The 108,039-nt window shown below is 34.3% G+C and overlaps 11 protein-coding genes and 4 pseudogenes across 14 annotated transcripts; 10 read left to right on the top strand and 5 right to left on the bottom strand.

Moving 5' to 3' along the window:
* Positions 1-9,687: 9,687 nt before the first annotated feature.
* On the bottom strand, positions 9,688-11,260 carry LOC120218102 (sm-like protein LSM36B). The gene is made up of 4 exons (XM_039215074.1): positions 11,174-11,260; positions 10,536-10,658; positions 9,949-10,062; positions 9,688-9,841 (listed from the first exon to the last, which is right to left on the bottom strand). Exons 2-4 carry the CDS (start codon positions 10,648-10,650, stop codon positions 9,795-9,797), a joined length of 276 nt encoding a protein of 91 aa, XP_039071005.1. The 5' UTR covers positions 10,651-10,658; positions 11,174-11,260; the 3' UTR covers positions 9,688-9,794.
* Positions 11,261-12,265: 1,005 nt separating this feature from the next.
* LOC120218138 (putative disease resistance protein RGA3) lies at positions 12,266-15,365 on the top strand. The gene is made up of 2 exons (XM_039215106.1): positions 12,266-12,347; positions 12,471-15,365. Exon 2 carries the CDS (start codon positions 12,485-12,487, stop codon positions 15,224-15,226), a length of 2,742 nt encoding a protein of 913 aa, XP_039071037.1. The 5' UTR covers positions 12,266-12,347; positions 12,471-12,484; the 3' UTR covers positions 15,227-15,365.
* A 6,396-nt stretch (positions 15,366-21,761) lies between these two features.
* Positions 21,762-29,602, top strand: LOC120218139 (probable phosphoinositide phosphatase SAC9). Its single transcript, XM_039215107.1, is given in 16 exon segments — positions 21,762-21,774; positions 21,877-22,475; positions 22,702-22,834; positions 23,109-24,021; positions 24,023-24,170; positions 24,363-24,470; positions 24,609-24,779; positions 24,958-25,194; positions 25,464-25,793; positions 26,195-26,276; positions 26,279-27,012; positions 27,338-27,535; positions 27,946-28,359; positions 28,436-28,666; positions 28,923-29,196; positions 29,537-29,602. Coding segments are annotated over 15 exon segments (4,578 nt in total). The 3' UTR covers positions 29,190-29,196; positions 29,537-29,602.
* Positions 29,603-33,941: 4,339 nt separating this feature from the next.
* Positions 33,942-35,000, top strand: LOC120218029 (annotated as a pseudogene).
* A 6,376-nt stretch (positions 35,001-41,376) lies between these two features.
* LOC120218140 lies at positions 41,377-43,097 on the top strand (annotated as a pseudogene).
* Positions 43,098-44,327: 1,230 nt separating this feature from the next.
* On the top strand, positions 44,328-48,657 carry LOC120218017 (mitogen-activated protein kinase homolog MMK1-like). 2 transcript variants are annotated; one of them, XM_039215027.1, is made up of 7 exons: positions 44,328-44,554; positions 44,666-44,795; positions 45,727-45,864; positions 46,850-47,182; positions 47,971-48,151; positions 48,312-48,523; positions 48,616-48,657. In XM_039215027.1, the coding sequence occupies exons 1-6, from the start codon at positions 44,328-44,330 to the stop codon at positions 48,485-48,487; spliced, it is 1,185 nt and encodes a 394-aa protein (XP_039070958.1). In that variant the 3' UTR covers positions 48,488-48,523; positions 48,616-48,657. The 2 variants fall into 2 exon arrangements, with proteins under 2 accessions (XP_039070958.1, XP_039070957.1); XM_039215026.1 differs by lacking the exon at positions 48,616-48,657 and having other exon boundaries at positions 48,312-48,538.
* A 4,336-nt stretch (positions 48,658-52,993) lies between these two features.
* Positions 52,994-53,647, top strand: LOC120218030 (putative F-box protein At1g67623). Its single transcript, XM_039215031.1, has one exon. It carries the CDS (start codon positions 52,994-52,996, stop codon positions 53,645-53,647), a length of 654 nt encoding a protein of 217 aa, XP_039070962.1.
* An 11,434-nt stretch (positions 53,648-65,081) lies between these two features.
* On the top strand, positions 65,082-72,720 carry LOC120218141 (BAG-associated GRAM protein 1-like). Of its 2 annotated transcripts, none has more exons than XM_039215108.1 (18): positions 65,082-65,469; positions 66,425-66,475; positions 66,552-66,649; positions 67,291-67,366; positions 68,061-68,189; positions 68,290-68,336; positions 68,489-68,612; positions 68,756-68,872; positions 69,164-69,193; positions 69,344-69,443; positions 70,012-70,118; positions 70,654-70,797; positions 70,881-70,985; positions 71,288-71,434; positions 71,603-71,656; positions 71,780-71,843; positions 72,223-72,284; positions 72,400-72,720. In XM_039215108.1, exons 1-18 carry the CDS (start codon positions 65,275-65,277, stop codon positions 72,517-72,519), a joined length of 1,770 nt encoding a protein of 589 aa, XP_039071039.1. In that variant the 5' UTR covers positions 65,082-65,274; the 3' UTR covers positions 72,520-72,720. The 2 variants fall into 2 exon arrangements, with proteins under 2 accessions (XP_039071039.1, XP_039071040.1); XM_039215109.1 differs by having other exon boundaries at positions 65,342-65,469; positions 66,406-66,475; positions 72,400-72,519.
* A 174-nt stretch (positions 72,721-72,894) lies between these two features.
* Positions 72,895-74,360, bottom strand: LOC120218145 (transcription factor bHLH153-like). Its single transcript, XM_039215113.1, has 5 exons — positions 74,257-74,360; positions 74,120-74,185; positions 73,799-73,864; positions 73,412-73,459; positions 72,895-73,250 (listed from the first exon to the last, which is right to left on the bottom strand). The coding sequence occupies exons 1-5, from the start codon at positions 74,335-74,337 to the stop codon at positions 73,095-73,097; spliced, it is 417 nt and encodes a 138-aa protein (XP_039071044.1). The 5' UTR covers positions 74,338-74,360; the 3' UTR covers positions 72,895-73,094.
* Positions 74,361-78,158: 3,798 nt separating this feature from the next.
* LOC120218144 (cytosolic sulfotransferase 14-like) lies at positions 78,159-78,981 on the bottom strand. The gene is made up of 2 exons (XM_039215112.1): positions 78,409-78,981; positions 78,159-78,362 (listed from the first exon to the last, which is right to left on the bottom strand). The coding sequence occupies exons 1-2, from the start codon at positions 78,964-78,966 to the stop codon at positions 78,333-78,335; spliced, it is 588 nt and encodes a 195-aa protein (XP_039071043.1). The 5' UTR covers positions 78,967-78,981; the 3' UTR covers positions 78,159-78,332.
* Positions 78,982-79,406: 425 nt separating this feature from the next.
* Positions 79,407-80,538, top strand: LOC120218031 (annotated as a pseudogene).
* Positions 80,539-82,426: 1,888 nt separating this feature from the next.
* Positions 82,427-87,657, top strand: LOC120218142 (eukaryotic translation initiation factor 2A-like). 2 transcript variants are annotated; one of them, XM_039215110.1, is made up of 14 exons: positions 82,429-82,580; positions 82,928-82,994; positions 83,076-83,430; positions 83,679-83,865; positions 84,507-84,741; positions 84,843-84,911; positions 85,329-85,430; positions 85,551-85,591; positions 85,797-85,930; positions 86,144-86,207; positions 86,288-86,384; positions 86,544-86,650; positions 87,134-87,156; positions 87,251-87,657. In XM_039215110.1, the coding sequence occupies exons 2-14, from the start codon at positions 82,949-82,951 to the stop codon at positions 87,339-87,341; spliced, it is 1,551 nt and encodes a 516-aa protein (XP_039071041.1). In that variant the 5' UTR covers positions 82,429-82,580; positions 82,928-82,948; the 3' UTR covers positions 87,342-87,657. The 2 variants fall into 2 exon arrangements, with proteins under 2 accessions (XP_039071042.1, XP_039071041.1); XM_039215111.1 differs by lacking the exon at positions 87,134-87,156 and having other exon boundaries at positions 82,427-82,580; positions 86,544-86,638; positions 87,321-87,657.
* A 2,447-nt stretch (positions 87,658-90,104) lies between these two features.
* LOC120218146 lies at positions 90,105-95,193 on the bottom strand (annotated as a pseudogene).
* A 1,840-nt stretch (positions 95,194-97,033) lies between these two features.
* On the bottom strand, positions 97,034-100,388 carry LOC120218147 (2,3-bisphosphoglycerate-independent phosphoglycerate mutase). The gene is made up of 9 exons (XM_039215115.1): positions 100,176-100,388; positions 99,581-99,708; positions 99,312-99,462; positions 98,994-99,197; positions 98,433-98,851; positions 98,154-98,346; positions 97,972-98,067; positions 97,479-97,634; positions 97,034-97,331 (listed from the first exon to the last, which is right to left on the bottom strand). Exons 1-9 carry the CDS (start codon positions 100,338-100,340, stop codon positions 97,167-97,169), a joined length of 1,677 nt encoding a protein of 558 aa, XP_039071046.1. The 5' UTR covers positions 100,341-100,388; the 3' UTR covers positions 97,034-97,166.
* A 2,097-nt stretch (positions 100,389-102,485) lies between these two features.
* On the top strand, positions 102,486-104,098 carry LOC120218003 (60S ribosomal protein L38). The gene is made up of 3 exons (XM_039215013.1): positions 102,486-102,570; positions 102,914-103,097; positions 103,898-104,098. The coding sequence occupies exons 1-3, from the start codon at positions 102,568-102,570 to the stop codon at positions 103,918-103,920; spliced, it is 210 nt and encodes a 69-aa protein (XP_039070944.1). The 5' UTR covers positions 102,486-102,567; the 3' UTR covers positions 103,921-104,098.
* Positions 104,099-108,039: the final 3,941 nt, after the last annotated feature.

Here is a 108,039-nt window from a genome sequence, read left to right on the forward strand (position 1 = left end):
AAAGGTGGCAGGGGCAAGACGAGAAAAAAGGTTACTAACCTCGAGAGTTCATTCAAAGACGACAAAAACAAGATGGCAAAATGATAGCTGAATTGGAAGTCATTGTCGAAAAATTCAAGAAACAAGCAAATGAACTTTGGATAATCCCTTTGATGGAGGATTTCAATGGAGTTTCCGATTCAGCAAAGGATGAAAGCCAGAGATGCAGTCATTCGATACTTTTGGGAACAAGTACAAAAAACAGCTCGTCACTTGCACGTTTTAGCCAGAGAAGCCGGAGCGGTTCGGCAAGGTATTCGACTGGTGACACACGAAGGCAGAAGATTAGTCAACTTGTTTCGGTGTCTAGAGGATTTAGTCCGGGTGTACCTTTAAATATGTTTATTGTCTCTTAAAAGATAAAACACTTTTGTCCCAATAAATATTATTTATAATAACATACATGTTTTTGGATCAATGCCTCGAACATTTCATGCATTTTTGCATTTTGCATCTACATTTCATTTTTAAGCATTTTCATAAACATGAAATTTATTCATGGAGGATTCGATGAAGTGGTTTTAACCACATGACACCACATGGAAGCAAGATTGTAACATCAAAAGAAAAAATTGAAATCACTACAGTGGGAGCCCGATCAGTTGGTTATATGACTAAGCTTGCCAGGATGATCTGAGAAAAGAGTCCACATATCCTGAGGGCTACGATGTTAAAGTTGTTTGCAGTTGCCACATAGGATGCTCCAAATATTCCTCTGAGAACTATAAGGCGCTGAAGCGTAAGATCCAAAACTTGATGGATTTAGGGGCATGGACAGCCGAAGAAGGGGGAATTGCATATACCATTTACACCTAGAGGATTGTTTTGTTTGAACACGTCTTCGATCTTTTGCTTAATCTTTTAAATGATTGAATTTATGCTACTTTCTAAGGTGGAGCAATTGAACAAATTTTAATCTTTAGTTCTTCGAATATTAAATGAATTAAGGATTCTTTTAATTCTTCAAGAATTATAGATTTTTGACATATGGCAAGATTATACCTTTCTTATCCTGTCTCAAACCCTAAAATAAAATACCTTGATTCTTTACCCAAAATAACTCATGGTCATGACCAAAAAGACCAAGTTTTGACGTTACCACCCCTTTGAAACTTTTTCATACCATACCTTTCTTTAAGTCGATAAAGTCACACCATTGTCTTTTTAGACTCAAAATTGAAATTTTTATGCCATCAAAACCCAAGGCATTGAGTTGTTCATTTGAACATGAGCATTCTTCTAAGACACAACTTGGGGCATCTCGTAGGGAACCTGAACATTGAGACATGTTGGGGGCAAGAAGCAGAAAGAAGAATTCACTCTAAATAATTATATCATGCATTAATTACACTATTTTCATGTGAATAAAATTAATCCTGAAAATATATGCCCTGGGGATACCTCTTCTGTGAAAGCTTCTATGTATAAAATGATGAACAACTTTCTTTCTTTACCCCTTCACAACAGGAGAAAATATATATCCCTTGTGTCCCATTTTGAGCTTATAGTATTTTTCTTTTGATTCAACCCTAACCAAGGATCACCCTCCACACTAGGGGGCAAGGTGGAGAAAATCTGCTCGCATGAGTGAAGATATTGATTCAGATGAGATACCGAAAGGTGAACCAAATGCCAAGTGCGTAGATTCAATCAGAACAAAAAGAGAAAATAAAAAGAGAAAAAACAAAGGAAAATTGAAGAAAAAAGAAAACAAGATGCATATGCAAAGGTTCTCTCGATTCAAACGACGCATCGAGATTCAAAATATGAGATTGATCAAGCACAATCTTTTCCGAATCACTGAACCACTTCACTCGAAGATCATAGAGCATCAAATGAGATTGATCAAGAACAATCATTTCTGAATCACTGAATCACTGCACTCGAAGATCATAGAGCATCAAGAGAGAGACATATACGAGAAAATTCAAATTGAGCAAGATATGATTGAAGACATTAGAATGAATTGATCATTGGTTCAATCACCCTTAAACACTTGTTTGGGCCTTTTATCCCTTTCTTTCTTAACCATGAACCATGACCTACGTTATATGCCTTAAAAGTCCCTTCTAATCATACATGAAGTTCTAAACAGAAGAGACTATCTTCAGATTTCATCCCGCCCATCAGGATTAATCTTTATTTGTAAAAAATAGTGTAATTAATGTATAATAGAGAAAATAACAAAGGGGATTCAAGACGTAAATTACGAATGACGTCTTGAAACCAAATGAGGATTCGAGTTGAAAACCTGAAAAGGCGGCTCGAATACGAAAATTGGGCAGCTGAGACGATCGCACAAATTCCTTGATAAGGCATCGCACAACCCGAGCATGACCATGAAAGTTGGGAGTCAGAGAACACTTCCAGTAGAGGAGCATACAAGGTACCCCATCAAACCTTTGAGCATCAAATAAAAAAAATGCCAAACCTTTGACCAAACACAATAACCTGAGACTTTTTATCCTTTCCTTACTTAACCATTTCCCAAAAATAGCTTTGATCTTGGCACGTGTCAAATAGCTATAATTTATTGAAGGATTAACATTGTAATGAATTCTTTGATAACCAATGAACTATAGTTTTATGATTCGTCTCAATTGTAAAACCGTGAAAGGGGCAATATTTTCAAAACTTCTGATTAAACATTTTTCGAAACTCTTTTAATTGATATTTTCAGAACTTTGAAAATAAAAGAGAAACATTTTTTCAAACAAGACAATCTCTCTAGAGTGGATCTTGGTAAATGACATATGGCTCTCAAACAGTAATCTCATGCTTAGAATTAATGTTGAAGCAAGAAATGAGGAACAATAGGGGCACTTTTAATGTTGGGGCATTTTTGGAGATTCAACATTGAATATTGGGGCATCTCCGAGGATTCAAAATCCTGATGCGAACGATCAGATCTTTCGAAGGCTTTTCCTCCACATGTAGGAACCAGCAGGCAAAAAATGAGATTCTGTCCAAGGAATAAAACAAGAACTCATTCATTATGCATGCATTTTAGAGCATCATATTTATCATTTTTTCACATACATAAGTTTTGCAACTTTAGAGTCAAGTTTCAACTTCAAGGCGAAAGATACTTGATTCAAAAGAGTTTGTAAAAATCGATGGTGGTTGCTTAACTCAGAAGCAAGAAGTCACACTTCAACCAACTCGACAGATTGAAAGATCGACATTCATCTTCAGATTCAATATTTCCAATATAAATTTTGTCTCGCTTGAGACAGTCACATTTAATGCAGATGATTATCTCACTTGAGATTGCTTTTCTTAAAACAGACTTTGTCTCACTTGAGACTGTTTCACTCGAAAGAAGGCATTTCATTTCACTCAAGACTGTTTTTAAAAAAAAGATTTTATCTCGCTTGAGATAGTTTCCCTTGAAACAAAATATTGTCTCCCTTGAGACAGTTTCTCTTGAAACATAAACATTGAAAACATTTCCCTTGAAACGAATTTTGTCTCTCTTGAGATAGTTTCCTTTGAAACAAAATTTTGTCTCACTTGAGACAGTTTCTCTTGAAACATAAACATTGAAAACATTTCCCTTGAAATAAATTTTGTCTCTCTTGAGACAAATTTTGTCTCTCTTGAGACAGTTTCCCTTGAAACAAATTATTTGAATATGTTTTATTTGAAACAAATTTCATCTCCTTTAAGACAGTTTCTTTTGGAACTAAGTTTTGTCTCTCTTGAGACAGTTTCTCTTGAAACAAATTTCGTCTCTCTTGAGACAGTTTCCCTTGAAACAAAATCTTTGAATTTATTTCCCTTAAAAAATATTTTGTCTCCCTTGAGACAGTTTCTTTTGAAACAAAAAATCTTCAAATTTATTTCCCTTAAAACAAAATTTTGTTTCCCTTGAGACCATTTTCATGAAACAAAAGATATCTTTGAGATCGTTTCCCTTGAAACGAATTCTATCTATTTCGAGACAACTTCTCTTGAAGCATCATTTGAACCGTTACACTTAGCTCAGACACATACTTGAGATGGTCGAGAAGCATTTCTCAAATCAAAACTAGAATGTGCACATCAGATTTGAACATTTAAAGAATTCAAGATCAGGGATCAGAACTTGAAGATTCAAGAATCAAGATTCCAGACAGGCAACCGGAGATCGAGATTTCTCTCTAGAGCCCTAAGATAACATATGTTGCATATGTATTTTAGGCACACCTAAGAGCATTGCATCCATATCATCACATATATGTATAACTTTTTCAGGTTTTAGCTAGAGTCAATTTCAACTTCGCGGCGAAGGATATTGAACTCAAAGCGACACAATTTGCTCGAGAGTAGATTTCAACTTCACGACGGAGAATATCTAACTCGAAGCCAAACTTCACAATAAATGGTCATCCACGGTTTCAACTTCACGGCGAAGGGAATCGTGTCCACCCGCAACATACGATACTTGGATTTCAACTTCACGGCGAAAGATCCATTCGCGATTTCAACTCCACGACGGAGGATATCGTACCCGTACATCCACGATTTCAACTCCACGACGGAGGATATCGTGCCATTTGAGGCTCAACTTCATGACGAAGGGGCTTCCCAGTTTCAGAGCCAATTTTAACTTCACAGCGAGGGATATTGGACTCAAGACAACACAAGCTCAACTTCACAATGAAGGGGCGACTGATTGTCAACAGACAACTTTTCAGTCTCATTCAGAGTCAATTTCAACTTCACAACGAACGATATTGAACTCGAGACAACACAAGCTCAACTTCACAGCGAAGGGGCGGCTGGCTGTCAACAAACAATTTCCCAGTTCCAGAGCTAATTTCAACTTCACGACGGAGGATATTGGACTCGGAACAATACTACCCACTTGGATTTCAACTTCACGATGAATGATATCCAATTACCAGGCTCAACTTCACGACGAAGGGACCACCAGCAGTTTCAACTTCACGACGAAGGGGAATCGTGCACACAAGCAGCATCCATCTCTAGATTGGATTTCAACTTCATGACGAAGGATATCCAACTCAAAGAAGGGTTATGTATCACCGAAGACCTTCGAGTTCGATTACATTCAACTCAGAGGTAAATCAAATTTACAACATAGCTCAAGGTAAGAAGGGATATCTGTCAACGAAAATTGTCGAGTTCGATTCCATTCAGCTTGATGACACCTCAATCACACTATTGTCCGGCTGTAATAGAGGTTTTCAAGCCGAGAAGAAGATTTGGGTTAGCCATGCCTTAGTAGCAAGAAGCTTTTTTTTCCGTCAGCTTAGCTTAAGTCGAGAAAAGCTATATGTCAACGAAGACTTTTCGAGTTCGGTTTCATTCAGCTCGAGAGCATATCAACCATATTGTGGAGTCAAGGGATTACTTTCCAGTCGAATTTTTAGCCAAGGTCTTTAAACCGAGAAGAAGACCAAAGTGGACTACAACGAGAAGCCACATTCTAATTCAAATCATTTCAAGATGGACTCGACTTCGCGACGGATGAGCCATCCGCAACTCAATTCGACAGGGAGTTATTCTTCAACTCCACTGAACAAAAATTTATGTCTTTTTATCTTTGTCCTATTTTTCGTTCCACGAAAAATGACAAAGATGGGCAGCTGTAGACACCAATTTTCTTAAAAGATAGAACTAGTAAGAGTTCATCTTCTAAGAAGACTCTTCCACCACCATATCTTTTAAAACAACAACCATACCAACAAACGTGCAACAACCAAGCAAGGAGTCTAGTTGCATTAGGATTCTATTGTTAATAGGATTCTAAAAATAGTTAGTTTTTTCACTATAAATACATGTAATCCTCCCTATTTGTAAGACACGATTTACATACAAGATACAGAGGAAAGCGCGAAAAAATACAAAGGCAAAGCTATTGTAAACGATTCGAAAATGAAATAAAAGGTATCATCTTTTTTACATTGATTCGTTCATTTCTCGCATGTGCATGTTATTTTTCTTGAGATTTGGTTTGAATAACCCAAAGCGTGGGTTGCGCCGATGACCAAAAAGGGGTGAGATTTCGAAGTTTCGAACCTAGATATACTCCCGAGGCATGTTCATTTTTTTAAAGTATTTAATATTCCCCCTAAGTCAATCTTAATCTTTAATTTACCTTGAAATTTACCCTTTAATTTTACTTTTATATTAATTTCGTCTCATATATATATATTTTTAATTATATTTTTTTATTCACTATATTCCTTTTTTTTTATTATATTATTTTTATATATATATATATATATATATATATATATATATATATATATATATATATATATATATATATATGTATATGTATTATTTCTATTATACTATGTATATATTTTTTTCTTAATATATATTTTTAAACGTTTATATATATATTTCTTAATATTCTATTTTTATTTTATTTATATATATATATATATATATTATATTTTTACTTTATTTTATTTTTTTCTATTATTTTTTTCTTAATATCATGTATATTTTTATTTTTTATTTGTTTTACTTAGTATTATATATTTATTATTTTTATTTATTTTAGTAAATACTACTTTATATATACACATTATTTTTATTCTTTTTTAATTCCTTTTACCTTTTTTTATTTTTTTACTCCATTAATATTTTCTCTTTATCTGTGTCTTTGTTTTTTTAACATTTTATTCATTTTATTTATTTTTTTACGTGTTTTGTTATTTTCTATTTTTTCTTGTTTTATTTATTATTCTCACGTTTGCATACTTGCTATCCTAATTCGATTTTATACTCCGCTACGAGTCAAATGTTTTTATCTTTTAAGGGTATTCAAATCAATCAATTATAAGTAATTTGAATCGGGTTGTTAAATTTAAATTTAAATTTCGAATTTTCGCAACTAAGACAACCAACAAATTAATTTATACCGAAAGGGCAGTTCAAGGGTGCTAATTATTCTTTGATCGTAACCGACTCCCGAAACCGACACATTTCTGGTAAAAACGCAGATCATGTAAGATGGTGTCCGATCCACCTAAATTCGTTTTAAAATGGTCGTTGACAACTCCAATTCACATTTTCAAGTCGAATCCCAATTCCGAGACCCAATCAAAAGACGGTTACGACATCTGTAAAAAAGGGCTAAAGTGGATTTTAGAGAGCAACTTACTTGAGTATGATTTGATCCTCTTTTGTGTTTATGAGGAAGAATGACTGAATCATGCTTATCCAAAGCAAGTTGTAGATGATCCGACGTCTGCTTTAGCCAGTCCAATCCACTTGAAATTGTCGATTCTCGACGGCGTAGACGATCGAGTTGTGAGTGTGTATCAATCCATTTTAACCGTCCACAAATTCCACCACAATAGAATTAAGAAAAATTCGGAAAATGAATATCGAACACGAATGTTTTAAGGAAAATAAAAACATAAAACATACCTTTAAAAGTTTGAATTCCTGGTCCATTTTACTGAACTTCTGATCCAAGTTTTCAATCAGCTGCTCGGATGTTGCAACCTTTGATGCTTCGTCAGTGTCTTTATAAGGCTAAAACTTGACGAAACAGAATCGATGAACAATTCTTTTAGGCTTATTATTGGCTTCCAAAGTAAGGTCTGATCGATGGCAGTCGAATTTCCGCGTTCTTCGTCTCCAAGATTCGAATTAGCTTCCGAGCTGTTCATTGCCATGGTTTTTCTGCATATATTTAGATACAGTAAAATAATTTCATTGTCAGAATTGTATATACCATTGCTTTTCACGTTGGGATACAAGTACTAAGAAATGGGACGGAACGAAATCGGACGATAATCGTATATAGATACATGTTCGATACTAAAGAAAAGGCCGATACAAAAAGATCAGAAATGAACATATAAACAGATGAGAGCAATATATAGAAATGCAACAAGGAAAAGAGTTCATAACATTAACAATATGAAAGCAAAGCATGAAAATTTTGGAAGGCATGTAGGGATGGGCACGGGACTGAACCCCACGGGTTCTGATCCAATCTGGCCCTATTGGATTGGGGTTTTTCCAAAAAGTTTTGGGTTTGATTCGGGTCGGGTTTAGGGTAAAAGATATTCAACTCAATCCGAAAAATAATATAATTATATCTTATATATTTAAGAATAATTGTAATAATACATTTTTCTATGTTGTTTTTTCCCCAATTAGATTCATATTTTTATTGAATAAAAGTAATATTTTTTAAAAATATATTTATTTTGGGTTAAGTAGTATTTGGATTTTATCTAAAAAATTGAATCGGATTATGATCGAGTGAAACCACTTTAATCTCAAATCGGATCAATTTTTGAGTGGAGAAAATATTTTTTCTGATTAGATTGGCTGAAAATCCAACCCGACAATTCCATCCCTAATTACAATAAATATACTCGATGTGGCCTTTCAAGCAAGAAAAATGAATGCTAATTACCTATATATATATAGGTGTCAAGCTTAAGGGTTTAATATTTTAATAAAAACCAAAGCACTTACGCCCACGCCGAGTCATGAGTCAATTCATGCCACCACCTTGTTAGTTGTTAGCACATCATTTCCATCTATCAATTAGTTACGATTCAATGATAACGAAAATATAAGCAATCACATATAAAAAATTTCAAAGCAAAAAAAAAATTATGAACTGAAAAGAAAAATCTATTACAATTTAAAATATTACAAAAAGATTGTTTAAAAATCTTCCAAATTTATTTCTGACCATAGACCTTGTTATTTGGTTATAGCAATAATTATTTGATTAATATTTTTATAATACAAATCTACCCCAATTAAATTTCTTACTTTTAATCAATGTCTAAAATTATCTCTCTTATCGCAAGTATCAATTTTTGCATCAATTTATTAGTTACACAAAATTATATTTCACTTAGACCAGACCCACTTAACCAAAGATTATTAGTTAATTCGGTTAAATCGATTTGAATCAACTTTTACTTTCCTTCGTCACATATAATCAATTTCCCTGCTTTGCACTTGGGGATGGTCATAGATAAGTCGGAATTTTGATTTGTCTAAATTCAACTCGAATATTACACTCTTCCACCCATGTCCAATATTAATTTAGAGAAGTTATATTCGACCTGAAACCCAATTTAGTTTTTGAGTGAAACCCCACATCCACACCCGACACAAACATATATAAAAATTCATTTTTGTTAGATAAAATAGGGACCTAATTGAAAATAATATAAGAACGATATTATCACAATTATCCCATAATATATAAAAAGATAATTATAATATTATCTCGAGTTAGATTTTTGACCCTAAACCCAAATTTTGCCCAACCCAACCTCATCCTTCAAAAAGCCCCAATCCGACTTGAACTTGAATTTTTTAAAAATATTCTATAGTGTTGATCAGGTCAAAACTCGTCGAACTCTGTCAAATACCCATCCCTAATTGCGGTAGGATTGGTATAGTAGAGAGCAGTAGAAAGGGTAAAAAATAAAAGTGTTGCTCCAATTGATAATAAAAATAATAAAACATAAAAGTGTTGATCAGGTCAAAACTCGTCGAGCTCTGATAAATGCTCATCCCTAATTGCGGTAGGATTGGTATAGTAGAGAGCAGTAGATAGGGTAAAAAATAAAAGTGTTGCTCCAATTGATAATAACAATAATAAAACATAAAAACTTAAAAGGATTTGTAGATTTAACAAACAGAACAACTCTCAATGTTTCATTCAAATGTCTAAAATCCTATAAACATATTGATAACAAAAAGCAAGGATTTGTAGATTTAACAATTGATTTCTTTATGCAGTTGCAATGCTAAGCCCCATCTGCTAATGTCCTCTTTGATGTGCTTATGTAAAGTACTGCATAAATGGAATGAAATTCACCATCATTGTCAGCAAAAAAAATGCATAAATAATAAAAAGATAAATGAAACCGTTAAAAACTAAGGATATCTAAGAATAATTACCATTATTCCCTCGAATAAAAGCGTCACCGTATTTGTTCTTCAGCTGGCCATTGACATATTCTTCCGTTTGCTCCATGGCTATGTTCATATATCCGTCTAGACAAGCTAGTATACCTGGCAAATGTGGGAGGGATGTTAAGGATGTAAAATTCCACGAAAGACAGAAGGAAATTTCGAGAATCCATATTAGATAACCATTATGCCTAGACATACCCAGACATGGATATAGGGACATGACCTTTCCACGGTCTCTCAAAAACATGAAAAACTTATATAAAATATTGAACACACTTGTGTTGAACACAAAAGTCTTCGGCACTCCACCCTAGTCCTTGTAATAGACCATCACAGCATGAGAAGTGTAAAACCACGGTGTTTATGAGAAAATAACTGGAACTCATTTTCCTTTCCGAGAGTTAGCGAAGCTCTACATATACATGAAAGTGAAAGAGAGATACTTGATGGAATAAACAAACTCAAACAAGCTGTCAATGCAAATCTAATAGAAAAAAAAAGGAACAGAACTACAGAAGCACATATAGATGAAACAATCATACAGTGAAAAGAGTATAGGATAAGAGACCGACCTCTATAATCAACACCGGAGTTCAGTTTCACAACAACTGGTCGACCACGAATCGATTTAAGGAAATCTGCAGGGGTTTTCGTAGTCGATGCCCCTTTCTCGCCTGTTGTACTCATCTTCCTTGCTGCAATTACAGAAAGTGATTACTAGTATACAACCCTACAAATTATAAGATATATTCGATTAAACCAAAGCACGCTTGCGAGTCCCGAAGAACTTATTCAAACAAAACTTCTTATTAACAAGCATTCTAATCATCATAAAAAAGAAAAACAAGTATTACCCTAAAGCAAGTTTCAATTAACTAGGAAACTGCAAACACCTACAACTATTAAATTTAAAATAAAAAATCCAGCCAAACCATACCCAAAAATCAAAGCATCAACACTAAAAATATATTATCTTTAAAAAGGAAAGAAAGAAATCACCCATTAGAATCCATGAAAATGATACCCATCAAATTCTAATGCTCATAAAAGCTTAAAAAATACAAAATGGGTGAAAATATATACGTTAAGCAAAAAGGGTTTCCTAACATGTAGTGAATAAAATGCAAAACCAGACAGGATTCAAGTGACCCAACTAGCTTAAGGAAATTAAAAGGGGGAAAGCAAGAAATTACGGCAAAATAGAGGTTACCTTCTCGAGTGTGATGATCAAATCGATGAAAATTCGCTCCAAAGGAAAATGGCGTATACTATAATTTGTTTCCAAATTGTGGGATCTCGGAATAGTTTGCGCGAGCGGGTAGTTTAAATTGCGAACCCTAGCTTGTTAAGTATATTACCTTTATACCCTTTAAAATTTTCATCTTTTCGAATGTCACCTTATCAAAATAATATTGATTTCTTTGATTATTTATATAAAAAAACATGTGTTTGTGTCACGTAAATAAAAAAAATGTCGATTATTTATCAAAAACATGTTTTACCAATCGCATTTTCAATTATAAATCTATATATTTGCTTTTCTTTCTTAGGGTTATTTTAATGGTTTACTTGATGTTAAAATCTTTTAAAAATTAATGCATTATTGTGTTTCGGATTTTCATCGACCCTAACCTTATCAAACTCGGTAGAGACAAACAAACGACAGCTTCGAAAATGCATATCATAAGTTACTAGAGTTTGTCTTGATTTCTTTATGACTATTTTGTTTTAATATTAAACTCAACATTTTCCGGACAATGACACAAGTAAATCATTTCAAGCCTGCAGCTCCGATGCTATGTTATCATCTATTACCGATTCATCGTATTTGCCAGGTATATATGAACATATTACCTTCCGTAAGAGCTTCACAGATTTCATCAATGATCCCATTCAGTGCCCTCAACAAAATCGCAATGTTCTGAGACTTGTCTAATCCAACAAGTATTTTTTTTTATTCGTTGACTGCAAACTCTGCTGGAGACAATTATGTTTGACGGTTGAATTTGAATTATTAATCGTAAACAGCTCAATCATCTCCTCATTCAACCTGCAGCATTACAGCATTCTACAACTTAAACATCACTTAAAATCAAAACATAAGTTACCTTAAAATGTCGGAGTCAAAACGTCAGTTGAGTGACCAAAACGGAACTAAAGTGATAGTTTAGTGATTAAATAATAATTTACCCTTAAAATGTTATCAGTTTACTTAAAAAAATGTTGGCCACTCGATGTCAATGACGAGGAGTTGACTTTGATTTTGAGAATTCGGGTGCCAAGCTAAATGGATTGTTTTGTTCTTCATCAAGGAGAACACTTGAATTCGCATTTACCAAGACAGTTCATCTCCACTTCTTCTCGCATTTCGTTTTCTCGATTCTGTACGATCTTTCACCAATTCAATTCTATATTGTCTTCTAATTTTCTTTGCTACAATTGTTGTTCTGTTCTTTGTTTTTAAGAGCTTGTTTTTTCTAACAATTCAATTTTTATTTAATTTTCAGGATAATCAGCGAAGATGACTGTAGCTATTTTGAGTGCTGTGGTGGCAGCTGTGGTGGCAGGAGTGGTGTCAAAAGCTACTTCAGTTGCAACTGAGCAGATTAGCGTTGCATTGGGTTTCAAGAAAGAACTGCACAGGCTTGGCAACTCCCTGGAGATGATTGGAGCTTTCTTGCAAGATGCAGAGGAAAAACAAAAAGAAATCAACTCAGTCAAGCTCTGGTTGCAGAGGCTCAAAGATGTTGCTCATGAGGCTGATGATGTGTTGGATGAGTTGGATTATGAAACTCTCCGAAGGAAAGTCGAGATTGGGAACCGAAAGAGGAACAAGGTACGGAACTTCTGTTCTTCCTCCAATCCCATTGTTTTTCGCCTCAAGATGGCAAATAATATCAAGGACATCCTCAATTGCTTGGATGAACTTAGCAAGTTGGCCAAGGACTTTGGTCTCCAACAGTTAGCCTTGGCCATAGATCAGAAAACTCCTGGTCCTATATTTGAAAGTTCAAATGTTGAGACAGTCTCCTTCCTGGATGACTCGCACATTGTTGGAAGGAAAATTGATGTCTCAAAAGTTGTTGACTTGTTGGTCAGCCCCAAAGATGAACAGGTTGTCTCTGTAGTCCCTATTGTTGGCATGGCAGGTATAGGGAAGACCACTTTAGCGAGGCTAGTTTATCATGATGTGGACGTGGAAAGTCATTTTGATAAAAAGTTCTGGGTGTGTGTTTATGATGATTTTGATGTCAAAAGAATTTTAAAGGAGATGTTAGATCATTTCCCTAATCAACATGCCTTTGTATCTGAAAATTTGAATGTTATAACGACAAAACTGAAGGAGAAGATTGAGCAGGCCAAAGGGGAAAATGAGCAATTCAAGTATCTTCTCGTACTTGATGATGTGTGGAATGTTGATAAATGGGATGAGCTAAAACGTTGTCTTTTAGGGCTCAATAAAGATAGGGGGAACAAAGTTGTTGTCACAACCCGCATTGAAGAGGTGGCATCAAAATTGGAAACATTTCCTAATCGTAAGTATCAGCCAGAAATACTGGAAGACGAGGAGTGTTGGTCAATAATTAAAGAAAAAGCATCTAGAGACTCCCCACTATCTCCAGAGTTAGAGTTAATCGGCAAGGAAATTGCTAAACAATGTCAAGGTGTGCCATTGGCAGCAAAAGTTATTGGAGGGACACTGAGCAATACTGAAAGGAGTCAGGCAGCATGGTTGAAAATTCAAAGAAGTGATGTATGGAACTCGGTGGAAAGTATCTTGAAGTTAAGTTTTGATCACTTGTCGTCTCTGTGTTCGAAGAAGTGTTTTGCATACTGCTCTATGTTTCCTAAAGATTTTTGCTTTGAAAAAGAGCAATTAATCCAACTCTGGATGGCTGAAGGATTTCTTGGCAGTTCTACGGAAATGATGGATACTGGTAACAGATATTTCGATGAATTGCTATCGAATTCCTTATTTCAAGATGTGCAGAAGGACAAGTGGGGGAATATTCTAACATGCAAGATGCACGACTTAGTGCATGATCTGGCCTTGTCTGTGTCAAAGTTTGAAACTTTGATTTTCCAGGAGAATTCCACTTCCGTCATAGATGGAGTTTCTCATTTTCGGCGCCTCTGTATTGGCTATGATGGGGAATCATTATCAAAACTGTTAACAGATATTGCTCCAAAATTGCACTCCTTGTTTTCAGAGATTGATGTATTCAAGAAGTTGTCAAGAACCTTCACAAGCCTACGAGTCCTTAAGTTTTCTGGTGCTAATATTCTTGAGTTGCCTGATTCCCTTGGCGAATTGAAGCACTTGAGGTATATGGACATCTCAAAAACTTCTATTGCAGCACTGCCTCAATCCATAATCAAACTTTACTTGTTGCAAACGTTACGGTTCATGGGTTGCCAGCGGCTCACATTTCCAGATGGCTTGAGAAATTTGATAAGCTTGAAGCACATTCATTTTGATTGTGGAAGTTCTCAACCGGTTGAGCTTCAATACCTAACTTCTCTTCAAACATTGCCCATGTTTTGTGTGGGGATTTCAGAACATCGCATCGATGCACTAAAATGCCTAAACGAACTTGGTGGGGAATTGATGATGTGCAACCTTGTACATGTTAGAGACAAACAAGAGGCTGATGGAGCAAATCTAGACCATAAAGAAAAATTATGCAAGGTAACATTTGAATGGAGCACTGAGAGAAAATGCAACTATTACAATGATGGAGCAGTGCTGGAAGGACTTCAACCCCACTCAAGTTTGCAAAGCTTAATTGTTAGGAATTATGGCGGAGAAATCTTTCCCTCTTGGATGTTAAGACCAACTAAAACTGGTTCGTTTCTGCTTGACAATTTGATGGAGTTGGAATTAATATGTTGCATGAACTGTTATAGACTTCCACCTTTGGGCCAACTGCGGAATTTCAAATTTCTTAGACTGAGTGATATGGGGCAAGTGGAATGCATGGGTAATGAATTTTATTGCAACAAAAGTTGGGAGGGTAAGAAGGAGGTGTTTCCTGCATTAAAAACGTTAACCTTAGAGCGAATGAAAAATCTGAAAGAATGGACAGCAATGGCAGCAACAATCATGTTTCCATGCTTTAGAGGATATGTGTGTTTCTTGTTGTCCCCTATTGCAAAGTGTTCCATTGACAGGGCAATGTTTATCTCTTCAAAAGCTTCGTATCGAGAAATGTTCAAATTTAAGCAGCATAGGGGATGGACTAGCGACTTCCATACATCTTAAGGAGCTAACCATAGACGGCTGTCCAGATTTAGCCTCAATTCCAAATTTAAATGGATTTTCCAGTCTCCGAAGTCTAAATGTTCTTTACTGCACTGAACTGGAAATTGTTCAAATAACAGGAAGATGGTCATCTCTTGAAGAGCTTTGCATTTCCAGGTGTAAAAAGTTAAGTAAGATAGGACAGGGGATATCTACCTCCACTTGTTTCAAAAAATTGATTCTCGACGTTTGTCCTAATTTAAGTTCCATCCCGGATCTACAAGTATTTTCATCTCTTCGAACTTTAGGTATATACGGGTGCAACAAATTAGAATATGTTCCGGTAGGTGGAAGATGTTTCTCTCTTGAAAAGCTCCAGATTTTTCGATGTGAAAAGTTGAGCAAGATAGGAGATGGCCTGTTTACCTCCACTTGTCTCGAAGAAATAAAGCTATCCGGTTGTCCTAATTTGATTTCCATTCCAGATTTGGAAGGGTTGTCCTCTCTTAGAGTATTACATATATATGGGTGTGACAAACTGGAAATTGTTCCAATAACAGGTAGATGTTCATCACTTGAAGAGCTTCACATTTTCCAGTGTCAAAAGTTAAGCAAGGTAGGAGACGGACTGTCTTCTTCTAATTCTCTCATAGAATTAAAGCTACATGTATGTCCTAATTTAAGTTCCATTCCGGATTTGGAAGGATTTTCGTCTCTTCGGAATTTGGATATATACGGGTGCCACAAACTGGAAATCATTCCAATAACAGGAAAATGTTCATTGCTTGAAAAGCTTAAAATTTTCTATTGTGTGAAATTAAACAAGATAGGAGACGGGCTGTCTACCTCCACTTGTCTTAAAGAAGTCAAGCTATTTGGATGTCCTAATTTATGTTCCATTCCGGATTTGGAAGGATTTCCCTTTGTTCAGAATTTAGTTATATCTGACTGCGGCAAACTGGAAGCAAGAACCCGAAGGAGGTTGTTGACCTCTTGATCAAAAGCTTAGAAGTCTCGAACTTGCCGTTTATATATGACATTATTCAGTTTGGCTGATGTGATGTAGATCTCAGAATGTGTGGAAATTGCATTCAACATTGAGGAGTTCTCCAGATGGCTGCCTTGGCAGCTTCACCTGCTTGAGAAGATTAATGATTGTGGTTTCACTGAAGAGCTAAAGGAATTCCCAGGTCTCAGTTCTATCCAAGACTTCCATGCCTCTCTTCGAGTTTTGTCTTTGATTGGTCGGGAAAAGCTGGGGTCTCTTTCCGAACAACTTCAACACCTTGCCTGAGTGGTTGAGAAGCCTCTCCTCTGTCATGCATTTCAGAATCATTTCATTCGATGAACTCATGTATATCTGCCTTCTGTGGATGTTATGCAAAGCCTCTCCAAACTAATAACATTCGAGACTTCAGTGTCCGCATGCCATTTAGAGATAAGATGTGCCAAGGAGAGCGACCCTGAGTGTCCGCATGCTTGTTCATTGCAGGTTATCTTGCCACTTAACTGAAATTTTCTATATTTTCCCACATATTTGGAGGGTCATATCTTCACATACATGTAGGGCACTGGATGAAAATGCTGAAAAGGTTGGAGGGTCATATCTGTTATATTACTTTATTCAGGTTACATGCTTTTACAACATACTTGTCATGCATCTCCTCATTACTTATCCTTGATAATCATTATCATGCATCTCCTCATTATTTATCCTTGATCATCAATAATGAGATTTTTTTTTGTAATCTTTTTATTTATCAGGGTAATGAGCTGCATATTAGGCAAGCAGTGGTTTACACACCTTCATGAAGGTGAAGAACCGAGTTTCTATGAAATAATCTTACAAGCTCGACAAAGGAAAGAAATGTATGGAGAAAGTTGAAAGATATCCATACCTGATGGTAAGCATTGTCAATACTACATATCACCATTGAAGAATCCACAAGCATCAGGTAGATTAACGAGATAGCATTTCCTAGTTTATTGCTTGAAATCTTTCTCATTTCCTTGTTGCAAGTGAAATGAACCTAAACTCTTGCCATGTGTTTGTTCTTCGTTGAATATCAACAATATATTTCACTTTTTTTCATCGATTTGTATTTATAGTTACCGTCAGGGGTGTTTATGGTCGGGTAACCGTACCATTTAACCTAAAACCTGATGGTAAGCATTGTCAATACTACATATCACCATTGAAGAATCCACAAGCATCAGGTAGATTAACGAGATAGCATTTCCTAGTTTATTGCTTGAAATCTTTCTCATTTCCTTGTTGCAAGTGAAAATGAACCTAAGACTCTTGCCATGTGTTTGTTCTTCGTTGAATATCAACAATATATTTCACTTTTTTTTCATCGAAATTTGTATTTATAGTTACCGTCAGGGGTGTTTATGGTCGGGTAACCGTACCATTTAACCTAAACTGTCGGTTAACCGTTATAACGGGTACTAAATTTTGCTAATTGTAACCTAACCATTAAGAAACAATTAATCACTAACGACAAACCATTATTAACGGTTCGTTTACATGTTAACCTATTACAATATTTTCAAACACAACATAACATGAAAGTTTCAAAATTTCATAAAATTTATGATGATAGAAACGTATATATTTGTAGAAATCTTATTTATTTGTAGATCCATTTTATTTTTAAATATATATATATATATATATATATATATATATAATATATATATATAATGAGGTATTTTCATTTTTTTTGCAGTTTAAAATTTTACGTGCATATTTAAATCTTGCAGTTTAAAATTAGATTTTTTTATCTATGTTTGATTTAATGTGCTCATCTATAAGATAAATATGATAACTACAAAAATAGGGAGGAACCATTTTGATTTTATTTCTAATTTTATTCTCTAAAAATTTAATTAATTAATTATAATTTACTAACAATTAACAATGTATTAAAATTCATAACCGTAATCGTTAATCGACACTTTTAGTGGTTTGGTTAATCAAAACTGTTAAATTTTAACAATTCGACTAATTAACATGTAAAATATAACAGTTACACCGGTTAATGGTAACAGATTAATTTGAACACCCTAGGTATATTTTTATCATCTATTTAGCAAACGCTAAGAGAGCAATTATCGATTTGTCGACCGAAAAGTGAGAGAAGAAGATGGTTAGTGAAAAATGTGTTTGTGGTTATCACGGAGAAAGAATGAGATGGTTTTTTGTTGTGTGTCATGATGATATAATGACAAGAAATACCCCCTAACGTTTAATAATAGTGACACATTGATCTCTATCCTTTTTTTAGAGTACATTAACTCTTAATGTTTCATTTTGGATCAAAATTTTTTTTTATTGGATGAAAATTATTAGTCAACTAACAATTAATATAGGGAGATGACATGAGTTTACATGACATTACATATTGACGTGGAAGTACCACATATACAAAAGTGATGATGTGGATTTCACCACCTTTTGCACCGCATGGAGCGACCAACTCCAACAATTTCTCCCGCAGCTCTGTTTAGGCCCGAAACCACCCCCACCCAAAGTCATCACAACGGCTCAAACCGCTCTCCATGGCTTCAATCCACTATGTCTAGTAAAACCCATTTCACTTTTATACTTTTATTTATTACCATTTCATGGTGTTAGGTTCTGTATCAACTTTACTTTGTTGGTTCTTTCTGTTTTGCTTAAATGATGTAGAACTGGTTAAATATCAATGGCAGAGCTGGATAAAAGAAGAATGCAATGCTAAATTTAATCAAGGAAGATGGAGATTCCTTTGCACAACGTGCAGAAATGTTTGCAAGAATCGACCCTAGTTGATTACTTGGTAGAAGATCTATATGGATATCATCGTTCACTTGCTAAGTGGTACGACCGAGTTATGTCCGGCTGTGGAACTCGAACTCGACTAATAACAACACTGGGGTCGCCATTTTCTTCCATGAAGTACATCTCAAATAAAACCAATGATCGGCTCCCGGAAAAGAATTTGTAAGCAAAGCCAATAACCATGTTGAAAATTACAACGAAGGAAGAAGTGTTTGATGAAATGTGTGAAAGATATAATATATAAGATAAATATTAAATTTTGCAACTATAAACCAAGATCGAGAATTGGACTAGTGGTAAGGTGCAAAGGCTTTTCACCTGACAACTTTAATACCTATCAAATATCACGTCATCATCTTTATATATGTATCATGACTATATACTTCATTATCTTTTTGATGAACGTAGGTTTTGACTGTAGATTTGATAAATTAAGTCTAAAATAATATTAGACAACACGAATAAAACATTGTTAACATCTTTGTAAATCAACTCACTCTTAATAAATAACCTATAAACAAATCTCAAGATTCAAACTATAATATTAAGTTTGCAACAATAAAATTCATAAAACAAATCGCAATATTAAGAAAACAAATGAGATGATTTTGTTTAACTTTAAGAACAGAGTCGACAATACATTAGGTTTTGTCTAATATTAAAAAAAATTATTGTCGCAATAGGTAGCATTGAAGATGTGGCTTTAGTCGTAGAGACATTTTCTCATCAAAATCATTGTTAAAAATATATAATTCGAAACGATAAAATAAAAGAGAATTCTTATTTAAATAATTGAGAAAAATAGTTTAGAAATAGATATACAATTTTATATTAACAGTTTGGAAATAAAGTAATACATATGGTTACGCAGTTTCTTTAAGTTAGATTTTCAAAACTGTTGATAATATAGTTAAAATACGGAGAAAAAGAGTCTTTTAGTAGTAAAAAATGATTTAGAAAAAAAAATGAAGAATATAAAATTATTCAAAGAGGAACATTAGAATAGAAAATAAAGTGAAAATGACGTTTGGTTTATAATGAAAGGGAGAGTTAGAAACATATATTAATTAAATTTTATATTAAATAAGGTTTTTTTTTGTAATTTAAGATTTTAAGTCTTCAAGTTTTTAAAATATATATAGAAAATAAATTAAATAATGGCGTATATTGATATACAACATTAGTATGATATTTATTCTAATTTCTTTAATAAAGTTAATTTTAATTTGACATCTACAAATATTTGAAATATACTAATTGATTAAAAATAATATACACTTGCATAAAACGCAAAATATGTGGTAATTTGGTAGTACGGAAATATAGTATGCTTCGATTACTGATACATTGTTGAGGTTTTTTCCCCTCTTTTTAATTTATTTTCATGTATTTTAATATAATTTTAAATGATTTAAATTCATCATTATCATCTAAATTTATTTTGAACATTTATTTTTTAAATTTCTTAATTTTTTAAAAATATTTTGAATTTAATTAATTATCCAAAAATTGCATGATCATAACATGTAATCATGGTTTAAAAATCAGAAAAATAATTAAAATTACATATGCATTAGGCCTATAGTATTATTAATTTTTTATTATTTCATCTTAGTTGATTTTGATATATAGAAAAATAACATATTATGCCAAAGAATAATATTCTCTCTTCTTCTTTTTTTAACTATAATTAAATAAGATCTAGCTTGTTTAAATCTTTATTAATATCAAATCTAGAGTTAAAATTTAATCCCTTTATTCCTCATAAAAAAGTTATAAATAGAATTTTATATAATTTAAAATTTTAATAAAAATAATCATTTATTTATTTTTTTTAAAAGTTTTTGATACACAAATTATTTCCCTATTTATTTTAATATCAACTGTTTTATATAAAATTTGAATTTAAAATTTAAAATATTTTTTCAACATCATTATTTGAAATTTTTTGCCAAATAATATCACTCTGAAAATAAACTACCAACAATTATGTAATAAAGTATTATTTAGCCTAAACAGTTCTGATACGTGGTGGCAATGTATCATTGGATATGACTCATAAGAGTACTTGTAGGCAACCAGCAGAGAATAATGGTTAGTTGTTTGTTGGTCACCATTAAAATTTTCATATTTCCCCGCGCTTTTCTCTGCGATGTTGGATGCTCTAACTTTCCGTTCAGCTTTTCTTTTACTTTTCAAAATTTTCTTTTTTCTTTTATATTTCGTTAATTATGAAAAGTTATTTTGTTCTTGATTCATTCATTTTCCGTAATAGCTCATCATCCTCTTTCATTGATTCACGATAAATGCTTTCTTTGATTTGATATTTCTCTGTAGAAGAACATGAAATCAAGCGGTCTTCTTAGTTTTAGCTCGGGTATTTCCTTGTTTCTTAATCTCATTTCTCGTTATTGTTATTTTTTGCATGCTTTAGGTGTCGGGAATGAGAAAGAACTGAATCTTTTGATATGGATTTTTTGAATTTCTTTATTATTTTATTGATTCAATGTAATTTATTTTGCATTCAAAGGGAGTTTATTTCTCTTTATGGTCATTTGATTCATTTCCACAATTCATTCACGTAACTAGGAGAAAAAAAGTAGAGAATTTGACCCTTTTTTTCTTTCTCGGTTTAGTGTTGGTTGAACAGGTTATTGAATTTCTCCATTATGGATACTAAAAATTCTGGATTTTTAGCAAGTTTTTAGCTAGCAATCATTTCGGGAGCGCATGGAATCACCAGGTGATCACATTTATGCATTTATTTCTTTGGTTTAATCGTGTTTTCAGTGATGGGTAAACAATGGTTTACGTCTTAGCTGATTATGTTTAGTTTTACTTGTAGTTGGTGGTTCAAGAAGCACATCTGTTGTTGTGGTTGTGGTGGATACATGTGAAGTTTATATTGTTGTTAGCTTGTCTACTAGGACTGACACTCAGGTGATTTATGTTGATCCTTCGACTGGGGCGCTTCGCTATCGAGGGAAATTCGGTTTTGATGTTTTTAGGTCTGAGAATGAAGCTTTAGATTATTTAAGCAATGGATCACCCTCGCATTGTAAGAGTAAAACCCATGCCAGGGCAATATTGGGCTATACTGCCTTGGGAGGTTATGGATTCCTTCTTGTTGCTACCAATTTAGCTGATAGTATTCCTGATTTGCCAGGTGGGGGATGTGTGTTTACTGTAATCGAGAGTCAATGGATCAAAATACCACTTCATAATCCTCAGCCTCAGGGTAGAGGGGAAATAAAGAATGTACAAGAATTGGCTGAGGTAGACATTGATAGGATGCACTTCTTTTGTGAGACAAGAGATATTACTCGACCATTTCCGAGTCGGATGCCTGTGCTTAGTCCCGATAATGAATTTGTTTGGAATGGTTGGCTTTCATTGCCTTTTATAAACATTGGGTTGATGCAGCACTGTGTTATCCTTTTGCAGGTTTTGTTTCATACTCAATATCTTCATTTTAATACTAATTCGACTTTTTCTTTTTCTTTTCTCCTCCTAGTCCCTGTAACCTGTTTTTGGAATGTCTAACTTGTCTTTTGTTACATTCTCTTCCTAATCCACTATGATAATGGATTATCACTGTTGAGACCAGTATAATATAATGTATGATATTTACTTGATATTTTTATACTTATTACTTGATATTAATGTATAGGGCTTCGTGGAGAGTCGAAGTTTTGGTAGTTTAGGTCAGGTAGAAGGGATTGTTGCTCTAACAGCTCGTCGAAGTAGGCTGCATCCTGGTACCCGATACTTGGCTAGGGGTATAAATTCATGCTTTAGTGCAGGTAAGATGTGTATACCTTGGAAACCTGAATTGATTTTAGAGTCAAAAACATAAGTAAACCTTCTTTCCTAGTGTCTCCATTCTACTGCATCTTCCATATATCTTGTGATGTTTTTGTTGTATGACATGTCACGAAGATGTGAGTTTCTTTACTTTTGTTCAAATTAACTTATTTTTGATTTTATTTTGGATTACTAATTTCATTCTGACTTTCATCACACAGTTTGTTATTGTATGATTTTCTTGAAACTTATTCAGAATGTTCATATTCATAGGTAATGAAGTAGAGTGTGAACAAATTGTATGGGTGCCTAAAAAGCCTGGTGAGAGTGTACCTTTTAACACATATATTTGGCGACGGGGCTCAATTCCAATGTGGTGGGGTGCAGAACTAAAGATGACTGCTGCTGAAGCAGAAATTTATGTTTCAGATTGGCATCCATATAAAGGAAGTTTGCAGTATTATCAAAGATTATTTAAACGGTATGATGCTCGTAACTTAGATGTTGGTATTGGAGAAAATCAGAATGAAAAGCCCTTTGTCCCGATTGTATGTGTCAACTTGCTTCGTAATGGAGAAGGAAAGTCTGAACGCATTTTAGTTCATCACTTTGAGGAATCATTGAACCATATTAAATCCACAGGAAAACTTCCTTATACTCGAATTCATTTAGTGAATTATGATTGGCATGCTCGGATTAGGTTACAAGGTGAACAACAAACAATTGAAGAATTGTGGAAACTTTTAAAAGCACCCACTATGGCTATAAGCATTTCTGAGGGAGATTATTTGGCTCCACAAATGCAACTTAAGGAATGTAGAGGTGAAATCATCCACAATGATGACTTTGAAGGGGCTTTCTGCTTAAGATCCCATCAAAATGGTGTGTTACGTTTCAATTGTGCAGATTCTTTGGATAGAACCAATGCTGCTAGTTACTTTGGGGCAGTGCAAGTATTTGTGGAGCAGTGCCAGCGACTTCAGTTATCTCTTGACAATGATTTGGCACATGAACACCAGTCAGTTGATAACAATGACAGCGATACCGCACCACTCCCACCTGGTTGGGAGAAACAATCTGATGCATCAACAGGGAAGAATTATTATATTGATCACAATACGGAGACCACAATATCGAATCATCCATGTCCAGATAAACCATGGAAGAAATTTGACATGACATTTGAAGTTTTCTGCCGCACAAAATGTGAAAATCACTATTCAAAGGAGATATAAAAATGCAGTTGTGGATAGTTCTCGTCAAAGGCAGTTGGAAATGTTCCTTGGAATAAGGCTTTTCAAGCATCTTCCATCTGTTCCAATTCAACCTTTGCATGTATGTAATTCTAGTGCATGTCTAGATTTCAGGTTTGTTGTTACAATCTGACTGTGATGATAGTCCTGTGCTGTCCTGGGTTTGCGCCTAGATGTTTAATTTTTATTCTTGTCTAAAAACAATTTTTGATTTGGAAAGAAAATTTTGTTTATTTTTCTGTTTATTTATCACTTATCATGCTGTTCGTCACAGGTATTTTCCCGACCATCTGGTTTCTTTCTTAAGACAGTCAGAAGTATGTTTGAAACCTCTAGTGGTGGAGACAGTCTACTAAGTTTCAAGAAAAAGGATCAAATCTGGGTACATACAGTCCTCTCTTCATCATCTAGGAAAATTCTATGAAACTTAGGAATTGTTGTTTGCAGGGAAATATACCCTTCTTTATTGTGTTGTTTTTAGTCTTTATTAGAAAACATGCATTTACGGTCTGCACTGCAGGTTTGTCCAGAAGCTACTGATGTTGTTGAACTTTTTATCTATCTTGGTGAACCCTGCCATGTCTGTCAGCTGCTACTCACAGTTTCCCATGGTGCAGATGATTCAACTTATCCTTCAACAGTTGATGTGAGGACAGGGCGCAACCTAGATGGACTTAAACTGGTTGTCGAGGTTTGTGCTCTTTTATTGTTGCCCTCTGCAAGTTTTGCTACACATTTTGGCTTGAAGTGTCTGCCTCGAAATTTTTATCGTCTCTTACATTCCTTTCCCAAAATAGCATGGTCTTTTCCTGCTTTCTGTTTTATTTGAATTTGAATTGTGTTCTAATCTTGTTTTCGATTGTTGTCAGGGAGCTATCATACCCCGGTGTGGAAATGGGACAAATCTTTTGATTCCCTTATCAGGCCTAATTAGTGCAGATGACATGACTGTCACTGAAGCTGGTGCACACCTTCCTGATCAAGTTAGATCTCTATCATTATTGTATGATTTTGAAGAATTAGAGGGAGATTTGGACTTTCTTACACGTATAGTGGCAGTTACATTTTATCCTGCTGCTTCCGGAACTCCTATGACTCTTGGTGAGGTAAAAGATGTTCTCCGAAATATGTTGCTTGCGTTCTGTCTTTTATTCTAACTTTGTATCTTCAATGCACAACTATTATATACATGTGCGTTCTGGACTGTGTCGCATCTGCATGTATTAGCATTTGAAGTACTTATTAGTGGTAGATGAATAATAATAGTAGGAAACCACAAGAAATGGATTGCTCGATTATTAGTTATCTTTTATGATTTAAGCAAATCAGTTTTCTAATGCCGCCGACTGGTTGTCTGTTTCAACATTTTTTATAGGTGGAAATCCTTGGAGTTTCTCTGCCTTGGAATGGAGTGTTTGCTAATGAAGGGCGTGGTGCCAGACTAATTGAGCTGGCAACGAAATATCAAAAGGAAACCAATCCTTATTTTTCTGGTTCGGACACAAACCTATTTACTAGCATTTCTCTATCCCATGATGCTGTGCCAGCATCAGCTAAACAGGGTTCTGCCGATAAAGGGGTTACAGAAAATGCTGATTCCAAGGGAGGTGATCATAAATCCTCTACATCACAGGATAGTAGGCCTCAAGAGAATGGTTCCCAGAAGTACCTAAACCGTCTAATATCCCTTGCTGGGCCACAAATGGTATGTGACTACTTGTTGCTTGTATGTTTTTTTCCCTCATGTTTTGGGAGAATTCATGAGAATCTTAAATAAAAGTAGATCCTATTGAAACATCAGAACTGGTCATCCCTGAATCAACTGAATGCTACTTATGGTTCTTTCTTGTCTCCATTTATTCTCTTATCTTTGGTCATTCGAATTTCTTAATCAGGTGATTGCTCGTGTTATAATGAGTTTATAGATGCATCATTTTTGCTTTTTCTTTTACAACATTGTATATTACAAATAGAAGGTCAATAAGAACTGGTTGTAGAAGGTCAATATTAGCTTCACTTAAGATAGATAAATATACAAGTTTTTAGGTGCTAATCACAACCTGATAGAATATATAACTTCCCTTTTCAATTTATCCAATTTTGCAGGAAAGAAGCCTAAACTTCCTTGAAGCAATGGAATTGGATATTGAACGTCTCCGGCTTAATCTCTCAGCAGCTGAAAGAGATAGGCACTATTGTCTATTGGAACTGATGCAGCTAATGTAAATCCAAATTTTCTGATTGATGGATCATACATGGGAAGATTAAGCAAGGTTGCAAGTACCCTTGCATTGCTTGGGCAAACTGCTCTTGAGGACAAGATGAATGGCGCTATCGGTTTGGAGAAGATCGAGGATAATGTTATAGATTTCTGGAATATTAGTAGCATTGGAGAGAGCTGTTCTGGTGGGATGTGTGAAGTGTGTGTTAATACAAAGGAAACTCTATCTGCTTCCTCAATGGGGTCATGTAAGGATGGTTCAGATTCTGTTTTCAAGTGTTCTGAGTGTCATAAAAAGGCTTGTCGAGTTTGTTGTGCAGGGAGAGGAGCCCTTCTTCTGCAAAATTATCCTTTGGACGGAACAAATTATAATGCCTTGTCAAGTCAAGGAACTCAGGTTGATCGTACTACAAATCGTTCAGTGACACTGGACAGTGTTGTTTGCAAGAAGTGCTGCCATGAGATAATTCTTGATGCATTGGTATTGGACTATGTTAGGGTCTTGATTAGCTTGCGAAGAAGAGCCCGGGCTGATAGTGCAGCCTATAAAGCTTTGGATGAGGTTATGGGATTCTCATTCCTTGATGTCCCTTCTGACAGGAGCCATCTCGATGGTAATCATCAAGCTTTTAATTCTTTGAAACAGTTGCTTTCTGGGGAAGAATCACTTGCCGAGTTTCCATTTGCCAGCTTTCTACACCCGGTATAACATCTATTTAATACGTTCGTACATTGTTTACCCATTGATGCAATGTCTGGATAAGCTGAATGCTTCTCTTGAAATAACAAGGTTTACTAAGTACTGACATGAAAAATATATGCTGCTAATTTAAGAAGGATATTGAGGATTCCATATTCTTCAGCTGCTTCATGCTGGCTATCTACCATTGGCTTTCCGGACTATGAAACTTACTGTATCTTTTATCCCCTAGTGATGAATCTGATGATCTGTCGACTTATTTAAGTTCATCCTTAAAAACTATAGGTTGCTTATGTTTCTTGTCTAACCACTTCCAATCAAACTGTAGGTCGAGACAGCGACAGATTCAGCACCATTCTTGTCGTTACTCACTCCCTTGGATTATGGATTGTGGAATTCATATTGGAAGGCTCCCCCTAATACTACCTCTGTTGATTTTGTTATTGTGCTTGGCACACTTTCAGATGTCAAGGGGGTCGTATTGCTTGTAAGTCCATGTGGTTATTCCGAAGCTGACACTCCCATGGTAAGTATACCGATCTTCTTGCTGTAATTTTATTATGTTAAAGTATATGGATAAGGTCTGTTGGCATCCGTGATGATGCCTTATGTATATGTTATTCTTATAAGCAACTCGAAACTAACATCGATGCTCAATTATGCATCACTTTCATAGTTCGTATTATATGATTTTGACATATTTGGATAGATTTGTTTCATTGCTGAATGTGTCACAGTCCTTGAGTTTCATTTCCTCTTGTAAAGTGATTTCATTAAGGTTAACCCTTTTTTAACAGTTTTTCCTATTGTTCCATAGGTGCAAATCATGGCGAGTTCATTGCTGAATGTGTCACAGTCCTTGAGTTTCATTTCCTCTTGTAAAGTGATTTCATTAAGGTTAACCCTTTTTTAACAGTTTTTCCTATTGTTCCATAGGTGCAAATCATGGCGAGCAAGAAACTAGACAGGGAAGAAAAGTCCTGCCTAGGAAAATGGGATGTCCAGGCTCTGATCAGCTCTTCACCGGAATTTTATGGACCTGAAAAGTCTGGTGGAGATGATAAGTTGCCTCGACATATAAAGTTTACTTTCACGAATCCTGTTAGATGTCGCATTGTTCAGATAACACTAAGCCTTCGCCTTGAGCGGCCTGGTTCAAGCTCTCCACAAGAAACTCAATGTGCATCTTTTGGAGGAGCAATGCAATGTGATCCACGCCTTCATGCCAAACATATAGTGATAGCCGGAAGCCCTGTACGAGAAGAGATGGGGAATGGATCATCAGAAAGTACTGATCAAATCAATTATATAAACCGGTTGAACCAAGCTCCGCAGTTAAGTAGATTCAAGGTAACACTGGCGCTTTTGTACTCTAAGTTCACATTGTGGTGCGGATTGCTTCTGATAGTCCTTTGTTCACTTTCAGGTTCCAATCGAGTCCGAGAGGCTAATGGACCACGATCTCGTCTTAGAGCAGTATCTGCCTCCTTCTTCACCATTTCTTGCCGGATTCCTACTAGAAGCTTTCAATACAATAAAGCCTCGGATCACTCATTCACCATCTTCAGATGCAGATATCTGGGATACATCAATAACATTCTTAGAAGACAGACATATCTCCCCAGCTGTTTTATATATTAAAGTATCTGCAATCCAGGTATCTGTCAAAACTATCTTAATGGTACTCGTTAATTTATGGTGGTAGAAATGCATAATAAAGTTAGTACTGTTATCAGCCACTACTTTATATCTATTTCCTATGTCACTCGGGACACGAAAATATGTATCAGACACGAATACTTTAAGAAAATGAAGAGTCTGAACAATATTGCTTGATGCTGATTAATGATGATTACTCTAAAAGTATTGTAAATGTTGGGATTCGAAACTTAACACTGCACATTTTTTTACAGGATGGAAAAGGATCCAACATGGTGACAATTGCCGAATATAGATTGCCAGAGACCAAACCAGGAACACCTATGTATTTTGATTTCCCTGAACAAATACAAACTCGCAGAATCTGTTTCCGACTTGTCGGAGATGTTTCAGCATTTGCAGATGATCCGATGGAGCAGGATGTTTCGGGTTTTAGAGCTCCACCAGCAGGCTTATCCCTATCAAATAAAATCAAGCTGTATCACTGTCCATATAGTCATGATGGTACCGGTACGTATTGATATTAAGGTACGTATCTGTATTGACTTATACAGATCTGTACTAATCACTCCTGATCTGTATCGATAAGTATATATTCGTATCAGTTAGTAAAATATTTCAATTTTTACTTAAAAAATCGATTAAAATGATAGATATATCGAATTAACTTAAAATTATATACATACAACAAGTATGTTAATCTTGATATACATGATGTGAATGAATTTTGAGGGTAAACTATATATGTAGTCATTCAACTATTATTAAGTTTCCTTTTTATCACCTGACTATTGTCTTCATTATAACCGGTCGTTAACTCATTCTTCGATTTTTTCCCCTTTTTTTATTTCTTTTCTTCGCTTTTCAGGTTCAGTTCCATGGTGGAGATGGTGGTGGGCTTCAACGGCTCTGTGAGGAGTTATGTTTGGTGATAGATGGTAATGGATTGATTAAGGGTTGTGTTGAGGTTGAAGATGATGGGTGTTTAGGTAGTGAAATGGTTTTGTTGAGGGACTTCGTATCTCTTTTAGAAAAAGTTTTAAAGTGTCGTCCGTTAAATAAGATTATAACTTTCATTGATGGATATGGTGTTTTGAAGATGATGGGTGTTTAGGTAGTGAAATGGTTTTGTTGAGGGACTTCGTATCTCTTTTAGAAAAAGTTTTAAAGTGTCGTCCGTTAAATAAGATTATAACTTTCATCGATGGTTATGGTGTTTTTAAGGTTTATGTGCGTTTTAACCCAAAATGTTATCTCACGATCCTTAAGAGGATATAAAAGTGTCGTATTAGTTCACATAGTTAAGGTCTGTTTGTTTCACTGAAAACAGTTTCCGGAAAATGAAATATGAAAAATGAATTATATTTATGGAAACATTTTCCGGAAAATTAAATCTATAAAATGAATTATATTTATGGAAAACATTTTTTAGAAATTATTTTACAGTGTTTGGATGTTACACTATAAAATATTTTACTCTGTTTGATTAATTTTTTCTGAAAACAGTTTTAATAGGATTGCTAAATGTAAATTATTTTTAACAACAATATTATGAGATGCAACATTACTAAATAGGATTACATGAAGTGTTACAACACATTGTTTTTTATTTAATAGTACATTTTATTAAATTATTTTTATTATAAATTATTGTAATAAAAATATTAATTCTTTTAACATTTTTAATTTCAAATTTCATAAAATTATGATAAATTAGTACAATAAATATTTTTATCATTATTTAAATATAAATAAGTAAATATATGATGTTGAAACAAATTTATAATTCATAATATAATAATTAATGAGAAGTGATTATAATTATAATCATAATTAATATATTAATAAATTAATTATTAAATAATTATAATTTAAAACATGGCGTTTATAACTCTTAAATAATAGGTGGTTAATTATTATGGTTTTCACGCGATATTAAAGTAAGGTAAAGTACACAAATAATATTTTTGACTATATATTATTGTTTTGTTAAGTTTATCGACTATTAAAAAGTTATAAAATAGTCATCTAACTATATGACGTTATTTTTAAGTCTTTCGACTATTAAAAGTTATAAAATGGTCACCTGACTATATATGTTTCAAATTCGTTATTTCTCATAAAAAAATCGACAGTCATCTGAGCTGGACACCAACATGTTAACGTCCAAAAATACAACTCTAACGTTTCTGGATCATGTTTTATCATATCTTAGTCAACATGTTAACGTCTAGTTCAGACGACCGTCAATTTAACATATGAATAATCAAATGACTATTTTATAACTTTTAATAGTTGATAGACTTAACAAAATAATATATATAGTCGAGAGATCATTTTTCAATGATTATTTGATTTTCTATTGGGTGCGTGGTTGTTATTGTTTTAGTTTATTGTTTTGGATTGTATAACAAGAAATGGTTGGATAAATTATTGGACAGTTAAATGGTTGAGAGTATTTATAATATATATTACGTTATAATCACTTTAGTTTAATAAAAAATTTAGACAAAAATATAATCTATACATGATATTTTAGTTTTTGTTTCAAAACCATATCAAAGTAGATAATATTTTTTTTTGGTTAACTTACCACATCATTAATTTAATATGATTTGATGATAAAATATCATTTTATCATAAACTGATAATATTAATAATTATAACATAATTTTATAAACATCTATAAAATAAAAATTATCAATAGACAAAAACTTATCACCAATAGTCCTTATTTCATAAAATTATTTAATTAAATAAACTTAATCATCGTATAATATTCTAATTTTAAAATTACACAAAAATCTAACTTTAATTAGTAATTACTCATTCAAATTTAAGTCAATACATAACACTTCCCTCAATAATGATCATTTATTCAATGGAGACTCTTTCTAACTTGAACAATAATTTATTAATGAAACTATTCATACCCCATACAAAATGTATGGAAAAAATAAAGGGTCTAAACTTCAAATTACAAAGTAAAGTCGTAAAAACTAGAACAATGACAAACGTGAGAACTGGGTTGAAAGATTCTTTTATAACGAGTTTCTATAATATATTTGATCTGTATATCATTAAAGTTTTTGGATTATATGCAAATAAACAGCTAAAACAAATTGAATATTCTTCAACATCAATCTGAAGATGGGCTTTCGACTGAAAATCTTGGCTTCAAAAATCGCTCCAAGTCTGGTGGAGAGACGAGCTGTCCTTTTCATGTTGATGCTAAAAGAGTTGAAGGATCAAGGAAGGTTAAAGTTTCTCTTGATGAGCACGTTGAAAACAATCGAGAAGCTGGCAAGAAGGTCGATAGTAGTGCCCTTGAAAAATGGAGATGGTGGTTTCAATATGGGTAGCAGTACTGATTCTCCTGCAACTAATGAAGTTCTGAATCACTTGCGGAATCTAAAAGAAGTGGCGGGTGAGAATTTATTTCAGTTGCTGGTTTAGTTGAGCCGAAAGATATAGACAAACTTGAGGGGCAAGAGGAGAACCAGAAAGAATTGGTAGAAAATATCAAATCGAGTGCTCTTAAGGACATAAAGGGGCGGGATGACTTTGTGACTGTTGATTTGGACAATTTCTTTCCAGAAGTAGAGCAGTTGAGAAAATCCAAAAAATCTAAAAGGTATGGATCTCTTTTGAAACTACAAAATCAAGTTCTATCGGTTCCAAGTAGAAGAAAAAGGATCAAGTTTAAGAAGCTCAAATTGAAGATAAAAGATTTGGAGTCTTCAGAGTTATCAGGAAGGTCGTTATCTGATTCAGATTTAAAAGGTAGATGGTTGGCTGCGTATAAAGAAGTCGAGAAAACTTTGGAGTTGGGAAAAAGCCTAGGTATCCAAATTTCCGGCGAGGAGCTGGAGGTGGTGAAGGAATTAGCAATGTTAGAAATGAATTAAAGCTGGGTTGAATCGTGTTAGGGTCCGGTGGCACTTAGTAGTTTTGTGATGTTAATTCTCTATAGGTTTGTTAGACGTTATTAGGAGGGAGCTAAGTCTTTTGATTGCTGCTTGTTTTTGTAGGAGTTTAGTGTTGAGATGTTGTTGTCGCATGAGTGTGAAGATGAGATGAGACTTTAGACGACTCTGACTTTTGTCATTCATTTTCAAAGCTTGGTAGTAATTTTGCTAATGATGCGTTGTTCTTTTAGTTCTGTTTTAGTATGCAGTTTGTGCTGTTTGGCGTCAGGTTGATTTTGTTCTGCTGATTTTTCTATTTGCTGTTGTTTTGATCTTTGTTTGGTGGAGTTAACACTTTGCTTTGTTATGGTGTTGAGCTGGATTTTTCATGTTGGAGTGTGTGTAGCAGTCCTTTTAACTGGGTTCTCTCGGTGGAGTGTGGAAAGATTAATTTCATTCTTGAGGTGGGTGCTTGTAATATTGGTTGTAAGGTGGGTGCAATGAGGTATTATCGAGAATAGAACAATTTGGCATACTGTTAGAAAAATATTTGAAAAATTACAGTTTGAAGATTTTTTTTGTGGAATCGATGAAGTTACATGAATGAGTGGAGGCAGAAAAAGGTTCACCCTCTTAGCTAGATTATCATAAATGTACACTTGCTCCATTTGGAATTTGCTTCCTCATGCTTTTTGTTAGAGAGCGATGTGGATATTGTGCTTTGCTGCTGCAATTAAGATATTGCTGCGGTTGATTACTATGATGGGTTGTGGTTTTTTGGTGAGGCGTTTTGCATAGGTCCACCACCTTTGAGGAAGTGTTTTCATTACTTGTTGTCAAGGTTATTGTTTCATCAAGTTTAAACTGCAGGAACTCTCCCAGGTGTGGTGCTAGAAGTTTTGGTATTTGAATCAATTTAATGTTGTGCAATGTAAGGGTGGGCAGTTTGGTTGATAATTGGAATTGACTGAATGGATCAATTGTCTGTTTCGTTGTATTCGTTTTGTTGGCTTCCGGTTGGTTTTGTACCTTATACCTAGTTTTGAGTGCACTTTTACTCCATCTAAGTTAGGGAGGTTTTTAACGAGGCTCTTAACCTAGGTTTGATGAATTATTAATAAAATTAAATTTGCCAAAAAAAATAACATCAATCTATACCTAACACATATATTCAATGTTCAATTTGCCTGTGTGAAACAGACCAATAGAACTTAGTAGAGATTCTATGTGGGATGTATAATATCTTAACCAATTTAATTTAAAATATTTTATGGCCGGCTGGAGTAGGAGTTCCTAAGTTGGATCCAATCACTAAGTTGGAGTTCCTAAGATAGTTTTCCGATGTTCTTCTTCTTGATTGGTTGTTGGTTTCTTCATGGATAGAGCATAAATGAGCAAAGCCAAATTGGTTTCACTAACCCAAGATGCGGATAAATCATGGGATGATGAGCTCCTACAACTGGTGCAAACCCTCCCCTAAAGAAGAAGGTTTGATCAGAGGAACGAGTCTTTATCTCTATCAGGGCTTCTGGTACTCAGCATCCCCCGCCGGTGATTTAAAAGCTGTGATTTCTTCCCAGAGGAATTTCCAAGCATTTGATTCTGATGTTATCGTCGCCACTTTCCCAAAATGTGGCACTACTTAGCTCAAGGCCTTGACTTTCTCCACTTCGTACCGCAACCAGTTTGTGAGGGATCATAATCCGTTGCTCTCCTTCAATCTTCACCCACTTGTTCGTTCCATGGAGGGTTATTTCTACTTGAAAAACCATTGTCCCAATCTGGAAAATGTTTGTGTTTACAAGCCAAGGCTTTTTTCCACCCACATCCCTTATGCTTCTTTTCCCACTTCCATCAAGGATTCCAACTGTAAGATTGTTTACATGAGCAGAAACCCCATGGATGTGTTCATTTCTCTTCGGTTTTTCCTTGACAAGCTTAGAGACAAAAGCAAAGAGTTACTACCACTAGACGAAGCTTTCGACAAGTTCTGTCGTGGAATCGTTACGTTTGGACCGTTTTTTGATCACATATTGGGTTATTGGAAGGCAAGCCGAGACAACCCCAACAAGATATTATTTTTAAAATACGAACATCTTAAGGAAGATATCTTTTCTGAGCCGAAACACTTGGCCATGTTCTTAGGAGTTCCATTCACAGAGGAGGAAGAGAAGGAAGGCGTTGTAGAAGAAATAGCCAAGATTTGTAGCTTTGATAGCTTGAAAGAACTGGAAGTGAACAAGAAGGGTATAAACGAGCCTTTCGGGATTCCAAACGAAAACTATTTCAGGAAAGGAGAATTGGGAGATGGGAGAAATTATTTCACACCCTCCATGGTTTGAACGCTTGGAGAAGCTTATTCAACAGAAACTGAATAACTCGGGTTTAACATTTGAACTATCTTCCAAAACTTCGAAAGCGTGATCATGGGGTGTCTTCCACTAGCTGTCTTTGTGACTAGATTCTCTTTTAGTCCCATTTATCTATTTATTTTTCATTTGGTTTTTTTTTGGATAAGTAAAATTTTATTCATCCAAAAGAAAGCAGCAGGGCTACTACAAAGAACAATATGACTACTATATCAGCCCCTAATTGAGGCACAACTGACTATTTACAGCATCAGACCTATTCATATGACATCTATGAAGCTTGATTCTAACAACCTCACTAATTCTATTTACAATTGAGTTAGTCGAGCGAGTCACTCCTCTAAAACATTTGTGATTTCGCTCCTCCCAGATAAAGTAGACAAAATTGGTCCAAGCTAACTTGAGAATATGGATCAAGAGGGATTTACCATTAAAGTTCAGGACCATCCATCGTATAGCATCATCCCAGCAACTCGGTAATTGGTAATGCAAACCATAAAAGTTCATAATTGAGCGCCAAACCTCATACGCATAGGAGCATTCCAAGAACAGGTGGTTACGAGTTTCCTGACTAGCCCCACACAGACCACATAGATTGTCAGTCACAATACCAAAACGCCCTAAGTCTGTCCTTTGTTGGCAGTCTATCCAGCAGCACCATCCAAGCAACTATAAGAATTTAGGAACATGAGCTGGGAACCAGATCAGTCGATGCCAGTCCACATTTTCTCTCATTTGTCTAATATTGTCCCAAATCCAACTGCCCTTAATCTGTGACAAATTGGCCACAGAACAGAAAAGTCTTCTAGCTTCTCTCTCATTTTGATCAGCTTGCAGAGAATCCAACTGAAGTGAGCTTTACTATCAACCTCCCAATAGTGTACTGATTTAAAACAGTAAGTCTTTACCCAAGCAATCCATAAGGACCCCTCCCCAGCAATAATATTTTTAATAAGCATGAAACAACAAGCCTTGCTCCAATCAGCCAGCTTCCTAAGGCCCAAACCACCCTCAGATTTAAGGGTGCAAATCTGATTCCAGCTGACTCTAGCCCCTCTTGCTGAAGTATCACTGCCCTTCCAGAAAAACCTCAAGCAAATCTTCTCAATATCCCTCATAACCCCTTTAGGCAGAATGACCTGCCTGCACTAGTAACCAAAAATACTGAAAATGACAGACTTCACAAGCTGTAATCTACCCCCAAAGCTGAGTTTCCTACTAGACCAATTGTCAATCCTACCTTTGATTTTCACAAATAAGGCAGAGCAGTCCTTACTTGAGAGCTTACGAGACCAAGGGTACCCCAAGGTATCTAACAGGAAGCTGGCCTAACTTAAAACCAGTAGCACTTTGGATCACTTCAAGCTCATCCCTAGCCACTCCACAAGCAAACAATTCAGACTTTAAAGCATTCAACTTAAGACCTGAGAGTTCATAAAACTTTTCAAGTGTACTAACTACTCCCAATATATCATCCAAAGACCTATGGCAAAACAATAGCAAATCATCAGCAAAACAAAGATGAGTGAGGGGAATTCTTTTGCACTTAGGGTGAAATCTGAACACACCATTCATTGCTGCAGTATCTAGAAGGGTAGATAAAACATTCATAACAATAACAAAGAGATAAGGGGATAGAGGATCCCCCTGCCTTACCCCCTTTGCACCCTTAAAAAATCCCACCAAGCTCCCATTCAAAGAAATTGAATAGCTAGGAGTAGTGATGCAAGCTTTTATCCATCCACAAAAAACCTCAAGTAAACCCATAGCTTCCAAAACAGTCATCAAAAAATCCCAACAAATTGAACAAAGGTCTTTTGCAAATCAACCTTAATAGTGCATCTAGGAGATAAATTCTTCCTAGAGTATCCCTTTACAATTTCTTGGGCAAACAAAGTGTTATTAGCTATGTTTCTACCCTAACAAATGCTGACTGGTTAGGGGATATCATGTCAGGGAAGAACAAAGCTAATCTAGAAACCAAAATTCTAGTGATGGTCTTGTAAAACACAGAGCAACAAGAGACAGGCCTTGAAATCCTTAGCTATGCATGCATTTAAGGATTTAGGGGCTAAGACTAGGGCAGTGGCATTGAAAGCAGGTAAGAGGGTTGAAGTTTGAAAAAAAGTACCTTACAGCCTTTAAGAAATCATTAAATTCAATGTCCCATACAGCCTTGAAGAACCAAGAGGTGTAGCCATCAGGACCTGGACTTTTAAGTCAAGACAGATTTAAGCCACTCAACAGAACATCCCTTCACACTAGAGTCGGTAGTTCCAATAAGATCCTTAAAAAATCCCTCAAGAACAGCTGCCATATTCTCAAAAAGATTCATGATAAATCCCACTATCATCTTTAATAACCTTAATAGTGTTCATCTTCTTATTTACTTCAACTCTCTGATGGAAAAACCGAGTGTTCATATCACCTTCTTGTAGCCAGTGGACCTTGGCTCTTTGTTTATAAAATTCAGATTCAACATCTTCAAGAGCTACAATATCATCTCTAAGTTTGATCTCCTTCTCCAGCCTCCTTTGACCCACATGAACAAGATTAAAAAGCTGAATAGATTCAAGCTCAGCCCTTTTAGCAACAACTCTGCCAGAAATGTCTGAATAATAACTTCTGTTCAATTCCTTTAAAACTGGCTTTAACCTCCTCAACTTGTTAAAAAGCAGCTGCATAGCATTGCCCCCACAATGTTCTTGTCAAGAGTCTTTAACAACCCTCAAGAAGTTCTCATTAGCAGTCCAGTAATTAAAAAACTTGAACGGCTTTGGTTTATGAACCTGAGCCCTTTTCTGAGTCCAAATGACACCAGGAAAGTGATCATAAACACCCTGGGCTTTAAATTCCACAGCAGAGTCTGGAAACTCAAATAACCACTAAGAATTTATTAAAAATTCTATCAAGCTTGCGAGCTAAGAAGGAATTTTCTTGCTTATTGGACCAAGTGTAAAGAGGACCAATGTAGGGATGATCTTGAAGCTCCAAATCCACCAAACACTCCTTAAAATCATCCATGTCAGAATTAGTGTATGTACCCAACTCACCAAAATAAGAACTCTCATGTGCATTTGCAAAGATGTTGCTCCCCCAATCACCTAAGAGGAACCAATATCAGATTCAAAACTCTTAAGATGAGCCCAAAGACCTCTCCTAACCAGACTGTTGTTACTGCCATATACAACAGTAATAACCATTCTATGACCAACCACATTACCAACAATTGAGATAGCCTGATCACATCTCTTAAGAACAGAGAAAGATAGAACCTTTTTCCAAAGTAACCAAAGTCTACCCCCATCAGAGAATTCATAATTATCTGCTAAGTTCCAATCAGCAACCAGTACCTCAGCAAAACTAGGAAAATTAACTCTCCTAACTCTAGTTTCCATGAAACATAGAACATCAACTCCTAAATTCTCTAATCTTCTAAAAACTTTCTCTTTCTTGAGCCCATTATTGAGGCCCCTAATATTCCAGAAGCTTATGATCATCTATTAATGGTAACAGGAGGAACACCAATACTAGCACCACCAACCACAGTATCTTTAGTCTTGCCAAATGATCATTCTTTTTAGATTTGATCTCATTCAAGAGCATTGCAACTCCCAAAGAAGCTGCCCTAGTCTTTTTATTACCATCAACAACACCACCATCAATAAGCGAATCCATCTTACTAGAAAAGCCTGCATTAACCATCTTCTTCTCCCGAGTATTCTTCTTCTGAATTATAGAGTCTTGCAGGGTAGGAAACTCACCAACTTGGTTAACAGAGAGTTGAAAATTCTTATCAGTTACATCAGAAACAGATTTACCAAGAACTTGAGAGGGACCAGTATTATCTTTAACATCACTTGCACAGTCACTTGCGCCATGTCTCCTGTGCATTCTTGTAAGGCATGAACTGACAGCTCCTCAGCATCTCCAACTTTCAGATCAGCAGTATTTACCACTACATTGACCTTATTATCTGGCTTCTCAAGGAAATCAGGGAGAGGATTTTCCTTCTTCCTCCAAACATATTATCTTTAGTTTTCCCCTTAGCTTTAGAATTCTCAGCACATGAGTGAGTCTGATGCCCAAAGCTTTTGCACTGAGTACAGAATTTAGGGAACCATGGAGCATAGACATAAACCATCACTACAGAGCCATCCTGCAAAACTACATTGATAACATCTGGCAACAATGTTCCAGCCTCAATCTCCACACAAACCTTGGCAAATTCCAATCTCTCCTTCGAAGCAGTAACAAAATCCATATACAAAGGGACCCCAACAGCACTAGCTATATAGCTAAGGCCTCCCCTAGAAAAAAGCTCAAGAGGACATTATAAAGCTGGATCCACACTGGAATATGCTTAAAGTCAAAATCTAGTTTCTTTAGGCTCGGCTCCCATTTCCTTAAAACTAGGGGTTTATTTTGAATGTGCCAAGGGCATTCCGAACCCAATCTCATTCAGCATCGAGAATGTAAAGACATATCTAAGCTCACCTTTCCAAAGAATCTCAATCCTTTGCATGGATCCAAAATTAGGAGGAGAACAATAAATTGTCGGAAAGAAATTGAAAGGGCCCCCTCTTTCGTACCATTGAAAAGTTCCCTCCAATCAAGAGCAGAAGCCAGCGATTCCATCAAAATTGAAACAAAATTGAGACGAAAAACACTCAAGAATTGCAAACAAGAAGCAGAAATTAGCAAACGAGAACCGCATCCAAGAGCCTATCAGTCATGCTAACGTGCGCCTGGAGAGGTTCCATCATTGGCAAAATCTTCCACTGAATTATTTTATTTTTACTAATACGATATTGTTTCATTTGGTTTTTTAGTCTGTCTTCTGTGTTCCTTAAAATAATTGGAAAAGGTTTTATCATTTGGTTGCAACAAAGGGTAAGTGTATCACATATGAAAGATGAGATGAAATCAAGAATATATAATCATTTTCTAAAATTGAATTACTAAATGTTTAAGATTAGCTTTTACACATATTTAAGACACCTCATGATCACGCCTACTGAGAACTGATATTTCACTGAAGTTGACAGCAAAAGCCACCTTCGACAACAGCAGCTTTCCGATCACCGTTGACAGTGGGAGGTCGACTTTTTCTATGAAGCAAGATGATGAAACGATTTGGATGAGACCATGATAATGATGAATTTATCAATAATATTAGTGATCAGAATACAACTTGTTAAATAATAATAGTAAAAATGAACATATACTAAATCATTAGTTACCAAATTTGCAGTTCACCCAAAACATAAAAAATACCAACGCAAAAATAAGATTTATATATACCAAAGGTTCTTGTACTATTATAAAATTTAAAATTTAGATTGTATATTTTAATTTTGTTCCATTGAGTCTTAAATTATATTTTATTTGAAAAATTGCTCCTCCATTCATTTGTTCAATTTTATTGTTAATTACCAACTTAACATCTATAAAAAATCAAAATAACTTTTTAAGTCCTATACATCAATAATTTTATTTGATTAATGATAAACTGATATGATTGAAAAAATATAATTCAATTAATGATAAATAAAAATTTAACTTTAAAAATTAAGAGGTAGATTGATACAAATTATAAACATAGGGAATTAAAGAATCATTTTACCTTTATTTTAACAGCCAAATCAATAATTAACAATAAAAGTGAATATAAATTAGAATAGAAACACAATTTTCTAAATAAAAATAGTATATAAACTCAATGTCATGCAACTAAAATATAAGTATTAAATGTTTAAATTTGAAATAATATGGGAACCAATTAAACATCCCCCACACCAACCCACTCCCCCCTCCCCCCAAAAAAAAGCAGAAGAAGAAGAAGATATAACCCTTAACTGATCAGACCAGCTCAAGCTGTACCCATGGTAGGGTTTTAGAGATCTGAATTTCGCCTTATATATGTAGTCTCTTCTCTTCTTATACTCGCTTAGCCGTCTCTTTCCTTGTCACTTTCAGAACAAACTTCAACAATGGTAACACTAATCTGCACTTTTGTAACTGAAAAAATGCCTTTTCTTTGTTATGGGTTTTAAGCGAAGTTCACTTTTCTTTCTGAAAGATCTTTAAACTGCTTGGTTTATGATGAATTCTGATGGCTTTACTGTGTATTTGATCATTGTTACACTCTGCGTGTTTTCCAACCAACCGAAGCTCACTGTTTAACTTCATTTTTAGTGGTTATCTTATTTGGTTTGTGATTTCTTTGAATTTTATAAGAATGGTTTTTCTTTTGGCTTTACATTGTGTCATTTTTGTTCAAAAGTTGAAAGCTTTTGGTTGATGGTTCTTTGATAATGTGCTGAAAACAAAGGATGTTCTCATTGATGATTGTAGGGTTTTGTCAAGGCTCAGAAAACCAAGGCTTACTTTAAGCGTTTTCAGGTTCCCCCTTGGAAATGCTGCCATTTGGAATGTCGAATTCTAGTCCTTGAATGACCTTTTGATGATATGCTTTACTGAATTTATCATGTGCAGAGGGGAAGACCAACTACAGAGCTAAGATTCGCCTTACCAACCAAGACAAGAACAAGTACAACACTCCCAATTACCGATTTGTTGTTTGATTTGTATCCTAAAATCTGCTTATTCTTACAATGTCTTATTATAGTTTTAGCCTAGTGAACAAATAGTTGATAAATTTTTGTCTTCTGCCATGGTTTTATGTTGTTGGGTCATATCTTGTTGAGTGGTAGAAATCTCGGGCTGCCATATGTTGCGAAGATCAGAGTGATCTAATTGATGTACTGAGTTTTGATTAATAGTTCTTCCATTAATGTTTGAAGTTTTTGTTAAAGTTGTTTGAGATTTGGCCATTTGCCGGACTCATTTTCTAGATTGGAACTTATTCTGATTTGTGCTTCAAACCTTAACCTTGTGATTAGAGCAACAAAGATATCACTGCACAAATCGTTTCTGCTACTATTACTGGGGATATGGTTCTTGCTTCGGCTTACTCTCACGAGCTTCCTCGTTATGGACTTGAAGTGGGTCTTACAAACTATGCTGCAGGTATGCTATTTGTTTGACCTGGATTCTGCAGATAATCAGTTTCATTTCTCATATGTTTTTTGTTATATTTGGTCAGCTTATTGCACTGGATTGCTTTTGGGACGCCGTGTCCTTAAGATGCTTGAAAATTTGATGAATATCGATGCAATGTGGAGGTATTATACATTTAAAATCATGTTTCCATATTATGGTAAAATGTTAGATACTGTTATCTTTGCATGGTTTCTTTATTAAGGATTTACATGTTACTAGGCTACCGGAGAGGATTTCTCAGTTGAGCCAACTGATACAAGGAGGTCGTTCCGAGCTCTCCTAGATGTAGGGCTGATTAGGACAACCACGGGTAACCGAGTCTTTGGTGCTCTAAAGGTATCATAAGAAAACCATATTGCGGATTTATTTGTTTTGGACAAGGCTGTTGATTTACTTGAGTTTTAAATTGAGTTAATATAATTTTGCTTTCATCTCAACAGGGAGCTTTGGATGCTGGTTTGGATATTCCTCACAGTGACAAGAGATTCGCAGGGTTCTCCAAGGAAAGCAAGCAGCTCGATGCTGAGGTTCAACGCAAGTACATTTATGGTGGTCATGTTGCTTCATATATGAGGGTAGAAAAAGTCTATCCATATCATTATTTTCATTGAATTTAACAATACAATTATTCAACCCTTTTTCTTTGGCATATTTACAGTTCTATTAATTAAATATTCTCTTTGTAGACTTTGATGGAAAATGAGCCGGAGAAGTATCAATCTCACTTTAGTGAGTATATTAATCGAGGAATCGAAGCAGATAACATTGAGTCCTTGTACAAGAAAGTTCATGCCGCAATCCGTGCTGATCCAGCTGCTAAGAAGTCCGAAAAGGCTCCTCCTAAGCAGCATAAAAGGTCGGTTTCCATGTGCAGCCTAACTTGATCAGATCCTATGAAACATTTGTACTGCACAAAGTTTCATTATTCCTCGTCTTATTGGGTTCATGTTTTCTCATTGCAGATTCAACTTGAAGAAGCTGACATTCGAGGAAAGGAAAGCTAAATTGATTGAACGATTACTTTCCCTTAACGGTGCCGCCGGTGCTGATTCCGAAGACTAGGATTGAATGTAGGATTCTGATCTTGAAACACTGCAATTCGAAGAACAAAATTACTCGTCTAGAGTTGCATCTTGTTTAGGCTGAACTTGTTTACTTGTCATTTCAATTTTGTTTACTTCGGATGTAAGTTGTTGAGACATCAAAGTACCTTAACTGCTTTAACCTGCCAATTGAGTCCTACAAGGAGAGACTGCCAGGCATTGCAGAAACTAAGAACTCGTAAGCTTTTCTTGTTTAATATGAGAACGAGTGCCGCAAATTCACACCTTTTAAGGCATTTTCTTGTTTAATGAGAGCTGGATTGTGCAAAATTATGAACTAACTCAAGCATCTTATAATTTTAATGCACCCACATTCATCCTCCTACTTATCATGCCACAAGGTTTTTGATAATAAGGTATTTAAATGTAATTATTTTTAATTTGCTAAACTATACTCATGATTACTTAATTATGATAGGATTTTAATTTGATATTGATCTTTCAAATTTAGTTAATTAAATAATTTAATTATTTAAATGATGTCAATTTTTTTGTTTTAACATTTGATGAAGGAACAAATGTGGTAGTTAACAAAATATGTATTATTATATATTTAGTCCTCATTATTTGTATATTTTATTAATTTGATACTTATTATACATGTGTCACAAGACGTGTTGAAGGTTTTTTCTTAAAATTATTTTTACTTTAAATCTTGCATCAATTAAGGAATCGTCACCGTTTGTTAGAGGAATACATTTATTAAGTTAAAATTAGGATCAAATTAATAAAATACGTAAATAATGAAGATAAAATGTGTAATTATATTGATTGTCACGATAATCATTGTTAAAGATTAATGATATATAATTTGATTGATATTATTTAAATAATTATTGATTTGATTGATAAAATCAAAAGATTGATAGTCAAATTAAAATCTTATTATAAATAAATAGTTATGAGTGTAGTTTACTATTTATAATAATATGATACTGATAATAATTGGTTGTGCAAGATAATGAATAGAATCAAATTATATTTATAATTAATTTAATTTTTAAAATTATAAAATAAACATTTATATTTAAATTAGTAAAAGTACTGATTTTTTTTAAACCTCTATGACAAATTATCCAAAAAGAACTTTAGGAAAAAGATGCTAAAAAAAGAAAAATAAACAGAAAACAGATCCATTGACCAATAAAATAACTAACGCATCCTTACAAACCATTCACGTACTCTGCAATTTGTCTATTCTTTTTCGGCAAAGGATGGAAGGTGGTGGACCACCTCAGCCTGCGAACACCGAGATGGTGGAGCAACCCGACCCTCAACAACCGCCGCCGCAATTGGCATTTGAGTTGGAGAATATTCCAGCAACTCTTAGCCACGACGGGAGGTTTGTTCGGTACAATATCTTCGGCAACATTTTTGAGGTCACTGCTAAATATAAACCTCCTATTATGCCCATTGGCAAGGGAGCTTATGGCATCGTTTGGTAAACTCTGCTTCTTCCTTTTCTGGTTGTTTTCATTTTTTATTTCATTCAGTTATTTGACTGGCTTTTGTTAATGAAATTGATGGTTTTATTAATCTTTTTCTGGGGTAGTTCTGCTTTGAATTCCGAGACGAATGAACAAGTTGCATTGAAGAAGATAACTAATGCATTTGATAACGACATTGATGCAAAGAGAACCCTTCGTGAGATCAAGTTGCTTCGTCACATGGATCACGAAAACGTTAGCGAGTTCTTTCCCTCTTCATTTTTTGGCTGATTTGACGTTGTTGATGACCATGTGATTGTTGATTGGGTGCTTTGAGTTTTTTTCTAGTTTTTCTTATTTCAAGGATGAGACCCTTTTTGTCGATGGTTATCTTATTCTTAGTGTTCATCTTAATTGATTTTTTTGTTGTTGTGAGGTGATTTACATTCACCGCATCAATTGTTGACGGAAAAAAATAAGATAGTGATGTTTTTAACGATTTATCCCTTTTAATGTAGGTGAAAAATCAAAATTGATATTTTATCTGATTTAAAATATATTTTTTCTTCTTTCTCCGTATAAAATGCAAACTGCAACTCTCCGTCCAAACAAGGAGGACAAATAAAAACACCTGCGTCTCATTTCTTCTATAACACTTTTCCATTTTCATTGAGGTATGACTATGTGGCTGACATAAGCACTTTAGCCAAAACAAAGGGTTCGAAAATCACAAGCGTATTAAGTAAACTTTAACCGGAGAATCGAACAGGGTTATGGTTAATAATATCTCATAGTAATGTATGAGCTATGCTTGGGTGTTATTTCATACAAGTAGACAATTGAATTCATTAGCATCATCCATTTTCCAGGAATATGAAGCTCTTCAAGGACATAATTAATACATTTTCTGTAATGATCAAAGACATTTGTTAATGATTCGAGATGAGAATTGCAATAGTAAGTACTAGTTTATGCTGTTATAAACTTATAAAGAATTTGGAAACTTTCCTTGAAAGAACATGGATTAAGAGCATCTATGTATAAGTGTTGTTTGATCAAATTTTGATTATTCAGGTTGATGAATTCCGCCATCATATTTTTGTTTGTGGTTTTTTTTTCTTAAACCTTGATGTAATGCCTTTTTGTGTCACTGAGAGTTAATATCATTTTGCATCTTTAATTGCAGGTAGTTGCAATCAAGGATATAATCCCACCACCCAAGAGAGAATGCTTTAATCATGTTTACATTGCATATGAGCTATTGGACACCGATCTGCATCAGATAATCCGTTCTGATCAAGCTTTATCGGAAGAGCATTGTCAGGTCGGAAAGTCAACATGTTGATTGCTTTTAATGAGCAGAATCATAATCTTTAAATCACATGTTTTATTGGATGTGATGTTTATATTTGTTGATAAGAATATATAAATGAGTCACGATTGTTATAGGCGATTCATTCATTCATTTTAGTTTGGGTGGAGAACTGTAGCTGATAGTTATAGGGTTGTTGGTCGGTGTAAGAGTATTTTATCTCTATAAGGATGTAGAAAATAAATGAATGAGAAAGAGTCGATTTCATCCCTTCTCTTGGTCTCGATCAAAAGGTTTTATAGTGTCATTTAGTGTGAGTATCAATCATAAATTTATCATAGTTGCTCGTTGGTATAGTGACCTTTAGTGTGAGTATCAATCATAAATTTATCATAGTTAGTCATAGGTTGGTAGGTTAAATGGTCAGCTGATAGTAGATTTAGTTATGATAGGTCAGTGGACCTATCAGACGTCAGGTCAAGAGGTCGTGGCCTCTTGAGGGAAGTTGAATGTTTGAAACTCTTTTTCCGAAGATGCTCTCTCAGGATCTTAGCTGTGGTGGAGTTCTCCGAAAGCTTGGAAGTGGGAAGATGATATGCTAAATACCTTCATAGTTGGTATTACATTTTCGGAAGACCTTAAACAGAGGTACAACAATATTCCACATCAGAATTTCAAAGATGTACGAAGTTGTTTAGACTCTGCCTGGTTCAGTGAACTGTGACCTTGGTTTAAAACTTACTTTTAGGGCCAGTTGTGGGTTAGTTTATGCTGGATATATGGTTTTAATGGAATTCAACTTCAAATGAAATGATGATTTCTGAAGTTTAAACAATAAGCAAAAATGAAAGAGCCAGAGTTGTCCTTTATTTTGTTAGGTCTCTAGTTTAAGGTTCCGAAGCAATAGGAATTGATGAATGATGAACAAATACTAAAAGCAACACCATTTCTAACATAACTGTCCTCACAACTAATGGCCTAATTTTGTATTGCGCAGTATTTCCTGTATCAAATCTTACGAGGGCTGAAGTATATACACTCCGCAAATGTTCTGCACAGGGACTTAAAACCAAGCAACCTTCTCCTGAATGCAAATTGTGACTTGAAAATATGTGATTTTGGACTGGCTCGTGTCTCCTCCGAAAGTGACTTTATGACGGAATATGTTGTTACAAGATGGTACCGTGCTCCAGAACTGCTGCTAAACTCTTCAGAATATTCTGCAGCCATTGATGTGTGGTCAGTGGGTTGCATTTTTATGGAATTGATGGATCGCCAGCCATTATTTCCTGGAAGAGATCATGTGCATCAGCTACGATTGCTTATAGAGGTAAAATTCTTTTTATCCTCCAACCACTTTAAAACCATCTGAAATTCAAACAAATAAGTCGGTAAGTAGCATGATGGACCAAGGAGACGTGATCCTCTAAAAAATTTAAATTTTCATATATTCTAGATATTTTTTTATATTTTTTTATTGGTAATCTATTATAAAATCATGCGTTCATCCTTAGTAAGTAGGGCCACATGAGCACGACAAAAAAATATGACAAACTAAGAAAATGCTTATAGTATTTCGCCATGAATGATTGGTAAGAGTTCTTATAGAATAAGGATTGTTAGTGATCAGGGCCGTCTTGTAAATTTTGGTGGCCCTATGCCATAACAGTAAAATATGTATTTTAAAATTAAAATATTAGATATATAAAGTTCACTAATATTTCAAAATTTATTATAACTATAAAAAAACGTTAAATAGTGGAAAACAATATCTTCATGTAATAAAGTGAAATACAAATAAGTTATTCTCTAAATAATGTGGGCCTTGGACTTGAAAATTCTTAGACCAAACATCCTAAAAACACATATATACAAAAATTTAAAAAAATTTGGAGGCCCTTAAAAAATTGGGCCCTGTGCGGTTGGGCAGCCTGCACAGGCCCAAAATCGGCCCTGTTAGTGATTAAGTAGTTGACTATATATAGAGTATGTCATAGTCTTTAGAATTATGAGAGAATATTTTGAATGGATATAATACTTTGGTGTGTCTTATTTTACATTGATATTATTATTTTTTACTAATTTCTAACTATGAATAATGAGCTCTTTGCCTTGTAGCTGATTGGCACCCCATCAGAGGATGAGTTGGGGTGTCTGAATGAAAATGCTAGGAGATACATCCAGCAACTTCCTGTTTATCACCGACAATCTTTCACTGAAAAGTTTCCTATTGTCCACCCTTTAGCCATTGATCTTGTTGAAAAGATGTTGACATTTGATCCCAGACTACGGATCACCGGTGAGTTTTTTTTAAAAAGAATAGCTAATTTAGCTCTCCCTGTGTAACGCGTTAATACCTTTTTTTCCCTCAATTCTCTTACAAAAGTTTGCCAATGCATGCAAAATGGTTACTTTGAGGTTAATTTTCTATTTCCTTCCGATATGAATATGTGATGCAGTTGGGGATGCACTTGCTCATCCCTACCTAAGCTCACTGCACGACTTAAGTGATGAACCCGAGTGCATGACTCCGTTTACCTTCGACGTCGATCAACACGCATTAACAGAGGAACAGATGAAGGAGCTAATATATCAGGAGGCGCTTGCATTCAACCCTGAATTTCTGCAACAGTGATAACACTTACGTGCCATTTATTCATTGTGGCTTTTGGTCAGTATGGTTAAAATGTTTTATGTTTGATGATTGATTTCTTCCTGTAATCAGGATGAATCTTGAACTGATATATCTGTGGTTATGTGCAGAATGCAGGAAGCTAAAACAGTTGTTTTACCCGAGTGTTTAATACGGATATGTATTCAATATGAATATATATTTAATTTTTACTTTTTTACTTGAAAGATCCTTGTACTAATCTTTTTACAATATATATTTTATAATTTCAACAATAAAATAAATAAATTACCACACTAACTTTCTTTAAATATATTCTAAAAATTATGTGTTATTTTGTTAACACCGAGAAGCTTTGAACATTATGTTTCAATTGTCAACCACCATTGATATTTTAGTTGTTAACTTGTCTTCACTGCTGTTGTCCAAGGTGGCTGGGTTGGCGAATAAGTTTGGGCGGAGTTAGATCTTTTTCTTTCGTTGTATTTTCATCTCCAATTGGTAGTGATATGTAACACGATCTAATTAGATATTAATTTTTTAATTAAATTAAATTAAAATTAAATTAATAGAATATATAACTATTGAACACTACATAATGGTTGTAATTCTTTTCAGAAAAACGTATTATTTGAACAAATTTTGGGATATTAATTCATGATGAAATGTAGAATATTAACCATTTTTGGACATTATATTTAAGTCTATTTTGAGCGCACCACACAAATCCATGTTATTTATTCAAATATCAAAAGTAAATGAGATTATCAATACATAATAATTAATAAAAACACAGTGGCTTCGACGGAGGAAGCAGGATTTAATTTAATTTAGTAGATGCACACAAACACACACAAATCCTTATTAATTATTCACATATCAAAAGTACATGAGATTATCAATACATAATTATTAATAAAACACACACAAACACACATTGGCTTCGACCATGGAAGGACAGTTTTATTTAACTTAGTAGATGCACACACTGCCTGACTCCGACTCTGCAATGCCCCAGTAGCTGCTCAAGTCGTAGAGCTGAGCGACTCTTCTTTGGTTTGAAAGTCGGTCTGGTAGTAATTAGAACCAGTGTAAGTGCTACCTTCAACTTCATATACAAGACCGTTCCCGTTATAAAGACAATACTTTTGCAAGAACGTGAAAGGAACATCGCACTTGCCTTTTTTCGCAACCAAATCCACCGTCACCTTAGCATCGAAGGCACTTTTACTTGGTGTAAAAGTTCCACTATGGTGCTTGTTGTCGTGGCCTCTCCCCACTCTTTTCCACCCTGAATTTCACCGGATAACTCGATCGACCCCTTGAAAATGCGTGGTAAGTCAAATCCCATGGTGGCTTTGGCTCCTAACTTCAGTGATGCTTGCACATCCAAGTGCTCGTCTTGGTGTCTGTATAACAAAGCTTCACGTCTAATGTTTGGCTTGATTGGTATAGTTACTAATATGTAATTTGTTTCTTACACGGTACAAAAAAATATTTTTATGGGTTGATTTAGTGAAATGTAAGGTTAAATATATATATATCTAAGATAAATACAATGCAGTATATATTTAAATACTTACAACTATTTAATAATGAACATTTATATCATTACATATAATGGTGTTAAAACTTAAAACCTCAAAAAATAATAATGGATCTCTTAACTACTATAGTCGTTTAATTTGTGCAACATTTGACTTTTAAATAAAGTTTATCAAAATTATTTTATGGTTGTTCAAGAAATATTGGATCTTGATCCAAGTGATGGAGTTATCACTCTGTTTTGAACAAGATACGATCAATTATCTATAAATTTGATTTATATCTAACACATAAATAAAAATTAAATTTAAGATCTAATGAGGTTAGTTCAAGTGGTAAACAGTTTGATTTTGTTTAATCATGTCTCAAGTTCGAGTCATTGTGTATGTAGAAAATCCCGACTGAGAGATTCACCCACTAAATCCATGTAAACAACCCATATCGATCCAGATTAATCAGGGCAATGTATTGGTTTGGGTCCCATTTTTTGTTGGCTTGTTCAGCTTATTTTGCTGTTTGTTTTTGCGTGTCGAATTTTTGTGGATGGTTCGTCTTAGCTTTTTGTTGTTGCTCTGATTTGCTTATGTGTTTATGAAGTTCATGCTTCATTGGTGGCGGTGCGTTTTTTTGGTTCTATTGTTTCCAAGAAGGTTACGCTGATTGAGTGCCAGTGGGTGCTGGTTTGGGGGTTGTTTGCTGTTGAAGGGGCTGGTTTTGTAATTGGCTTGTGGTCTATTTTCTTCCCTTGGTTGGTTGCATGGTTGGTGGTGCTTTTTCGTGGTTTACTGTCGGGAAGATGGTTTGGGTGTTTGTTGATTTGATTTTTTTGAGTCTCCCTGCGTGTGCTGCTGTTGTTCTTGTCTGCTGTGGCCTGGGTTTCCCCCTTTTGATGGATATGGTTGCTCAGGTTTTTGGCTATCTTCTCTGCGTTTAGCTTTGGCAGCCTGTTTGTGCTGCAGTTTTCGGTGTTGCCGGATTGTTGTCTACTCGTTATAGGTTCTGTGTTGAGTTTATAAATCGTTTATATAATACCAAACCTCTCTAAAAAAATCAATTAAGAGTTAGTTTTTTAAACCGTTGATCGATTCATATTTTTATAAATTTTAATCAATGTTTGATATTTCTTTTAGATTTTTGATATTTTCAGGTTTTTCAATTATCAAAATTTGATAAAACAATTATTTTCATTGTGGTTATTCTGTCGACCTAAAACGTAAATAATTAAAATTTAATTTAACTTTAATTAAATCATGTAAAAGCTAAATAATTAAAATTTTAATTAAAAGCGAATATATAAAATGTCAGTTTAATCTCTAGGGCTACTCTTTGAATCTCGATGTACATTGTTTAAAAATATTCTTACAACTGTTGGAAATATATAAAAGAAAAATCTCAGCTATCTTAAAAATTATACATTTTTACAGCTTTTACAAATTCCTTAAGAAAATCTTAGATTTTTTTTAGATACTTTTAAGAATATTTATACCACGGACCAGTGAAGGATGAATTTGCAATTGTATCCAACTATTTCCAATTCTATCCCAATCCCATCCTCCTTGTCAATTTGAGGATTTCGCAAGTGAGTTTATGTATTCATCAATCACCACCTTCCGTATTCTTCATATTCTTTTGAATTTGCATCACCTCCTGCATTTGCTCGATCTCATTCACCTTTGTAATTATGATCTTTTCAATCGATCTCAATGCATTTAACAGGAAAAAATCATCTATGATAATTCGATGATATTAATGTTCATAACATAATTATTAGAGGAGTTTCCGTTTCTGCATTGCATCATGCAGTTAGGCAGTCGCAGATGCTCAAATTAAGGTTATCTATAGTAATATGGAGAAGATGCATGGAGCAGTAAGTATTTTCATGAGAACGTATGAATTACGGGAAATTTTTTGTACAGTTTGAGCGACACAAAGGAAGATAACAATGCGGAGAGTTTCAAGTATGCATGCAATTAGGCGAAAGATGAAATATCATCAGGATGTTCTCCGACGTATACTATAACAATTACGTTGTTTAAGAAAATAATTCCTCACACCCTGTTTGATATTTTTTTCATCATATTATCAGCACAAGTTTGCCATCTCAAAACCTTTCCATTCTTACTGTAATTGTGAAAAACAAATAACTGATATATAGAGAAGTAGGGTTTAGATAAAGCCTAATTTAGTATTGACTCGGTTAAAAGCCTAAAGCGGGTAGGAACTATAATTTATAATAATTATAATTTTTCAGGAGATCAAATTTTTTTTTGTGTAGGATCAGGATAATTAATAAATAACATAATTATCTTTTTAATTAAAAAATTACAATTATCGATCAATCCAATGACTATTTCTTACTATAGAGATAAATATTTTTTTAATCTGGTGTAAGTACAAAGTAATATATGTTCAACAGTAAACTCTCAACCACTTGATATTAAACGCTCGCAGTCCTAACATTTCTAGTGCTCAAACTCAGGACCTCAAGGAATAACAACAACTCTTTTACCGCAAAAATCATTGGGTTTTGTGATTCTTCCCGTGAATGTAATTATATAAAAGTAAATAAATTTTAAAATTATAAGTTTTTAATATTCAATTTTTTAAAGATTAAATATACAAATAAAATAAAAGGGTTAAGTATTTTTGGATCCTCAAATTTTTAAAGATTTATGTTGATTTTAATTTTTTTGAAAAATATTATTATTTTCGAGTTTAAGATAAATTTATTTTTATTAAATAATATATCTAATTTTAAATATAACAACTTATCAAAAAAATATAACCATATTTTTTAATATTATCAAAATAAAGATAACTTAAATGTATTAGATAATTAGATATAGTAGGAATTAGTAACGAATGAGAATACTCGTTGTTCAAGTAATATGCCCTATAAATAAATGATAAAAAGATTAGGTTTTATGTGAATCAATTCTCTGATATTAACGTCGGACTGATTTGATGACGGCCGAAAGAAGTTTTTCTGATCTTCCAGGAGATGTTTTATCGAAGATTTTGAAGAATGCTGCGGAGAACTCTGTATACGATTTCTTACATCTTGGTCAAACATGCAAGGGATTTTGTGAAACCGCTAGGAACGAATATATTTTTGCAACAGCATCTTTGCATAACTATAGTTGTATGCCTCGGAGGATCGAAATGGAGAAATTCTTAAAAAGGGCATGTATCGCCGGAAATCCTCAAGCCTTATATAGGGAAGGGATGGCTAAGTGCTTTTGCGTAGTTAATCGTGACGTTGATCGTGGAATACAACTCTTATGGGAAGCGTCTGAACGTGGAGTGATCGAGGCTACTTATGCTTTGGGTTTACAACTGATTTGTATGGAGCCTCGAATCTGGGATGGTTATCGAGTTTTATCGACCCTCGATACCATATGCTCGAAAGAAGGCTTCGACATCCTTATGAGGTGTCGACATGTGACTAATCGTATGATTGCCGATATTTGGATAACATCACGACTCGAACCGCCGAAGAGATATTCATGTTCTTGTGTCGATAATCCCAGCTGGTGTTCATATTGTATGTGGAACTATGAGGCCAGATCTCTGGCTGGTGTACTTGAGAGACGAAATCATGTTCCCCTCCGCATGTAGTAGTTGTCTATGTTAAAGCATTCTGGACGGTTTTCATATTGTTTTTTTTATTGGATTTTTTTATTTATATTGGTAGATTTTAATGTATTTTTCTTTCAAATATTTCTTTTATTTATATTTATAATCTGCTTTAAATTTTTAATAAGATATATGCGTTGCGGAAGACGACTATCGGATAGAGCAAAATCGCAACTGATAATTTGAGAAAATAAAAATGAAGATAAAAAGAGATACAAAATTTACGTGGAAAACCCTTAAATAATATAGGGTAAAAAACACGAACAACGGTAGAAGAATTTTACTATGAGAAAATAGGAATTACAACTTCTCTCGATCTATCAAGGAGAAAACAACAATTCTCTCTTGATAAATAGGAGAAAACAACTCTAAAGAAACTCTCTAAATTCTCTCTAGTATTGGAAGAAAGCTAGAATGCTTTGGGATGGTTTTGAAGCTAAATGGGTTGGGGTATTTATAGTTGAAATTTAAGGACTAATCTTGTAAATATCCTAAAATTAAAGTGACTAAATTGGGTATTTTACCCTTGCTAATTTTCAACAATTTCATGCTTCAAATTCAAAGCAGTCGGCTGCCAACTTTGATTAATTTAGCAGCCCCCTTCACGTGTATAACCACCCAACTTGTTTAACTTTCAATAATCTCCCACTTGAAGATTTGATTGAAACAATCATATCTTCACACCATTCTTTCTACCTTGTACCTTCATGTTGCTTACGTCTCTGACAGGCCACAAGAGGATCGACACCAGGTAAATTTATCAGCGTTGATCGCCTTCGTCATAAAATCTGCTATGTTGTCTTTGGTATGGATCTTCTGCATATCTACATACCCATTGTTTAGTAAGTTTGATCCTCCGTAATATAATGCAACATTTGAGGTCCCTTTGATGTATCTCAGGATCCTCTTTACTGTATTCCAATGCTCTTTTCTTGGATTCGCCATGTACCGACTAACCACTCCCACTGCTTGTGCAATGTCTGGTCTTGTACATATCATAGCGAACATTAAACTTCTCACTGTTGATGCATACGATACTCGAGACATCTCTATCCTCTCTTCTTCACTGTTAGGACTCATACTAGAGGATAATTTGAAGTTAATAGGAAGAGGGGTAGAAATTGGCTTACAATCTTGCATGCTGAATCGTGACAAGATTTTCTTCAAGTAATTCTTTTGTGAAAGCCAAATCTTCCTATTACTTATGTCTCGGTGAATTTGCATCCCTAGAATCTTGTTTGCTGATCCCAAGTCCTTCATTTCAAATTCCCTAGCCAGTTGTGCCTTCAATTCTTCAATATGATCTTTGTTGGGTCCTGTAACCAACATGTCATCCACATACAACAGCAAAATAACAAAATCATTATCACCAGGCCTCTTGAAATAAGCACAAGGGCCTGCATTAAGTCTGTTGTATCCAAGGCACATAATGAAAGAATCAAATCTCTTATACCAACACCTCGGCGCCTGCTTTAGACCGTACAGAGATTTGTTCAACCTGCAAACCAAATTCTTCTTTTCTTTTTCTTCAAAACCTTCAGACTGGAGCATATAAATTTCTTCTTCAAGATTTCCATGAAGAAAAGTTGTTTTAACATCTAGCTACTCTAGATGTAAGTCCAATGTAGCACACATTGCCAAAACTACTCGAACTGGTTTTAGTCGAACCACAGGAATAAATATTTCATTGAAATCAATACCTTCTTTTTGAGCATATCCTTTGACCACCAGTCTTGCACGATACCTCTCAACTTGATCGTCACCAATTCGCTTGATTTTGAAGACCCATTTGTTACCAATTGGCTTCCTTCCTTGTGGTAGTGGCACAAGGTCCCATGTATTATTTTTATGAAGGGCTTCAATTTCGTCTTGCATCGCCATCATCCACAGTGAAGTATCTGAGTTGTTTATTGCCTCCTGGTATGTTGATGGTTCATCGTCCTCTGTTAAAAGGCATTATGCAATATTACCTTCTATAACATAATCTGAGTGCCAATTGGGACGTCTTCTCACACGATTTGACTGACGAGTTGTTGGAGCTTCACAACTCTCTGGTTCTTGTTCATCATGTGCTGGTTCTGCTTCAGAAGAATCATCTTGTTCAAACTCTTTTTCCACATGTATCTGAGTAGTCTCTGACTTTTCAGCGCTATCATCGTCTTCTTTTCTTTGTAGTTTATCTTCTACAAAGATAATATCTCTACTGATGATCACTTTGCGGGCAGTGGGATCCCACAAGCGATACCCCTTTACTCCATCAGCATACCCCAAGAATTTGCATTTCCTGGATTTTGGATCAAACTTTGAAATTTCTTGGGAGTTATACATCACGTACACTACTTCCAAATACATGGAGGTTTGAATAATCAGCTGGTTTTCCAGTCCACATCTCTATTGGTGTCTTCAGCTCTATTGCAGTTGATGGAGCTCGATTCATCAAATAACAGGCGATATTGACTGCTTCTGCCCAGAATGATTTTTTTAGGCCTGCATCCCTCAACATTGCTATTGTTCTTTCTAACAAGGTTCTGTTCATCCGCTCTGCCACTCCATTTTGTTGAGGAGTGTTCGCCACTGTGAACTGTCTTTTGATGCCTTCTTTCCTGCAAAAGTCATCAAATTATTCGCTTGTGTATTCTCCTCCATTATCTGTTCTGAAACACTTGATCGTATTTCCAGAATCAAGTTCCACCCGCGCTTTGAAGTTTTTGAAAGTTGAAAACACGTCCGACTTCTTCTTAATAGGGTGCACCCAACATCTCCTGGAGTAGTCATCAATAAATGAGACAAAGTATTTTGCTCCACCTAGGAATGTTACTGGTGCTTGCCATACGTCAGAGTGAACCAATTCTTGAACACTTTTGCCTCTAGAATTTGATGTGTTGAATTTCAACCGGTGCTGCTTACTTGTTATGCAATGCTCACACAAAGTAAGTGATACATTTGTTAAGCCTGAAAGTAGCTTTTGCTCCACAAGGACTTTCATTCCTTGTTCTGACATGTGTCCAAGTTTCTTATGCCATATCATTGCAGAATCTGAACTACATGAGGCAACAGAGGCTTCTGCTTCTAGCAATGTCTCTCCCTTCAGCATGTACAAGTTTGCAGCTATCTTTTCACCTTTCAGCACCACAAGCGCTCCACGGAACACCTTCATGATTCCTTTCCGTGTTTCAATCTTGCTAGCATTATTATCCAACAATCCGTAGGATAATAAATTTTTCTTCAGACCTTTCACGTGTCGCACATCTCGAATAACTTTAATTGTTCCATCATACATCTTCAATTTGATGGTTCTCACGCCAACGATCTCTAAGGCATGATCATTGCAACTATACACAGATCCTCTTGAGACAGGTTCATAATGATGGAACCATTCTCTTCTTGAGGTCATGTGATATGTTACTCCCGAATCAATGAGCCATATATTTGTAAATCGTTTTCTTCCTTCCACGGTGGTTGACGCTTCACAACATAGAGCATCTCCATCATCTGAAGTGTTTGCGGTATTGCCTTGTGGATTGGAGTTTTTATTTAGACTCCAACAATCCTTCTTCAAGTGACCCTTCTTTCCACAGTTGTAACACTTTAAATTCTTCTTGCTTCTCGACTTCGATCTACCATGTTTGTGACTGCTGCTTTGGCCAATTTCTGTTGATCTCCCTCTCATCGTTGTCAACGCTTCTGCTTGTTGCAAATTTACTTGTTTGTCTTCCTTGTTTTGCGCCAATTTTCTTCTTGTAGAATAACAGCTGCAACGTCATCGAAGACTAGATAGGTGCCATTACTGTTTGTCAAGTTGATGATGAGTTGATCATACGAATCATGTAGACTTTGAAGTAGAAGTTCAGCACGTTTCTTGTTCTCCTATTTTACAGCTTAAGGATGTAAGCTGAGAAAATAAAGTGTTCAGTGTATTTAAGTGCTCCGTCACTGAAGTAGATTCTGGCATACGGAGAGTGTACAATTTCCTCTTAAGGAAAATTTTATTGTGCAACGATGTGGCCTCATACAGTTTGGTGAGATGATCCCATATCTCCTTAGTTGTCTTCTTCTCCTCGATGCTTGACAATACTTCATCTGCTAATGTTAGATGAAAGTTTGCCATAGCATTCCCGTCCATTTCGATCCATTTATTGTCATCTGTGAAATCCACCGGCCTTTCACTGATAGATGCTAGATGTCTTTCCTCAGGATGGTCTTCGTCTTCAATTTCCACAATGAGAAATTTCTCCCATTGAATTTTTCAATATCAAATTTTATTGCCATAGCTTCTTTTACAGATAGCTCCCACTATTTCACTATAGTGAACAGTTCTCTGGAACCTTCAAAGAATGGGTAATAACTTCTTACTTTCTTATGTTGGAGGATCCACCTTTTGGTGACAACCACAAAGACAATAAGCAAATATTACACACTCTAATCTAGCTCTAATACCAATTGTTGCGGAAGACGGCTATCGGATAGAACAAAATCGCAACTGATAATTTGAGAAAATAAAAATAAAGATAAAAAGAGATACAAAATTTACGTGGAAAACCCCTAAATAATATAGGGTAAAAACCACGGACAACGGTAGAAGAATTTTACTATGAGAAAATAGGAATTACAACTTCTCTCGATCTATCAAGGAGAAAACAATAATTCTCTCTTGATAAATAGGAGAAAACAGCTCTCAAGAAACTCTCTAAATTCTCTCTAGTATTGGAAGAAAGCTAGAATGCTTTGGGATGGTTTTGAAGCTAAATGGGTTGGGGTATTTATAGTTGAAACTTAAGGACTAATCTTGTAAATATCCTAAAATTAAAGTGACTAAATTGGGTATTTTACCCTTGCTAATTTTCAACAATTTCATGCTTCAAATTCAAAGCAGTCGGCTGCCAACTTTGATTAATTTAGAAGCCCCCTTCACGTTTATAACCGCCCAACTTGTTTAACTTTCAACAATCTCCCACTTACAAAATTTTCGGAGAACGGTCAAAATTCGAGTTTCAGAGGATCGATGAATGTGATATTTACTGTTAATTGATGGTTTTTTGTAATTATTCTAATGTTGATGAAATTAGAGAGAGAGAAATACCCTTAATAGCTAGTTTTTTTGTCTAATTAGCTAAAGTAAGCATGTTAACGATTTAGCAAACAAATATTCGCTGATTTGTTTTTAATGGACTCGTAAGTTCTGATGATGTTTGAAGTATCTGGAATCGTATTGTACATGAATATGAGTCATTTTGATGGTTAATGTGACGTTTGATGATGATGAGTCATAAAAGAATGAAAAATGACCAAATCAAATTTGAACTTTTTTTAATCAAATTCAAGTAACATTCATATATATATATATATGAAAGATGATAGAAAATGATACAGAGGTCTATGAAGATTGAAAAACACATTGTCAATGAGGGATAGATCTGTGATTTGCTTGCAATCTGCGGGACTGTTGTTTCCGAGGTCGACCTAGTGGACACAATACTAAATGGATTCAGGGATTTAAATAGCGGTTTGCTATTAGAATAGCGGCCGTTATAACGATAATGCGACCGCAACTGCAATTTAAATTCCTGAACAAATTACTGTCCGATAATGAAACGTTTATTACAGTAATTTCAGCAAGTAGAGAGCCTTACACGGTTAAGGAGTCATCTCGGTACTGATTGATGCCGAGTCTCGGTTGTCTGATCCGTTATGTTTATCGCTTGGTGTGAACTTTACAAGGTATAATAAAGATCATTCGGAACAAGGTTCATTCAATCGGCACTCAGCGGCCATGAGATCAAACTGCATAGATGACTTGGGAATTAAGGCAATAAAGGAGATATTTACACTGGGTTTCAACTAAGGTCCCGCCAAGTGTTAAGAATTTCCTATGAATGATGCATTTGGACAAAATCCCAACTAAGGTTTCTCCTAGCAAGAGAAGTGCTAACTTAGATTTGTCGCAGTGCTTGTGTTGTCGGTGTGTGTCCGGAATTGAGGATTCGAATCATTTGTTCGTAGAGTGTGTTTAAGAGCAATGTTTTTGGAGAAAATTTTATAGCTGATGGGGAGTTGCTTGGATTGAATTGTGTAATGTGAAAGAACTGTTGGAGTTTTGTTTTTCTGTCTCTGTTTTTGTAGTATGTTAATCATTTATAATTCACTTTGTATGATTGTTTAGCATACAAATGTCAACCGATTTGTTTTTAATGGACTCTGCGTTATTGTTGCTTGAAGCATGTGAAATTGTATCCTATATGAATATAGGTTATTTCGGTGATTAATGTAATGTTCGATAAAGAGGATTCATATAAGAATTAACAATGTCCAAATCAAATTTTTTTAGTCAAACTCGAGTAAAATATTTATATATGAAAGATGACAGAAAATGATAGAGGTTTGAGGGCAAGTTAGACCACTAATAAAAAGAATTATAACACATTGCAGTAGTATTGAGCTCTCTTCCTGCCTATTGCAGTTTCCCTCATGGAAGTTGTAACCCCTAGACCCAGTCTATACGTTTCGACTAAGTCTAGCGGATTACATTAAAGATTCTTAAAAGATATCTTTCCCAAAACATTATTCGATAATATATATATATATATATATATATATATATATATATATATATATATATATATATATATCATATTATAAATGACATTTATAAAAGTATATAATAAGTGACGATAAAACTAAATTCGTAAATATAAAACATGAAAGAGACCATGTAAAATATTACATGAAATAAATCCGGAGCATCGAAAATCAAATATCAGTAACAAAAGCAAAAAACGTCATAAAACGATAAATACTTCAAAAAAATAAGGTACATGTCACCATAATTAAAAACAGTTCGGAAAACAAAATATAATAACAAAATAATCTGAACTAAATGTATCAATCCTCCAAGTGCCTGATACGGAGTGTCTATCTGAGAGTATCTGAAAGTGGGTAAAACAGTTTGAAAAGTGAGCTAGAGGCTCAGTGTGTCCCAACAGTGCAGAAATAAAAACATACATTTATGATTTATAAAACCAGTACAGATCACAGTCATTAAAACATCATAGGAGTTTTTAATTTAAAAACTCCGCATCGTCCTCCAACCAAACGCCATGTGCAAATCCCCAGAACTGCACAACCTAAGGGAGTACATTGAGGCCTGCTAGCCTACCCAAGACAATTTTCGGGGCCACAAAGGCTTACTCAAGAAAATTCTCAGGGCTGCAGAGCCTACCCAAGGCTCGACTTAGGTCCATAAGGAATTACCAATCGGTGTTGAACCTATCAGAGGAATTACCAACAGCGACTGAACCTGCTAGAGTCTTCATACCAAAACCTAGACCCCGAAGAAAACAATTTTCAGATGGTAACCAGTAGTAACAGAAATTCAGAGTTTAGACATATTATCAGTTCAGTAAACCAGTATCCAGAAATCATAAGTCGGACAATCATACTTTACATTTCAGTAAATCCAGAATCATATAAATCATTCAGTAGTCAAATCAAATCAAAAATTATATTACAAATCAGAGAAAACAATCATGTGCACATGAGATTTCAAACCGATATTTAAAACATTTATACTGCAAATAAGGAACACACCTTGATAATAGGGTCAGTCCTAAAGATCTATCGAGCACCAGCTTCACTGGGCTCTTCGACTGAACGGGAACCTAAGCCATATCAGAACAGGGTTATATTCAGAATAATATTCTAAACAGAATAACTAACAGGGTTTCAGAACTATACGAGTATTCACGGCTTCTCATGGACGAGCGGATCAGGAGGAACCGGGTCAAGCAGTGAAACAGTCAGGAGATCCCTAAGTACCTTTAACATATCATAACAATGATTAGTCTTTGACCATTCAGTGCAATTAACTAAATTAAAACACTTAGATAAATATGAATTTTTCAGGTTTACGGGTCAATTCAGAGGCTTTCGGGTTTGAATTTGGCAAAACGGACTTTGGAATCGGACTCAGAACATCGAAAAACATAAACTATGACTTTTCAAAAAATTTAACTTTTTGGGTCAAAGTCAACGGGTCTGATCAAACAATTTGGGTCGAGTGGGATCGGTTCAGACCAGTCCAGACCGGTTAGACCAGTTTCTAGAAGAAACTCGAATGAAGAGAAGACCCACGTGCACGCGACGACGCGTGGGAGCGTGTGAACCGACGAAATAGGGTCTGGTCGGCAGCCGATTACTCCCTGAGCTACAACAATCTAAACCAACACCAACGATAACATGTTTTCAAGCTAAAACACTGAAATATTATCCAAATTAAACGATCTGACTTTACCCATGGCGGACGGACGAAACATCAACGCAACCCACCTACTGGGTTTTGATCGGGAGGCGACGAGGAGTCTGAAATCGGGGACGGTGAAGCAAGACAGTCGTTGAAATGGTCGGAATCGACAATTAAAACGACGATCGGGGTTTTGGGCGTCAGTTTCCCTTCTTGATTCGTCCGAACTATGACCGATTTCGGAGCGAGATTGGTCGAGGTCGCTTCGTGGAGGCCAAGCGCGCACCTGATGGAGGTGGTGGTGACGTGCACCACCGGCTGGAGCAAGGACGAGGAGGAGGGGCGGCAACTAGTGAGGGGAAACTAGGTTTAAAACACGGGAGAGAGAGATTTGCCAAACATGGGTAATCACCCAACATTTAAAAATAAAACAACCTTCTATTATTTTAAATAAAAAACAACAACATGGCATGGTAGTTAAGCCATTGTCTGTCACTACATGGGCCAAAGGTTCAAAACCCCATAACCTCCCATTATTTTATTCTTAGTGCTATAAGATATATTTATTTTTATATATTTTTTGTGGCATTTTATGGGGCAGAGTTTGACAGAAGCACCAGACAGCAACTCTAGCACAAATCTCCTACACAAGCAATGCACAGGTGAGCGTTGATTCCTTCACACAGTTGAAGGAGTCATCTCGGTACTGATTGATGCTAAGTCTCGGTTGTCTGATCCGTTATGTTTATCGGTTGGTGTGAATGTTACAAGGTATAATAAAGACCAGTGGGAAACAAGGCTCATTCAATCAGCAGCCATGAGATCAAACTTTTTATAGTTCTCATCAAGGTGGACAACGGACAGCTGGTAACGGTAGTGGCCATTTTCGAGGAAGGCCAAAAATCCAGTTTCAAATATGTGGTAAAATGGTACACTTGGTCGATCGATGTTGGCATCGATTCGATCAGAACTTCAAGGGCGTCTCTTCACAACGACGGCCTTCAGCTGATGCTCAAACTAGTACATGTTGCAATCATCATATTTCTGAGCTTACTTATGACCCATTTTTAAGCACATTTTACAGGTGATAGTGATGCTACTGGTTCACGGGCCACTGAGAATGCACAGGTTAACTCTGTGTTGGCAACCGGGATTGGAATTACCGGAAACAAGTGGTATACCGATTCGGGAGCAATACATCATGTCATCGAACGAAAACATCGACACATTATGGAGACTTCCTTAAAGCTTTTGGCTCAAGCAGTATTGAGCGTGGTTTATATTATTAATCGGATGCTTACAAAAGATGACAGTATAAAATCAATTCCTTGAAATCAAATGAATCAAAAGGACAGCAAATAGAACGATGCACCACCAGCAGTTTCTGAAGTTCCTCAATAGATGGAAATGTGGCATCCTTAACACAGTTAAGTTCATCCCCTAAAGTTGTTCCATTGTCATTTTGGTCCCCCGAGGAAGCTTCTTCTGCTTTTGTGATGGAATTATCCAAAGAAAAACAGCTTCAGTATGATCTGAAGAACAAGACAAGGTATGATTGTTTAGCCAAACTTGACATTAATTAATGTTTCTTCTAACGTGTTTAACCATGGAAAACATTTTCAAAGCTTAGGTTTGAAAAATCAAATGAATTAATGAAAATTTGAGATGAAATAGGTGTTTATTTTCCAATTTTGACCTATTTTCCTTTTTTCTACATTAAATTCTTCCAATCATAGGCAAATATGGAATTTCATGTTAAAGAATGCGAAAGTTATATTAGAAATTTAAGAGGTGTGAAAATTATAAAATTTTTGAGATATAAAATTAAATAATCGATAGAATATAAAAAATATCTAAATATAAAAAAAAATTCCTAAAAAATACGACCGATTCTTAAATACCCCTTCGACCCATCCCTACTTCGAGCCTAACATATGCTTTCAATGAAATATGAATGCATGCATTGACTACTACTAATTCTGTGGGGCAAAATTGGAGTTAAGCTTAAACTAGGTTGAGCCCAATTTTGTACTCATCTATTCTAAGGTACTTGTGCTAGAAAATTCGTCCAAATTCAATTATATCATTGTCTAATTGAATTTGTTAATAAATAACTGGATCCATCAAATGTTTAATCAAGTGTCAAATTGAGTTTGTTATCAAATTCAATTAGATCATGCCAAATCAAATTTGCTATCAAATAAATTGAGTTATCTAGTATTTAATCAACCTTTTATTTTAATCAAATAGTATGAAACAACATTTTAATGGTTAAAAAATTGTTGTTATATCACAAGGTTTCGAGTTCAAACATCACGTATGTAAGGGTATATAAACATTCAATGTCAAATTATTGAAGATTTGTAAACAAATATTACGCTGTATTCATCACTAACTAATAAAAAAACGTAGAGAATTTTATTAGATATACATGTGCGTTGGGTTAGAACAGATCTGGTACAAATTTTTACTTTAGAAGTTAAGTCAAATTTTGATTTTGATGGAACATTCCTAAATCCATATCAAATTAGATGGCAGATGAAAGAGTGTTATGCCTAAATCGAATTCAGATGACCCGAAAATCTAACTTTACCCAAAACATGATCAACCTTATTTATGATAGTATCTATTTATTATCTAAATAAGCTCACATACATTTTTTAAATAACACTACTCACATCTAAATCATCGAACATATCATGTCATCTATTTATTTACATGTATAGTACCTTAAGTTCATAATTTATCTTCTTTGTATTTTTGAATAAATTCTACCTAGAGAAAGAGAGAAGTAAACTTTTAATAAGTATTGAATTCACAATTCAAAGAAAAAAAATAAGATGTCAAATGATAACTTTTAATCACCTATTCTGGAAATATTTATTTTTTATGTTTTATTAATAAAGCAAATAAAATTCCAAAGATATAAAATTAACTAATCCATTAATTAAACTTACCCATTAACTCTATTCTTTCCATAACATGCGAAAACTACTTTTCAATGGTTTATATAACTTTCAAATTCATCCAACAATATTACCCCTCACACTCACCAAAACCACAACATAAACACACACAAATTCTCTTTAATTATCCAAAGAACATAAGGGTAATTACGTCATAAAAAACGATCTTTTCCCGGTGATAAAATTCCAAGTCAGATTCATCAAGTTCAAAAGTCTCAATCTTTGACTCTCAAAACTAGGAAAACCCACATTTTTTAAACTAAATTACAAACAAAAACCCCTAAAATTAAACCCTTTTGAATTGTGATCAAAATGTTGATTAAAGTGTTTTTAATTCAGTTTTGTACAGATGGTGGTTGCTGAAATTTAAAAAGGAGGAATATTTTTTTTTAAATCAAAACATATTTATGATGATTGAAACGGCGGTGTTGGTTGATTATTTGGTGCCTTCATGGTGGGAGATCAAAGTGGCAGTGGCGGCGTCGCTATTCGTGATCGTTTCTTATTGGTTTTTTGCATTGCAAAGCGAAGATGGCGAAGGCGGTGATCGATCGCAGCTTTTGAATAATTCCGCTGATGGAGTTCTTGACGATAAAGACAAGGTCAATTCTTTGACCTTTTTAGAGTGATTTTTTATGGTTTTATTTTCGTGAATTTTTTTATTTTATGAGTTTTCATGTAGATGATGATATTGAGTGTAGCAAAACTTGAGGTTTTCTTTACTAATATGGTTGATTTTTTTGTTCAATTTAACAATTACATCTCTACTTTTCTGGGTAAGTTTTTAAGTTTCTTTTTTTTTTGGGGTGTTTCTAATGGCATTGATTTCTTGAAATAATGGGCCTCTAGCACACAAGTTCAATTCATGTTCCTTGTTTGATGAAATTTTGTTAGCATTTTTTTTTAATTTAAAAAATTATATATATTGTGTGCAGCTTGTTTTTATATAAAAAAAGGGTTCCTTTTCTGTGAATTTTCATTGGGTTTTCTCATCAGTCTTATTTATGTGGAACTTTACAATTTGTAAGCAATGTGGTCTTAAATGGAATACAATTTTGCAGTGTGATCACTAAGTTGCTTAGTTTCTTGTTATGCTGGCTATTATTTATTGCTGGTAGAATTCGCAAGAAGACAGATATTGATGTATGTGACAGTTGATTCAAATTGCTTCTCTGTGCCTAAATTCTTGTTAATTACTTGGTTGTCCATATTTATATGTTGGGCACTCTGTGGAGACGAATAACTTGGGGTGTTAATTTACTATCTGTTATCTGTCTTTGTGCAAAACTGAATAAGAGACTAGAGGCCACTTGTTTTTTCATGCTACTACTTTAGGCGAGTTTGCCAAACGTTAATGTTAACTTCATCTGTTAATAGAGCTTCCATAAATTGGGGTTTTGTTTGATGGAGGGCAAAGCTGTTTTAAGCACTCAATCCCATCTCAGGAAACCTGAACATTGCCAACCTTACTCTATTGCATTATGAAAAGGAGCATGTGCTCTTTTCATGGAGTAATTTTTCACTCCTTTGACATGCAGTTGTGCACTTATTTTGTAGATAGTCCAGTCGAAAGGAGATCTTCAAACTAATTCTCCATATCTAATCAAGGTACTTTGGGAATTTATTTCATTTAATGTGTCTTGTTTTGAACCCAAAATGAGACTGCATTTGCTTTGTTTCTAAGGTGGAATTGCTGGCAGCTAAGAATCTCATTGGTGCTAACTTGAATGGCACATCAGATCCTTATGCTATAATTACCTGTGGTTCCGAAAAGAGATTCAGGTTAGTTGTCATAATTTACTCAGTGCAAGTTTATGAAGGTTGATGACTTCTAACTATTTTAGAAAACTTGTTTATCTAAGATTAAGATTTTTATGATTAAGTAAGCTATACAAGTGGCATACATGAGAAGCACTTGCAGGGGAATGTGGCATTTTACCTTTCTTTTTGTCCTTTTTCATGTTATTCCCAATTTCCCATCTCACCTTGTATTTTGGTTTATTTTGGCATTAGTAGATTTATGTTTTCCCCCTTACCAGTTACTGGTTATAAGGATTTTTAAACTTATTTGTTAATTTTACCTTTCAAAATTGTTGTTTGTTCAAGATTTTTAGGCTGCATTTGCATTTTTGGTTCTTTAAGGGAAAAGTGTCTATTTGAGGTTAGTGGTTTATGTTTGTACTGTTTATATAATTTGCATGTTTAGTAGGTTATGAATATGACTATAAGAGTCTAAAGCTTTTGGTAAATAATTAAAATCATATAGTTGGACGGAATAACCATGCTTGTTCTTTTCCACCCTGCCTATCTGGAAAAGTAATAAATGGCCAGATATACACCTTTCACTTCCTTATAAGTCTTCTTTTTTTAATTATTATAATAGATGTACAGTTCCTATGAATTTACTCATCTTACTGTTGCAGTTCAATGGTCCCTGGTTCAAGAAACCCCATGTGGGGAGAGGAGTTCAATTTCTCTGTAGATCAACTTCCTGTCCAGGTTTACATTATATTTTTTTCTTGTTATATATGGAGTACTGGACATGTTTCGTTTTGCTTTTTTCTTGGAACATTATGCTGTATACACCCTGTGGATCCGATTCATGTGCTTTTGGTTAAAATCAGAATACTTTATCACTAACAAGCAGCATTGTAGTAATCTTATTGCTTTGATTTACATTTTGTCATTCTTGATGTTAAGGTAAACTGAGAGTTCTTTTGGACTGCAGATGTATAACTGCTTTTGAACAATGATTTTTCACTATATATTGATGATGGTTCTCTTCCTAGTTTTAGAGAGAGAATATGTTTTTGTTAAAAATGTCTCTTCTTTTCTTTTTTTTTACTTTTTCTACATGTAACACACCTTAAAGGAACTATTTTCAAATGGACTTGTATATTTAGTTTCTTCTGCAAATTGTGATTATGTTTTTGTTTTCAAAGCCAGGTATCAAGAATTTTCCTTATAATCTGAGTATCTGACTGAGTATTCCTCTTCTAATTCTTGGCATTGTGATCTAGGGAACTTTATTTATATTATTTTGAATATACTTGCATAATTGTTGAAAAAATGAGAGAGCGTAATTCAATGAAGGATGTATTTGGAAGAGAAAAATAAATGGAGACAACTCCATTGACAGTCCTCTCTATTTTCCTCTGTGGCACAGCTTGTCTAACAGAATCCCCCCCTGCAGATAAATGTGACCATATATGACTGGGATATAATTTGGAAGAGTGCAGTTCTCGGTTCAGTTACTGTTACCGTTGACAGTGAAGGTCAAAGTAATGCAGTATGGCATACCTTAGATAGCACATCAGGACAGGTGATATTTTATTCCCAAATTCCATTTTTATCATATTCTCCTGCCTCTTTTACAATATTTCTACTTAAAATGATCAATAAAAGGCTTCACTTCTTTTCAGGTTTGTCTACATATCAAAACTATAAAACTCCCTGGGAATTGTTCCAGGTATATTTTACAGCTTTCAGTATATCTATCTCTTAAAATGAAATATTTGTGTTAATCTGTTTATTTCTATGTTGAACCCACTTAGTGATAAATTCTGGTGGAATTACTTTATCATCACTATTTTTCATTGAATAGTTTAATTTTACTGACAGGGGTATAAATGGATATACTGGAACTAATTCTCGAAGAAGGATTTCTTCAGATAAGCAGGGACCTACAGTGGTTCACCAAAAGCCAGGGCCTTTACAAACAATATTTAATCTCCTTCCAGATGAGGCAAGTTTCATGAACTTATCTCTAACAAGATTTATTTATAAATAAGTCAAGGTATTATACGGTAAAACTAACAGGCAGGAGTTCTTGGCAATCCCATTTCATCACATCAAGCTGCAGGTTAACTAACAGACAGTATCTTTCAGGTTGTGGAGCATAGTTACTCTTGTGCACTTGAGAGATCATTCTTGTACCATGGTCGTATGTATGTCTCTGCATGGCACATCTGTTTCCATTCTAATGTGTTCTCCAAACAAATGAAGGTTAGATTGCCATCTTGGTGTATAATTTACCAAGGTTTAACCTATTGAATTTTGGTAACCTTGTCAAAAGATATGCTGAAGATAATGGTGTGTTCACTGACAGTAGAATCCTGAGATGTGCACTTTTACGCATAAAAATCTCCTTGTGCTCCTTCGTTAAAGGGGAAAACAAGTAAACCATATAACAAGAGCAAAAGAAGCTGTATAGAATCAACACCTCCTATGGTATATTGTAAACTGAAAGGATATGCTCAGTGATTCAAATCTTAACAATCTTTGTTTCCATGACAGGTGGTGATACCATTGGGGGATATAGATGAGGTAAACTTTGTTCTTGTGATGGGTACTTCTTCAAGTTTGTTTTGTGACATTAACAAGAACTATTTTGTAAATGCTTACATGCATTGTTTTGAGGATGATAGCGATAATTTTTAATGTTTCTATGCTTATAATTTCATGTGGTTTATGCAGATTCGTAGAAGTCAGCATGCATTCATTAATCCTGCGATAACAATTATTCTTCGGATGGGTACTGGTGGGCATGGTGTACCTCCATTGGGGAGCTCTGATGGTGAGCAGCTAAATTTTTTATCCGAAATGCTTCAGAGCTTGAGGGATTTATATCTTTTAGTATTTTGAACTAAAAGAGATTATATATTAATGATTTATTGAGGCCAACTTGAGTTTACCAAATGTGAGGTTTTGGTTACTTTATGGGGATAATTTTTGGCCAATATACTAGCGTTTAGCTGATTTTCATTTTTCATATTGAGATTATCTCCTTACTTTTTTACTGCATTGTGTTAAAATTTTCCAAAATAGAAATAAAAATCCTTTCTTTTCTTTTGGTTTCAATAAAGAAAGAAGCAATCCTATGATTTACATTCTGAATGAACACTCTTCTCTACTGTTTAAAATTATGTGCTCATGTGGTCATTTGTACAGGTTGATGTCTTACACACTAGACATTTCCCTTTCTCAATTCAGCTATGCATTCGTGGATCTTTCCCTTACAGATCAAGTTTAGTTTATTACACATCAATAGGAAGAATTCATTTTGCAAGAATCAGAAATCGGTTTTAGCATTAATTTATTTAAAAGTTTGTTTATGTTGCTGTTATTTTTCTTTTACCTTTCAGGTAGAGTCAGGTATAAATTTGCATCATTTTGGAACAGGAACCATGCACTAAGAGCTTTACAGCGTGCAGCAAAGAACTATCATGCAATGTTGGAAGCTGAAAAGAAGGTTCTCTTCCTGTTCTCTATGAATTATTCTTGGATTCTTTTGTTTATTGTTAACTTTTGTTGAACTCTAGTCTTGATTATTGTTAGTTTGATATGATGAGAAACATTACTCTCGTCCTTAGAAACAGAAAATTTTTATATGAATACGATTAACTGATTTTTTTTTTTGAATTGGCTTACCTTGGCTGTAATGATTTTTGTAGGACCAGAACTGAAAGATCTTTTCATGGGGAATGTGCATGCATATATAAGGAAAATCCAATTAATTTGGCTGTTTTAATGTCGAGTCGTCTCTTTTCTTTTTAGACCCAATTTATATATTGCATTTTTTAGCAAATATGAAATGTTATGTAGATTAATGATGGTGATATATATACTGGTTGGAGAAAAAGGAGACCTTTTGATTTGTAGTAATGCCTTTGTTTTCTTTTTTATATTTTCCCTTGCTTGGATTTGTTTTTGTGTAAATTCTATCCTTTTAAATTGATTGATCAATTCAAGGAAACTTTTATTTCATTCGTATTATTGTTATGTAGGAAAGGGCCGAATCAGCATTGCGTGCACATAGCAGCTCCATGAGAGGTAGTAGAAGGCAAGCTACGGCTCCCAAAGATAATGCATCTAAACCTGAAAAATCTCAAGCTTTTATCAAAGAAGAAGTTCTTGTTGGTATCTTCAATGTATGCATCAGATCTTTTCCTGCCTTTCCTGTTTTATCATTTTGTGAACTGGTATATTTCTGATTCATGAATGGTTCCTGCAGGATGTATTTCCATGCACTGCTGAGCAGTTCTTTAATTTATTATTAAGTGAAGACTCTAGTTTTACTAACGAGTACCGTTCAGTACGGAAGGATACAAATCTTTCGGTAAGCCAATATCATTTAGTATTACTCCATCTTATTCTATTAAACATGCCTTTTGTATTATTCTGCACTTGAATTCTTCAAAGAAACTATATTGATTTTGTAAAATAGGTTTGTTGAGTTTTAACTGGAAAAATGTTGGGAAATTATTGAAAATGCTATCATCTCCTATTTTTCAATGATATGAATAAATGAACTTGACCTTTTTTTCCCTCATCGAACTTGGTGGTAATATTCCGAAGAATTTTCTTTTCCTTGCTATTTAGGTTAGTTGAAAGTTTGTACTTACTCTCCATTACTTTCAGATGGGACAGTGGCATGCCGCTGACGAATATGATGGCTTAGTGAGAGAGATAACATTCAGAACCATTTGTAATAGTCCCATGTGTCCTCCAGACACTGCCATGTCAGAGTATCAACATTCTGTTTTATCATCGGATAAGAAAAAGCTTGTATGACATCATTCCCGTCCGTTTTATCAATTCTTATTCAATGAACTTGATAGTTTTCACTTTTTGTTAAAAAGATCCGTTTAATTTTGCATATTTTCTCTTTTTGGTTTTGTTGATTCAATTTTTTCCCATTTAATTGAATTTAGTCCAATTTTGTTCTTCTGGCAGGTTTTTGAAACTGTACAGCAGGCACATGATGTTCCATTCGGCACCTACTTTGAGGTAAGTATTAGCTGGATGTTACAATTAAGACATTAGTGTTCTGAGTTCCAGTGGCAGTTCTAGGTTTAAACTTCTTGGAAGAACTATTTACTTATTTTTTATCACGTTTATGTGCTGTATCAGGTTCATTGCCGATGGTGCGTGGAGAACAACAGTGAAAATTCGTCTATTTTAGATATAAAAGTCGGTAGGTTTTCTGCTGCCTTTTCATCTCTTGACATCATTTTTAAGGGCATATACAAAGATCCATTAGTTCTTGAACCACACAATTGGGGTTAGCCCTCTCCCATCCCGTAAAATCCCACTCCTCGATTCAAAGGGTTCAATATGCTCCTATAAAAACTGTTTCCCAGAAATTGTCTTTCAATCATATCCTTTACCTCAAAAGAAAGAACGACAAAGAAAGAGATTTATATGTTCTTTGCTTGTTTTTCCATTATACCAATATGACATTTAGCTGCTGGCGCATGCATTATTCTATGGTGAAAGTCAAGAGTTTGAAAATTTTCATTCTCTCTATCTGAACATCACAATTGTGATAAATGGGGTGGTATCAATTTTGGCAGGTGCACATTTTAAGAAATGGTGTGTGATGCAATCGAAAATCAAGTCGGGCGCTATCAACGAGGTTGATATAAATCTAGTCGAACATTTGAACTATGCTTTTTAATGATAATAATCATGCTTTATTTTTATAAGCAAAAGAGCTTGAATTTTTATATTATTACTTTTGTCCCGTGTAGTACAAGAAAGAGGTAGAGGTGATGTTGGATGTCGCCCGCTCATATATCAAGTCGCATACTACCGGTGGTGAGACCAATAACTCAGCATTCTCACCCTCAGATACACAAAATATCAGCTAGTATTAAACTGGGGTAATTTACTTCCTGTGATTTTATTGTATAATTTTTATCCTTTTAGTACACGTAATCTAAGTAATACGTAGAGGTACTAGGGTTTTATTTTAAAAGGCCTTGGGGTGTATAATGTAACTTAACCTTTATCTTTCGAAGGGAAGTATATTATTGTGTTATTCAATGTTCATCAATATACATTTTACATTACATGACTTGAGTCGAGAAAACCATAAAGTTCCGATAGTAAAGATGAATGTAGTTTGATCTGAGCAGTCTTGGACAGAACCTAGGACGCAGCCTGCGATGGCAAGGCCGGTCGCTAGCCGAAATTTCTAACTGTAAGTATAAATAAGTAAAAAAAATTATATAAGTCCATCCCTTAAACATAAGACCTTTTTACACCCCTAACCTCTCTTTGTTACTGCATCCACCGTACCGGCTTGAAAATACCATGGTGTAAGTACATTTTTATTACAAGATTATCGAACCGAGGTCAGATAATTTTGCCTACCATCATCCTTAGTGCTCCAGGCTTGTAAATTTGTCACAATGTTTGGTTACCTTTGTAAGAAAGTTAAGTGTCAATTGATTTGTGAGATAACCTTGTCATATTTGGGAGATGTGGTCTTCATGGGAGCCCAAATATCAGCACCGTTGCTGCTGCAAGCAACTCCTGTAGTGCACGAGATCGGAACAAGGCATAAACCTCGGTTTCTCAGGCAATAATTACTTTCAGCCTGGAAAGAAAGGAAAATTTGAATCTAAAATCAGATCGTAACTTTTGAACTATTATCCCTAAAATTAGCTAGTGTCTCTTGTGTGTCGGATATAGATATTTATACAAAATATTTCAGAGAAGGTCATCGTCATGTGATCTCTATATGAAAGGGATGCTCACCGGAAAATTATTTGTTGGTATGTTTTGGAGATATGGAGCACTCAACACCTGAAATCATCCGAAAAGAACACAAAAACCCGTAAAACCAAACCGAAATTCCCACTTAAAAACACCAAGCAGATCACTTCATGCTTGGTCGAAGCTTGACTGTATCATAGAACCATAAGCTCAAATTGTTAGAAGCTATGCTACTCAAATTGTCAAAGCTCTCAGATTACATATTAAAATGTGAAAATAAATCAATAGACCTTATGCTTAATCCAACAATCCGAACAATTTCATGTTGTATATTCACTGTTATTTGTGATTGTGATTATTTGAAGCAACCATTATAGATTCGCAATTCGTACGAACTAATATTAGTAAAAATAGGCGAGAGAAACTGACCTTAACTTGTTCGTGAAGGAATCGTATGTATTCCATTGCCTCCAGGAGGATAGAAGCAGTATCTGTCTGCAACGCACCAAACATAAAATCACAGTTACTGCAATATCGTCAACTGCGTGTCTTTTTTTAGAAGACAACTCCAGTAAAACCCTTGGTAAACACTAAAGAAAAACGAATATTTGCAGATGTGAAATATAAGACTCGACTTCTGAGCCGATCTTCCCCGGAAACGATTGACAAAAACGTCTAAAAGGATTATGTCAGTTGCAGCATACAGAAAGCATAGCCACCCTAAATGTAACAGTTCATTGCAAAATGTACCTTCCCGTATGGTGAAACAAGCTGCTGCAGAGCGACAATCCGTTCACCGATCTGATCTTTCCGATCCTATTGCCAAAAAGTGTGAATTAAGATCAATATTAAGACATCAAATGAACAGAGTAAAGAAGGCTAAAAACCTTTTTCGACTTCTGTCGTTTCGATGCCAAAGAAGTGAAGCCGCTATGACCAACAGAGCAAGGACTCCGTTTGTTTTCCATCGCTGTTCTGATATCTATCTCTTCTTCACTAGTTAAAAAAAGAAAAACGAATCACAGACCAAAGTAATAACAGACAGCACACAAGTTCAGCGATCTCGTGGATCCAATTCTATTCATTCAATTGAATAGCGATGAAAAGGATAATCAAAGAACATTTGAAACAACAAATTAACTAGACTTAAAGATCATGATTGCTTATATAACATCCGTTGCAATAGCAGAAGACCATCTAATCATAATTTCTCAACTTTGATACATTCGGCATGTTCTGCTAATTCGACATGAATCTTCCATATTTTCCAGAAACTTTAGGCTCAACCAAATGTGTAACAAAAGAAAATGCAAGAGCAAAGCTAATAAAACAATCAATACTGCAACCCTTATTTAAACCAGACGAAATTGAAAGGCTAAATAAAAATACCCAAGCGCTCAAAGCCTTCTTTAGAAGTGTGATCGTTCCCTTTGGCTTTGGTCAGTGGATAAAAGCATATATACATATACATACATATATATATATATATATATATATTATGGAAAAAGGCCACCCGTGTATGCTGACTGGTGGGAGCCAAGGAGAAATAGTTGACCGACAATTAAACTTATTTTGATCAGAGAAACTATATTGTTCCGAGTCTTCATTTTTCTTGAAATACTCGTATATGTTGGAAGTATATTCGTATCCAAACTACCACTCAAGTCCGAGTAACATAGCGAAAATGCATCCAAGATAAAAAAAAAAATACACCAATTTGAGGGCAGAAATCAGCTTCATTTCATCCCAAGTACAAACCTTCAAAGAAAAAACAATTGTTTATCAACTGCAAGAGACACAATGGCATCGTTTGAATATGATAAACCGGAAAACATCAGCTTCCTTAGTCAGCAGATAATGATTTATTCATATACAAGTAGACATATAATTTTATAAAACACCCCCATTCCTTAATTTAATCACAAAAACATCATTAAAAAACAATATCACCATAATAATTATATTAATATGTAGCCTCACAAACAGACAACAGTTGCAGGAATCAATTAAGAACACTGTAACCTACTAACATAAAAATAAACTAAATTAAACAATTCATGGAATAAGAATAAGTTAGGCACAATGATCAAATTGGACGGTGGAGAAAGCTCCAAATCATGCATAAGTGAACCATAAAAAACATATGATTTGCAGTTGTAATCTTCTAATTCCTTCAGTTTAAGTCCAAATAATAACTCAATGATACCAACCCAAAGATTGTTTTACTTAACAGAACTATGATTATTATAAAGATACTTTCAAGCAAAACATTTATTCAAACAGTTTGCTTACACCATGAAAAAGCCAAATGGAAATGGATAGAGTAAAGCAACTCACCAAGAACCTAAAGTTTGCATTGCCAAAACACATCTCAAAGCAAAGAAATCTCTAGTTCTTGTGCTTTGAGAAACTTTCAAAACTTAAGAGGGCACCCAAATTCAACATAAAGGGTTGTTTTTTTTAATGGAAAGACAAAGTTTAAGGCTTTTGTGATACAGTTTTCTTGTTTTTTTTTTCAACAAAAACGATCAACACCCAAAGTCCAAAAGGCCATTTTGTTGTGTTTTTCCTTCAGTAAAACATTAATAAAGATTTTCACGACGTATACGGGAACCGTAATTTTGCCCAATGTCCAAATAGGAAGAGGGGACGGGACCCACACGGTTTTGATATCTACAAATCACTGATTTTGTCATAAATCCAACTCGCTCTGTACTTGAAAATTGCAATTACTTGTTTTTCCTAATTTAGTATAAAATTACAATGACAAATTACACAAATAATCTTTCGGTTATAATCTCATAACTATATGCAGTTATTTTGTTAAGTTCAAGTTATAAAATGGTCACATTATTATTTATATGGTCCAAACTCATCATTTTACGTTAAAAAATTAATAGTTATTTGACCTGAACATTAACATGTTAATTGAGATATAATAAAATCATATTTTAATGATGTTTATTGGCACCACCGTTACTTTCAAGCACTGGTTCGACAATATAATGTTTGAAGCATTGACTTGACGATATAATGTAAATGCATAATCGAACCACAAATATAACTCAAACAATTCTAATATCAGATTTTATCATATCTCAATCAAAATGTTAACAAAATGTCAAATGACCATCAATTTTTTAACGGAAAATGATGAGTTTTGAACATATGAATAGTTGGGTGACCATTTTGTAATTTTTAATAATCGAATGACTCAACAAAGCAGTACCCTATAGTCGAAGAACCATTTGTGTACTTTACCCAAACTAAAAATATATATAATTACACTAAAAATAATTAAAATATATGGCAAATTACAAGTTTAGTACCCCAACTATCACTTTTATTTCATTTCAATCAGCAAACTATTTTTTATTTCAAAATCATACTTAACGTTACGTTTTGGTTTTCACTTTGATCATCGACCTTTAAAAAATTAATGGTAATGCCAACGTGATACCATTAGATAATGTCATATCATTATTGAATTTTTTTAAAATTATCACATCAGTGGTTCCATTAATTTTTAATGACAGGTGACCAAAATAAAATCAACATGTAATATTAGATATAATTTTTAAAAATAATAGTTGGGTGACTAAAACAGAACAAAAGTAATAATTGAGATATTCAAGTATCATAATTTAGCTTATTCAAATATTAAAAAATATAAGAATTTATATATTTCATATATAATTTAAGTTGTTTTAACGATCATGACACGAAAAAAGAAATTAAATGATATGTATTATTAAATTAAATAGGTTTATATATTTAAAAATATGCCTTTACAAAATATTAACTAAATTAATTGGTCAATAGATCGAATATCAATAATTAATTCTAAATAATATTTAAAACTATCATAATCTATATATTTCATACAAAAGTAATCTTATAAATTTTGTTTAAATGAATGATTGTCAAAAAAAATATTGTTTAAATGATATTAAGTACCTTATTATTATTTTTAAAAAATTTAGAAAGAGAAAAAAATTAAGATAACCTAACCATCTATTCAAACAGTCAAGAATTTATCAAGAACTAGTTAGTACTGAAACAAGACAGTGATGTTTTAAATAAATTATGAGTTTCTATCTTAAAATTGTGAATGAAGTAAAATAAATTACGAGAGTCATCATTATAATTAAATACGTGAATTCACTATGATTGTAAACAAATCAAATAATTTAGTTAGTTTATTTTTGTTATATTATGTTTTAAATAAAATAAACAAAGCTCATAAAAATAAGTAAGATTTTTAAAAGCCTTACACTATTAATATATTGTTAAACTTGAGAAATGATTTATATATAGAGAGAGAGAAATAATTGTTATAATATTATATATATATATATATATAATTAAATTTTTATTTTATTACATGAAAATAAAATTATAGATATATATATTCGTATATATCAGATTACATGCGTATTTTAATCAAAATTCAAGTGAAATTTTAAAATATTCAAATAGAAAGATATAGTTATGGGCTGGGCCTCACCCGTTACCATAGTGTGCAAAGGAGGAAAAGACTAACAACAGAACACTTTGGTTAAACAACGTAATAGAGAACTCTAACGCGGATTACAACTGGAAACTGGAAAGGCAAATTAGTGGATGGTTCTCGGCAAGCAAATATCAAAGATAAAGAGGACAGACGCCCCATGATCACGCCTTGGATGTTTTGGAAGACAGTTCAAATGTTAAACCAATTTCTCTTGCATAAGCTTCTCCAAGCGTTCAACCATGGCGGGTGTGAGATGGTTGCTCCAATCTCCCACTTCTCCTTTCCTGAAATATGCTTTGTATGGAATCCCAAAAGACTCGTTTATACCCTTCTTGTTCACTTCCAGCTCTTTCAAGTTATCAAAGCTACAAATCTTGGCTATTTCTTCAACAACTCCCTCATTCTCTTCCTCCTCCGTGAATAGAACTCCTAAGAACACGTCCAAGTGGTTCAGCTGAGAAACGATGTCTTCCTTAAGATCTTCGTATTTTAAAAACAGTATCTTATTGGGATTCTCTCTGCTTGCCTTCAAATAACCCAATACGTGATCGAAAAACGGTCCAAACGGAAAGATTCCACGGAAGAACTTGTCGAAAGCTTCGTCTAGTGGTAATAACTCTTTGCTTTTGTCTCTAACCTTGTCAAGGAAAAACCAAAGAGAAATGAACATATCCATCGGGTTTCTGCACACGAAAACAATCTTACAGTTGGAATCTTTGATGGAAGCGAGCAAGGAAGCACAAGGGAGGTGGGTGGAAAAAGCCCTTGGCTTGTAAACACTAATATTTTCCAGATTGGGACAAGGGTTTTTCAAGTAGAAATAACTCTCAAGGGAACGAAAAAGTGGGTGAGGATTAAAGGAGAGCAATGGATGTTCATCCTTTGCAAACTGGTTGCGGTACAAGGTGGAGAAAGTCAAGGCCTTGAGCCAAGTAGTGCCACATTTTTGTAAACCGGAGACGATAACATCAGAATCAAATGCTTGGAAATGCCTCTGCATATAAGTCACAGCTTTTAAACCACCATCCAGGGATGCATAGAAATCACAGTTGTTGGTGCTCCTCATCCCCTGATTTATCGGCATCTAGGATTAGTGAAACAAGTTTGGCTTTGTTGATTTCTGATGTATCCATGATGAAACCAACAGCCAGTCGAAAAAGGGATGAAGAATTCCCCCCCCCCCACCCCAAAAAAAAAAAAAATAGAGAAAATGATATGAAGAAGGAGAACACTCGAAAACTATCTTCTTGGTTCTCTTGGTCTGTTTCCCACATGCAACTGGAACATTGAATATAGGCAGACTGACGGTGAAGAATATTTACAATTAAATTTAAATAAAAAATTTGATTCAAATTTCATAAATTTGATTTTAATGGAAAAAGTATTGAATAAATTTTAGATCACTATAAAATAAGACTAGTTAACTAACTGACTAGAAATTTTTTTAGTTGATGGAATTACTAATATTCAATGTTCAAGTTGTCTGCGTGAAACGGACAGAAAACCTTAGTTAATTTAGAGTAGATGTGGGTTGTTCAATATGTTGAGACCAAGTGGAGTAGGTAATTTTAGCTGGAGCCAAGCGTTGATTTGGTGCTCAGGTGAGAAAATTTTTGGATTCGCTGCTGGTTTTGTTATGGATACAGAGATGAGAAAACCAAACTTGTTTCGAGAACCGAAGATGCTGATAAATCAATGGATGATGAGCTCCAACAACTGGTGCACACCCTCCCTAAAGAACAAGGTTAGAGAGTGTCCAATCTTTATCTCTATCAAGGCTTTTGGTGCACTGCTCTTTTTCTAAAGTCTGATTTCTTTCCAGGCACAATTCCAAGCATTTGATTCCGATGTTTTCATCGTCACTTTCCCAAAAAGTGGCACTACTTGGCTCAAGGCCTTGACTTTCTCCACTTTGTACCGCCATCAATTTGAAAAGGATGATGGACATGAACATCCATTGCTCAACTTTACTCCCCACCAACTTGTTAGTTTCTTGGAGCTTGATGTTTTCTTGAACAACCCTTGTCCCGATCTCGAAGGCATTTGTGTTTATAAGCTTAGGGTTTTTGCCACCCACGTTCCTTATGCTTCTTTGCCCACTTCCATTAAAGATTCCCACTGTAAGATCGTTTACTTATGTAGAAATCCCATGGATGTTTTCATTTCTCTTTGGCGTTTCACCGACAAGCTTGGAGAAGAAAACCGAGTCACTCTCACTGAAGAAAGTTTTTGACAAGTTCAGCCGTGGAATCTTTATAAATGGGCCATTTTTTGATCAGGTTCTGGGTTACTGGAAGGCAGGCCGAGAAAATCCAAACAAGATATTGTTTCTAAAATATGAAAATCTTAAGGAAGACATCATTTCCCAGCTGAAACACTTGGCCATGTTCTTGGGAGTTCCATTCACGGAGGAGGAAGAGAAGCAAGGAGTCGTAGAAATGGCGAAAAATTGTAGCTTTGAGAAGTTGCAGGAACTGGAAGTGAAGAAGAAGGATTTGTTCATTACTGGAATCCCAAACGAAAATTTCTTCAGGAAAGGAGAAGTGGGAGATTGAACTATCTCACACCCGCCATGGTTGAACGCTTGGAGAAGCTTATGCAAGAGGAATTGGCTAACTCTGGTTTAGCATTTAAACTGTCTTCCAAAACTTCATAGGTAATTTGTCTTTCCGGTTGTAATCCGTTTAACAAAGTGTTGTGTTAATATGCTATTTCTATGTAATTTTACATTTTGGAATAGTTTCAATTATAAATTTATATTTGATGCGTTCAACCATGGAAGAGAAACTTCTTTTGTTTTCCTGGAAAATTCTGTGTGGAATACCAGTCCTGGATAAGCCGTTCTTCTTCACTTCCACTTCTTTCAACTTCTCAAAGATACGAATCTTCACTGTTTCTTCAACAACTCCTCGTTTCTCTCCATCCTTTGCAAACTGCAAACTGATTGCTGTACAGAGTGGAGGGGAAAATCATAGTATTAAATTACGGTCACGGTCACGTCATAACATTTTTCAAGATCACCATGTCATCTATATAAAATCGTAGTTTATTTTAAGAAATAAATCAAATCGTAATGTTTACAATATCCACAACCGAAACTACAACAACAACCTCAATTTAAAACTATGAACTCAAGGCCTTGATCCAAGTAGTGCAGCATTTTGGGAAAGTGGCACCAGTTGTTGGAGCTCGTCATCCATTGATTTATCCGTATCTTGTTCTACGGAACAGCATATCAAGATTACAAATCTTTCGTAGCAAGTCGATTGATATTTCGGTTTTTTAAAAACAACTTCAACTCTTTATCTAAAATGATCGGTTAACAAAACAAGTTTGAGTTTGCTGATATCTGCAATTCCATTAAGATGATTTGATTAAAATTATTTTAATAGTTTAGTCATTTAATTGATATAATTTTTAGTTCATTGGTCAAAATAAAACCACCTCAATAGCTTAGTAACCCAAAAGGAAAATTTCCCTGGAAAATAACTGATAAGAATCTGATTGTAATATAAATTATTATCATCTTAAAATTTATTAAAATTGTAGGGTAAAATATATAGTAAGATTATAGATAGATCTCTAAATTTCAAAAATTAAAAACAAGTAATTCAATTAATTAATTATTATAAATATAACACTCAATTGTTAAAATTAAAATATATGTTTTTTAGTTACAATCAGATCATTTTATTTATCAATTGTAAGATTTAGTTATTTTATTTATTGACTGTTACAATCAAGACACTCAATAATAACTAAAAAAAAATTTTTTGTTACACTTAAAGGTCAAGTGACATTTTCCGTAACAATTAATTTAAAGTGAAATGTTAATAACTTTTTGAAACTTAGTGATTCATTTGAAATTTTATCCAAAGTTGAGTGGTTTTTACTACAATTTACCCTAAATTTTAATACATTGTAAACAAAAATGGACCTAGAATTCTTGACCAAATCATTACGAAAAATAAATACATCCCAAATTATAAAAAAAAAAGTTGGGCATAGAACCAAATAATCTTTACTTATTGAGTTATTAAATTATTAAAAGTTACAAAATGATCATTTAATTATTTATATATTCTAAATTAATCTTTTTTAGTCAAAAATTTGATAGTAGTTTGATTTGAACGTTAACATGTTGACTGAGATATAATGATGTCTATTAGTACTGTTGTTGCTTTCAAGAACTAACACGATAACATAATGTTTCAAGCACTGCTCGATGACATAATATAAATAGAGACTCGATTTATAAAATACATTTCAAATGATTCTAGATCAAATTTTATCATATTCTAGTGAACATGTTAAAATCTAGCTCAAATGAATGTTAATTTTAATAGAAAATGATAAATTTGAAATATAATAATAATTGAGTGATTTTTTTGTAACTTTTAATTATTGGAGACTCAACAAAATAGTATCTTATAATCAAAAAATTATTTTATAATTTTTAATAATTAGAGTACTCAACAAAATAACATTATATAATCAAAGAATTATATGTATGCTTTGCCCTAAAAAGTAAAAATGCATTAGAAACATAAAATGACGTCGTTCATCTTGAATGCAATTAGCAACATGTATGTAGCCGACTCCCGAAGACGGATCGCAAGTTTTTAGTAGCTGATTTGCAAGTGAAGGGTTCGACTGCAGCATAGATCGCCATTACTACGTCGGTTTCTCATCCGATCAGTATTTCTTCCCCTCTTCTCAAGAATTTGGTAAGAAAAAAAAATCGGAACCTTTTTTGTGTTAATTTTTTTTTATATTTTTTACCATTTTTTCAATTTTACAGTGATTTAGGTTGAAGAAAGTAGTAAAGAAACAATTGAATATAGCATTAGATTTTCAATTTGTTTTATTATTTCCTATTATTTTTATCAAATTTTATTGGAAGATTGATTCTTTATTTTGTTTCAAGCTTTAACAATATCGTTGATGTGCTTGTATGGTTGTCTGTTTAATGTAAACTAAGAATGAAGTGCAGTTTCGTTTAAAATAATTGTTCTTGAATTGTTTCTGACATTGAGTTTTTGCAGTTATTCTTATCTAAGCCTCCAATGGCAGCAGCATCTGCGCAAACTTCATCGGTTTTAGAGATTTTAGGTACTTAATAACTATGCTTCTCTTTAGAATTCAGTCTGTATGTAATATGTTTTTTCTCCTTTTTTTTTTGAATTATTGTAGTTCGAGAACCGGATGGATATTCAATCTGGAATGGACCTCCATTCGATAACAATAATCAACCTGGGATTAGGCTTGAAAAAGTTCCTTGCACTAGTGCCAAGTTTAGTGACGATGGTTCGAGGCTTATGGTGACTAAAACTGACTGTGCTATTAGTATTTATGATTCCAGCACCTTGAAAGAGATAAGATGTTTTCAGATCCCGCATGTCGCTTCTGCCTTGTCCCCATGCGGGACTTATCTTCAAACCTTTCAGAAATCTACTACAACTCAGGAAAAGAATGTGGTCTTATGGAGTGTAGAGACCGGGGATGCTGTTTACCAGCAGTTTCAGAAAAACATGACAAAAGCAACATGGTATAATATATGAGCATGCATATTTTGGCTGCATAACATTACATTACGTGTTGTTGTTGTTGCAACAGTTTCTATGAATCTTTTTTAACTTTACCAGAAAATAAACAAAACTCTAATTGTTCAATCCAGATGTTCTTAGAACTATGCCTAATTGGGGCACTAAAATTCTCCAATTTGGCATCTTCTAACACCCCATATCTTCTTCTCTGGCATGTCTATGTTAACTTACGTGTAAATCTGTGTCGCAGGCCATCGATCCGGTTCACTTCTGATGAAGCTGTTGCATGCCGGCTTGCTACAAATGAAATACAGTTTTTTGATCCTGCAGATTTCTCTAAAGGAATTTTGCATCGGCTAAGAATTCCTGGGGTTGCTGCAGTGGAGCTTTCCAAGGCTCCTGGGTCCCATGTGGCAGCATTTGTTCCAGAATCTAAGGTTGGTTTTCCTGTAGCTTCTAGTTTCTTGTCATGAAAAGAAAGAGCCTGGGAAGTGTCTAGGATTGGTATCATCTTTCCTGATTTAATGTTTTTCTGATTATTCTATTGACATGCTGTGTCTTGAAGTTGAACGCTTGAACTTCAATTTGGTTCATTTGTGACAGTAGAGGAACTTGTCAAAGTTAATTAAAAGCTTATAATAAATATGATTTGATTAGATTGGATCAGATTATTTCATTTTGTGAGACTTTGATTAAATCTGGACGTTTGAGTTTCAATTTACTCATTAGTAGTTTATTGAAAGCTGGTACTTTGGGTTTTCCCGATGGAACTTTGTCAAATTTAATCGCAAAAGTTGGGTTTTTTTTTGGGGGGGAGGAGGAGGGCTTCAATCAAGTATTTGAGGTCAATTAGTAAAAAGAACAAAGGAGTCTTAAGGATGTTAGATGCTGATAACTGACAAAAAAAAGGGACCAATTCAGCTTGTGGAAAGCAACTCTTGAAGAGCTACTATGTCGGAAATTTTCCATATAAAGTACCTTGAAGTTACCAATAAGTTGTGTTGTAATCAGCTGGTGTGTCAAAACTATTAATGGTACTTGGGAGTCTACCTCTTTAAACTTTTGGATTTGGTTGCAGGGGAGTCCAGCTAGTGTCCAGATATATCCCTGCGAGAAAGAGTTGCAGAGCCAACCTCTTGCTCGAAGAAGCTTTTTTCGATGTTCTACAGTGCAGTTAAATTGGAATCGTTGTTCAACAGGACTTCTAGTTGTGGTGCAATCCGATGTTGATAAGACTAACCAGAGCTATTATGGGGAGTCAAAGCTGAACTACCTTACCACTGATGGGACCTTTGAAGGGCTTGTTCCTCTCCGTATGTTAATAAAAATTCTGCTTCTTTTTTTCAGTCAGAAAGCAATGTTTTTTTGCTTCACCATGCATACAGTTTTCTGACTTTGTTACATTTATTGGCAGGGAAGGAGGGGCCCATTCATGATGTTCAGTGGTCATTTTCTGGGAAGGAGTTTGCTGTTGTTTATGGATGTATCCTTTTCTTGGAGGGCCTTACTGGGAAGGAGTTTGCTTTGTACAGATAGATCCCTCTAGTGCATTACATACAAATAGTCAAGAAATTTTCTTCGATGTTTCTAGGGTCTAAGTTGAAATTACTCATGGTTTAACTTTTGTCTGTAATTTGTGTAAATTTGTTACAGAATGCAGTTCGATCCAGCTGGTTTTGCTTAGATTTTGGCTCTAGTGAGACTTTATATGCAACTAACTGGCCGTGCTCAAAGTTTTGTATGTGTTTCCTTATATATGCTCTCTACCCTCAAATACAAATATATAATGAGTCATGTCAAACAAGTGTATCTGATATATAAATTGTATGGTAACAAGGGCTAGCCTTTCACTTCATTCTCAATGAATCCTTTTTGCAACTGCCCCTTGACATACTTTCAGTTATGCCTGCAAATGCAACAATATTTGACAAGAAGTGCAAACCATTACTTGAGCTGGGATCTGGTCCTTACAATACCGTTCGATGGAATCCAAAGGGGAAATGTATCCTTTTGTAAATAATTCATGCTTTTCTTCCTGTTTACATTGTCTAATGAGCTTTAATCATCTGTTCATTGTACTTTTGACCATACAAAATTGTAGCCTTAAGTCTATGATATACAGTACTGTGCTTGGCTGGTTTTGGTAACTTGCCTGGTGATATGGTATGTATACACTTTATTTGCTGTATTCTTTTTAACTATCGATCTTCTTGTCTGCCATGATTTATTTGCTTCATCCTAATGTTGTTTTACCAAGTATTTACCTGGTGGAGTTGAGTTTGGTATTTGGGTGGTTCCCAGGGATTTTTTTCTCCGAGTCAGTTCACCCTCATTCATGATGCAGCTAATATTAAGTTTTACGCTTCAGGCATTCTGGGACTTTGTGGGTAAAAAGCAGCTTGGAACTACTAGGGCTGAATGCTCGGTAACAAGTGAGTGGTCTGCGGATGGACGCTATTTCATGACTGCCACAACAGCTCCCAGACTCCAAGTTGACAATTGGTATGTGATTGTTGTCATTTTCTTATAACAAGGATTTATTGGGGTATATTAGAGCTCCAAAATCTACATTCCACCGTCATATTTATGACTAGTTAACCTTGAATATGTGAATAGACGGTGTCAATTTCATATTTACTCTTTGACCATATTCAAGGATAACTGTTATTTACCTGATGATTCACTTACTAATTTCTGATTCTGCTGTTTTTGAAGTATTAAATTTTTTAACTACAATGGATCATTGTTCTTTAAGAAGATGTTTGACAAGTTGTTCCAGGTGAGTATTGTGATTATTTAGTGCTCTTTTCGTGAACTGGTTTCGTGTGTACTTTTCGTTACTTGATATTCTTCATGCAGGCTGATTGGAAGCCGGAGTCACCTGAAAAGTTTGGTGAAATTGCTGAACTTATGAAGTCGGTTGATTCCTTGAAGGTTGAAGAAACCAAATCACAAGGTCCTATTTCTTCAAATTCTCAAACATAAGTTGCTTCTATATTGCTTTGACTTTTCATTTTTTTGGAAGTATCCGTATGTGACATTCTAATCTAATTAACATAGCTTTGACTACCAAGTTCTGACTTTAGACGTGTTGACATAGTTAATCATTTTCCAGGACAAGGGTCAACCTCCAAAAAGCCTTCACCGGTCAACCCTCCTGCAAAGAAGCCTGCTGCTTATCGTCCTCCGCATGCTAAGAATGCAGCAGCAGTTCAGGCAGAGGTATTTTCTGACAACTATGGGGTATCCTACGATAGCAATTTGAATGAATGCAACATATAAACGAGAAACTAAATGACAAGATTTTACAAAGTGGTGAAAAGACAAAAATATCAACTTTGGAAGTATACCTTGTTAATAGACCATGTCATTGAAGATCAGGTTGAAATCATGAAAGCTAGAATGGGATCAATTTTGGGAAGTATCGTATTAGTCACAGTTACAGTCACCCTGCAAGTGAAACACTTCCTGATTTTATAACCTATGGCTTACCTGTGTTTGACGCATTTTCAAATACGGGTATCAAGGTATGCAGATATGACCTTTCAAGGACTCGAGTATAAATATAGTGTATGAGACTTTGCACCTCCCAAGTCCGCTCATTCTAGCTAACTTGCCCATAGGAATACCTTATTAGGATTCATATTCCTATATTTTAGTTTCTTTCTAGTGATCTTGACTATCTTAATGATTTTGTAATTGCAGTTGTTTGGCGGGAGTTCTGCAGGGTGAGTTTACTTCTATTTTAATTTTACCATACATCAATACTGTCTTTGATGTCCATATTTTCCGAAACTCACAAGTATTGCCGTGATAATATAGTGAAATGAGCAAGAATGCACTAAAAAACAAGAAGAAAAGGGAGAAACAAAAGGAGAAAAAGGCCGCCGAGGCTGCCTCCGGTGCTACATGAAAAATGAAAAGAAAACGTGGTTTTACCATGATATCGGTGAAACTACTTAAACCTGGATACTTTGCAGTCACCATTTACCAGTTTGATATGTAGGATTCATTTGTTTTGTATGACTTTGGGGTTTTGCTCATCTCTTCTTTTATTGTTTCCCCCCTGTTTTTCCGTAGGAAAAAGAGAATTGAGGGAGTAAACATACAATCGTTTGTTGTTTTAGCTAGACGTACAAATTCTTCTACTCGTGTCATAATCGATTTTAAGATAATTTATATTCATAAAAAGATCGACACGTTAATAATTCGAGTTATATAAATTGTCAGATTCATGCATTTATGTTGGTTTTATATTTTTTCCATATCATGTTTTGTATCGTATTTTAGTTATTATAGTGGTATTATGCTATTGTGTTGTGTCCAAAAGTGTGATTTAGCTATTCTCAGTGGCTTAATCAGACAATCGTCGAGTTAAATGAACATAGTTCATTAACATTATGTTAATTACACAGGTAGCATAAGCATGCCATGCAAATTAGACAGTCTCATACTCGGATATAGTTCAATATATTTATTAATTTATATACATTTGAGTGGGAACGATGCCCGTATGTAACATTCTCGCTTGAATCCGAGTAACATGGTTTAGAGGTATATAAACTTTCTTATGCTATGTTTAGGTTGGTTAATATATTTTGTAAGAAGTAAAAGCATCAATGTCACATAAGAAGACGGCGGTGATATTTGAATACAGCGGAATATCATGGCCTCCGTCGCTGAAACCGAAACACTGCTAAATCGGCATTGATATTTACCACGAAAACAAGGCAAAACGTTCGTGGTCTTTTCAACTTAAGAAAAATACTTGCGTGAAAACCAGCAAAATGGTATGTACCTTGTTGAGGGAAGAGCTTAACAAAACACACTGCTCCGTAATGTCTAATGGAAAACGTGTCTGAATGAAACAATGGAAGCATCAACTGTAATTACCATTAGCCACTGACATTAGGATCTGTATATATGAATTTCAGAAGGTATCAACAGCTCCATTACTGCAGGAGAAAAACAGGTATGGATGGATGGATGGTTGGAAACATTAATAGCTTGAGATAGCTATTTGCCACGGAGGTTTGAAGCTGAATGCTTGAATTGCAGGTACTATATGAACTTCGCAAAAGATTACTGTATAATAAACAAGAAGTGAAGTTTTGAATGGATGTGGTAACCATATGAAACCAACACTGATAAAGTTTAAATTTTACTGCCAGTATGTAATCCAGAATGCAAAAACGCTAAAGATGTTTTACATCTCAAGTTGTTATGCATCTTCATAAAGGTGTATTTGAGTGTAACATGATGAACTTACCTTTGAGTTGAAAGATCTGCAGTTGACTTGCATAAGATATAGTCGACATTTGGCTTCTTCTTTCTCTAGTCATCTTCAAGAACCATCTCTGTGTTCTATTTCCACATACGGGTTAGATGTGCAACCATGAACCAGTCGTCGCCATTCTATTTGTGGACAAAACAATCAAACGTCGTTGAAAAACTGCATAGTAAGTGAATGTGTGGCGGTTGAATCCATTGCGGGTGAAGAATTAAGGGACTCCAAAACAGAAATGCGATTCAGTCGTCCACACTCCATAACATCAAATCTCTGGAGGGAAGGCAGTGATCTTAGGTACCAAGGCAATGACATCAGTCTATCACAGTACAGAATTCTCGAATGTTTAAGAGAAGATGATGCTTGGTTGTCCTCAAATAGACGATCCAAATGATGGCAATCATACAATGTCAGTTTCTCCATAGAGAATAAACTTTTAAAGTAATAAGTTAAGAAGTGGAGCTTAAATTTTCCAATGACCAAAGAGGAAATTGTTGGTAGATGACTAAGCGCAGTAGCATCTCGTTTTGCTTCATTTGTTACAGGGGACCTGACGATTCGTCAACAACGGTGAAGAATTTGTTTTTCTTCATTCGTCCATCCCTCCAAGTTAGGCGTGTCACATATTTCAAGCTGTTCCAGGCAAAGAAATCTTCCGGGCATGAATTTACGAAACTGCACACGCCGCTCTTGGTAGCTAAAATTGAAATGTGGCGTAATTGAACCCTTATTTGTGGATAAAAACGTCGAACGACGTTATATTTAAACCGTCAACGTCGTTGAATACTGCATAGTAAGTTAATGTCCCCTGGTTGAATCCGCTGTGGTTGAAGAATTTACTGAGGTCGTATTTCCATGCCCACAGCTTTTATATCTAGGATTTAGTTTGATCAGGTTCGAAGAAATATTTATAGAACTCATTTCGTTAAGAATTTAGAAAGCTCTACTAAAAAAATTTAAAGTTCGGTAGTCATGACGTGTACAAATCTAGTTTTCCTTTTTTTACCCACAATAGGCAAATCGAGGCTGAGGTCTGTCTATTTTTCCTTTTCCTATTCCAGGATTATGAAGCATTATATTAAGGGATTTTTCCTCTTATTCAAATAATGCACAATTCCATATAGTGTAATGGATCAGTTAAGCCATCAGTTTTTGTTTCATTCGGTTAGTTCAACAAACCGGTTCAATCCAATTTCGAAGGGTGAAAATGATAAAAACACACTACGAGATCAATTTCAAATTTCTTTAAATATTTTGTTACCGTTCGATATGGCAAAGGAATTAAATTAATCAAAGCAATTCGAATTTGTAAACAATAGAAGTAAGGTGGCCTATCACCTACACTGAACTTATAGAGGGTTGAATGTCAACTGCAAAACTCCATCTCGGGAGAAAAAAAAAATCTTAACCAAAAACTTCAACAGTTCTTACCGCAGCATGCACCGTTGAACTCACCGGAGCTGCTAAAACCATCAAGAATTATGCCACAAATTAATATATATATATATATACACACACATATATGACAGATGAAAATTGATTGACAAAATCAACATGATTACTAATCATGAATTTGAAAACAAAATTCACAGGACTCGGCTTTGTAGGTATTGCATATGGATCACTGATAGAAATACTAATATGCTCTTCGTCAAGCCGAAAACAAAACTCTAACAATATTATAGATTCACATCCAGAATCTAGAAAACGGAAATTAATTACCTTTCACAGATGGTTCATCCTGATGTTTCATCGCTGGGAAGAGAAGAACCTCCTGTTTGAATAACATCAAACTACTGAATCTCGTACAGTAAGCAATGGTAAGCAGTAAGCAAAAAGAGATGGACAGAAAGAAAACCTCGATATTCTGTGAATCCGTTAATAACATAGCCAGCCGATCAATACCCAATCCCCAACCACCGGTTGGTGGCAATCCATACTCGAGAGCGGTACAAAATGTTTCATCCAAAGCCATTGCTTCATCATCGCCCGACTGCCGGTCCTGATATTCCAACATCTTTATCAGAAAAAGTTCCTCCATAATCCAATTAATGTTACCACCAATTCACAGAACTGGTAACAGTTTAGGTTACCTTCAGTTGTTCATCAAAGCGCTGACGTTGTACGACAGGATCATTCAACTCCGTGTATGCATTGCAAAGCTAAACATTTGGAAAAAAACAAGAACCACCTAAGTAAAATTAAATAAGAAAAATAAACTAGATTTATGTTGTTAAATAAGTGTACTTCATGTTTGTTGATAAAAAGCTCAAAACGTTCGGTTTGCCCTGGTTTTGACCTATGCCACTTCGCCAAAGGACTCATTATCTCAGGATGGTTGATGATGAAAGTAGGATTCACACGTCTCTTCTAGAAAATACCCCACAAGCTGCGAATGCAATCAAAGAAAAAAAATTGATAAAACTTTTACTAGAATCACAAAAATCCATGCATAGCCCCCACGTGCAAACTCATTTTTCCCAGACGACGGAATACCTTGATTCACATCACAATTATTCGAAGAGAGACAGGAAAGACAAAAGACGAGACATACTTTGTCCAACAAACGTGCTGTTGTTTGAGGAGGAGGGCATTTGATGTCAAACTTCACACATGCATCAAACAAATATTTGTTAGCTTCATCACTGGAAAAGTCCTTGGGGATATTGAGGTTAGCCATCTTCTCCAACTCCGCTACCATGTCTAGCCTCCTGCAAAAATTAATGAAAAATTAATTATCAAATTTTCATTTCCGAGATTGTTTTTTGCTTCGTTCACATCATGAGTAAAGGTGACCCATAAACCTGAAAGGCGGAGATAAATCAATCTCAATTGGATCATTATCAAGGCCGTTTGCATGATATTTAATATTATAGCTGCCTGTTAGTTCCTTGACCATCCCTATTGCAGATTAATCAAGTCATGGAAAATCCAACAAATTTGAGAAAGAGAAAATGAGAAGAAAATCAACAAACAGAAACGTATCTTCCAATGTCAAGCCATTTTCGCTACTTACCACTCAACATCTTTTCAGTGAGCTCCATCAGGTCATTATAGTCAGCAAAAGCCATATAGAACTCACAGGTAGTGAATTCAGGATTGTGAGTCAAATCAATACCCTCATTTCTAAATTGTTTTCCAATTTCATAAACACGATCCAATCCACCAACTACCAGCTCCTTCAGATATAACTCAGGTGCAATACGCATGTAGAGCTTCATGTTCAATTCATTGTGATGGGTTACAAATGGACGAGCAGCTGCACCTCCGGCAATCATGTTCATCATGGGAGTTTCAACCTAATGATTGAATATTTAGGTTAATGACACAGCCAGAAGAAACATAAAGATAACTGATAATTCGAAACATTGAACAGATGACTAACCTCCAAGAAATCAAGATTGTCAAGAAAGCTCTTTACATAAGAAATGATCCTAGATCTGGTTTTGAATATTTGACGAACCTCCAGGTTTAACATCAAATCAAGATAGCATTGGCGATATCGAGTTTCCTAGCATGGAAAATAAAAGCCCATGTTTGAATTCATAGAAGGATCAGGGATTTGACAATATAAGACAGACAGAATGACTTGCCCAGATTTGCATCATACAGTTTTTGACTAATATTAGCCAACAGAATGCACCAGAATGAAAATAATATTAACTGAAAAATATGACAAGATCATTTCCTAAATAACTACCCAGTCTTCAATTAAGATAAACAATGCGACAAGTTTCTTGATGCAAGTTTGAATTGTTGTTGCAGTTTACAGCTAGCTCAATTAAAATGTATTAGCTGGCATGTTCAATGATAGATTCAGTCACAGCTAAAAAATCAACATAGTTGATGACAGAAAATCAATAGAATTTCAACATATCCAGTAAAGTTTCTTTGATTAAATATGAAATAGTACCTGATCCTTCAAGATATATGTTTCAGGATTCCTGGTACTTCCTGCAACCCATACATCAGTTTTCTGCAAAGAAAATGATAAAACATTGTTATCATCAAACTCAAAGGATCTGAACAAAAATCAGACAGTCACACCACATATTGATTTACCTTCACGCTGGCATCAGGACCTGCTTTTTGCCTCGGCATCATATGGAGACAATGGGATAAAACTAAGAATGATTTTGGAAAGATGCTCAACTCTCCTCTCTTAGTTTTGCCTAAAAGAAGCCAAAGACAATTTAAAACGTGAAAAAACAGAACTACCAGGAGAATAAAGCTTCTAGAATATTCTCATTTTAACCCAGAAAAGAGAAGAAAAAGGATTTACAATACAGGTAGGAGGAAAAAATCAAAACCCGTCATTTGCAAAACGACTGAATGAATATTAACTAATGAAGCTCAGTGCAAATGATTTTAAAAAATGGAGACATCCTAAGAACTAATCAAACAAAAAGAATGAATATCGTGGCGGACAATCACAATTCATACGATTTTTGCTATCAGTTCAATAGAAAATCTATCTCTGCCTCCCAAGTCAACATAACTCAAAGTTAAATCCTGTAATATATATTTGAAAACATTTTATTTGAAGTTTTTAATGACATGATCCATATAGCCAGCAGTGCATGTAGGAAAAGGTTTATTATCTCGTCATATTTAATAATAAGTTTTAATAAAAAGACTAAGAAAAAGAAAAGTGCATGACAAAAGACACAGAAAGACCAATAAACAGGAAGAACAGGAATAATGCATCATTTCCCCAACCTGGAAACCCAGTGACACCAACTATATCACCACGCTTGACACTGGAATGGAATTTTGCAAATTCAGCTTCATCCAAGCCTGACTTGCTGCAGTAATGAAGAAAAAAAATAAAAAGAGATGTATGAGAATGAAGTTCAGCAGTGGAAACAAAGGAAAGCGGACAAGATACATTAAGGCACATAACCAATCACAAAGATCAATCAGAATACATTCACAGGATGCCAAGGTAATTCCTCCAGTTCAGAAGTGGATGGAAAAAAAACACATATTGCAAACCGACTATAGACCCATAAACCTTCCATAAAAAGAGGACATTTGGAGGAAAATAAATACGGACATACAATTCCTAAAACAAAAAATGGAAATATACCTAGCATCGGCCATAACTTGAACTTTGGCACCATCACCATGCAGATCATAGAAGAATAGCTTTGAACTGGATGATCTTTTGCTCATAATTCGCCCTAGCATAAAAGAAAGAAAATAAGGCCATATCAAAAATAAATTATGATACAATGGGAGTAGGAGTGAATCAGTTAAATACCAGCCAAAGATACTGTGACATCCTCAATATGCTCCCCATTGCCTAAGTTTCCATATTTATCTATATAGTCAACGATCGACATCGATGCGGAAAATTTATGAGGATACGGATTCTTTCCCTCTGCCTTCTGGGCTGCAAGAAATTTCAGCCTATTCTCATGGAATTGCTGACCTGAAAATATCAAATTTATGTTAACATTATATCCAAGAAATTAACAAGATTGTACAGAGCATTATATAGAAAAAAATTAACCATACAGTTGGATCCATATCTTCATCATCAACTCCTGCAGGTTTCAGACTCTGTGAACTTGCCTTAACTGCAGCCTGAACAAAAATATAATTTAGTTATCAAAGAGATCATCATGGAATCGTAAGATTTCAACAATGATAAAAAAAAACATAATGAGAAAGATAACTGGAACAATTAAATCAAAATTAGGGCTTCGTCAAGTTGTTGATTGTACTAGTTCTCCAAGCTATTTACCTTTTATAAAATAAAAAACGGGTAAAAGGTCAAAGAAACAAATTTTCTTTTCATTGAATGTAAGTTCTACTTCTACAGTATTTTATACTTTTACGAAATAATTGTAATTAATTAACTTCAATAATAACAGCATGCAATTCCGCTTATCTTAGTGTTTCTAAAATTAATTGCATATAATTATTTCAGAAAGAAAATTGCTAAAAGTAACATGAAGCTAAAGAAAAAATTTCATATAAAACTAAAACCATAAATTTTGTTACTTGATAATTTTTTAAAAATTTCTCGCATTCAAATGAAAAAATATAGTTGCTTTAGTATCAAAGTTCTCATTTTGCTTGATAAATAGGGTAAAAATAATATATTCTAGAATCTAGGGGAAAAAACAATTAAGAACTTGTTTAGCTGCTTTTTCCTCCTCCTTACGGCGACGCTCCTCTTCCCTCTGCTTATTTTTAAGTTCCTTCTTACGAGCACTGCCAAGACATTGTACATAAAAGAATGAGATCGGTAATCAAGATAATGCGATCGTTTCACTTCCGATTTGCAATTAATTTTATCAAGAGCCAAACAAAGTAAGCAGTAATGAGAAAGAGAGAGAGGAAAAGGAGAAATACTTTTTGCTCTGAGTTTCACCAGAGGCAGCTGAATCCACTGCTAAATCGGAAACAGCTTTCGCCGTTTCTTCGACGGAGCTTTCCATTTTGAGTGAGGGGTTCCCGGTAAATGCGCGAAATGCAGCAGATGTTAAGAAACAGGCACGACGGGAAATTTAAATAGGGTTTTAAAACAAACAAAACCCCAAATGCATTTTTTTTCTTTAAAAACGGCGCAGTTTCTTCATAATTTGGCTAAACTACACTTTTAGTCACTAAACTTTAATCTCATTTATTTTTTCGTCACTAAAAACAATTGCAATTATAACATTAAACTTTCCAAAGTCATTTTTCCAGTTTATTGTTTATGTTTGAATATCATGTAAGAACTTTATTTTTTTTGAATTTTTCAGACTTGTGTTGAAGTTATATTTTAGTTCATTAATTAAAGGGTTACACTGACATATTATTATTTTTAAATGGTGACTGTTGGAATAATTTTACATATGCGGTATTGGTGAGAGTCCGAAAATAGATATTTCATATATTTTCATAAAAAAATAATTTATATTTATCGAACTAATACTTATAAATATATTATATGAAGTGAATCACAAAACATGTATAACGGAAATTAGGTGGTTCTTAGGATTCACTTAATTGATGAGATTATAATGAATTTAATATTGTGAGTTGTGAGGTGGAGATTACTTTAAATTTGTATCCACAACGGGTCATGGGATGAAGATAGAAATAAAATTCTTGAAGAAAATAAATACGAGAGGAGCATTCCATATTTGTCTCTCTCAGTTGACATCTCTAACTTACAACAATAAAAAATGAACCAAGATTAATAACAACAAAAAGAGTCCTAAGAGATCATGACAATAAGGTTATACTCTTAATGTCATACATTGATTTTTTTTATTGATTTGGAGTTACAGAGCACTCAGGAGAGCGTGTTTAGGGGTGTAAATAAATGGAGTTTGAATGAAAAAGGTTATGTTCGTGTTCGTTAGTTTATTTTTGAAGGTGTTCATGTTTGATTGGCATTTGTTTAAATTTTTAATATCGTGTTCGTGTTCAATTCATTTCTAACGCGTTCGTTTAATGTTTGACACCCAATACTTTTTTTTTCATATTTTATTTGGAAACTAAAGAAAAATGGTGAGATTATGCCACTAGTCCTTAAGTTTTACAATTTGAACTCCAAAATTTATCATGTGTTCAATTTAGTCCTTACTTTCACCGATATTTAAATTGTAAAAAAGTAAAAGGAAAAAAAGAATCAGATAAACAAGCATATAAATAAGTAGAACATACATTTGTTCGTGCTTGTTCATTAATTAAATAAACATAAAAATTTTGTTCATATTAATTTGTTTAACTTAATAAACAAACATAAACAAACTTTATTCAAACTTCACAAACGGCTCTATGTTCATTTACGCCTCTTATTTGACGAACATTGTTCATTTACGTCTCTTATTTGACGAACAACAGGTAATCCAGGAATTAGACGGGGGGGAAATAGTGATAGCGATATACAACAAAGGGTGGAATGATTTACGTAGTATAAAACAGTTCTTCATGCGAGACTGTGTGGTTCGTGTAGCTCATGTCTATCGGCATGTCAAACTCGATGACAAGTCCAACGTCCCGACTACCCCGAGACTTTCACTTCTTCAAGCAACCAACAGATGAGGACTTGAGATCACTGCATGAAGACCTTCACGACATTTGTAGGATGGGATAATGGGATACATTGTCGTGTAATATACTATATAAATCCTTAAACCTAAACTCTAAAACTTAAAACAATTATATTCCAATTTATAGCTATATAATTTTTCAAGGTTAAACTAAAACAAATGAGAGCACAATAACATCAAAAGATAGAACACAAGAAAGCTAATTGTCTCCATTACCCCATGAAAAGGGAAAATTATGAGGTCAAATCTTAAGCGACGGCAATGAAAAAACTCAGCCACAAATGTATGCCAAAATATAACATTTAAACATTTTTATTTTTCCCAAATCGATGTTTGGGTATCAGCCTTGCGAAAATGGTGCAAATATAAAAATCTAGGCAATGTTCTATTGCCGAGCCTAGTTGCCGACAACTTCGATGAGTGTTGGCTCATAGTCACCCGGAGCTACATAACCATGGAGATTCATGACGGTTGCAGCCACATTGGCAAGTCCGCCATTAGGAACGTCATTGCGGAATCTAACACCAGGTGCCAATCCCGGACCTCCAATCGCAATAGGCACCTAATCAGAAAATCCATAACATACATCAGATATTGCACAAGTTTTGACGCATCAAAAACGAATATAAATTTCGGTAATGAGACCATTCATTTTCTTCACAACCCCGACATTTATTAAATAAAGATAAGAAAGATTTCGGAAACTTACGGGTTGACAAGTGTGGGAGGTGAGTATTTGGAGGTTTCCCTCCTTGTCCTTAAGAGGTTCTCCAGATTTATTCCTCTTCACCATGTCCTCAGCGTTGCCATGGTCTGCTGTCACAACATACATTCCGCCAACTTGCTCGATGGCATCAAGGATCATCTGCACCGAAAAATATAATCAAGCAAGAAAACCCTTTTTGTATTCAAAAAATAAAGAAACGCCTTTGTGCAAGACATTGCTGCTATGCTTGAGAATGAAATCGAATATAAAATACTACTCGATAATAAACGGCTTTGGTATGAATGTCAATAATGGATGATAAACACGTCAAACATAAATAACTCATTTAACATCATCTCCTCAGAAACACCCGCATTCTAATTCATCATATATATTTTTTAACTAGCAAAAAAGCAACTGATTATGATTCATAAAATAATGTAAAATTATTAGAATTTCATAGTAAAAATTAAAGAATGAACTCAAGCCATCATACCTTGACAGCATCATCAGCAGCCTTGCATGCTACAACCGTAGCTTCGATATCTCCGGTATGACCCACCATGTCACCGTTTGGTATGTTCACACGTACCTAAACCAATAATATAAAAACGATTCAGCTAGTGCTAAGCAGAATAGCATTAAAAGCCTATTTAGTATTATTCCATTAATCATCACCTGTTCAAATTTCCCACTCAGAATAGCATCCCTAGCCTTTTCACCGATCTCCAAAGCCTTCATCTTAGGTTGAACATTGAATGTAATGCCAACATCACTAGGAATTTCCACATATTCTTCCATCTCAGGCTTGAAACACCCAGAGCGGTTACCGTTCCAGAAGAAAGTGACATGGCCAAATTTGACAGTTTCACTGTTGATACACGAAGAATGCAATTAACATATTAAATATTCCAATAAACCAAAAGTACAGATTAGAATGACTTTTCCTAAACATACCTGCAGGCAAAAGTACGGATACCGTTATGCACCAAATATTCACCAGATGTTCTGTCAATCTCGGGAGGAGAAACAAGGTAGCGGCTCGGAAGCTTCAATTCACCGTCATATTGAAGCATACCAGCATAACGAATTTTAGGGAATCGTACACGATCAAATTTGTCAAAATCTTGATATTCAAGTGCCTTGGCAAGCATAACCATCCGATCTGCTCGGAAGTTAATGGTAACAACAGCATCACCATCTACTATTGGACCCACAGCCTTGTTGTTCTCATCAACGATGACAAAGGGAAGTAAGTATTGGTCGTTTGCATTTTCCCTGAGTTTCTTTACAGCTTCAACGGCACTTGTAAACTTGTGTGGGGCTTCACCGAGAACTTGAGCATCCCATCCTCTTTTCACAACGTTCCAGTCATTCTACAAAAGATCCACTCACATAATTTTCAATCTTAATCAATTCAAATAAATCTTTTAGATCAGTAAAAAAAGGAAAATAACAGAGCAAGTGCAAATTGCTCGTGCAACATGCTTTTTCAGACTTGTGACAATGATTTCTCACCTCATAACGGTCCATTGTGACATACATGCGGCCTCCACCAGACGCAATCCGGGCATCAACACCTTTCTCACGTAAATTTGCAAGGTCACTCTCAAGAGTCTCCACAAAGCCTACACTTGAGCCATCCAAAACATCCCGACCATCAGTGAGAATGTGAACACGGATTCTTTTAGCACCACGCTCACCAGCTCCCTTCAACAGCAACTGCATCAAAAGGTAAAAGCAAATTAAATAACTGAACTTATGGAAACAAAATGAATTCATTATAGACGCCAAACCTCAAAAGATAGTAACCGGTTCAAAATCACCAAGCATTACCTGCAATTGATCGAGCCGAGAGTGAACGCCTCCATCACTAAGTAATCCTATCAAGTGAAGAGTACCCTTCTCAAAAGATTCACTTATATACTTGAATCCTTCTCCATCATAGATTTTACCAGAGGCAAGAGCAAAATCTACGAGCTTAGCCCTACAGTCCAATGAATTAACATGTTAGAGCACTTGCAATACAGTTAACTTTCCAACAAGATAGCAAGTATATAAGTATATACATATATATGCAGCAAAAATCCGGAAGATAAGCTTACCCTTGAGAAAAAATGCGGCCAGCACCGAGAGCATTGTGACCAACTTCACTGTTTCCCATGTCATCCTCTGTTGGAAGCCCTACAGCAGTTCCATGAGCTCTGATCAGTCTCCAGTTTTCCGGGGCACCCTATTCAACAAGGTCAGTTTCAATCAATTTAAGCTTCGTTACATGATGTCATACTGTAATCCTTTTATGAATCAAAAGAGTGCATTAATCTCCATAAGCAAAATACTTACAAATCCCCATAATTTAAAGCAATACACACACACACACACACACACATTTCCCCCAAATTGGAGGAATCAAGCTGATACATATATAGAAGTTCTATGCACTGTAAAAAATGAGATGAGATTTAACAAACCAATATATAGATCTAAAACCAAATAGGAATCTCATAATCTAATAAAATACAAATCTAAAACTACAAATTAAGCTTTCAAACAGTATGAAAGCTTTATTTGCATAAATAAATAAGATCCATGTACCATACCGATTAATATCATCGACAACGATTATCAAATCAAAAATCGAGAAAATCCCAGATCTGAAAACAAAATTATAAACAGAAAATAAAAGGAAAGAAAGAGAACCTGTTTGAGGGAATCCATGGTGGGTGTTTGGGCAACATGGATACAATTGTATTGATCGGGTTTATATTCGCCCCAGCCGTCGAGAACGACGACGGCGATGGTCTTTCCCTTTGGAAGCTTTGGGTGGTCCTCTAACTTCCACGATACCTCTCCTGAACTCGCCATTGTCGTTAACTTTACCTTGTCTTTAGTTTCTTTTTGCTAGTTCTTTGTTAGGGTATTAATTGAGGCTATATATATATATATAAGAGGAAATATGAGGGGAGAAGACATCGGCGTTAATCGTGAGGCATTCAAAGTTTTGACCTTTCAAAGTTTAAAATAAACCGGGTGGTGTGGAGACAAAGCATGACAAATCAGCGGCTATCTTGTGTTTGAAACACGGCACGTGATCTTAGAACGCCCCGAGCAAAAATAGTCCGTAAAGTAATTTTCTAATATATATTTATATTTTTAAAATAATTAGTAATTATACAATATTTTATTTCAACTGTTGATTATTTAATTTTGTCAATTAAATTATTAAATTATTTAAATTTTATTAATTAAATCATTTATTATTAATATTTGATTAATGAATTGATGTGGTAGTTAAAAACCTAATATAATTACATATTTGATTTATATTATTAATACGTTTAATTAATTTAATCTTAATTTTAATTTAATATATTTAATTTTCGATTGAAGGAATAATAATTGAATTACAAAAATAAGAGATAAAATTAAACAAATAAGAACTTGTATTGGGCACGCCTTACTCACCAGATCAAATCTCATATTTAATAGTCAATTATAACATTTTATATATATTCTATAACAGTTAATAACGAACAAAATAGTAAAAAGGGTCAAGTAAAAACTCAAACTTAGTTAATTTAAATATATGAAAAAAAACATATAAGACATTAATCGAACATTACATTGATCATCAAAATATCGGCAATCATACGAATAGTCACACGTCAACAATGCATAAAGATATCAAAGCCTTTTTCTTATAACATGATATCGAAGGTGAGTAAAATCCGATAACCTTCCAAAACTCGAGACTCCATACAAATCAGTTGCAAAACAAGAGTATAAGTAGCCTCGACCATTCCCTCCCTATATAAAGCTTGGGGATTACTCGCAATAAATGCCCTTTTTAATTAATTTTTTGTTTCGATCTCCAAAGGCATACAACCATAGTTATGCAAGGATGTTGCTGCGAAAATATATTCGTCTTTAGAACCTTCGTATAATGTCTTACAAATTTGACAAGCTTGTAAGAAATCGTGTACAGAATTTTCTAAAACATGTTTTAAAATCTCTGATAAAACATCACTTGAAATATCAGAAAAACTTTTATTTGCCATCGAACCAACTAAAGTTAAAACATAAGAAAAAAATTTACTGGATGTCGAACACTAGAAGAGAATTCAATGACATAAAACCTAATCTTCTTATCATTATTAATAGGGCTTATTAGTTGACGAAAAATAAAGCTTGAACAACAAGCAATCTTATTCACTAATAATTCTTACCTTCCATTAATATCTAATATATTTGAGTTATTTTTATTATGATAATATTTTTTTAATATTATTATAATAATATTTTTTATAATTTAATATATTTAAAACTAAATATATTATTTAATAATAATATTAGCATGCCAAGGTTGGACCTAATTGAAATTATGCCATTAATAATATATATAAATTGGATATTACGTGTCAACATAAAATGTAAAAAAGAAAAGATTCATATATTATGTTTTTTATATATATAAATTTGAAGTTAATACTTAGATAATATATATTCAAAGATTCTCAATCATTTAATAACGAACGTTCATGCCCTTAGTGTATGCGATATTTACACCTAAAACTTCAAGGATTAACAACAAATCTCTTAACTACTGAGATCACTTAATTCATGCTTATATATTATGTGTTGTATAGTAAAATATTTAAGCATAATGTGTCGCTTAACTAATTTAAATATATATTTTATTTTTAATATTCAATTTAATATTTAAATCTTTTTATCCTAATTAAACATTTGAGGTTGGTCTTAATATTTGTTTTGGTACTTCAATTAATTAATTTTATTAAATATTTAAACCTTATTGTTTTATTTAAATTGATACTTACAGTGATTCTAAATATTAAAATTGATCAAAATAAATTTATTTACCAAGTTAAATTTAAAAAAAAAAGTTCGATATCTATAAGAACTCTGTATCATATAACCAATTAAACAAGGTTAAAAGGGTCAATACAATATAAATTTTCTCTAGGGTTTTCTGTGAGCAATATATATGGTTAAATATCGAAGAATCCTACGCTTTGAGCGCCGTTTCTTGCTAGGGATAACGCGACGTACTCTCTGAACTCTTCAATCGAAAATGGTAAAACCTATGAATATGTTCTTATTTTGATGCTCTTTTCTTCCTTCATTACTAAGCTTATCTGCATTTGAATGCTCTGTTTTTCATATCTTTCTGGTTTACCCCTCAATTGCTAAGCAATGTGTGTGGTTTACGGATCTTCTAGGTTTAATCTGTGTTTTCATTGTTCTTTGAGTCGTTATTCGTTAACATGCTAATAGTAATTATAAATTGATGTTGCGGTCCATCGATTTTCACTGTAATTGATTTGTTATATTGATAAATGTGATGTGAATTGAAAGCCTATTTGATCTGTTATGCTCCGAGTTCCTAAAATGAATGTTTTCCGTTTAATGATTTACAGCCTAAGCAGATTCATGAGATCAAAGACTTCCTTCTCACCGCCAGGAGGAAGGATGCTCGCTCGGTAAAGATCAAGAAGAGCAAAGATGTTGTCAAGTTCAAGGTCCGATGCTCCAAGTACTTGTACACACTTTGTGTGTCGGATGCCGAAAAGGCTGACAAGTTGAAGCAGTCCCTTCCTCCAGGTACATTGATACGATGCGATTGTGCCCTTGTTTCCCTTTGTTTTTTATTCAACCAGTGTACTGATTTGAATTGAACAAGCATGTCATAGAATCATAGATCCTTAGCAGAATTGAATTGTTGTTATCGATCCTTCCATATAAGCAGGATACAGTTGACACTACCCTACTGTTCTTTTACCATGTTGGTAAAATATTGTAAGGTTCTGCTTTGAGCACGATTGAGGAGCCTTGTTTTTCTTGTTTTGATTGAACCAGCATCCTTACTTGAAATCGACGTACCTATTATAGACTTATAAACCTCTAACAAAACAAACCGTTGGTTCCCATTTTTTTCATACATGCAGAGCATTACAATTGATCATTCTGTTTTTTTTTCTTACCGTGTTGGTAATATCTCAAGCTTCTAGGTTGAGACCATGATGGAGGGGACATGTTTTTTCTTTATTTTGGTTCAACCAAAATCCTTATTTGAAATGAGGGAGCATATCATAGGGTCCTTGATCCATAGATGAAACAAATCGCTGTTCCCTTTGGTGCCAAACTGGTAGCACAACAATAGATCCTACTTTTCCCTTACATCCATTTGGTAATATCTCATGGATGGTGGAGTGTTGTTTATTTCTCATTTTGATTCAACGAGAATCCTTATTCGAAATGGATCTCAGCTCTGTAGCCAGTTGCTCTCATTGTTGCCATGCCTGTGGGATTTCAATCTAGCTTTTACTACCTTTAACCATGTTGATAACATTTCAAGGTTCTTGGTCTTAACCTTATGTTTTCAATTCTTTCCATGTTTACAGGTTTGAGTGTTCAAGACCTGTAAAAATATGACTGTCCCTGTTCGGCTGCTCAGTTTATAGGCGACGAAAGCTAAATTTTAATATTTGGTTTTATTGTATTTCAGGCCATTTTGAAACGTTGAAGTTCAAAATTTTCTGTAATTGGATTAATGTGTTGTTTTTATGGAGTTTTGTAGGATGATATGAACTTATCAATTGTTATAATGAATGGTTTCCTTGAAGTAGAAACAACCGAAGTTTAATGTAGCTTTTATACAATATATATACTACATATTTCTATTATAAGTACACTAAAGAATCTCATTGGTAGCAATAGCCATGCTGTCTTAGTTCGCAAGTGGAGTAGTTTTTAGTCTAGAGTGATTACAAGGTAATATATGTAAAGAATATTTTTTAATTATTGACAATATACATACACTCACATATGCAATTGTTTGAAACTTGGGATTTTTAGGAAGAATAAGACTCCCTTTAGCTTGATGGGTTCTCAAATGGAGGCTCAAATGGAGGAAGTTGATGTTGTCAACATCTTTTCACTCGCTATATGAGTTTTTTCATTTTTCTTAAATATTTGTGCTAACATTTTTTAAATATGAATATAAGAATGTAATTTTTAAAAGTCTCAATTACATTAAAATTTGAATATTACCTGTATTTAATAGATATATAAGTTTGAGTGATATAATTTAAAATCTTTTTGAATTTATAATGTTTGTAGGGGTAAATTATTAGTGAATTTATTATATTTTGCTCAAATTATTCATCCTATGTCTCAAACGTTGAGTTTATGTTTTACATGGTAAGAAAATGAAAATTCAATTTTTGCCGACTTTTTATTTTTTATTTTTTGTGTGCAGCCGACATGTGTAATTATTACATGTTCACGTTTAACACCACATACAAGTCGCATGCAGGTGGATCAAAGTGTCCCGGTCCTAGCATTATAAAATCTCAACAACAACAAAATTCCTTTTTACTTTCATTTTTAAATATTAAAAAATATGGGATATTTTTTTATTTAGTCGATTTATTGATTGCTTAAATAAATGTTACAAAGGCTTATGATAAAATGATTCTTTCAATCTAATTTTTTCCTTTCACAATATTTAAAATTAAACCATCAAGCATATTTTATAACATAGTCGTATTAATGAATTGTTAATTTTATCCAATAGATTGAATTAGATTAAATCAAATTTGAGTCTAAACTTTAAGTCTTGGTTTTAACTCTTGAATAACTTGTTTCTTTTTTCCATTAAAAAGTACACATATATATGTTAATGGAACAAGTGTGGGACATCTATTTTTTTTTAATTTGAACCGATTCCACATGACTTCATTTTAAATAGTAATAAAAAATTAATTTTAATTCAAATTTAATTGTAAAATATATAATATTTACATAAAAATGCTTTAAAACACATTTTAAAGTAAATAAATTTACTGCTTACTACAATAGAAATGATTCAAATGCAATAATTGGTAACTCTTTTATCTATTTTGGTTGAAACTATTATTATATATAATATTATAAAAAGTAATAACAGAGTCCTTTAGAACATTTCTTATTTAATTAAAAAGTTGGTAGAAATATTTGGAGCAGGAAATGCTTTGCTATTCTTTTTAATTATTAATCAATGTCTTAACTAACAGTGAATCTTTTGCTTGAAGACTGCTTATTAAATAATGATTCGTGTGGTCAGTGACCATTTATGTTGCTTTGTCTTTATTAACTTTAAGTCAACAAATACTAATTAATACTCTTTACTATTTGCAATATATTATTATGGTTTTCTAATTATTAATTTTGCTTTATTTCTTTTGTTTTGTTCCATAATTTTGAACTAAATTCATATAAATAATAATAATTAATTAAGTCAATTATTTTATTGACTAATAGTTGGTCTAACAAAATATGACACTAAATTATTTTGACAATATAAAGGATCTTGTGAATAAAAGAAGATAAGTTGAAAGGATAACAGATATAGTAAATTTCTAAAATATCTAATAAATCAAATATTGACGATTATAAACAAAAGTAAGTTTGAATATTATCTTTTAAGTGAAATCTAATTAGTGAACGAGTTAAATGGCATCTCATCTCAATTATATTAAAATTTATTAAAATGTCAAAACGATTAACATATATCTAAATAGATCATCAAAATCAATCGTTATTGAAATATATTTAGACTTTATCTGAAACAAATTTTGAGAAAAAAATATACATGATTCACATTTGATTGAATTCGAACCGAAGATCTCAAAATTTTAAAAGTTTAATTTTACAATAATTAATAAATTAATATTAAATTTTGAATATTTTTTACTTTTTAAAACTTTTAGACATTGTTCCAGACTCGATCTGATATAAATTCAAACAACTCTCTTTGTCGTTCATTATTTACATATTAACTCAAATTTTAGAATAAATCATACATAATTCATATAAGGTAAAATTTTAATACTAGAAAAAATCATACATAATTTATGTAAGATAAAATTTAGTGCGAGACCTTGAGAACCCTAATATTTCAATATTATCAACTCGGTCGAGCTTAAGGATGATAAAAAAATCCGAATCCGACGGAGAAAATCGAAAACCGAATTAAACGGCTCGGGTTCGAGGATGATAAACGGGGACGGGAAAAAACCGTTTATGCTAAACGGGGATGAGTTTGGTAATCCCCGCCCCGATTACCCGATTATCCGGCCCGATAAATATTAAAAATAATTATTTTATATGTATATAATATTAATAAATTTAATTAAAATTAATATATATATATAATATTTATATATTTAATTTAAATATATATACCCGGCTCGATACCCATTTATGCTAAACGGTGATACCCGTTTCCCAGTGATTTTCCCCGATTTCTCGATGGGAATCCCCGTTTAAATCCCCACTATTTTTTAAGCGTGAACGGGTATGAGGTTTTTAAACGGAGACGGGATGAGGGAACCAATACCTGGTCCGAATTCGGCCTGTTGCCATCCCTAATCGAGCTTTTATTAATAATAATAATCTTTAACGAATTTGAATATAATTTATTAATTATATACAGAGAGAAACATCATCCTAAGTTATTAATAAGAGAAAATAACCTCAGTGACCAAAAATCCTAGATAATATACGATTTTGACCAACTTTTTTTGGATTTACGAAAATGACCAACAAAATCGCAATACGATCTCTAATTCGCATTGCGATCTCCACTATCGCAAATTCGCGTTGCATTTCGCGTTGCGATTTTCCATTTCGCGTTGCGATAGTTGAAAATCGTAATGATAACTGTAGACTATAGCAACGCGAAATGAAAAATCGCAACGCGATTTTCAACTATCGCAACGCGAATTTGCGATAGTGGAGATCGCAATGCGAATTAAAGATCGCATTGCGATTTTGTTGGTCATTTTCGCAAATCCAAAAAAAATTAATCAAAATCATATATTATCTGAAATTTTTGGTCACTGAGATTATTTTCTCTATTAATAATTGATATAGAAAGCACTTGGATTCTCTCTCATTTCCTAAAATAAAATGCTTAGGTAAACAAACCTTTTAATAATAATAATAAGTTCTGATGTATTAATACCATTTTTAAAGCTAAAGAATCCAATGCTTTTTTGTACAAAATCTTCCACAAGAAGTAGGTGTTCCTCATTATTGTACTCAATATCCTTCTAATCTAATTTTAATTAGTAAATTTTTAACCTTAAAATCTTGAGATTTTAAGACGATTTTTATATAAACATAAATTCCAAAGCAGTTCACCTTACTGGGTAACTGAAATATTAATTAAAAAAATTAAATTTATAAAATAACTCATTCTCACAGCCAAAGACTTCCTATTTAGTTCTTGGAACTTTGAAGACTTCTTCAAACCAATTTTTACTTGATCTCTGATTATCTACTCCTAAGTTTCCATTTGTTTGTCTATGAACTGGGAATTCAATTCTTAAAGCCATAGTGTAGGTTCAGGTTCCAAGTTTAGTTTCTTCACGGTATATAGGTTCTGACACACCATTTTCATCTTATTTCTCTCTCTCTCTCTCTCTATTCTATGTTACGTCAGTCATGTAATGAGCCAAATAATCTGATTTTCTCTTCCTTTTTTTCACCTCCCTTTCCT

This window comes from Hibiscus syriacus, unplaced genomic scaffold (genome assembly GCF_006381635.1).
Source record: "Hibiscus syriacus cultivar Baekdansim isolate YM2019G1 unplaced genomic scaffold, ASM638163v2 tig00110195_pilon, whole genome shotgun sequence".
NCBI lineage: Eukaryota > Viridiplantae > Streptophyta > Magnoliopsida > Malvales > Malvaceae > Hibiscus > Hibiscus syriacus.

Excerpts from the sequence above, each read along its gene's own strand:
- LOC120218144 (XM_039215112.1), bottom strand. The coding sequence starts at position 78,966 with ATGCCGATAAATCAGGGGATGAGGAGCACCAACAACTGTGATTTCTAT. Across the intron at positions 78,363-78,408 it reads ACGTATTGGGTTATTTGAAG|ATCTTAAGGAAGACATCGTT; the intron begins GCAAGCAGAGAG and ends TAAAATACGAAG.
- LOC120218102 (XM_039215074.1), bottom strand. The coding sequence starts at position 10,650 with ATGAGTACAACAGGCGAGAAAGGGGCATCGACTACGAAAACCCCTGCA. Across the intron at positions 10,063-10,535 it reads CTCCGGTGTTGATTATAGAG|GTATACTAGCTTGTCTAGAC; the intron begins GTCGGTCTCTTA and ends CACATTTGCCAG. Across the intron at positions 9,842-9,948 it reads TTTTATTCGAGGGAATAATG|TACTTTACATAAGCACATCA; the intron begins GTAATTATTCTT and ends CCATTTATGCAG.
- LOC120218003 (XM_039215013.1), top strand. Across the intron at positions 103,098-103,897 it reads GAAGCAGTCCCTTCCTCCAG|GTTTGAGTGTTCAAGACCTG; the intron begins GTACATTGATAC and ends CCATGTTTACAG.
- LOC120218030 (XM_039215031.1), top strand. The coding sequence starts at position 52,994 with ATGACGGCCGAAAGAAGTTTTTCTGATCTTCCAGGAGATGTTTTATCG.
- LOC120218147 (XM_039215115.1), bottom strand. The coding sequence starts at position 100,340 with ATGGCGAGTTCAGGAGAGGTATCGTGGAAGTTAGAGGACCACCCAAAG. Across the intron at positions 99,198-99,311 it reads CTCGGCTCGATCAATTGCAG|TTGCTGTTGAAGGGAGCTGG; the intron begins GTAATGCTTGGT and ends CTTTTGATGCAG. Across the intron at positions 98,068-98,153 it reads TGAGTGGGAAATTTGAACAG|GTACGTGTGAACATACCAAA; the intron begins GTGATGATTAAT and ends TTATTGGTTTAG.
- LOC120218145 (XM_039215113.1), bottom strand. The coding sequence starts at position 74,337 with ATGGAAAACAAACGGAGTCCTTGCTCTGTTGGTCATAGCGGCTTCACT. Across the intron at positions 73,865-74,119 it reads TTGTTTCACCATACGGGAAG|ACAGATACTGCTTCTATCCT; the intron begins GTACATTTTGCA and ends GGTGCGTTGCAG. Across the intron at positions 73,251-73,411 it reads TACCAACAAATAATTTTCCG|GCTGAAAGTAATTATTGCCT; the intron begins GTGAGCATCCCT and ends CTTTCTTTCCAG.
- LOC120218138 (XM_039215106.1), top strand. The coding sequence starts at position 12,485 with ATGACTGTAGCTATTTTGAGTGCTGTGGTGGCAGCTGTGGTGGCAGGA.
- LOC120218141 (XM_039215108.1), top strand. The coding sequence starts at position 65,275 with ATGATGATTGAAACGGCGGTGTTGGTTGATTATTTGGTGCCTTCATGG. Across the intron at positions 70,798-70,880 it reads TTCTTGTTGGTATCTTCAAT|GATGTATTTCCATGCACTGC; the intron begins GTATGCATCAGA and ends TGGTTCCTGCAG. Across the intron at positions 70,986-71,287 it reads GGAAGGATACAAATCTTTCG|ATGGGACAGTGGCATGCCGC; the intron begins GTAAGCCAATAT and ends CATTACTTTCAG.
- LOC120218017 (XM_039215027.1), top strand. The coding sequence starts at position 44,328 with ATGGAAGGTGGTGGACCACCTCAGCCTGCGAACACCGAGATGGTGGAG. Across the intron at positions 44,555-44,665 it reads GGAGCTTATGGCATCGTTTG|TTCTGCTTTGAATTCCGAGA; the intron begins GTAAACTCTGCT and ends TTTCTGGGGTAG. Across the intron at positions 44,796-45,726 it reads GTCACATGGATCACGAAAAC|GTAGTTGCAATCAAGGATAT; the intron begins GTTAGCGAGTTC and ends CTTTAATTGCAG.
- LOC120218142 (XM_039215110.1), top strand. The coding sequence starts at position 82,949 with ATGGCAGCAGCATCTGCGCAAACTTCATCGGTTTTAGAGATTTTAG. Across the intron at positions 85,431-85,550 it reads ATGGAATCCAAAGGGGAAAT|TACTGTGCTTGGCTGGTTTT; the intron begins GTATCCTTTTGT and ends TATGATATACAG. Across the intron at positions 86,651-87,133 it reads CAGCAGCAGTTCAGGCAGAG|TTGTTTGGCGGGAGTTCTGC; the intron begins GTATTTTCTGAC and ends TTGTAATTGCAG.